At 46.5% G+C, this 111,539-nt stretch overlaps 4 protein-coding genes across 6 annotated transcripts in view; all 4 read left to right on the forward strand.

Moving 5' to 3' along the window:
• LOC129339082 (receptor activity-modifying protein 1-like) overlaps positions 1–4,281 on the forward strand; it is a 5,533-nt gene extending 1,252 nt beyond the window's left edge. Inside the window, exons 2-6 of the mRNA XM_054993687.1 lie at positions 75–121; positions 464–505; positions 2,250–2,276; positions 3,293–3,434; positions 4,044–4,281. Of these exons, the coding sequence (XP_054849662.1) occupies positions 75–121; positions 464–505; positions 2,250–2,276; positions 3,293–3,434; positions 4,044–4,281 (496 nt within the window). The remainder of the gene's footprint in view (positions 1–74; positions 122–463; positions 506–2,249; positions 2,277–3,292; positions 3,435–4,043) is intronic.
• A 6,659-nt stretch (positions 4,282–10,940) lies between these two features.
• RAMP2 (receptor activity modifying protein 2) lies at positions 10,941–18,681 on the forward strand. Of its 2 annotated transcripts, none has more exons than XM_054992770.1 (5): positions 10,941–11,015; positions 11,187–11,335; positions 12,874–13,026; positions 16,188–16,290; positions 17,209–18,681. In XM_054992770.1, the coding sequence occupies exons 2-5, from the start codon at positions 11,287–11,289 to the stop codon at positions 17,462–17,464; spliced, it is 561 nt and encodes a 186-aa protein (XP_054848745.1). In that variant the 5' UTR covers positions 10,941–11,015; positions 11,187–11,286; the 3' UTR covers positions 17,465–18,681. The 2 variants fall into 2 exon arrangements, with proteins under 2 accessions (XP_054848745.1, XP_054848746.1); XM_054992771.1 differs by having other exon boundaries at positions 10,967–11,044.
• A 7,991-nt stretch (positions 18,682–26,672) lies between these two features.
• Positions 26,673–37,746, forward strand: VPS25 (vacuolar protein sorting 25 homolog). The gene is made up of 6 exons (XM_054995663.1): positions 26,673–26,983; positions 30,018–30,163; positions 31,426–31,479; positions 32,284–32,372; positions 33,041–33,116; positions 37,205–37,746. Exons 1-6 carry the CDS (start codon positions 26,934–26,936, stop codon positions 37,315–37,317), a joined length of 528 nt encoding a protein of 175 aa, XP_054851638.1. The 5' UTR covers positions 26,673–26,933; the 3' UTR covers positions 37,318–37,746.
• Positions 37,747–60,935: 23,189 nt separating this feature from the next.
• WNK4 (WNK lysine deficient protein kinase 4) lies at positions 60,936–110,842 on the forward strand. 2 transcript variants are annotated; one of them, XM_054995666.1, is made up of 21 exons: positions 60,936–61,488; positions 77,525–77,697; positions 86,021–86,241; positions 86,804–86,961; positions 87,586–87,674; positions 88,601–88,820; positions 90,574–90,907; positions 91,388–91,497; positions 91,610–91,665; positions 92,834–92,975; positions 93,707–93,823; positions 93,938–94,114; positions 94,610–94,661; positions 97,487–97,612; positions 98,466–98,959; positions 99,821–99,923; positions 100,338–100,653; positions 100,734–100,939; positions 102,967–103,067; positions 106,814–106,885; positions 110,029–110,842. In XM_054995666.1, the coding sequence occupies exons 1-20, from the start codon at positions 60,973–60,975 to the stop codon at positions 106,868–106,870; spliced, it is 3,768 nt and encodes a 1,255-aa protein (XP_054851641.1). In that variant the 5' UTR covers positions 60,936–60,972; the 3' UTR covers positions 106,871–106,885; positions 110,029–110,842. The 2 variants fall into 2 exon arrangements, with proteins under 2 accessions (XP_054851641.1, XP_054851642.1); XM_054995667.1 differs by lacking the exon at positions 106,814–106,885.
• The last annotated feature ends 697 nt before the right edge of the window (positions 110,843–111,539 follow it).

The raw sequence follows: 111,539 nt of genomic DNA on the forward strand, positions 1-111,539 counted from the left end.
CTGCCAGCAGTTACCTCTGATAATGTTAGCCTACAGCAGTAAATTTACTGTAGGTTTCCTCTCCTTGGGTTCAGTTACATCCTTCAAAGAGCACAGCTGACTCCAGGGGCTTGGGTCACAGGTAGGCCAGCCCAAAGAACAAGGAAGCCCCCAGCTGTGACCAGAACTGGTTTCAAAGCAGCCCAAACACAGAGAGGCGCTTGGGTGCCCCCTTCCCTTTCTAACAGCTGTACAAACACACAGAAGGAAGGAGAAACCAAAACAATTCTGCATTCATAGGGGCCAGTTCGGGGGCAGGGAGCCCATGGAAGTTGCTTTTTTCTACTGTTGGTCTCCCCCCTCCCCCATTGTGCTATGAAGGGCAACAGCCTCCAAATGATCTGGGGCAGGGTGGGGGTGAAAGAGAGAGAGAGAGGCCGGAAGACAGCAGTTTGCAGGCCAACCCTTCTCTTATGTTCCACAGGAGGATGTGCAGAGCTGACCTATGGTGACCCTGAAGATGAAAGTAAGAGAGAAACACACACACACCCTGGAAATCGAGAGGCCCATCGTGTGCTGAACTTGCCCCTTGCCCTTCTTTTTCCTCCCTTACCCTCACATTTTGCTACTTTTCTCATGTTAGGACCTTTCAGCACTTGGGATGTCAGCAGGTATAGTTGTTTTGGTGCAGAGATACAGTCATGGAGTTTATTTGCTGAATTTCTGTTTGCCGGAGTCCTGCCTGAAATGCCTCACTTTATTATGGAGGCCAAGAGCCTGTGGCACAGAGTGGTAAGCGGCAGTACTGCAGCCCAAGCTCTGCTCATGACCTGAGTTCGATCCTGGCGGAAGCCGGGTTTAGGTAGCCAGCTGAAGGTTGACTCGGCCTTCCATCCTTCCGAGGTCAGTAAAATGAGTACCCAGTTTCCTGGGGGTAAAGTGTAGATGACTGGGGAAGGCAATGGCAAACCACCCCGTAAAAAGTCTGCCAAGAAAATGTGATGCGACATCTCCCCATGGGTCAGTAATGACTTGGTGCTTGCACAGGGGACTATCTTTACCTTTATTATGGAGGCATCAAATAAGGGTTAGAGGAAATGCTTCTGTGGCACGTGGCTCCCTCATCCCGTGCCAAGTTCAAGAGATCCCAATTCTTTGAGGATTGAGGAAGGGGGTGGGGTTAAGCATTTGATGAGAGAAAAAAAGATGCTTTGGAGAGGACAAAAGGGAGGTTAATAACATTCCACTGAACAATGTGGCAATAAAAAGCAAAAGTTATTTTCTCCTTGGAAAGTGGGATTCGATCAACTGGTATTAGGTTCAGGCTGCATACATGCAACATGTAATGAACTTGTGCAGATTTTTTTAAAAAAAAGATTTGATAGATTCCTAGGAAATGTCAATCAGTGACTGTTGCATCTGGCAATGAGGAATGGAAGATTTGCTTTCAGAAGCAGGGTACCGCTGCTGATTAGACCTGGTATGGGAGAAAAAAACTTTATAGCTCAAGGCAGTCTGGAAGCATTGTCCTGCTATTGGAAACTCCTCTTCCCAATTCCGGACATATGATAGCTGGGTTCTTGGGGTAATTGTTCCCCACCAGGGCTTAAATGTGAGCCAGGGCTGTCATGTCCTCTCTGTGTATCTTGGGGCATCTGGCTGGTCACTGCTGGAGTCTGTGTGCTATCCTAGATGTGCCTTTGGCCAATACACAGTGCCAAGTCATGTGAGCAATTCTTTCACCCTCTTATCTTGTATCAGTCCTGAAACCAAATGCAGAAGGCAAAGCTTATGTGTTTGTATGAGAAAGACAAACAGGACTTTGAGGTAGTTTGCCTAGTCCACCACTTTAAACAGAATAATTAAATTGTGGAATTTACTGCCAGGGGAGGTAGTGATGAGTATGACTACAAGCATAGATGGCTTAAAGAGGGAATTAGATTCATAGAAGCCATTCATCATGGGAGCCAATCATCAATGGTTACTAGCCATGATGAGTAAAGGGAACCTTAACATTCAGAGGCAGTCAACCTCTGAAACCCAGTGCTGTTGGGGAGTGGGGGTGGAATTGGCCTCTGTGTCATGTTTGTTGGTCTTCGAAAGCAACTGGTTAACCATTGTGTGGATGTTGGATTAGATGGAGGATTGATCTGATCCAGCAAAGCTGCTATATTCTTACCTTGTCTCAGGAAACTAAAGTTGAGGAACAGGGATCTTCCAAAACTGTTTCCCCTCTTTCTAGACTAACTCTTAAACACTTTTTTTTTCAGCTTCCTATTTATATCCAGATGAAGAAGGTGAGAAATATTCTTCACCCAATGCATAATTCACTTTATGAAAACATAGAAACAGAGCTGGAAGGAACCACAAGAGTCACCTAGTCCAACCTTCTGTACAGTGCTAGGAATTCACAGCTACCCATTTAATTTCCCCCAGTGACCCCTGCTCAATGGCCTGATGAAGGCAAAAAACCTCCAGAATCCCTGGACAGTCTGGGCTGGAGAAAAATTCCTGATTGCAAAGTGGCAACCGGCATTACCCCAAACACATAAGAAAGGGCCACAAGAGCTGAGCACTGGCTCACCTCTGCCTACCCTCCCTCTCATGATTTGCCTTTGTTCATACCGAGTCATAGAATCAGCATTGCTGACATGGCCATCTAGTCTCTGCTTAAAGACCTCCAAAGGAGAGCCCACCACCTCCCAAGGAAACCTATTCCATTAAAGAATTGCTCCAACTGTCAGGAAGTTCTTCCTAATGTTTATCCAAAAACTCTTTTGGTTTAATTTTAACCCACTGCTTCTTGTCCGAACCTTTGGGGCAACAGAAAACAACATGGCTCCATCCTCCATGTGACAGCCCTTCAAATACTTGAAGATGGCTATCAGATCAGCTCTCAATTGTCTCCTTTCCAGGCTAAACATACCCAGCTCCTTCAACCTTTCCTCATAGGACTTGCTCTCCAGACTTGCGTTGCCCTCTTTTGAACACGTTCCACTGTGGTGCCCAAAAGTGAACACAGTACTCACACTCAAGTGAGATCTAACCAAAACAGAGTATGCAATTCACTACTATAAGCTGTAATCATGGCAAGTGACTTAGCTGGTTTCCAAAAGGGTTTAGACAAAACCATGGAAAAGAGTAAGATTATCCACAGGTCTTTGCCTGGCCTGCTCAGCAGCACCTTTAGGCATATAAGCCACTGAAGGACAGATGTCAAGGGGCATTACAGCACTGAGGTAACTTATTGTTCCACTTACATCCATCTGCCAATAAAATTTTCCCCAAGACTGATTTTCCCTTCTCCCATTAGAGCTTTTTGAAGAGGAGAATCAAGCCAGTGATTGCGGAAATGGCTACTATGACCAGATAGCCTTATTCTGCTGGCCCAAGTTTCATGCTACCATCATGGCTACAGCAGAGGATAGACGGTGCCTCTGGGAAACAATTGGCAGGTACAGACCTCAGATGGGCATGGCTGGTTCCTGATAATCCAGGTAGACCTTAATTTGATTGAGGGCGCATTCCTCCAAATAGAAGATGGGAAATGTTTTGACATACAGAGTACACATATGTTCTAATAATCCATGTATTTAAGGTAGTTGTTTTCCATTTGGCATGCCTCAGGCAGATTAAATAAAATAAAACTGAAGATAAAATTTAACAATAATAAGAAAGGCAGCCAAGAACACAGTGTAAAGTACTGTAAGCGTAAGCAGTGGATTTTAAAAAATGGCATATACTGACAGTGGTATATAATAACTTCTGCCATAAAAGATGTTATTGTGAGTGTTGTTAGGTCTCCAGTCGTTAGGTCTACCAAACAAAAGTCTAGGCAATTAACATATATTCCAGTATCTAATTTGGCCACAGATAGACTGAAGCTTTAGCACTAGACACAGGATGGGCTTTGCAGAGAAAACGAGAAGGAAGTCAGAACAGCAGATGCACCCACAGATAGGAAAGCCAGCACAAGGAGGAGCTGGCTGGCTGGAGGGGTCCTGCCTCCGCTGGACTGCTGCTACTGCTGTCCCTCTCAACGAATCTATCTTCTCCCTTTGCAGCATGTACAGTGAGCTTACCATTTGTGCTGGGTTGCTGGCCAAAAGCATGGGCTGCCCCTTGTCCAGCCCCACCCTGGATGCCTTCTTTGTGAGTATCCACACCGAGTACTTTGCCAGCTGTACCCTGAACGTTGATGCCACCGACCACCAGCTGCCTACAGGAGCAATCATAGTCTTGGCTGCCCTACCTGTCTGCCTGGTACCCCTTTCTGTCGCTCTCACCCTTCACAGGGCATGAACGCTTCATCCTGCCCTACTGGACTGCTGTGAATAACAATTAGCAATGGTTACAGTACTGCTTAGAGAAAGAAGCAGGAACCAGAACTCCTGGGCTTGACTGTTACTTTCTTCTAGCGCAGGCATGGGGACAAACAAGGGAGGGGCTAATCTCCCAAGACTGTAGGATGAGACTGGTGATGGGTTGCTTTATTTGTACATTGTACTAGTGCTATGTGGTCACCGTAAAATCATCACTAATTCTCCCCCCCCTCCATAAATAAAATCACTAAGCATCCAAAACTGTCAAGCAGTCTGTCTCTTTGAAGAGCTCATTTCCATAATGCAGCAGTACCATCACAACGTTGAGTGCATCTATGTATCGTATCTCCCAGTATATGTGCAAAACATCTTGCAGCCTAAATTACTGCCACTTGTAGTCTGAATTATTACTACCACTAAATTACTGCTACCTTTACTCAACAGGCCTCCAAAACATATAAATTCTCCAGTTGTTTTCTGAGTTACATTATCTTACAATAATGTCAAATATTGTATTTATTCATTTATTTGCTGCTGCTATACCCAGCCTTTCTCCCGGGGGACCAAGCATCTTACATCATTCTCCTCCATGTTCTCACAAAAACCCTATGAAGTAGGTCAGAATGAAAGTTTGGGCTGGCCCGCCCAGTGAACTTCTTTGACAAAGTGGGGATTCAAACCTGGGTCTCCTAGATCCTAGTCTGACACTCTAACCACTATACCACACTCACTAATAAACTCCATTATTATCTAGCGAGACAGTCCAGTATGTATAAGTTAAAGTTAGACTTGGGTAGACAATGTATCATGAAAAATCCTGGGCACAGACCTATAAAGATTCTTTAAAGTGAAACCAGAAATGTACATCACATTGAAAGATAGACAGCAGAACACATTTACAAATGGCAAAAGTTGTAAAACATAGAAAATACAAACTTTCTATACTGTCTGACATCCAATTTGAAAGCCAAACAGTACAAAACTTATTCAGGCTATTTCAAAATGAGAGCTATGCATTCCTTCCAAACACAAAGACTTTTCAAGAACCAGAAAGCCAAGATGTGCTTGGCTTAACTTAGCCCTTCAGATTCACTATAGCATGGTCTGCGGAAAAATGGAAACTGGCTTTGAATGACAGGCACAAAGAAAATTTCCCATGCATGCTTCACAATGGGGAGGTTGCGTGCTCTAGACAAAGTGGAATTTGGTCCCATTAGCTTATCCAGTCAGCTGCTCAAATTCATCTGTAGGTTGGATTCTCCATATCTGCTTCAGGAGAACATCTTAAGGAGAAGGAATCCCTAAGAGGCAGTGAAACTCAACTGTGTCAGGCTTTAAGGTGCTAATCAGATGCCTTTTCTGATTCCTTGGTTCCAGGGCTTTTTTTCCGGGAAAAGAGGTGGTGGAACTCAGGACCTCACAATGATGTCACTTTGGGTCAGCTGGAACAAGCGGAGAGTTTTTTAAAGTTTAAATCACCCTTGGCAAAAATGATCACATGGCCGGTGGCCCTGCCCCTGATCTCTAGACAGAGAGGAGTTGAGATTGCCCTCCGGTGCGGAGGCAATCTAAACTCCCCTCTGTCTGGAGATCAGGGGGTGGGGCCACTGGCCATGTGACCATTTTCAAGAGGTGCTGGAACTCCATTCCACTGCGTTCCAGCTGAAAAAAAAGCCCTGCTTGGTTCTATGTAATATGGTGGGTGTGTTTGAAGTTATTAGGAAGAGTGTTGGGGGTGGCTTATGCCATTGTCAGGTGTTAGCCCATGTGAAACGGCCTGGTGGGTCCATGTGGAAGGGTCCATATTGGGAGGAGAACAAATGGCAGAAACTGGAACTACCTGGCCTAGTTTGGAAAATGGCTGCTGGTGAGGGGACCTTGGTCACTGACTGAGGGACTGACACCACAACACCTGTGCAGGTTGTGGCAAAGACCGCTGCAGCAATGTTCCTCATGCCTGTAATCTTGCCAAGTGAACAGGGGACAGGAGGTTCCCACAAGGAAGTCCCCCAGAGATGATATGGAGGCATGTCTTGTCACTTGGGAGAGAGCTGTTGCATGGCCTTGTACTCATTGGCCCCTTCCTTCTTAATCACTGCACAGTCAGTATATCGGGCCATGCACTGGCAGATACCCTCAGTTAAGACAAACTGGAAAAAATTATTTTACAAAAGTGCAGGAAAATGGTGAAATATCCCAACAGAGTTTCCACACCAATATCAGCACCAAAAGCAAGATTCTGCATGAGATAGCAGATGCCCTGGAGGAGCTTGAAAGGAAATGGCTACAGCAGTAGGGAGGGATGACAGCCTGAAGTAGTCATGGACAAGGTGGACTTGGAGAACTGTCTCCAGAATGGGTCTATAGCTCCCCTGCCCTCCCCCCAAAGTTGGAGACAGCTGCCTGCCTTGTGGATGAGTGGATAAGGACTACAACAGACCACTCCCAAAATCACTAAGGGAATGGAGATGTAAAAGGCCCAGATAATAGCCTCCCCCGGACTAGACCCTGAGAAGAGATTGCTGAGGAGAAGAGCAAGATTCAAGCACAGTAGCACCTTAAAAGCCAGTAAGATTTTCAGGGTATAGGCTTTTGAGAGTCAAAGAGTCCTTCATTGGATACTTTGATCCTTTGCAAGAGCTTTGACTCACAAAAGCTTATACGCTGGAAATCTTGTTCGACTTCAAGGTGCCACTGGATTTGAATCTTGCTCTTCTGCATACCAACACAGCTACCCACCTGAAACTAACTCTGAGGAAGAGAGCTCCCTTGAGCCAAGAGGAAACGCAGGGAATGCATGTTTTAATAAACACCTGGACATCCTAGACCTGGACCTGCCTGCATGCCAATGACTCTAGTAATAAAGCCAGTCTCCAAACATCCTGAGCAGCCCTTATGCAAGGGAAGGAAAAGTGAGGTGCAGGATGAAAAACCCATATATGGGAGAGGGAGGGCCCATCTTTACTTGCAGCCGACAAGGACATTTCCAGCATGACTCTCGATTCAGGGAATGAGAGTTTGCCTTTCTTGTTGAAGGCAAAGACTAGAGCTGATGCATAGCTAGACACAGGGAGGGACCTCACAGCTGCACAGGGAGAAATCATCCCCCAGCCAAAGAAAGCACCAAGAGTTACCCCCAAGCAAGGAAAGTACATTCACAACAGCCAGGAGTTTTGGTCCACTGTCCAGCAAACAACAGAGAGGCACATGGAGGACTGTGATTCTCCTAGCCCTGCTTGCTTAAATTTAAACCTGGGCAAGCCACAAGTGCAGAGATGTCATCAATGCCAAGGGGGAAGCCATCTCTAATTGTCCCTGCTGGCTTGTGGGGGAGAAGGGCAGCCACGGAGAGCCAGAGGGTGGGTCGTGGAGACAGCGGGAACATTCAGGAAAACAAAACACCTTCAGCAAGAGAACACTCAGCCAGGGACGGGGTGGTCAAGCAAGGAAGGGGTCCATAGGCATCTCCCCCAATATCATCAGCCCACGAGAATGCCTTTCATAGCCTGGTTATGGACTGGTGGACTTCAGGGTGGGAGACTCGCTCCACAGGCATCCCCTGGCCAATAAAGAGACAAGCCCTGTCTCCTCCTTTCCCTAAAGGGCATTTAGGACTGAGGGCACTACCCAGGCAGAACCTACTGTGAGAAAAGTGAGTAACACAATTATGTGTAAGCAAAATGAAGCCACAGACTTCCCCTTCCATCTAGATAATATATCATTCAACAAGCGGATTTGTGCCCGAAACCTGAAAATTAAGACAACATGATGGGTACAGAAAAAAGTTTCACGGAAAATACCTCTCCCCTCACATACACACACTGTCCCTTCACCCTTCTTCCCTGGTTTCTCACCTTTGTTTCCTCAAAGTTGTGTATTTGTTCACTTGTATGTGTTCCTAAAGACAGATTTTTATTTATGTGATTCAATGAGAAGAATGCCTCTAGGCCTATGCAAAGTGCCTTTCTTCTGTCTCAGGGGAAATAACTCACTACATATACCACAATGGAAAGTATTTGCTAACTCTACAAAGTCTTTTGCTGATGCTCCAAATACATTGGGACACTTTTATTGCATAGCCCTATGTGATAAACCCTCTTGGACCTGTGTGAGTTTCAGCCGTCTTTTATGTTGCTGGTTGTGAGCTAACACAGCCTGCTTTCTTATCTGTAGGTCGTTGACATGTCCCAGGTCTGACAGACATGTTGTCCTGACCCAGATTAGGAAGGGAGGTACTGGGAAGTATGTTTCTGGCTCAAGTTGCCGAATGAACTTCAATCTCATCCACTGCGGAAGCTCTAGAACCTCCATGCTCAGGCCTTCTCTACCTCTCTCCTTCCTTCTCCCAACTGAGGCCTAGAGGGTGGTCTGAGAAAGGGAAGTTTCCATTTCTGCAGGTCCTGTTGTGTCTGCCAGGAACGGCTGGCTGGGATTGACTGGCCCTTGCAGAGTTTAAAGATTTTCTGACTTCAGGGGGGCGTTTCCATGTCAGCCAGTGCGCACAGGCTGCTTCCCCAAGGGCTCAGAGCCAGCCACTGTGACCTCAGCAAGCGGCACTCTAGGTGCTGGCAGGCCTGGACTCCATCCAGGGTGTGATCCATTCCATATGTGGCCAAGCGAGTGGGAGGGAGAGGGTGGCCTACTTCCACAGGCCAGGAAAAAAACACTGAAAGCACAAAGCTTCGGACAGTGAGGGCAGGGAGCCATCTTACTGGGTGGTTTCTGTCCCGTAAATGACACACATATGGGCGGGAAGGTGGGAGGAGGGAAGGAGTTGGCAGGAAGACGCCCGGCTTGGATGGAGCTGCTGTCTGGCCACAAGAGAGGCTTGGGCAGGGTCCGGTTCTGCCTGGCTCTCTCCCTGAGCGCGTCCCAGAACTGCTTGTTGGTGGCTCAGCCACATCCGAAATTGCTTCTAGCTCATAGAGGCCCCAGTTGGGATAGCAGCAGGTCATGGATCAGGGCTGAGTGCCATTGTGGTGCTGTGGATAAAACGGATTGGTGCCTGCATCCTGGGCAATCTTTTTGTTTTATGGCCCTCCAGCCTCAGTTCTTCTGTCTAGTAAATGGGGGTAAGGGAGGACAGATGTAATCATTGCAATCTGAAAAATGGGAAGTACAGCGGACATCTTGTGGGGGTGGAGGAGATGACTTAACAGGGGCTGTGGTCAGAGCACTATCGGGATGCTTAGCCCACCCTCTTCCCAACACCTTAGAGCTGGTAGCAACACTACCAAACATGGAGCTCATATTAAAACAGAATTTTTTAAAAAAAAATTAATAACATTCTCCACTTGTCCTCCAGATAAGATGCCCTTAAGTTGCCCGTGGTTCCGAAGGAAATCAGATCTTTGTCACATAAATGCAGAGCAAGGAGAGCATTGGTAGGTGCTGGGAAGGACCGCTGATGGGGAGGCCTTGGACAACCCCATCCAGGTGGCCCATGGCAAGGGTGGCCAATGATCGGCCTCAGTAGAAAGCCTGTTCACGTGTGGAAATAGCCAGCCAGCAGTCAGTGTGTGTGTGTGGGGGGGGGGGAATCGCCTTTTAAAGAAGCCCCCTTGCCTAGATTACATATGACATCTCTTTTAAGTGGTCTCCTATGGGCCAGTGTGTTCTTGTAGCTAGCCTAGGCAGTAGGGTAGCCAAATCCAGGTTGGGAAATTTCTGGAGATTTGTGGGTTTGAGGAAGGGCAGGGTTTGAGGAAGAGAGGGACCTCAGCGTGGTCTATTGCCAAAGCAGATGTTTTCTCCAGGGGAACCATTCTCTGTGCTCTGGAGATAAATTGTAATTCCGGGAAATCTCCAGGTCCCACCTGGAGGTTGGCCACCTCACAAGGAAGCTGGCCTGCCAGCTAAAGACCTGAGCTTGCTTCCTACCTCTGCCAGGCCTGAAACTGAAACTCATTCTCACAAATGTGCTGTGGCAAAAGATTGAGGGTGGAGTGAGGGAGGCTGAGATCTCATTGGGATTAAAAACTGGCAGGGCAAAAGCACTGTTCAGTGGGACTTGGCACAAGTATCTCAACCTGCTATTGCCAATGCAAAGCAGCTATGCAGTGCTGGTAACTTCTTTGCACAGGTAGCAGCCCAGTATAAATTACACTGTGCATGTACAAAGAGTTTTTGCTTCCCTACTGCCATGATTAAACCAGATCTCAGGCCTCATCTATAATCAGATGACAATAAGCGCCTACCTTGCAGGGTGGTGGTGGGAGCAAATACAACCAAGATTACAATATAAGTTATGTCTAGTGACAGTTTGTTGGCATGGCATAGAGACATGTAAATTATTATCAGTGTTGTGCATGTAAATGAGAAGAACAGACCACTCTGTTAACAACAGGAGGTACCCAGCCACACTTAGTCTTTCGAGCCCCATTGGTCTTTTTGCACTCTGAAGCATTTTATGTAGCTTTTGTTCTGTAGCATCTTTTTCACCCACCAGACGTGGGGAGAAGTGCAGAGGTCAAGAGACTGTGTGCTGTCAGAACTGTGCCTCTCCCAGGACTGATTTTGCCCTGATGGGAGGGAGTGCCTGTTGTCTCCACGGGCCCAACATTCCCCTTCCTTCCCTCTGCTCTGGCTGCCCATTTGAGCTGACTCTTGGATTTCACAACCAAGCAGATAAAACCGACACGGGAATCGTCAAGCAAAGACACACTGGGCCTTGGAAAGTTGACTTGCCCCACACAGTAGCTCTGTTGCTGCCAGGTGGGGAGACCTAAATTGACTTCCCTGGGGTAAGAGGGGTCTCGGAATCTCTGGCTGGGTGTGGAAGCAAGGGAGGGGACGGGGGCCTTGCTGCAGCGGAGCCCCTGGGAGCAAGGCTTGCTCCTGAATCTCATTATTCACATGCTTGATGCTGCACTCTCTCACTACCAGCTCTGTCAGAGGAAAGGAGGCGCTTCCTGTTATTCCGATTCAAATATCAAGCTGGACAGGAGGGATCAGGCAGCTGCACAGGGCAGGAGGGTGCGCAAGGATGAATGGCCAAAGTTTGCTCTTGCAGCTGCTTCTGCTGGTCCTTATTGGTGAGTACTACTTCAGGCTGGTGGGGACTGAGCGGTTTGGGGGGAGCCTTCACTGCTAGCAGCCTGGGTTCTCTGCACTGTGTGAACTGGGACCTTGGGAGTGGTGGAGAAGGGAGATGCTCCTTGCCCTGGACTTCTTGCCTGCAGAGGGCGGACTTTTGGCCCTTCAGGGAGCTCCCTGAAAGCTCAAGATTGAGGACAGGAGGGTGCCCCCCTTCCACTCTCTACTGCCAGGGTGCTCGGGTCTCCCCTCGCCTGTTCCTTGTGATCAATACATAGTGAGGCTCCCACAGGATTGGGGCAGTCCCTAAACGCCCAGTAGGCCTTTTAATTACCACAATCTTTACCATCTGTGCATCAGTGTTCCAGCAGGTCTACTCAAAAGTAATTCTATTTGGAGGATCCCCTTGTTCCCTCCTCCTCTAGATTTGCTAGTGCCCATCTATCCCAACATTTTACAGGGTTACCAAGATTTCTGAAAGGGAACCACGCTCCTGGGGCAGTTGTTTTTGCACCTCTGTGAGAGTCGGCATGGTGGTTTTTCTAGTGGGCATTTCAGCCACCTGCTCCAAGCTAGCTTTGGCATTGGGCGGGCCAGGAAGCCTCGAGCAACGCCTTTGCCAAACAAGATTGTCTACCCTCTTAAAGATCAGTTCATGATGCTGACCATATGTGCCAGGATCACACAGAAGAGCACAGAAGAGGTGTGCAGCAAGCTAGCTAGACAATCTGGTCTCTAGTAAGTGAGCCAAGCTACATCTTGTGGGGAAAGGCAACTAGGAGCCAGGTAAGCAAATGTCTTAGGCATGCTCTGATGTGCCTCTTTCTCACCTATGGCAAAAGGAATCTCATCAAGGTTCTTTCTCTCTCATACAACAGCCTGTCGTTGGCTGCTGAAGTTCGCAAAGTTCCAAAGGAAGTGTGTATGGGAGGAGCATTTCCTGCTCCAGTGAGCCAGGGCAGAGGGGCAAAGCACACATTACCACCCTTCCATGTAACAGTCATTGTTCTTGCATCCTCCTCTCCACCCCAGTGCTGTTCTTTTAAAAGCAAACCAGATTTGTGGGCAAAATTTGGAGCAGAGAAGAAGCAGCTGTAGCTGAGGGTTGGGGGGGGGGGAGGCAGAATGGAGTCTTAATTGTGTTTATCGAGTTTTGTTAGTCTGCCTTTTCTCCAAGAAGCTCAGGGTGGTATCCATTGTTTTCCCCCAGCCCACAATTTTACCCTGACAATAATTTGGGAAGGTAGGTTTAGCCGAGAGAGCAAATGATCCAAGGGTGTCCAGTGTACTGTAGGTCACAGTGGGATTTTGAAGTCCTAGGTTGGTGCTGTAACCACTCTAACATACATCCACTACCCTCCTTCCACTCCGGGTGAAATGTTTACCAAGGCAAACTCTTTTTGTCTTGAACATGAAAAGGATTTTATGCATCTGTAGCAATACCTAGAGGAAGTTTCCAAAACTCTAGAACTTCTGAGAGAACCGTACTTGGAAACTTTCTTGCACCCTTTCTGCTCGCTCTCTCTCTGCCTTCCAGTTGTTCCAGCACTGGATGCTCGTTCAGGGATCACAGCAACCCCACATGGTGCCATCTGCTCTCTGGAAGAAGAGAAGAGTACTGCAGCTCCTGAGCATGAAGTAGAAATCCAGAAAAACACGACACACTTCATGAACTATCGTATGCTTCAAGGTCAGCACATCCAAACTGTTGGAGGGGAGGGGAGACACTGGTGCCTCGGATCCAGAGGAGTTAGCCGTGTTAGTCTGTAGTTGCAAAATATTAAAGAGTCCAGTAGCACCTTTAAGACTAACAAACTTTATTGTAGCATAAGCTTTCAAGAACTACAGCTCTCTTTGTCACATGCATCCCTTGCATCTGATGAAGGGAGCTGTGGTTCTCAAAAGCTTATGCTACAATAAAGTTGGTTAGTCTTAAAGGTGCTACTGGACTCTTTACTATGGTGCCTCAGAGGAAGTGGAAAGTGCATTGCTCTCCGCACCGTGTCATGGCACAGCATACCCATCAAGGCAAGAATGAAGGAATGTATGCTCTTACCACAATTACATTCCACCTTTCTGCCACAGCATTCAAGGTACTTTACAGTTCAAAATAATCCCCAACAATACAAAACAAAAAGAAAACAGATGAGAAGAGAGGAAAAACAAGGAAACTCAGGTTTCAAGACAACTTGAATAGTAATAGGCTCGGCCCTGTGCAGATGATGGAAGCCACTCAGCAGGGCCACCTCTACATATCCCAGTATGCATACTTATAAATTAACCAGACAAGCAACTCCTGGTGGTCCCCGGCCCAAAGGACATCCTCCTGGCCTCCCCGGCCTGGTGGAACACTCTCCCGCTGGAGATCCGGGCCCTGCGGGACCTGTTACAGTTCCGCAGGGCCTGTAAAATGGAGATGTTCCACCGGGCCTTTGATTGAGTGGCAGCGGGTGTCCCCCTTCTTTCACCTAAGACCACCACTTTTTCTGGGACTGCCCCTGGCCATGTGCTATGCCCATATACGGACTCCCAAATGTTTATTTAAATAGCCTGCGCCTGGACTATTTTAATGACTCTTTTAAGATTATTAATGATTTTATGGTTTTGTGATTGATTCGCTGCGTTTTGTGAATGTTAGCCACCCTGAGCCCATTTGTGGGGAAGGCGGGGTGTAAATCAAATCAAATCAATAAATAAATAAACCAAAATAAAAAACTAATAATGGCCTGATGAGGAGTATGCATGTTCCAAAAAGTGTGGAACATCAAGGGCAGCTTGGGGACAATTTAAGGAAGAAAGGGTGGACAGGAATTACCCTGCTAAAGTACCCCCCCCCCAAGAACTTATAGAATCTCAAAAAAGAAGAATTTGGGGGGGAGTAGCAATTTCCACACACACCCTCTGGGATCCTCACAGTCCCTCCCCGTTTGTTCGCCTAGGATCATGGTCAGGGACCACAATCAGTAGGGCAACCAAATAAGGTCACCAATAATTAGCCAGCTGTCCCTTTTCGTGAGCCCTTGACTTGTAGTTGCTGAATGATCTCACAGAATAGTCCCTTCAGACAATTCTGAGCTAAACAAATGGTGGTTGGTCCCAGCCAGGACTTTTTTTCAGTGGGAACGTGGTGGAACGGAGTTCTGGAACCTCTTGAAAATGGTCACATGGCTGGTGGCCGCGCCCCCTGATCTCCGGACAGAGGGGAGTTGAAATCGCACAATCTAAACTCTCCCCTCTGTCTGGAGATCAGGGGGCGGGGCCACCAGCCATGTGACCATTTTCTCTGAGGGCAACCCACTGAGTTCTACCACCTCTTTTCCCAGAAAAAAAGCCCTGGTCCCAGCTGAACTGGTGGCTTATCATAGCCTGATGGACTCCAAGAAAATGTGCCCCATAATGAAGGGAGGTATCCCCAGCCATGCTCGCCACAATGCTGGCAGGCAGGGTCAGAGAAAGTGATACCTTCATTTTTGCAACATGTCTTCTTCCAAGCAGAAAGAATGAGATTCTGTGTCCCCCGCCCCACCCATGCACTTCCAATCACCCCAAAGACTCCTGCTTAACAAATACAAGCTTCCTGACAGGTTGTGCCTAGCACTCTAACAGCCACACAGATGCACCCACTCTCCTCTCCCCATGCAAAATTTGAAGGAAAACTAGCTAACAGATGTTGTTCCTTTAAGACAGTAAGCCTCCCACGGTGAAGGCTGGCCTTCCAACAGTTCACAGGAAACTGAAGCTGACAGCGCTCCCTTAAAATCAATGTCAGTGTGCTGTTTAATATTGATGGGTCTTGAACTTGTATCTTTTAAGGCCATTCTGTTTCATCTTACGTACAGGGAACAATTCATATTCCCAAATATTACAGCAAAAGAAAATTGTCAAACGGTCTAACAAGATGTGGCTGGCTTTTGATCATCCTGTTGTATCACACTGAAGAAAAGCGGTCACCTCCACTCAAAAAGGCACTTGCATTGAGTTTCAATGTATTATTTATTTACTTATCTATTCACTTTATTTATACCTCACCTTTCTCCCCAATGCAGACCCAAGGTGGCTTACGTAATTCTCCTGTCCTCCATTTTATCCTCAAAACAACCCTGAGAGGTAGGTTAGGCTTGCCCAAGTGACTTGCCCAAGGTCACCCAGCAAGCTTCCATGGCAAAGTGGGAATTCAAACTGGGGTCTCCTGGATCCTAATCCAACACTCTAACCACTATACCATGCTAATTTATGACATTTATTTATATTTAACAGAGTAAATGATGACCTTGCCCTGTCTAAACAGACTAGATAAATGCTCCGTATCCCCACGTACCTTTATTGCCTATAGCCAGCACCACTTCTTTTCTTGGGCTTCTACATAGATCAGCACATCTCTAACCTGACATAACTTCTCTGCCATAGTTGGAAATGTCATGCCTCCTTCCTCTCTTTTAGAAACTCTAAAACTTGGCTGTGGTTATAGGCAGATGGTTGCTGTGAGCTGGTTTGGAGAGCCCAGTCAAAAAAAGGAGATATAAACCTAAGGAGAAAGCATACAAAATTATTCGTGCTTCGGTCACTGCTATCCTGCAGAACCACTGAGCTTGAGTCAACAAATAATTAAACGACTATAATGTTGATGAGCTCCCTCTAGCCCTTCCTTCCTGCATCAGGCACAGAATGCTGGTTGTTTTCCACTGACCTTGTTGGCATACCTGCCTCATCTCCCAGTCTACTGCAGGATCTTACATTTCCATCACAGGATTTCAGCATCAGGTGGCCAGCCACCCCCCTCCGCCCTCTGATGCCCTGCCACACATACCAGAGGGCTCTTATAGCTCACTTTTGGCTTCTTTTCCTCTCTAGATGCTTTGTATAGAATCTATGCCGAAGTGTGCTGGGATAGATTTGTTCAGCAAATGGCCAATGTCAGCGCAATGCACTGGTGTGAATGGAGCATCATCAGCAGGTACTGCCAGGTTTGGATAACAACAGGGGAAATTCAGGTGCAGAACCCTGAAGTTTTGTGCAAAGACATGTGGTCACATTAAGAATATTTAAATCTGAAATTCTGATATTCAAATTATGAAATTTACACATTTCAATTTGGATTTTCTTTCAGTAAAACTCAAAATATTGAAACAGACTGATAAAATGTTTAAGGTGACAGTGTATCAATTTCCAGAATCAATACCTCCTTTTTACTTTCACACTTCAAATAACTGCATCCGTATTTCAGAATATTGTTTTATTATAAATTTAAATTCATTTTTTTTGCAATCAAGCAAAATCGATTTAAGAGAATTTGTCCATGTTTGCTGTCTGATTTGTGTATTTCGCCCTGAGTTGATGGAGTTCATTCTGGGGAAGGTCAATCCTGAATTTATGTGGAGTTCCTCCATGAGAAGATTAGAAGTGGCAGAAAATTCTCTCTGAGGGGCAGTCTGCCCACCACAAGTGATCTTCCTTCACAATATATAGAGGAAAGGAAGTTTGGGCTGTGCCTTGGGGTGCACTGTCAATTAATTGGCTTGCGTATGTCTAGTGATGAAGGCACAGTTCACGTGAACTGAGCCAAGCTACAAGTGACGCCTGACACAGGTTGGACCCTTGTCAGCTTCCCTCAAGTTTTGATGGGAAATGTAGGCGTCCTGGTCTTGCAGCTATAATGGAGAGCCAAGCTGTAAAACCAGGACGCCTGGCGTCACTTGTAGCTTAGCTCATGTGAAAAGGTTTCATAGTAGCCAGATAGGTGAAGAAAGTGTTAACAAAGGTTAAAACTTTTTAAAACACTGACCAGAAGTCTGCAGGGCAAAGTTTCCCCTGGGGTGAGGGCTAAGGACCAACTTTTGCCATCTAATTTTCTCTCTTTCACTCGACTTCACAGGCCATACACCGGCCTGAGATATTGCCTGGAAAACAGGGCAGATGAACTGGAGTATGGCTTTCCCAATGCCTTGGCAGAGAATTACACCGTCTGCAGCCACCGTATGTACTTTCTCAACTGCACTCTGGCGCACCCGCTCCTTCTGGACCCCCCTGAAAACGTTCTGCTGACCCTGATCATAACCCCCATCTGCCTTATCCCTTTCTTGGTCACCCTTGTCGTACTGAAGAGCAAAGATGGTGAGATGCAAGCATGAATCTTGCCTTCCTGTAGTGCCTGCTGCATCTCCACCATGGGATTAGCCCCCTCCCAGTTGCAGCACAAAACAAATGCCCCCAGGGACAAGCTGCTGGGATGTCACCTGGTCACTCTCAGTGCTAAAAAATAGTTAGGGCACTTTTACACTTGTGCTAAAAGAGAACAAACCAAGGGTTATGGCAGAATCCTTCCCCTGCCAAGTCTCTCCACACAAAACATAGGGAAGATGCTCATGACATACTTTTGCATCACAGAAGCAACGTGGGCACATCTGCTCAGCAGCTGAAGCTTCCAGAGTTCTGTAGGGAGAACTCATATTAAAGGAATTAATGCTGCTTCCACGAGGAGACGATTCTCTCCGTAGCTCTTATTGCAGCTACAAATGCCTTTGTAGAGGAGCGTTCACAGTCCAGTTCCCCCCATATGTTTCTAACCCCAAATCCCCATGACTGCCATTTTCCACGCATGCACCAGAGGGCTTTTTCAGGCTTTTTTTAAAAAAATGGGAGTTTCTAGATCACGATATTATAACATAATAGTGATGTATTGCCATGATCTACTGCTTCCCAGAATTCATTTTTTTTTTAAATTAATACTCTAGCTCAGTCCTTCCCAACCTTTTTAAGTATGAGGGCCCCTTTTTAACATTACAACATTTCACAGTATAGTAGTTGTATTATGCATATCCATTGATTGAGAAAATACATAATGTCCAAAAAATCAAAATGATATTGCTTGATTCTCATAGGGATTTGCAGGCCCCTTACAATAACTCTGCAGCCCACAGGAGCCCCTGGCTTCCAGGCTGGGAACCACTACTCTAGCCCTTTTCGTTACAGAGTTGTAAGGGGAAACATGCATAACTCCAAAATGATAAGGGCTAGACTTACTTTTTTAAAAACTGAACGCTCATAACTAGTACAGGGTTGCAGTGGTAGTAATCTACAATTCCTGGTTCTTTTCTTAAAGCCTGAAAAAGCCCTTTGGTGTGTGTGGGGAAATGGGGGCCACAAGTGCTGAGGCAAGGAAAATGGCACCCATGTGGGCAGAACCTGTAAAAATGCTCTCTTCTTTTCAACATGGCATCTAAAGGCACGGTGACTGTGACCTTTCCAAAAAGATTGTACCAAACCAGGTTTGGGGAGGATCACTGCAAATTGGGGGAAAATGCAGAAACAGGACAACTAGAGGACAACACAATGTGGATGCTCCCGAAAAGAGAGCTTCTGTGAGGAATCCAAGGCAGCTCAAAACATCTGTTTGGAAACAGCCCTAGATATTTTCAAGCGGTTGTGATAATAAACGTAAAATGTTCACCAAATGGGCAGAGAAATGGTTTCCCTCACTGCTAATTATGACACAAACATTTCTCTGGGGTGCCTCCATGTTCTTGAACTCTTGCAAGGCTTAATGGGGAAAGGAAACACACAACATCTAGCTACCTCTCCTCCCTCTCGTCTCCCTTTTCCCCTGATGGGTGGTTCGTTTATTCCTTCCTGGCTGGAGCCTGAACTGGTATCAGCTCAGATCTTTCAAAACAATACAGTTGCTGAGGGAAACTGTTCTAACAGCTGACCCCACGAAGGAGAAGGGAGGGGAGGGGCCATGCTGCATGCCCAGTCACACTTTTAAAAAATGTTTTTCAGCCTGGGACAGCAAAACCACAAAAGGGCAAGAAGCCTTACAGTGTGTTAGAATGAAAGGAGAAAAATCAAACGTATTATTTAGTCATTTACTTCATTTATACCCGGCCTTTTCCCCCAATGAGGACTCAAAGCAACTTACATCATTTTCCTCTCCTCCATTTTTTCCTCACAACACACCCTGTGAGCTAGGTTAGGATGAGAGTCTGTAACTGGCCCAAGGTCACTCAGTGAGGTTCATGGGAGATTGGGAATTCTAACCTCACTCTCCCACATCCTAGTCCGATACACAAGCCACTGTAAACACTGCTGTGTGGCCCAGCGGGAACTAACTTGTCACAGGAACTAGTCAGTAGGATATCATTATATTGTGCAACCCCATCCTGCATAGCACTTAAGGGGCACATTTGCTACAAGAAAAAATGGAATTTCCCAACAAAATATCACAACCTGAATTCAAGACAAAGGCAACAATTCAGCCCTGGAAGTCCGGTTTTGAGTACCGATGTCCTAACGTGCAAAAAGTGACTGTATTGTTTGTCTCATACCTTTCTTTTCTCTGGCCTCCTTTGAGTAAAATTCTCCAGGGGTATCTACCATGGAAATATATTTTCTAGTCTACATGACTGGCTCTCTTGTCATTGGAGAACGTCTTGGGGAAAAGTGCCAGCCTTTCCCCTGCTTGTTTCCTGCTCCAGAGCAGCAAACAGAGTGCAAGGACATCTGCTACGTAAACATGATCTTAACTTCACAGACAGTTTCATAACAAACTGCCTGGTAGTGTCTCTTCCGTAAGCTTTTGAGTGCACTCTTCCATTCCTGAAAATTAAAAAAAAAACCCTCGTTGGATAATTTTATGAAGGATATCTAATTTCTCTAACATCTTGGGGGAAAGTCGCATATAATTTTTAAAGCTATGCAGGGTTTTGTTGGAGCTGACCAGCTCCAGGAGCTGTTCTGAATGCCTGGGATCAGCTCTGGGACACAGGAAGTGCCAAGAGGAAAAAAGAATGAAGCACTGTCAAATGTCGCCAGGGTTACCTTCGCTCCTGCCAGTGCCCACACCTCCGGGATTAGGAGTAGGCCAGCTTCTCTAGGTCACAGCAGTGTGCTTGTTCTTCATTTTAAAAATGAACAGGGTTGTTGTGAAGATGAAATGGGAGAATCAATCCCTTACCAGGGGCAGGTTGGGCCACAAGGGGGCCCTTGTGCAGAACTGAAGGGGGGGCGACTGTTGAGGAATGGTGGTGGATGGCCCCTGTGGTCCTCTCAGGGTGGCCATTTCCCCCTCACCAAGCAAGTGGTTCAGGAGCAAGAGCATTTGTTGTCTATTTGAATGGTATTTTATTAGGTTAAATCATTTATTTAAATCATACTTGAGTATGTTTGTGAGCCACTTCGGGGTCCTGTCAGGGAGACAAGTGGAATGCTAAATTGCCTAAGTAAATATCAATAAATAAGGGCAGTGGCCATCTCCTCCTCATACCTGGGTCGTCCTCCATGTGAGGAAGAAGTAGTAGTAGTGGTTCAGGCGGCCTTATGTTGCAAATGAGGAGGATCAGTGGGTCCCTTTGGCAGGCCCAGCTTCCTCTTCATGGGAGCCCAGCTGGCCATGGTGTCTGCAGGCAGAAGCTTGGCCACAGCCTCCTCTTACGCCATCACAGCTAGCCCTTGAACACTCCAGTTGCTGCCACCAGTCCTCTGGAGTAGCCTTCTGGGAAATTAAGAGAACTGCCCCTCATGACTTACCTACAGAGGAAGGGCAGGATATTAACATGATCAACAGACTGCAAAGCGATATGTTTCACTAACCATGTACAGAGGCGAGTGCCGCAAAAGTCACTTAGAGCCACTTTGTGCGTGACACTTTTTCTCTCAGAGAGAGATTTTCCATAGGGAAGACAATAGACCTCATTTAATTATTTGTGAGAATTTGCTACAAGTAGAACGATAAGATCAAATAACATGAAGTGGTCCTTAAAAATGATTAGATAAAACATACGTCTATACATGAAGGTCTAGGGCATACCAATACTGGAGAGACTAGCAATGCCTGAGGCTTGCCCAGGAGACATAAAGACAGGTTTAGATTATACTAGGAATGATATACTAAGAATGTATAATCCAGGAAGGAGGTGAATATTAGTGGTGGTGGGTCTTCCATAATAATAATAACATGCAATTTAAATACTGCCATTCATGACAACTTAATGCCCACTCAGAGCAGTTTTCAAAGTATGTTATTGTTATCCCCACTACATTCACCCTGTGAGGTGGGTGGGGCTGAGACAGCTTGGAGAGAGCTGTGACTGACCCACGGTCTCCCAGCTGGCTTCAAGTGGAGAAGTCCGGAATCAAACCCAGTTCTCCAGATTAGAGTCCTGCTGCTCTTAACCCCTACACCAAACTGTTTGATGCTATATGTGTTCTTACGCTTCTGTACAGATGAAACATGACCTTATAACAATACATCAGATTGTGTTCTTACTGCTCAATATTTTGTATAGCATATCACTGTTGTTTCCTATTTGTTCAGTTTTAAAGGAATTAAAACATTAATAGTAAATATAAAAGTTGTCTGTTCCACTTAGGAACTGCCCTGCCTCTCTCTCTCTCTCTCTCCTTGCCAGGGGTCCTTTGCCTTTAATCAATGCCAAAAGAGCAAAATTTGATTGGGGGGAAGTTCTCTGGTGTGGAGGTGCCATGGATGACATTCAGGTGCTCCAGGCCCAGGAAATCACCTTTCTTTCCTGACAAAATTAGCAACCCTGGGGCTGTTGGCACAAGGTGAGGATTCTGCCTTTGGCTGTCATCAGCACCACAAACGCAGAGGCATTTGCACTGGCCATGGCCCATCCACATGGGAGTTTTGTGCCCACGTCCCTTTGTCAGTTGCCGTTTCCCCTACGATACCACCAAAGTGCTTTTTATAAACTTAAAAAAATTGCTATTCTGCGAGAGCAAACTAACATTACAACCATCTGTTCTACCATTTGCTAGTTCCTTTGAATTCTCAGCTTTCATTTTTTTAAAGTTTGCCCCTAGACATTATTTTATTGCACTTATAGCTTGGCAAGAAAAAAGGCTAGAGACTTTTTAAAAATGAAAGCTGGGAATTAAGAACTAGCAGAGTGTGGCAATAGCAATTACCAGTTTTTTTTAAAAAAGACTCTCAAAGGACATGGGTGGAGGATAAATGGCAGCCATGGAAACTAACAGTGCAACCCTGTGAAAAGTTATTTCAGTCAAAGTCCCTTGACTTCAATAGGCTTAGACTGGAGTAACACACCATAGGATTGGACTGTAAGGCAAGGAAAATGGCACCAAAGCGAGTGGGACCTTCTAAAAAAAAAACTCTCCTTCCCATAGAGATGGTTTGCTTCTGTGCCTGGCCTAAATTATTTCTAGAAATATAATACCAAATTAACTCTGAGAAAGAACATAGAGAGGACAGGAAAAGCGTAGGAAGTGGACATTCCGAAACACTCACTCAGCTTCACATGTCCTATAATAGCCAGTACAAAGCTGTATGACTGCCACCTACTGGAGAAAGAGCTAATCACACTTTCAAGAATATTAGGCTGGTGTGAGCAAGTGAGCCAGGGCAACCGCCTCCCCAGCTCCTCCTTACCTATTAGTGCGCCCTCGCCCCTCCCCAAGCCTGCAAGGGAACTCATATGGTAGTTGTCAGTCAAACATTCTGGCTGTGGTTCTCCTCCCACATGCGAGTGGAAGGCATGGCCTGGATTGCGTGAAGTCTCTCCTGTGCACTCTTGCTGCAGCACCACAAGCACCCTCTCCTTGCACCCTAAGTTCCCATGGCAGGGGGCTCTTGGGCAGAGCCTCCAGCCACCTCCCTACTTACTTGGGGCATGAGTGCCCAATACAGAACTTATGTAGGGTGCCCGGAGAGCTGATTGGGCGTGGGGAAGGGGGCTCAGCCGTGGTGGGGGCACAAGTGGATTTGTCCCCGCAGTAGCCAGCATCCTATGCTCTGCTGGGCCACTTGGGCAGGACTGGGAGCAGGGGAGGGGATGATCAACGTTTCCCATACAATGGGTGCCTGTGGGCAATTCCATCGGTTTTTGTGGCATAACGTTCTGCCGCTGCTGGAGGCATTCTCCTATCTGAGATGGCTTAGGGAGCTGACTATGAGCCAAGCTACAAGTGACGAATTACACTTGCCTGGGAAGTGAACAGACTCACGTGTATTCTTTCCTGTTCACTTGCCATTCACTTGCTCTCCACTTGATCAAGTGGAGCGCAAGTGAATGGCAAGTGAACAGGGAGGAATACACGTGAGTCTGTTCACTTCCCAGGCAAGCGTAATTCGTCACTTGTAGCTTGGCTCTAAGTTGTTCCCTGCCCCTCCAGCCTGCCGGCACAGGAACTTATATCCTGGTTGTGGAAATGTAGATACTACTATAGGGCTCCAGTTTTGTTTTGACAAAAACTGGTATGCTTCCTGAGCCAGTAATTATGGCTTGTCCTATAAACATAAGCAACTGTACTGCTGTCTGTCGCATATCAAGCCGAAAACATCACAACACAGGAACTCTTTTGGAAAGAACAGGACAAGAGAGGGGAGAAATTATCCAAATGGAACAATTAGCCAATATCTTTGGCAGGTCTTTGGGAGGGGCTTGCTTTGAAGTCCAGCCACAGGAAAGTTGCATTTACAGCAAGGAGGCAACGGTTCTGACAGTCTCAGGACTAGTAAATGTTTCAGCTTCCCAGGAAGATGAAGTTGGTTCCAGGTTCCTAATTATTTATTCATAAATCCGACCATAATATTGAGCATATTTTAAAATCACTGCACCCCCAAATAAACTCACAGTGATGGTCATTTTAAAAGACATTCTATTTATTTAAGTAACAGACAGACAATTAGCTGTGAACGCTTTGCAAAGTTTGCTGACAAAATAGCACAAATATGCTGTGATCTAGATGCCAGCAGTAATAAAGGCGAGGTGGAAGAATGGCTTAATATACTGTCTGCTCTACTTATGGACCACTTTGACTCAATTACAGTGATGGCTATTGACACGATCCTGGCATCTGTGAAGGCCACTACTTGTGCACTGGATTCTTGCCCATCTTGGAGCCAGTTGGGTGTAGTGGTTAAGAGTGGCAGGACTCTAATCTGGGGAGCCAGGTTTGATTTCCCCACTCCTCCACTTGAAGACAGCTGGGTGACCTTGGGTCAGTCACTGCTTTCTCAGCTCCACCCACCTCACAGGGTGATTGTTATGGGGATAATAACAACATACTTTGTAAACCGCTCTGAGCGTGGCATTAAGTTGGTCTGAAGTGCAGTATATAAATTGAATGTTGTTATTATAAAATCATGTAAAGATCACCTAAATGAGCCCTCTATCATAAATCAGTCACTAATTCAAGGCACCTTACCTTAATCACTCAAAGAGGCAGTCATTCACCCACTACTTTAAGAACTGTGTTGGAGATCAGCTATCTTCAGCGTGGGAATTATTTTGCAGGATTCCACAGGGTGCAATTTTATCCCCCATGTTATTCAATCTCTATGTAATGCTTTTAGGAGAAATTATTGGTAGCTTTGGATTTGGACATCAATATGCAGATGACATCCAGCTCTGTATTTTTCTACCAAAATCCCCTGGTGATGCAGAAGAGGTTTTGAGTCATTGCCTGATAGCTGTGGTCAAATGGTTGAAACGGAACAAATTGAAACTGAACCCAGACAAGATGGAAGTGATGCTGGTTGGGAAGGCAAAGATGCTGAAAGCCATTGTGCTCCCCACTTTTGATGGGTTTCAGTTGACTCTGGCAGACTCAGTTAAGAGCCTAGGAGTTATACTGGATCCAGAGCTACTGCTAAAAAAGAAAGCTAACACAGTTGCTAAATGTGCCTTCTTCCCATTCAGTCTAGCCCAGAAGATGGCTCCCTACCTTGACATGGCCAATCTGGCCACTTGAATCCATGCCATGGTAACATTGAGTACTCTAATGCATTCTACATAGGTCTCCCCTCAAAGTCAACTCAGAGACCCCAGTTGGTTCAAAGAACCACAGCTCAATTGTTATCCGGAGCTAACTGAAGCAAGCGTATTACTCCTATTCTGCATTCGCTGCATTACTTACTAGGCTCAATTCAAGGTTTAGCTATTACATACAAAACCTTTCATGGCCTTGTTCCTCATATCTACAGGACACCCTCTCCCCCACGGTCCCCCATGGCAGCTTCGCTCATCTGAACAGGGTCTCCTGCAGATAACAGCATGCAAATGGGCAAAATCAACAGCTTCTTGCACAGGCACATTCTCTGTGGTGTCCCGTACCTTATGGAATGGCCTGAAAGTGGTCAGGAGAGTGCCCATTATCCATAGACTATGCAAAACTGAATTTTTCAGGATGGCATTTCTACACAGGCTGTGCTGTAAATTGTTAGTTTTGTTTTAGCATTGTTTTAGCTCTGTATCAGATTTCCACTTGTTTTCAAATTTCTGCAATCTGTACCCTGTTGTAATGTTTACTGAATGCCCCAGCTGTTGGTTGTATTGACTTACACTGTGTAATCTGCCTTGAGGAGGACCATAAATAGTGTATACCAACAAAGAACAACTCAGCAGTCAGTGGGAAACGAAAACAAAAGAACTGTGGATGTAGCAGTCAGTGGGAAACGAAAACAAAAGAACTGTGCACCAGTCTGTTAAACCTTTGCTAACATTTTCCTACTGCCAGGCTCCCCTACACCACCCTCCACATTGTAGCAGCCAAAAGCCAAACAGCACACACCTGCCTGGAGATCTGCTTTGGAGGTGTAATTTGAAATGTTGTATTCCGCCCTGAGCCCACCTGGCAGGGAGGCTGGACTAAAATTCTAATATAATACATAATAAATAAATAGCATTACCCAGGGGTTTTTTTTGGCGGGAACACCGTGAAACGGAGTTCTGGCACCTCTTGAAAATGGTCACATGGCTGGTGGCCCCACCCCCTGATCTCCAGACAGAAGGGAGTTTAGATTCCCCTCTACACAGGAACAACATGGAGGACAATCTAAACTCCTCTCTGTCTGGAGATCAGGGGGTGGGGCCACCAGCCATGTGACCATTTTCACCAAAGGCTATTTAAACTTTAAAAAACTCCTCCCTTGTTCCAGCTGACCCAAAGTGACCTCATTGTGCCGTCCTGAGTTCCACCACTGATTTCCACCACCTCTTTTCCCAGAAAAAAAGCCCTGGCATTATCCCCCTCTCAGGTCTCTCTCCTCCTCAAACCTCATTCTCCCCAGGCTTCACCCCTAAATCTCCAGGGATTTCCCAGTCTGGAGTCGGCAAGACTTTTACGGCAGCATCTGTGAACCACCTGTGCACGTCCACTGGTGGCACAACCGGCTAAATTGTTGTTCTAAAAATCACACATCCTAGTCGATCTAGAAAGAACAGAAACTTGGGATGGAAGGGAACAGCTGTATTCCCAGCCATGCTACAGGACTACATTTCCCATGGGTACACAGGAACGGCGAAAGAACTACGAACTGCCGAAGGCGGAAGTGCCGGGCTGACAACGGAACTTCCGGTTCTGATTCGCCAGCCAGGGTAACGAATGCCGAGAAATCTAACTGGTCGCTAAAGTGAGCTGAGAGCAGAGCCGCCGTCCATTTCTGCGTTCCGAGGATGCTGCTGGATGGCGGCGGGCGCATGAGAGGGGCCAGGATGCGTCGAACGTAGGAGCGGCCTCGGAACCTTCCCACGGGGATACCGGGAGTGATGCGGTCGACGTTTACGGGGACCGGAAACGGATAGGCAGGGGCGGAAGTTCCGTCCGGCGGCGGCGGAGGGGATGATGAGCTTCGAGTGGCCTTGGCAGTACAGCTTCCCGCCCTTCTTCACGTGAGTCGCGGTGGGGGCTCTTGAGAAGCCGCCCTCCCCATCCCGAGGCCCGCTGCGCAGGTCCCTTCACTGGCCGGCCGCTTCAGGTGTCCCATTTGCCTGCCCTCTTCTCTTGAGAGGCGCCCGCGGGCCCGCCTGTCTCTGCAGGCCACCCCCAGGCCCGATGTTGCAACAGGGGTGGGGGCTGGCTACTGCCCTGCCACTGATGGTTGGCACAGGGCGTTTTTCTGCGGCCTTTGGCGCGGACGGAAATTCTCGACAGACCTGTTCACACGTTACGGTGAATGCAAGTATGTCCTGCTTGTTCGTATATATCTTTGTAAGAAACAGCCAACGTGCATTTCCTTTGCAATTAAAACCAGGAATTTGTACCTGGGTAAAGGCGAGATTGGTATACGTTCAGCTGTACATGCGTTGAGCGTGACATAAGATTGAATCAGTGCATTTTCTTAAAAAGCCAACTGTAACTTGTGAACAGGACTGAGGTAAGATCTGTTCACGTGGATAATTTGCGTCTGTGTCACTGTTGTTAATACAGTGCCAGAAGCGTGTGGAATTTAGACAGGCCCCCGGCTACCCTGGGAGATTGCAGTCTGACACAGAGGGCGTGGAGGGAAAGGCAAGAATGTGACAATGCAGTTGTGCATAATTCAGAGTTGATTAGGGATGAAGGAGGTGGGTGAGCTGAAAGCTAGCAGAGTTTTGAGTAGGAGCTGGAAGGAAAGGAACAAAGTAACACCACAGATACCGTATAAGAAGATTGTTTCATTCATAGGGGAGAATGATAGAGAGCAAGAGGCCGGGTGGGTGAGTTGGAAAAGCAGAAGGAAGCAATGTGTTTAGCAACTAGAGCTTAAGATGAAGTAAACTGGGTTGTAAAGGCAAATAGTTTGCAGGTTAGGAGAACAATGAAACTGAAATCCAGTGGCGCCTAAAAGACCAACAAGATTTTGGGGGTATTTTTTAGTCATAGGAGAACCAGTGAAGGAATTGGTCATATGGTATGAGCACTAAAAGTGATGAATAATTGGGGCAGGGAAGTTTTCCATGGCACTGAGAGGATGGCATATGTTGGAGAGACAATGACCAGAGGGTGAATCAAGTTTTAGCTGAGGATATGGAATGGAAGAGGATGGCTTATGTGGTGGTCAACACTGAGAAAAGACTGAATACATGCTTGGAACACAGGAGGAAAGAAGCCAGAAGAGAGGGATAGACTGTTGAGGGTGTGAGTGTAAGGTGTGTGCATGGAGGGGTAAGGAGTAGGATCAAGAACATGTGATTGGATGCAGGTAGCAGAGTGGTCATTTTATGAAGATTGGGAAGGGTGGAGGGAAATGAGAGTGGGAGCCAAGGAGGATGGGAGTTTGCAGCAGGTCACTTCACTTATTGAAGAAGGAAATGAGGAGTAAGGTGATAGATGGTCAGGCTTCAGCAGAACATCAGGGTTTGTTAAAATGAACATGGATCAAGGTGGAGTAAAAGTGTCAGTTGGCAGAGCATAAATTTAAAGTTAGCAAAGCCAGCCTACATTTCTTCCGGGTGCCTTCAGAAGATCAAAACACACACAGAGGAAGGAGAGAGTAGATTGGGGTGAGCAGCTTGATATGAGTGGAGCTAAATACTGAACAATGATTAGCAATTGTAGAGTCTCATGAATGGGTAAAAGTTATTGGGAAGGGAGAAGTGGAGGACTGCTTCTGAGAAAACACCTGTGTTAGTCAATTGCAGGTTATAGAGAGGCAGAAAATGTGCTGTGCTCAAAGTGAGACAGTGATGGTTGGGAAGAGGTGTTTGCATGGTTGAGAGGTCCAAACCAGAACAGCCCTTAGGGAACACGGAGTCAAGAGCATGGCAAGGGAGTCATCTGAAAGTCACAAACCAAAGGAGGGAAGAGTGAGGGACATGGAAGCTGCATCAGCAAGGTTACCAGTTCAACTGCTAAAGTCACTAAGGAGCAAAGTAGGAAAGTTGTGGGAGAGAAAGCAGGCAACCCGAGTTTTGCCGTCAGATAGGAAAGTGGAAAGGTGGCCAGTACGGCGCACAAACAAGGAAATGCAAAGGATGGTAGCAAAGACATGTCAGCACTGGAAAAGTAGGGTTGGGGATGGGGCGGGCAGATTTGGCACGACAAAAGCCTCTGTGGATGTCAGTGGAGTTCATGGGAAGAGGAAAGGTTTCAGAGTGAGCATAAGAGAACAATGGGTGGGGCACATGAATGGCACTATGTGGGGAAGTGGTTGCGGATTGTATCTCATTTCGTTTTCAAGCATGAGGGAGCTGGACAGCAAAATGGAGGCAGCTGACCACAGTGGATGTCTTTGCTAGGCTCAGGGAGGGGAACCAAAGGCAGTGCATGACACTGAGGCTTTTGAAATACTCTCCCATTTCATGTTGGGAAGCATATTTACCAGCTGGATTATGTCAGGGGAGAAATTTTCCTGGTTTCTTCATTCCAGAATTTGTGGGCCAAGTTGGGGCAATGACATAACTTCCAGTAGTGGCTTCTGACCCTAAGATGCTTAGCTGGAAAGACTGCTCACCCCTGATGAAGGAGGTGTGGATTTCTGACACAAGGAATGTGAAAACAGCAGCAATTGACTAAACTGCGGAGAGCATTCATATGGGGAACAGTGTTAGAAATTGTACATTTTTAATTGGAAGAGCAGAAGATCTTGTAACACTTTTCAGGTTGCTTCTCCTTAGTATTGTGGAAAACACAAGGAGACCTGTGGACAGAACATTTAGGTAGAATAAGGAAGATTTATTTTTTTTTGCGGGAGAAGGCTGGTGGAGCACTGAAATAGTTTGTTTTGCTAGGAGATTGTGGAAACTTCACTTTTGGAGGTATTTAAAAAGATGTCAGATTAGTTTAGGTGGACTTCATCCATAAGATATCATGAAAGAAACACAACAGTTTTTTGAGGTCCTGTCCTGTCTCACGTTGGCCATCACTGAATGTGAGTTATTGACAGCTCTGACAATGATTGCTCAAGGCAGGGTTGTGTTGATCTGTCCCTGTGATTTTGTTCAGGTTACAGCCCAATGTGGACACAAGGCAGAAGCAGCTGGCTGCTTGGTGCTCTTTGGTGCTGTCCTACTGCCGCCTCAACAAGCTCTACACCATGACTGTCCCAGAGGCCCAGGAGAGCCCCTTGTTCAACAACCGGAAACTGCAGCGTATCCTTTGTTAGTCGGGGTTTGTCTTACCCGGCTGAGCAGATGAGACTTCGGTGATTCCTTCAGGGCACGGCGGAGGAGCGGCTGCTGTTATGGAAGATAATACCATCTGGCAGCAGGACCCAGAGCAGGCATTGCTGGCCGGATGTGTCCCTGTCTTGGTCAAGTACAGCATGGAGAAGAGCTGCCAGGCACAGAACAAAACTGTCTTTTACAACTCCTGCCTTTTCTGGATCACCAGCTCTGCCCTGGTCTTGATCCAGAGCAGTCCAAGCGTTCCGGTCAGGTCTTTGAAGCTTTAACCAGAGGCCCAGTCTTTCCTCCAAAATTGGACAGTGGGGGAAGAGATTTATCACTCTGTCAGTATCACTGCAGAGGACTGCCCAGTGAGACTGGGTGCCCTATTAATTGGGTGGCACCTGCTCTTGGTCAGATGGGGTCAGCAGCACATTGCAGTGCACTGCTGAGTTGCCCTTGAAACATGACTTCTTGAAGCCACTCTCATGGCTTTCCTGCCATGCCAAGTTACTTGGTCTGATTAAAAAGTATAATACAAAAATTTTGAAGTCCACTTGCTAGATACCGCCCCCCCCCTTCTCGCAGTGGTTTTTATCTTTATTCGGCTTTGTTCTGTGTTGGTTGTGGATTTTATTTCATCTTAGACTACTCTGCATTTTGGGAGGACAGAGATTTCTCACTGTAGGTTCAGGGGAGAATCAGGCTGAGTTTCTTTTCCCTGCAAGATGGCCCTGATGATTGCCTGAGTAAGGTACACATATTTGCTGTGCAAAGAAACTTCCCTCAGTTTATGGGATAATCTTTTTCAGGGGACCCTGGTGGCCCCGAGAGAACTGTGCATGGCCATAAGAATGTAAGAACCACCCCACTGGATGAGACCAGTGGGATCCCTCTACTACAGCATCCTGTTTCACACAGTGGCCGACCAGTTGCTCCGGAGGGTCAACAAACATCATGTCGCAGCATTGAGAATGGTCCTGTCTTTCAGGTGGCAGAGTAGCGTAGAGATTCTTTTAGTCCCTTCCAGTCAAATGAAAACATTCCTCTGATAGGAAGATCAGGAATATTAAGTGCCTGTCTTTTTTGGAGGAGGGGGGTGATTCGAATGCTGCAGTAGAGTTTTGAATTCTGAGACCAAAAGCTACGAATGTTGATCCCATTTTGTGTTAATTTCTGCCCTTCTCTGAACCAATTATTATTCATTGCTCTGTGTCCAGCAACTGTTTTCCTTAACTGTGAAACAGGAAAACTACCTTTGGAATCCATCCTTGTTGTGTTAGAGGAGCTCAGAAAAAAAGGTGGGTGCTGGTTTGTGCTGGTTTTGGAATGTCTTGGTAGCCACCATTCAAACCAGCTCTTCCTTTGACATACCTGTCAGTGTCTCTTATACTTGAGAGGAGAGATGAGAAATCAGGTGGAATTTGTGCCTCTGAGGCTTTTTCTGCTTTCTGTTTATCATTAGTGGCAATAAAGAAAACAAGGCTGGCACTGATCATACAAGAAAGGATGGTGTGGCTTTGAAATGGCACTTAGTGGTGTGTGGTCATGTGAATGAGCCTCCTGTCACCCACTTGGAGCCCAAATCACAGTGTGCATGAGGAGGTGGGAGTGCTCCAAAGCAGGGCTCATTCTGCTCCAGCCCTGAGATGTTGAGGTCACCCTTTCCCCAAAATAGTTACGGTGTAGCAGACATTGGTTTCAAGGGCACATTCTAGTTGTTTGTAGATATTCTATTAGCAAGTAGCATTTCTATTAGCAAGGAGCATTCTATGGACTAAATGCAGATTTCTGCAATAAAAGATACTCAACGAGCCGCATTTTCTGGTGGCTTGAAAGATCACCCATACTTGAGGTGATAGACTGCCTAATCCTAAAATGATTTGTTTAGAAACGATCCTCTCATGGATTTTGGTGGGATTTGCTTACAGGTAAGTGTGATAAGAATCACAGCCTCTGTGGGTCTGTGTGCATACATATATTTTCTAAGAAGCAAGCCAAACTGCTGGCATGGAGATTCAGCCCTAACCATGACAAATCATTTGATGTGTGATACGTGTGACTCAACAGTCTTGTTGCCTAATGCAGTTTATGCTTAACTGCAGGGAACCTTGAGTGGCTTGACAAGAATAAATCCAGCTTCTTGGTCTTGTGGAGACGGCTGGAAGAATGGGGAAAGCTCATCTACCAGTGGGTAAGTGCAGAGCTGTGTATACTTAAGGTAGTGGTTAGAGTGTTGGACTAGGATCTGGAAGACCCCGGCTCAAATCCCTGCTCTGCCATGGCAGCTCACTGGGTGACCTTGAGCCCGTCACGCCCTCTCAGCTGAATCTACCTCACAGGATTGTAGTGAGGATAAAATGAAGGAGGAGAGAGTGATGTGAGCCACTGTGGGTCCCCATTGGGGAGAAAGGTAGGGTATAAAGTCAATAAATAAACACTCTCTATGTATTAGCTTGTGATGCACAACTAATTCTGCTTCTGGAAGCTATTGGCCAGCCTCCTTTCCTCAGGCATCGCCCACATACTTTAGTCTGATCTCCACATCATAATGGCTAGGAAGCTGATGTTATTTTTCAGAAGAAACTAAGGTTCTTGGGGGTATTGTTATGAAGTTCTGTGCTTGTGTGATACAGGCATGCAAATCCCCAAGGCCTGAGCATAACAATCAAGCAGGCTGCCCGTGAGGAATCTTGAGGAATGCTTTTGCTGACTTTTTGACTTGTGAGAGAAGTTCCCATCGGAGGGGATAGGTGGGTTGTTACTTAGAAAATGTCCTATGCTATCTTCACTAATTTTTTAAATATCAGCTCCAAGAAGAACCTTGTATTTCTTTTCCCTCCCTCGCTCTCTTGTTCCCAGGTCTCAAAGAATGGGCTGACCAACTCAGTTTTCACATTGTATGAGCTGTCCAATGGCGATGATACAGAGGATGAAGGTAGTGAACGAAGTGCTTTTGTTTGCTGGTTCTGCCTTTTTCCAGTTATATAATTGAAATGGACACATAATGAAGATTGCTATCCCTGGGGTATTTGCCTTATCAAGTATCTTTGTTTTTCAGCACACTTGTTAGCTTGTGATTTCATACAGTTCCTCCCATAACTTTATCTGACACTAGTGCAGTAGCCTAGATAACCTGGGACCAGTCTGAGAAAAGCGACGGTCCTGCCTTTCTTCAGGAAGTTGCTGTGCTCATTTTGACACTCTTAAGCAGCTTCATTATAAACTGCTAAGTCTGCATTGTCCCAATATTTAAGTAAGAACTGAGTAAAGTGACAGCAGCAAAGCGTTTGATTCATCCATTTTTAGGAAGGGTGCCAGTTGATTCTTGTGCCTTTCACATTGGAGCTGATCTTTCATCCTAGAAAGCAACTTCTCAGTCCAGGCTTGTTGGAACTGCTTTCTTCCCTGGTGCCTCCTCTTGGCTGCTTTGCTGGAGAGTCCTTCAGCCTGAGAGGCAGAGCTTAAATGGCAGCCAGAGTCCCTTTCAAAGCCAAAAAAGGACAGTGCAGAGGAATCTGAGAGTGAAGTGGGGCTTGCCCCAGTCTGTGCCTGAATGGGAGATGGTCAGGGATCCTCCTGTAAAGAGCGCAGCAGTAGTCCCTGGCTTTCTCTTCATTGCTAGGCCTCAGTCTTGGTGTGATTAAGAACAAAGGGCTTCTCCCCACTGAACTATTTAAAGTACACTTTTCCTTGCTGGCAAAGGTAACAGCATTGGCTGGGGCTCTAGTTTAAAAATATGACTTCAGTTGGGGGAAAACATGATAGATATTTATGCCACTATTCATGGAGGGGCAGGTGATCAATAGCCATTACCCCTGTTTGCTCAGTGAAACCTCCATGGGTAGAAGTGGATTTTTAGGTCCTAGGGATGAAGAAAAAAGAAAGGAGGGGGAAGAAACTTCACCCCCCCCTAAACTGAGTAACCAAAAAAGTGTGTGTGTGGGGGGGAACCTTATACATAGACGTGGCATAACCAATGCCACCCCTCCCCTCTGCCAAAACAAATAAATACCAAAATCTTTAATAAAATTCTAAAAATTAAACCTGTGTGATTAAACTAATTACTATATATATAGTATAGTATATACTATATAGTATAGTATAGTGTATATATATATATATAGTATATATATAGTATAGTATATAGTATAGTGTGTATATATGTGTGTGTGTATATATATATATTTTTTCTCCCCTGTGTGTGTGTGTGTGTGTATACTACACACATATACATACATACATACATACATACATACCGGGGGGGGGGGAACAAACCACGAGATTCGAGGTTCGTCCAGTTTCATGAACCGTGAACTCTGTGAAACTTGACCCGGTTTGCAGGAGCCCAGAATGCCCCCCCTTCATGCTCAGAGAGCCCAAACCCGCAGGGAGTTTTCAGCAGGCTCTCCTCCAGCCACCCTCCAAGTTTGGTGAAGATTGCAATACAGATCTCTGAGTTATAGAGCCCCAAAGCTGATGCCCCCAAGAAGTCCCATTCAATAGAATTGGAGCCATCAAGTCAAGCAAGACCCCAGTTCAACTCAAAGGCCTAAGACTAGGCTGGGGGGTGGGGGAGAGGAAGAAAGCACCCTTTCCCAAACACCTCTCCAGTAAGAAAAGGCAAGAGAAAAGAGGCTTTTCAGTCCCTTTTCCAGCAAGAAGTGCAAGCCAAAGATCCCAATCTCTTTCAAAAGCCAAGTTCCAGCAAGCCCTGTTCTCCCTCTCCCTCTCAGCTGAAACTGAAACCACAAGGCATAGAGCTTTCCCTTTTTATATAAAATGCCCAAATTGAGCAAAACAGGAGCACTCTGGTTGGCAGAAAGACCTACCGAACAAGGTTTGAGAGGAAGAGATTGGTGTTACCATGGCTACTGAAGGCCCATCTTCTCAGTTGCCTTAGAGATTCTAACCCTCCCTCCTTTTCCTGGCTGGATGGGCCAGAATGGGAGCTCTCTAGTTGGCAGGGACAGCTGCCAATCAAGTGTGGAGGCCTCAGATTGGGAGCAACCAAATGACTGACCACCATTGCCTGGGTAATGTATTGAATGGTGCCAAAGTATCTGGCTTCCTGAACCGGCCACGGAATGGTAGGAAAAAGTTGTTTGTTTTGTAAAAACGCAATCCCACAGAATGCGCGTTTCTTTGCCTACGAACCAGCTGCTCCGTCTGGAATTTTGTTCCGTGGTTCATTTCGTGCCCATCTCTAATATATATACTCATTGGAGTGAGTAGAACAGGACTACCAAAGACACATTAAAGTAGATGCTAATTTTTCTATAGTTCAGATATCTAAGATCTATACAAAAATGTATTAGTTCCAAAAATCCAAAACAAATTTAACAAAAAGAATGTAAAATATTTACCACTATAAGCAAGGTCACGATAAATTATGTCAAGAGTAGTGTGTATAGTCACAAGGAATCCAGAAGCATCTACCAATTCTCACTCTCGCATCATATATAGATATTGTAAAGTGGGAGGGAGGGAGGTGATACAATATGGCCAAAAATGCATTTTGCGTGTATATCAAAGTGCTCGGTGAAAGAGATTCTCCAAGTCCGTTGACTGGAGTCCAGTGGGCATGATGCTGGTGTGTGGTGTAATTAAAGCTCTTTCCCAACCGCCCCCCCCTCACCTGAGAGTTAATTTTAAGCCGATTAAGGAAAAATATAATTATTTTTAAAGGCAAAAGTGATTTTCTAGGCTTACTGTTCCTCAGGCAGTTCTATCTGGCTGGCTGTCCCAGACTGCTTTTGGGTAGCCATCGCAGCTCAAGAGCAAGGATTCTCAACAGCTGCTAATTGCCCAGCTATTTAGGCATGCCCGTCTTTTATCCATCTAAAAGGGGGAGAATTCTTAATGTGAATTAATTCCCCAAGATAAAATAATGATAGACTGGAAACTGGATTCATTTCTTTGAGGGTGGGAATGAGATCTTTCTTAAGAAAGAATCTTGAGAGTGCTTTCCTGAAAGCAAAAAAATACAACAATGTTCTGGAAATGTGTTGGGCTTTTTACTGAGTTGAGACTTCCCAGAATAAATTGTCTTTTTTTTTTTTTTTTGCACTAACTGGAGCGTTACCTCTCCGTCTCTTGCAGTTGAGGTGTAGGTTCTGTGCCTTACCTTGACTTCTTTAAGATTGAAGGGCTGAGCTTGTTAATTCAGTGCAGAACACTTTGCAATAAGCAATGTTGAGTAAACTGAGAGGGGAAAATAGCTTCAGCCTCGCTTGGTCATTTGTTCTTGGACAGCTTAAATAACAGAAGAATGACTTAGGAAACTTCAGCAAAGATAAAAGTGATCAGTATGAAGGGAAAATCAAAAGATCATCTCTTTCTCGCTTCAAGTTGGCAGCTCTGTAGAGCCTGGCATATAACTCAGCAGGGCAAAGAGGAGCCTTAGCAGAAGACATGGATAGTTGCTGAGCCTCTGCGTTACAGAGCACAGTAGTTTTGGGACCATCTTCATTTCAGGTAGTGACCCTGTGATGGGAGAGACCTATAGCTGAGCCTTCTGTGTGTACACACAACCAAAAATCCTGCAGTGGTAGCCTCAAAGTTGTGCTAAGACAAAATCACTTCTGTAATCTTTGCAAGTATGCAATTTGTATTAAATTAAATTTATATATATTTAAAACTTGATCCTTTTGATACCTTGAAATTCTTCTGGGTTCCCTCTTCTCTACCTGGGCATTGCCCACACATTTGCAAAAGCCTGTCTTGACTACCTTAAGGGCCAGGGACTTGCCTTATTTCAAAAATGAAAGCTGAGGTTTTCAGGATGTAGAATTCTACTTCATGCATTGTATTCAGTGTGTACACAAGGTAAGTGCAGAAAACTGCAATATGCTGTCGTGTTTGTCACCTGCAGAATCTGAGTGATAGAATCACCTCCTCCCTGCACAACCGGGCGCCTTGCCTCCCATGTAGTCTGCTGTTTCCGTGCATTTACTGTCCTGGAGAGCTATTTTTCCCTTGGGTGAGGGTGATTTCCCTTGACCATCTGTCTTGTCCTTTCCTCAGAGTTCCACGGGTTAGAAGAATCCCTGCTACTCCGGGCTCTGCAGGCTCTGCAGCAGGAACACAAGGCTGAAATCATCACCCTGGACGATGGGCGGGGAGTCAAGTTCTTTTAACGGCGATCCTGCTCTAGCCTTCGGGTCTGATGGGCACCCTAACTTTCTTGGCAGAAGGGCATCTGTATGCTTCAGTTTCCTTGCATCAAAGGCTGGAATGACACACACGTCGTCCTGTCGGCTCGGCGTTCTCCACCTCTTCAGTGGCTGACTTTCTCTTCGTAGTTTTTCTCTGCTGCTTCTGCCCCTCAAAGGAATTGTTGTGTTCAAGGCACTCTGTATAGATCTCTGAGGACCCCCTGGGCCCAACAGAAAGGAAGCAAATGTAGGCTCTTTGGCTTTGAGCTTCTGTGTGCAGGGCACACCCCAGATCCTGCTGTCTTGGGATCCAAAATACAGTGGGGCAGGAGGCTGTCAAGTGTGCCACCCCCAGCAGGAAGAGGTGGTGGGCACTTAGGGCAGAATTAAACCAAGTGGTTCTTTACAGAATAGTCTTGTGTGCCTGATTCTGTCCTCAGGGGTACTTCAGGTCTTGATGGCTCCTCTTCACCTTCTTACCAAAAAGGTGGCCTTTAGTTTCCTATTTGAGGAGCTTGGCACTTCCCTTCCTTCAGAAAGAAGAAACTGTGCCTAGTCTGCAGGTGGCCATTGCACTGATCCCTAGAAAAGAGCATGCAGTCTGAAGCCAGGCTGACTCCTCAGTAGCAGCTTCCAAAGTTCTGAGGTTTGCCCAAAGAGAAGACTTTCCTCAGACGTTTAATCACTGTTCCTATACAGACATATGAAGCTGCCTCATACTGAGTCTATCAATGATAGTATTGTCTGCTCTGACTGGTAGCAGCTCTCTAGGATCTCAGAGTTATTGACAGAAGAAGACACTCGGGCACCTGGCAGAGCTCTTGCAGTCTTGAGGGCCTCGTCTTTTTTGTTTGTTTGTTTTGGCTTAGTATTTATAGACACACATGCACGTGGTCCATCTCCTGCTGATTGCAGCTAAACAGTAACCTTGAAAACTTGCTGGCAATTCTGCAAAAGGCAGGGCTTTGCTTCACAAGTGTACTAAAGAGGGTTTTTTTTCCTGTTCAAGGGAGGGGAAGTCAAATTAGGGCAAGGTTAGCCCCGTGGCAGAGCAGGAAAGGTAATGTATATCCACCAGAACCCGGCAAAAGTCACAAAACAAAATACCAAGCTGGTGTGAGGGAGGGAGAAATGAAGATCACAGCTAAGATGCTTAGCAAAATAGTTATCTGTAGTCAACACTTGAAATTTCAGAACTGTTTCCAATGGCCCTGCATGGAGGCCATTACAGTAATCTAACCTGGAGGTTCTAGTGGCCTGGATTGTTGTAGATCTGTCAGAAGGTCTGCAGCTGATTAGAAGTGCTACAAACTGCAGGTGTGGTTTAGGTCTTCATCTACTGATACGGGTCTAAAACCACTCCTCAAGTTGCAAGCACACTCCTTCAGGGAGGCCTGCCCCATTCTAAGTAGGCTGAACCCTAACCCTTGGTTTCACATTCCTTCCTGTGAATGCAGCGAGTGAAGGATTCCTCTGCTCCCGTTACCAGGAGTCTATGCCAGAAGGCTGAACCTACCACAAGAAAGCCCAGAACTGAGCTGTTGCCATCCACATGATGCTAAGAGGCAGCTGTCTGAGGATGGGAGCTGGGCATTGGAATGTGGTGCTGTAAATACAATTCCCATTCCCTTGGTGTTCCTGGGGGCAGCCCTGGAGCTTGTGCTGCCACTCAAGTCCAGTGGGGAAGTAAGTCACGAGCAGCAGCAGACAGCCCAGGCTCTGCTGCCAGGGCCCTGCTTGTGACTTAAGGACCTACATTGGGATGGAAAACTCCAGCCAGGAGTAACCCAACTGTGGTCCTGATTGGCCTGTGTTCTGTCATCCAGGGAAGACTCCCAAACCTGAGGCTTGGGCATGGTGCCCTTTCTGTGAGTCCTTGAGGAACCCCATCCTGTCCGCCCTTTCCAAGTGGAGCGGGAGAAGAGACGTGGTTCGTGCTGGTACTTCTTCTCGGCCAAAGGAGCTGAATCTTTCTCTCCTCCTACCACAAGGAAGCTGAGCATTCCTGAGGTGAATTGGATCTGGCTGGATCACAGAAGGACTTAGCACAGCAGGATGGCCATTTGGAATAGACCATTCAGAGGTGAATTGGCACCCTGGAGAGAGCCAGGGGTTGATCTTGGTCTCTGCCTTAACCTCTGTACTACAAGGGTGGTGGCTGAGCTTCATCCGTGTGTGTGTGTCTCCTTTGCATTTTTTCTGGCCACTTTGCCTCACTTTCAGAGCTGGACTCAGGGTTGGTGCTCACTTGCAGCCTTTTTTCTCCTACTCCTAGGAAAGGGGTTGATCCTTCCAATTGACTAACTTTATTCTTCCTTTAGTGATTGAATTATTGGCCAAGTCGTTCTAATCTCCTCTGATCAGCAGCCAAGAGTGAGATAGAATTTCCCAACCATTTTATTTCTTTGCTTTGCTCAGTGGCACGTAAAGATGCTGCTGGGTGTAGCTGCCATGTTAGGAACCAGTTGACTTGCAATAGGGTAGCAAGCACTGCTTTCTACACCCCCTGGGACTGCTTTTGCTTCCCTGAAGGAATTGATCATTTGGGGTTCGGAACCAGTAGAACAATTTCTTGACCTCTCTGCTGAGGATTCTCTGATGCTATCATCTAAGGTTGCCAGTTCTCTCTCCCCCCCCCCCACTCCAACATTGGGCTACTTCTGTGTCACCTGGATGCAAAAATGTAACAGAAGATGCTTTTCCTGGGAAAAACGTTGCCTGCTTAATTTTGAAGTATCATGCTGCTCAAAGACACTGGAGCAGCCCAAGAAACATTTGAGTGGCCTGAAAAGGAAAGGCAAACAGGGAAGCGAAAAAAGCTGGAAATACAAGCGGTATCAGTTGAGTTGCCAACAACCTGGAAAAAATGTCCTGCCCCCTTAATAGAGGTTTAATGGGATGTTCTTTGCTTCTGTACCACGAAAAGGATTCCACACATCAAGCCTCTGTTAAAAGAACAGGACATTTTTCTACAGGTTGCTGGGCAGAAGGAAAATCGTAGAGTCCAGTAGCACCTTTAAGACTAACCAACTTTATTGTAGCGTAAGCTTTTGAGAACCACAGCTCCCTTTGTCAGATGCATCTGATGAAGAGAGCTGTGGTTCTTCAAAAGCTTATGCTACAATAAAGTTGGTTAGTCTTAAAGGTGCTACTGGACTCTACTATTTTGCTATTACGAACGAACACGGCTAACTCCTGGATCTTTGGGCAGGAGGAATGGGTGAAGATCAGCAGGAATGTATCACGTAGCAGCTCCAGTCAGTGTTCTCATTAATGGTACTTCTTCTGCCTGCCCAGCTGTCAGAGCCTCTGGGGCACTAACCACCAATGCTCCGCACCAGGCTTTGTATACATTGGCACGAAGACACAAATGCATAGGGACACCTCTTACTCCATTTTATTGCTATGCACCCCCCCCCACACACACACACTACCATTTGCCTATTACCAAGAACATTGGACAAAGGGAAGCATCTCCAAGGGTTATCTTGCATTTGGGGGAATGAGGGAGAATGTTCAATTCACTTCTGACTTGGGGAGGAATGTAACAGGCCGCTTTACTGTGCCTTTAAATGAACTTTTAATCTTTTTTACACATTCACAGTTCAAAGTAAAACTTGGAAACTAGCTCTCTTAAGCATCTGAACTACAGTTTCTCACAATGTTTAGTTTTTCCATAGGAAAGCTGAAGCCATTAAACTGATTTCAAACTAATTTGAAGTTGTAGGTCAAGGACAGAGTTGATGGCGCTTCCGAGAGTTTGGTGGTTTTGTTAGAATGGCCACGCTGTGACCAGCAAGGGGAGCTAGAGTATGCCTTGTGGTAAGCTGCTTCTGCTGTGCTTCCCTTTGAGGAACCGCGCACGCCATCTCCACCCATATTATGCCAGCCTGGTGAGGCACTGCTTATGGCTCGGCTGCGTCTCCACCCTCCACCTCCTGTCTAGTTTGCTGTGCTGCTACTCTGTGCAGGCCTTATTGTTCACTAGAAACTTGCAGATGAATTGTTTGTGGCGGGTTGGTTGAGATCATGAGGACAGTCTCCGCGCTGTACTTTTTTGGTCACACAGCCTGTCTAAGCTCCTGGCTCAGGCTCCCACTATTTCTGGGACTGCTTTGAAGCTTTCCCCCTGCCCACCTCCACTCCCATTTCATCCTTTGTTTCCTCAACTCTGGCCCTTCTCCTCCCCAGTTCAGTGTTTCCGAGGGTTGCCAACTTTTCTTCTGCCCCCTCTTGCTGTCAGTTTGATCTGCAGCAAATGCCTGGTGATGTTACTGATCTCCGTGCCATGACAAGCTTCAGGTGCCCGTTCCCTCACACTAAGCCTCTCTTACCAGGGCAGGACATTTTTCTTCTGGTTCCTTGGCAATTCAGTACTTTTGCCTTTCCTCCCCTACCTGCATGCAGACATGTGCTCACACAGCCCTGTCTGTCCCTGAGTCTTTGTGTGTGAAAGGATTTTCACCTTTCTGTTGCTGATAACTGTCCACCCCTGAAAAGGGAGAATGTTTGGGAATGCCTCACAATGACAATGCAACAGTTCAGCCACTGGCCAGCCAGGATGCCCAATGGACAGGCAACTTGCAACCTGTTGCATTGGGGTGGGGGGTGGGTGGTTGTTGTAGTTTTCAGTGTCTCAAACTAGGCACTTACTCAGGTTTCACACCACCCCAGGCCTTGCCCACTTCCCTGAGCACAGCTTACCATTTTCTCGTCAGTATCTTCCCTGACACTGAAACACGTTGTGTACATACACTACAAACCCTTTTGTGCTAAAAACGACATTGAATTCCATGTTTCTAGAGGTCATTTGCAGAGGACCCAATTATTGCTCCTGGTATAATTGGAAAAAACTTACTTTATTTGCACAAGATATTTACATGCCTTGTTTCCTGAGCTCAAAAGTTATTTGCATAAGAGTAAATTTTCCATTCAGTAAAGACCAGTGCTCTGGACATGCTCTGAAGCACACCCTTTTCTGTGTAATCTTGCATGTGAGCCCCAGTCCTGAAAGTGTTCTTGTGAGCTCTGCCTTGGTTGCACTCTGCTCTCCCCATAAGTCCCCCAGCCGTGGGCACCTCTGTGGGGTGTGTCGTCTTGGCCTTCTACTCCAGCAGTGGGTCTCCTTCCCCTTCCTGTCCCATTGACCTTGGGCAGTAAATCTTTAACCTGCACTCAAGGTGCCTCTGCGCCTGCCTTTCCATTGCCCTGCCTCTGGGCCTTGCATTCCTGCCAGCATCACCCCCCTCCCTCTGCCCTTGCTCTTAATTAAACAGCCTGTCTTGGGAGGAAATGGCTGATGGGTGATGAGATAAGGAAGGGGCTGTGGGCTAGTGCCAGATCAGCCCTCCCCCTGCTGCTCCTGCAGCTAGGCACCCATCAAAACTGGACCCCCTTCCATCTTCTGTTGGAAGGTGCCTGCTTTGGGACTTTATTTTCATTTCTTGTTTATTAAATCCAATGTGGAAAATACAAAGCATTAATATATAGTCTAAAATGTACTACTACCAAATGTTCCAGCAGCCTCTGCAAGCAAATTTTCATCTTGAATTAAGTCAGACAACTGACGGGATATGTGTGAACATGGAGGGGGTTGACGTTTCACGCCATTTGAATGCCTTGCTTTTAGCATTTGATACGTGGTTAATTTGACTAAGGTTAACATTCCCCCAGGATTTGTAAAACCATCCTTGTTTAGTAGTTTCCAATGTTTTACCAAAAAAAATATATATTGGCTGCTTCTGTTAGGTTTATGGCCAGTTTATACTATTGTTTTTGAATGACATCCTTCTGCTGAATCTTCCATACAGAGCATGGCCAAAGATGTGCTGTCTGTTCAGTTCAACATGAGAGTTAGTCTTCGGACACCCCCTCCCTTCTGCTCTTGCTATACCTTTGACTCCCTTGCCACAGCCTGCAAAGTTCCCTTCTGGTCAGCAGCAGCAGCAAAGCATTTCCTGAAGCACAGATGTTTGTCAGTGTTACAGCACTTGAGGAATGGTGGTGCGATGCATTTATATATGGGAAGGGCAGGTGACCATTATCAATAGTCTATTTAACCTCTTTCTTCCTAAAGTAATAACTGCTCTCGGAGTGGTGAACAAAGTCAGAGTTATTATCCCCACAATACAGCTGGGGAGCTGGGGCTGAGAGGAGTGGCTTACCCAAGGCCACCTGCTGAACTCATGGCATTAATGGGAGTGAAGCCAGCAGAGTGTTGATTTGCAGCCCAGGCACTTTGCTGCTGTGCTACAGCAGCTTTATCCAGGAAGTTAGAATGTTGTAGTGGTTGGAGTGTTGAACGTGAATCTGGTAGAACCAGGTCTGAATCCCGGCTCTGCTATGGAGGCTCACATAGAGCGGAACTACAAGTGACAAAAGGCACAGGTTGGACACTTGTCAGCTTCCCTCAAGTTTTGATGGGAAATGTAGGCATCCTAGTCTTGCAGCTTGGCTCTCTGACTGCTGTCCAATGGACTTTTCAACTGTCACTTGTCCAACATTCCGCCAAGCTGCCTACATTTCCCATCAAAACTTGAGGGAAGCTGACAAGTGTCCAACCTGCGCCTTTTGTCACTTGTAGTTCCGCTCTTGGTGACCTTGGCCAGTCACACACTGTCAGCTAGGGTTGTCAGCTTCAGGTTGGGAAATACCTGGAGATTTTGGGGGTGGAACCTGGAGAGGGTGGAGGGGCTGGAGCTCAGTAGGCTATAATGCCACACAGTTCACCCTCCAAAGCAGCAATTTTCTCCGGGGGAATTGATTTGTGTGGTCTGGAGAGCAGTGGTAATGCCAGGAGACCTCCAAGCTCCACCTGGAGGTTCGCAACCCTGCAGTCTCAGCAGAACCCACCTCACAGGGCTGTTATGAGGATAAAAAGAAGAGGAGGAAAAGGATATTAACTGCATTACACTCCCATTGGGGAGAAAGACATGAACGAAGTAAATAAGTAAATGAATGTGTTTGCGTGCATATTATTCCTGTTTTCATTTTTCAGGTTTACCCTTTTTTAAAAAAACCTTCAAAGGTGTATGTGTATGTGTGTGCTTGCAAAACTGTTGCCAAGGAAGCAGGTGTGGTCCCTGCTGCCTGTTGCATGCCCCCCCCCCAACAGAGCAATGAAAGCCCTTTTGATGGGGGGGGCTGGGTGCTTTGGCAAGGGGCCTGGCAGCCCTCTGGAAAAGACCCTTTTGCCTCTCTCCGTTTTCCTCTGCAGCCCAATAGGGTGCTTGATGTTCCCTGAGGTCAGAGCTGCAGGTGTGGAAGTTGATTACGCTGCAAGGAGGAGGTGGAGAGATAACTGCTGTTATCAGAAAGATGCACACCCTCTTTGGAGGGGGTGTGTGTGCCTGGGCTGTTCTCCATGTGGCTGCAGTTGAGCCCTCAGGCCCAATCCGTTGTGGGTGCAGCTGCGTATTGTGCATTGGACAGGCAGCAGGAACTGGGCGTAGGCCGGGGAGTTCCCAGTGCAGAAGGCTCAATGCTGGTCTGGAACAGACCCAAGCAGCCCCAGAGCTTGGCAGTCATGAGCTGGTTTTCGAGGAGATTGCGCTGCCTCCCAAGCAGCCCCACCTGCGTGTCACTAGCAAAGGGAGATGCCAGGCCCTCCTGCACTTGAAAGATGGCATGTGTGTGTGTGACAAAATTTTTGGACTAATCCATTGCTTATGGAGAAAAGGGCATATCATTTCTCTATAAGGGGCATAGGAAAGTAGGAAGTGAACTAAATTTAAAAGCCAGAATAGAACTTCCATCAAACAAAAAAGTGAATCAGAATTCACTTCTGGAGCCCAAATTGCCATTAGTCCCAAGAGTTTCCCTAATCAAAGTTTCGGGGTGCTTTCTTTAGTCTCGGCTGCCTCTGTTTTTCAGCATACAGTGGGACATCTGAGGCAAAAATAATTTCTTCCTAGAAGTTCCAGTATTCAATTAATTTGCAATGCAGATGTATTAAAAACTTCTTAGAAGTTTTAGAAGGCTTCTTAGAATGCTTTGACTTTCTGGGCGGGAAAGTTCCCTGGACCTTTGTTAGACGCTGTTGCTTTTGCTGTTGTCTTACAAATTGGCTTTCTTTATGTGTCTTTTTAGTAAATTTTAACTTAATCTTCTGCACTGAGCCTTTGAGGGAAGGTGTTCTATCAGGACTGGAGATTTGGCGTGAACCGTGGTCTGACCATTACCTACTCAAAACAAGGGGAAATATTGTCCCAATGCCCCACAAAAAGGCAGGACCATTAAAATGGTCCACACATAGAGGCTCAGGGATCCTTCTGGATTTCAAAATGGTTTGGGAGTTTTTAGAATTCCAAACACATGGTCTGTTGAGGCTGTAGTGGAAGCTTGGAACATGAAGCTCCTTGAAGTCATCGACGAGATTATACTTCCTTGATCTCTCCCATCCTTGCAACAGAAGCCAGCCCCACAGCTTGCTGTGGAGTTGGGTGATCTAAAGAGGGCTGGAAGATGTCTAGAAAGATACTGGCAGAAAAACCACACTGAATCTGATAGAGAGTGCTATGGAGCCCATTGGAAGATGTATGAAACAGCAGTGATAGCAGCAAAGAAATATTACTTCTCTGCAACCGTTGCATCAGCTAGTTCATGACCATCCCAATTGTTTAAAGTATCTTATCTTTTGACTCCTAAATCTGAACCTTTACCGGCTCAAGAACAGACAATTAACTGTGATACTTTTGCAGAATTTTTTGCTGATAAAATAGCACAAATGCACTCTGATCTGGATACCAGCTATAATAGAGGTGAGGTGGTGGAAATGCTTAATATGCCATCTGGTCTGAGTCTGAACCATTTTGATTCAGTCACAGCAATAGATATTGACACGATCCTGGCATCTGTGAAGGCCACTGCTTGTGTCCTGGATTCTTGCACATCTTAGCTGATGAAATCTTGTGAGGACCACATAAAAGAGCTCTTGATGTCTATCATAAATCACTCACTAACCCAAGGCACCTTCCCTCAGCCAAAGAGGTGGGTCATCTGCCCACTACTTAAAAAAATTCCGTAGACAGAAATGATGTGGCCAATTATCACCCAGTCTCTAATCTTCCCTTTCTGGGCAAGTTGATTGAGAAAGCAGTAGTTGCCCAGCTTGAGTTCTTCTTAGATAACTCTTGTGTTCTGGACCCTTTCAGTCTGATTTTAGGCCAGGCTATGGGCCGGACACAGTTCTGATGGTTTTAGTTGATAAAATCCATCTGAATATAGACAAAGGCTGTGCTTCCTTGTTACTCCTCCTCAATCTGTCTGCAGCCTTTGATACAGTAGATCATGCCATCCTGTTGAGGCATTTGTAGGCAGAAGAAGGTGTCAAGGAATGAGTGTTGGACTGGTTTAAATCATTCCTCATGAAATGGACACAAAGGGTTACTGTGAGTAAGCAGCTGTCCTCAATACAGGAATTGTCTTGCGGGGTTCCACAAGGCACAATCTTATCCCCACGTTATTCAACCTCTGTTTAAAGCCTTTAGGAAAGATCATTCTTAGTTATAGAATTAGATGCTGTCAATACACAGCTCTACATTTTGCTATCTAAATCCCCTGGTGATGCAGTAGAGATCCTAAACCACTGCCTGACAGCTGTGGTCAAATGGATAAAAGAAACAAACTCAACCTGAATTCAGACAAGACAGAAGTGATATTGGTTGGGATGGTGGAGATCTTGAAGACATTACATTCCCCACTTTTGATGAGGCTTAGTTGACCCTTGCAGACTCAGTTAAGAGCCTATGAGTTATACTGGATCCAGCACTGCTACTAGAGAAGGAAGTAAATGCAGCTGCAGTTTAACCTGTGGCCCCCTACCTTGACACTACCAATCTGGCTACCTGGATTCATGCCATGGTAACATCAGGACTAGAGTACTGTAATGCATTCAATGTAGGCCTCGTCTCAAATTCAACTCGGAGACTCCAGTTGCTTCAAAATGCTCCAGCTTGTTTATTATCAGGAACTAGTTGAAGCATGTATGTTACTCCTATTCTGCTGTCGCTCCATTGGCTACCCATTAGTTACCAGGCTCAATTCAAGATTTTGGCCATTACATACAAAGCCCTTCATGGTCTTGCCTCCCCCGGCTCCATATTTGCAGGACCCACCTCTTCCCCCTATGCTCTGCATAGGGCCCACCTCTGCATAGGGCCCACCTCTGCATAGGACCCACCTCTTCCCCCTATGCTCTGCCATGGCAGCTTCGCTCATTTTAACAGGGCTGCTGCAGATATAAGCCTGGGCAAAATCAACTGTGGCTCAGACGTGCATTTTCTGTGCTGGCCCCCTCCTTATGGAATAGTCTGCCTGAATAAGTCAGGGGAGATCCCACTCTTTTGGCCTTTCCCAATCTATGTAAAACTGAAATTAGTTAGGAGGGCTTTTACTCAGGCAGTAGGACTGTGCTGTAAAAGGAATTGATTCCAAGAGAAGCTTTGGTAAAGGAATGTGGACTGTAGACTATAATACTGAGTACTGTTTGTTGATGCAGATATGCTCCTACTGGGTAGTTTCTGTGACGTTTAATGTCACATCAAATTACTTATGCTTTGTTTCATCTCTGTATTCCTATATTAGGATTTTTGCTTCTTTTCAGAGTTCTGCAATGCATACCCTATTGGTTGTGTTTATTGGATGTCCCAGCTTTTGACCATATTGACTGATACTGTGTAATCCACCTTGGGTCTCAGTGAGAAAGGCGGACTATTAATAACACACAAATAAATAGCGTGCCTTCCACCTATGAGAAACCCAAAGCAGCTTAAAACGAAAATTTAGAAACAACAGATACAAATGCAACTGTTTAAAAGCCTACAGAAAATCGAGGTTCTGTTCTTTTTCTCTTTTCTAAGGTCAAACAGAAAGCAACAAAGAAAAGCTGACGCATTTGATTGTCAGTCCAGGTGATCTGCCTGCAGGTTTCATGAGAATTCCTAATAGAACTGCTTTTTGTGGAAGAAGTTTGCCAGGTGTGAGAGTACCTTTCAGGTGGATGACGAGGTGGAAATGAATGAAAGATGTCAGTTAAAATTTGCCCTCCCCCATTTGGTGGAGCAGGTCCAGTTGCACATTGTACAATCCTTGGGGAGGGTGTCAGTCAGAGATATGCTTGCTAGTGAGGATTTAACTCTGGGCATGCCGGGCCTAATTTGGACTGGAACCACAGCAAGTGGAGAGGGGATGCTTTATGCCTCCCGTGCCATTTCCCAACATCAAGTGACCAAGGGGGGGGGAGTGCTATTGGCCCCTCTGGGGAAACCTTTGCGTACCGTATCAGTACACATGAAGCCCCCAACAACTCAAGCGGTGGCTTTCTGGGGCGATTACAGGTTGGGGAAATGATGCGAGTGGGAAAGGCTGGAGCTCTGATCTGAACGCAGACCTGTACAGAGGGGAACTAAGTTCCCGGCAAGGAACTTGCAGTTGCACGTGGGCCCTGGGAGGACACAAGGGAAACAGTAATGTAGTGAAGCCCATAGACAACAAGCCAGACCTCCAGGGGTCAGGAGCTGCTTGGTGCCCCTCAGGTTCCACAGGCCCATGTGCTGGCTGAATCCCTTTTTCTGGCCCTTGAGGGCCAAGCTAGACAGGATGGTATCCACATCTTGGACACTGCCACCATTTTAAAAACTGACAAGGTGAATTAAAAATGCCCTGAGGAGCCTGCAGTGTGGCAGGCGGAGGTGCTCTTGTCTCCCCCACCCCTGCCACCTTTTCAAGTGCTGAAACAGCTGCAGGGATGAGGGTGTAGCCATTTCAGCACTTGAAAAGGTGGCGCAACAGCGCCTCAGTTCATTGTGCTGCCACCTCATGGCTTTTTTAAGTTGTCTGGTTTGGTCCTGGATGAAAGTTTCAAGATGGCTTTTCCTTCTTGTGTGCTGGCAAACCTTAAGTAGATCCAGGGCTTTTTTTCAGGGGGAACGGAGTTCCGGAACCTCTTAAAAATGGTCACATGGCTGGTGGCCCCGCCCCCTGCTCTCCAGACAGAGGGGAGTTTAGATTGCCCTCAGGCAATCTCAACTCCCCTCTGTCTGGAGAGCAGGGGGCGGGGCCACCAGCCATGTGACCATTTTCTCTGAGGGCAACCCACTGAGTTCCACCACCTCTTTTCCCAGAAAAAAAGCCCTGAGTAGATCATATATTTTGCTACTACTTTTATAGTCTGCCTTCCTTGCTGGGTGAGATTCAAAGTGGATTACACCGTGTTAAGTTGACGTAATCAATAGGATGAGACATCTCATAAGCAACATGGCCTACCCCGCAACCATAAGACTCACAGGCACTGGAACTCGAGGGCATTCAGTTGAAATCAGTTTCAGAATGTCATCAGGTTCTCTCCCAACACTGATGGCTCTTGAATTTGTTAGTTCTTAAAAACTCATTTGCATGAGTGTGCTTCCTGGTGTGACTGTGGAACAGAGGAAGGCAGGGGGGCGACTCTCTTACAATGCCCTGGATCCTGGTGCAAGAGGAGCACCGTCACAGGAAATTGTGCAGAGCGTCAGGATGTTGGCTCATCGGTGACTCCAGGGGAAGGGGAACCCCACTGTACAAGAGGGGCAGGAGTTAAGGGCGACACGGCATTCCTCACTAGCTCCATTGCTGCCGTGACAAACTGGGCTTCATCAACATCTTCCTAACCTTGCCTGGTGCCTTGGTTCTGGTGTTACCTGGGGTTGGGAAATCCTGCTTCCTTTTGCAAAGATGCAGCCTCTCTCTGTGGATTCAAGCCTGCTATGGCTGCTTTTCAGCACTTGGCCTCTAGCGAAGCAATGATAAAAGAAGAGAGTGACCTTGAGCTTGTGCAGAGTGCTTTTCCCCCTTACTACTGAGTAAACATAAACCAGCTTCTCACTTTGAGTCTTCCCGACCAAAGATAATTTCTTTGTTCAGAAGCTCGGGTCCAGTAATTGCAGGGACTTTTGGTATTCTACACACTGAAACTATCAGAAGTGGTTTTAAAAAAAGAGGCGAGGGCTGCTTTTGAATCCTATGGAGATGAGCTGTGTGGACCTGTCATCCAGCAATAGCACTTTGTATGCTCAGAGGCACTTTCATCGTTACTGTCCCTTCACATTTCCTACTGTTGCAAATGAATCCCAGGACTGAGCTCCAGTGAAGTTCTGGAGGAATCCTATAAGCCCAGAAACCTATAAGCCCAGATTCTTGGTTGTCGCTGTTTGTCCTTCTGGACCCATAGCTCCAGTCCCATCTGAGCAGGCAAAGAGGCTCTCTGCTCTCAGCTGGGCTGGCTGGCTGCCTGCCTGCCTTGGGGCTGTATCCGCACTTCAAAGGGATCAGATTTATGGTTTTATCACTTATAAGAGGAAGATGAATAGAGGGAACCTGTTTTTCTTCTGCCTATGGGGTTCTGGCATCCCCTCCAAAGTCACATGACAGAGACAGGAAAAACTGAGTGGACCTATAAGCAAGCAAAACAGTTCGGCCAGCAGTTTCCAATGTGCTGCCTTTTCCTTGACTTTTTCCCTGCCCAGGGACCTCTGCCTCTCTACCAAAGAATCCATCCAGGGTGCTCACCTGTTGCCCCGCTTGGACTGAGAGAGCATCCTAGTATATACACTCCCCCCCCCACGCTCACATCACAGCAGCAGTGGGCAGGAAGCCTTCCCGAGGAGCTGAGTTGTCCACCACAACCAATTTTCTAATTAAGCAGCCCTTGAAACACTGTCCATGGCTACCCAGAACAGTTTCAAAACAACAGGATCCAGATGGACGGATCTCTACTGGGTTGGCGCTATCAGTGAAAAGTACACAGAATCCCTGGGCAGAGAGAAGAGATGAGCATGACTAGTCAAAGAGGTAAGATGTCGGCTGTTCGAAAGGAAGCCAGGCTTACCTCCCAATTGTTTAGAACTTCAGCAGGGAGTAGTTGCCTGTGGCAATGCTCCAAGACTCCAGGAGATTTCCATGCTAACACTGTGCAGAGTCCGTAGCAACACGTGCTTTCTAGAGGAACTCATGTGCTGTACCCTTGCTTAAGGTGAGAGGACAGAGAAGAAAGAATGATCACGTTGTACAAACTGCAGTGCTTAAATGCAATCAAGTGAGGGGTGGAGGCTCAAGTCTGCCTTGTCAGGGAGCCCTCTTCCTAATCCAAACCATCTAGGGTACGAGGCAGTTCAGCCTTGGGAAACTTAGTATATGCTCAAAAGGCCTCTCTTTTCCCCCTCTCTCGCAGACTGGAAGTAAGCCCTGGAAAAATGTTCAGCCACAAACAGGAAATGGATTTTGCCCAGAAATCATTTCCATGTCAGTTCATCAGAGACTGCTTGGTTTCACCCACATGAGCATTTCCTGCTCTCTTTAGAGATTAGCATGTTCCATAAGAATCTCCTGTTTGCTCTTACTGGCCACCTTTTCCCTAGCAGATCTTCTGTGCTGTGCCTCAAGGAGAAATTCAACAGGGTCATTGGGCCCAGCACTGCTAGTCCTCACCAGGGAGCTCACGCCAGCATCCATATTTCTTCCCTCCTCTGTTTCAGTGTCTCAGCCATCCTGTGAGGTAGGTGAGACTGGGAGAGTGTGAGTGGCCCAAGGTCACCCAGCAAGCTTCCATGGCACAGTGAGGGATTCGAACCCAAGTCAGCTAAACCCTAGTCCAGCACTAAAATTGCTTCACATTGTCTCGATCCTCTAACAGCACTGCCACAACTTCCCCCAGTTCCCTGTCCCACCCCTCCTCCACATGGGGTGGACATTGCACGGGTGGGAAGTGAGCAGCCAGCACTATCAGTCACTACTGCAGCCACGTGAGTCCTGACCAGTGGGACATGTGGTGGGCAGGGGGAAGCCCCAGGGAGTTGCTGTTTGACCTGTTGGGGAAACTTGCATGTACTGTGGGTTACACCTACATTTCCAGCAGTGTGGAGACAGCAGCTCCCTGGGACCGTTTAATGTTGGGGAAATGGTGTGTGTGTGTGTGTGTGTGTGGGAGCTTAAGCCCCCCTGTTCCTTCCTGCCACAGTCTCAATCCAAATCAGACTTCCATGCATCTGAGAATTTTCAGCAAGGCGTTTCCAATGCACATCTAGTCTGACAGGACATGGGGCAGACCGAGAAATCGTTATGTCTAGATAGTCCCTGGCTGCTGCCCAGAGAAGGGGTACCTGCCCTAAGACTAAGTGGCAGGATGGCAAAGAGACCATGGCACAGACTGGAATGGGGCTGGAGTTTGCCTCTCCCCCATCCGAATGCTGATTAGTAACCTGCCTTGTGTTTCCCTCCCTGAGTTTAAACCTGCTACTGAACTCTGGAGACCCGTTTCCACTTTCCCAACCATAATGTTTGGAATGTGGTATGGATACCTGTGCTGCCAAAATGATGTTGAGTTTGTTAGAATGTTGGAATCAAGCTGAAACTGAAGGGCAGCAGGAGAGATACCCGCCATACCCGCATAGGCAGTGTTTCTAGTTGCTTTTGCTCAAAAAAGGGTAAGCAGGTGGTTTATCCTTTGCTTGGGGCTCACCTGTGCCTTAATGTGGCCCTGCTTTTCCCCCACTGCCCAAAACATACTGGTTTTTTTTTTGTCTGCCACATAATTGTTAAATGCACAGAACTTCTTTCTAGACAAAGCAGGGACATCATGAAGAAGTAGGAGTTGCTTCCAGACATTTACAATGCAGCTGTTCCACTCCATGATTACCAAGCTTCTGGCATTCTGACAAGCTGAACAATAGTACCTTTAATGAGACAGCACTAGGGCTCTGGATTTCATCCTCTGAGATACATTTCCAAGTGTTATTTCTTTCAGGAGATTATTTTCCCCAGATGCTCCTAAAATTGCCACGTTTTCTTCTAGCATTGGTCTGTATAACATGCAATCGCCCGTCATGCAAACCCAGGCACATCGTAGCCTGAAAAGAGCTTGAGACTCAGGGACAGCCATGTACTCAGTGAGTCACACTGTGTGACCAGTGTGGCCCAGTTGGTATGTTTGGCTTCAAGTCCCTCCGATGATACAGCCCTCTCACCCAGCATCTCCCAGCTGTGTCTTACTGGCTGCTCTTACAAAGTCCCAGCCTGACTGTGCTAATAGATTTGCTTCTCCAAGTGGCTCCAATCATCAGCTTTGCTGGAAAGTTACAACTGCAGAAAGCTAAAGGTGGAAGCAATTACTGCATTCCTTGAATGCAGGATTCTACCCCCCCCCCCAGCAAGAGCTGACATCTGCTGCTCCTAGTGAAGGGGTGGGTGGGAGGAAGGAAGTATCTGTAGTGTGTGAGAAAGCAGTGCTAACTGCCAGAAGCAACAGCATAGCCCCAGCAAGGAGTTTAGGATATTTTCATAAGAGACATGAAGAATGTCTCTTAATCTGGTAGGGATCATCAATATGGGACAAAATCCAAAAGCAACAGTACTATAATTCCTTTTTTCTTAGTACCAACTTAAATATCACAAAATAGTGAGGACAACCTAGAAAATTAGATTGATTTTTTAAAAAACAACAACAACCACATGTAGCCAGCAGTGATAGTGAAGTTTTCATTCAAATTTCAGGCACAGGCTAAGAAAGCTGATTCTGATTGGACTTCATTTGTGAAAATTAAGCTATCTCTGGCAGAAGTAAACGCGAACAAGAAATTAGAGCCGAAGCTCTGACAGGATAAAAGGTTGTGGAGCTGATCCGAAAATAATCTTGATGTACAATAATCAGGGCTTTTTTTTCTGGGAAAAGAGGTGGTGGAACTCAGTGGGTTGCCCTCAGAGAAAATGGTCACATGGCTGGTGGCCCCGCCCCCTGCAGACAGAGGGGAGTTGAGATTGCCCTCCACACTGCTCAGCGGCACGGAGGGCAATCTAAATAGGGGGCGGGGCCACCAGCCATGTGACCATTTTCAAGAGGTTCCGGAACTCCGTTCCCCTGCGTTCCCCCTGAAAAAAAGCCCTGACAATAATATATAGAGGTGGCCCAATGCTTACATTTTATTTATGCTGGGAGTCACTTCAGGAACTTGAGTGACATGAAGTGCAATCCTAAGCAGAGTTACTTTAGTCTAAATCTATTGAAATCAATGGGCTTAGACTGGAGTAACACTGTTTAGGATTGCCTTGAAAGAAGGATAATAAATCCCCAAATAGAATGAAGTTAAATAAATAGTTCCGCTTTGAAGCCTCAGAAGCTACCATGTGGCATGAGCTCAGCTTCTTGAAATGTTCACATACTTTCCTTCCCTTCTCCTTTTCTGCATGGAGCATGGCTGAAAGCTTCCCAGTTTGAACAACCTACAGATTGCTGTAATGTCTGAACACAACCATGAGGGGAGGGGAAGGGCTGCATGAGCACAGCAAAAAGAAAAAAAGGAAAGCCCACATTTGGGCTCGGGGCAATTTAATTACACCTTATTGTGAAGTCTGAATGCAGCAGTAGTACTGCCTTAAAATTTTGGATCCAGTATGACCCCTCGGCTCTTAAATGAGTCAGCGAAGGTTAGCAGGACCCCATCAAAAGTGGGGAGCACAGAGTCCTTCAAGATGTCCACCTTCCTAACTAGTTCCAGAGGAGGATCATGCATCTGATGAAGAGAACTTGATTCTCGAAAGCTTATGCTACAATAAAATTGGTTAGTCTTAAAGGTGCTGCTGGACTCTTTGATTTTGCTTCCTAACTAGTGTTACTTCTGCCTTTTCAGGGTTTCGTTTCAATTTATCCATTCTTAGCCAATTAACCACAGCAGCTGGGCAGTGATTCAGGACCTCTATCACATTACCAGGAGATTTGGATAAAGATTTATAGAGCTGGGTATCATTGGCATATTGATGACAACCAAAACTATGGATGATTTGTCCTTCAGGCTTTACACAGTGATTGAAAAGCATGGGGGATTCCTAATGTTCTGTGCTGTTCTTGTATGTCTAGCTGAACTGAGTATGTGGTTCGAAGACTACTCCCAAGTATGTGTGCTCTAGTTTGGCCTCTTCCTTCTACTTTTTGCAACTGCTCAAAAGGTGAGCTTTGGGGCAGGATCCAGAATCATGGCCCCAGGTGACACATGCCTTTCCCAAGTGGAGAGCTGTCAGGAATGCCTTTTGCGGAGGAACAGTTATATGGTCTCTTGTAGCTGCCCCAGCGTCTGCATCCCCCTTGCCTAACACTCCACCCCAAGCCCCAAGGCTCTGATCCAGGCTTGAATCTGATACACATGCTCCATTTTCTGCACTCCTATGAAGGATGTGTCCCTTTAACATAATTTCCCTCTGTTGCATGGGCACAGGATACTGACTAGCAGTGTCAGCCAGGACTTAGGAGTGGAGATTTTGAGGTGTGTGTGTGTGAAGACAATTATTAGCAGCCTGTGTGTGTAAGGTGCCATCAAGTCACAGTTGACTTAGTTACAGCAACTCTTCTTGGGGTTTTTACAGCAATAGATGAATGAAGGTAGATTGCCATTGCCTCCCTCTGCATAGCGACTATGGTCTTCCTTGGTGGTCTCCCATTCAAGACCTAATGAGGGCTGACCCTACTTAACTTCTGAGAACTAACAAGAGTGGGCTAGCCTGGGCCATCCAGGTCAAGATTAGCAGCCTATGGCCAATATAAAACAAATACAGAATCAGAATAAAAGAGGAGAAAAATAAGCCAAAGATGAAGCCACGGTAAGAAGAAAAAAAATCAGGAAAAGACCTGGTGAGGTTGGGGGAAGCAATGTCTTTCCCCGGTGATGCAATTGTAAGAGCTGCGTCACCAGACAATGTCTTTGGGGTGGGCAATCCAGAACAGATGCCACACAACTGAAAAGACATTTTGTCTTGCACCAGACAGTCGGATAACACAGAAACAGGCTTCTGGAGATTTTCCCAGGTGGCAGACAGACTAATCTCAGAGCCATTTAAAGTGCCACTGAGGGTTTTAAAGGTAGTCACCAACACTTTAGATTGGGTTTGGAGAGGTACCTTCCCTACAGCTTATGCCAGCCACCAGTCAGTACCAGCTTTGACTTCTAAATCACTTCAAAGGCAGCCCATGTAGAGCACCTGAGAGCACTCTAACCAGAAACTGTGATCAGAGAATTGATAACTGTGGTCCAATCCTGCCTCTTAAGAAAGGACTGCTGCCATTAAGTCAGCTGATGTGATGAGCCACAGAAGAGCTCTGAGCATGTGTAGAGGGTTAGGTCTAATGACTGCCCAAACGGCAAATCTAATGGGAGGGGAACATCATCTTCAAAAAGCTGACATTTCACTCATTGGTTGTTGTGGATTTTCCGGGCTGTATAGCCCTGGTCTTGGCATTGTAGTGCCTGATGTTTCGCCAGCAGCTGTGATTGGCATCTTCAGAGGTGTCGCACCAAAAGACAGAGATCTCTCAGTGACACTGTGACACTGAGAGATCTCTGTCTTTTGGTGCGACACCTCTGAAGATGCCAGCCACAGCTGCTGGCGAAACATCAGGCACTACAATGCCAAGACCAGGGCTATGCAGCCCGGAAAATCCACAACAACCATTGTTCTCTGGCTGTGAAAGCCTTCGACAATATTTCACTCAGTGCTTGGCTGCATGGTTGACCAGGATCAAGCTTCAGTTTATTCCTTTTCCAATACCTTTATTTGGATCACCTAGTGCTTCAAATAAAGGCAGCAAGCATCCCAAGTCACACAAATCTCTTTCTCAAAAGCTTGCGCCAACTGGTTCAATAAAGATACTGTCCTGCTCTCTTTCTGAAACCACTGCAGCTGCCATCTTATTATAGTAAAACCTCGTCTGTCAACATCAAGAGCAAGGGCAGAAATGGCTCCAATGTGTCATCAGACATTTCTTTGCCACCCGTACCCCTTTAAATGGGATTTATTCAGTTTGAGACTGGACTCTGATGCTTCAATACTAGGGCTTAGTCCTCAGACCTGAGACTAAAGATGAGAGCATTTCCTTCAATGGTAAATAATAGAGCTGGCTGTTTTGTTTGAGGCAGGGGTCCTTTCAGGGATTTGGATGGTCAAGAAAGCTCACAGAGGCAAAATATCTTTGCAACATGAATGTGGAATAACAACAACAATAACAACAACAATAATGATGATGCCAGAGTCAAAGAAAAAGAACAAGAAAAATGATTAAATATAGAGATCTGGCAATAGAAACCACTCGACTATGGAAGAAGACTGCAACAGTAGTCCCCATTGTCATCGGGGCACTTGGAACCATCTCGAAAAACTTTGCAATTCGTATGGAAAAACTGCAGCTTTCTGACATAACGTGTACAGAACTGCAAAAGATGGCGCTACTTGGAACAGCGTACATATTACGCCGATATCTGGTTGATACTTAGGTCTCTGGTGGAAACTTGTATCAGCTTAGCAAGGCCAATCAATAATAACATGTGACCTCTGCTTATTGTTTTTTGTGTTTTGGATGATGATGATGATGATGATGATGATGATGATAAACAGTCCCCAATACAAAGACAGTGGTTTCTTATGTCCCACTCAGTTACTGGGTGCTTTTTACAGCGATGGCCATGCCCAAGTCTCGTTCCACTGCACTTCCGTGTCTCCGGTGAATCCTGCTTGCAACCTCTTCCTTTTAGGTGTGGCTTCCCAGGACTAGTAATGCCAGGCAACCTGCTGGGTCATGCTGGCTTTGGGCTTAGGTGCGCATAGAGCTCTTTAATTTGGAAGGCTGAATGACTAGGAGGGGGTAATCCTGTAGCTACTTATAGCTATGGAACCAGTTGCCACTATGCCGGAAACCTGAGTAAGGATCACCTGACCACACCATCCCTAATCCTCCCTGGGGGTGCTTCCACGATGGCAATCCACCAGCCTCCCACACCTTAGGGGATATGGTTTCCCGGTCTGTGGGCTTGACTTACAGGTAGCTTTGAATGCTGGATCTGCCCAATGAAGCTATGCCTTTACATCTGCTACTTCTGCTGTGCATGGACGTGCCCGCCCACAAATATGAAATAAAGGAACTTAGGCGGGCAAATTTGGAGTGAGAACAAAGCAGTGTGTGCACCATGGAGCTGCCTCCCTCGTTCCTCCTGAAAACAGCTTGACCTTAGGGGAAAGGAAATTAATCTCAGACGCAGTGGCTGTGAATGTTGTGTAAACAGTTCCATCAGGCAGTTAAACCAAGAAAGGCTCCCCATGGAGGGCAGAGCCTCACATTGCCTGCCACAGCGCTGAGCAGCCTGCCCTCCCCATTCAGATGCTGTTGTAATTAACTCTAGCCCGACTCGCTTTTGTTTGGGAACCAACCATGACTGAAAGCCACAAGAATGGCAGGCAAAACACCTGCCCTTAGGAGCTGCGCCTTTTGACAGGGAAAGAACAGCACCTGCCATTGCACAGCAATTGGGAGGGCTCCCAAAACTTTGGTTCTGACCCAAACGGCTCTGCAGCGCAGAGCCATTCTATGATTTTACTTGCATTGTTCTTACCTGGTAATTTAAAACAACGCCAGATAACAGAGGCCAGTAGGGCTTTGTTGTTTTCCTTAATAACTGGTAGGTGTTACATCTGAACACTTTAAACACAGTTAAGGATTAACTGCAAACCAGGATGTGAACCCACGATTTGAAATTGGCTTGGTATGTCATTAAGCACCAGATCTACACTGCACAAGCCATAGTTAAGGACACTCCCCGTGTCCTCCAGCCTCTCTGCTTGGAAAGAGGACTAAAGAGGTGGAATGCAGCTTGGCAAAGGCAACAGCGGCTTCACCATATACATTCGAGATCGTAAACCAGCATTAAAGCCATGAGCTGTGTGTACTGTGAACTATGGTTAGGTGTCTGCTCTGGACCTTTGACTAGCTGGGTATTCTCTAATGCTTTGCAAAGAGATCCCTTTAACACCCCCCCACACACCCTCATAGGCGGTTACTCAGCTAGTATCTAATTACCCAGACAAGAAGTACTAAGGGTGACTCCTGTTTGGGAGCTACATTCCTTGGTGCAAATGGCTGTGCTTCCACTATGCTTCTCTGTCATCCCTTCCAGGCCTGAGCCCTGGTACTGAAAATGGGCTCCAGCATTGACCCCAGAGATGAGGATCTTTGCCACAAATAAATGCCCCTATGAGGAAAGGTTGAAGGAGCTTGGAATGTTTAGCCTGGAGAGGAGACGACTGACAGGTGATATGATAACCATCTTCAAATACTTGAAGAGCAGTCATATAGAGGATGGCATGGAGTTGTTTTCTGCTGCCCCAGAAGCTTGGACTAGAACCAACGGCTTGAAATTAAAAGTTTTCGGCTAAACATTAGGAAGAACTTCCAGGCAGTTGGAGCTGTCCCTCAGTGGAACAGGCTTCCTCAGGAGATGGTGGGCTCTCCTTCTTTGGAGGTTTTTAAGCAGGGGCTAGATGGCCATCTGACAGCATTGCTGATTCTGTGAACCTTGGCAGATCAGGAGAGGGAGGGCAGGAAGGGTTACATCAGTGCTTAGTTCTCGTGGCCCTTCTTACATGCCCGGGGTAATGCCGATCGCCACCTTGGGGTCAGGTAGCAATTTCCCACAGGCCAGTTTGGCTAGGGATCTTGGAGGTGTTTTGCCATCTTCTTGGCATGGAGCAAGGGTCACTGGGGCAGTCAGGGGGGGGTAAAGTTGTGAATTTCCTGCATTGTGCAGGGGTTTGGACTAGATGACCCTAGAGGTCCCTTCCAAACCCTATGATTCTATGTAGCAGCAAGCAAACCCTTCCTCTCCACTGAACAGGCAATCCTGGCAGAAGCTGGTCAAGAGAATCCACCATGGATATATGCTGAAGGAAGAAGGGATGGCCAAGGGAAGTCTGTTAGCATAGTTGCATAGTATGCACAGAAGTGTGTGTGTGAACCTGTGTGGCAGAATGTGTGTGGGCATGGACAAAAACATAGAAACTTGGGTAGGCTTTAGAAAGGAAATATGAGTTCATTTATCGTTGGAACTTCATATAAGATAGGAAACGGAAGAGACAGGATTCTTTCTCGCGAGTCAAGATGAAGAAGAGACAATGGGAGCAAGATGTGGTGCAAGGAGGAAGTCCCCAAGAGTACAATCTGCTCATCAAAGGATAGTCAGACACGTGACCTTTCTCTCTCTAACTTTGATTGTCCCCCCCTGAAACCTCAGAAAGGGACAGCATAATAGTCCTCCCGCACTGGAGATACACTGTAGGGAGAAAGGCCAAAGGAAGTCCACTCCAGGCAAATGTGGTAACATCCTCTGGAATAGCAGGACGCCGCCGCCGCCGCCGCCACCCGCGGGACTCTCCGCCTCCAGGATGCGGTTGCGCCGGACAAGCAGGAGAGCTAGAGAGGCTCACGGCACAGCCCCATTCGGCGCCGCCGATGCTGCCAGTAGGTGCGCACGGAGCGGCCGGCTTTTCTTGGACTCTCGCGGTTTGTTTGCCTGAGCCCTCCCGTAAGAGCGCAAAGCAGCCAGCCTGCGGGCGCCGTCCAAGCTGTCCCCGGCACACGATCGGAAAGGCAGGGCGGGCTCAGCTGCCCGGGGCTTCCTCGCGGAGGGGGCGGCGGCAGGCAGCACGTGTCCGGCGGCAGACGGAGGCGTGGGCGTGGGTTGGAGGGGGCGGGCCAGCCCCCGCCTCCTGCTAGGCTCGCCGGAGCGCGCGGAGTGCGGGACTGCACGAACGGCGGGCTCTGCCGGCCTCACTCTGTCTCTGCCCGGCCGCCTGATGCTCATGCTGCAGTCGCCCGAGTCGGGTCCCGGCGCGCTCATGGCCCAGCCCGAAGCGGTAAATCTGGCCGGCTGCCTCCGGGACGAGGAGCCTGGCCAAGCTGCGCGCCCTCGAGGGCGCAGACTCTCCGGCCGCCGCGGGTCTGCCTACAAAATCAGCCGCCGGAGCTCGGCCGAGATGGGGCTGCGGGCTTTCGAGGGCGGCGTCCCGGCCGCAGCCCCGACGGCGACACTGCCCCCTGCGAGCGCCGCGCCGACTACGGGCTCGGCGGGAAGCGAGAGCCCTCCCGAGACTGTCCTCTCGCCCTCGCTGCTGTCTCCCGCCGAAAGTCGCCACAGTCGCGCCCACTGGGCTCAAGAGGAAAACGAGGAGGCCGAGACCCGCGCCGTGGCCACATCCCCCGACGGCCGCTTCCTCAAGTTCGACATAGAGATCGGGCGCGGCTCCTTCAAGACCGTCTACAAGGGGCTGGACACCGAGACCACCGTCGAGGTGGCCTGGTGCGAGCTGCAGGTCGGTAAAGTGCAGATCCGGACCCGGCGTCCCTGCCCAGGAGAACTCTAGGGGGTGGAGAAGTTTGTTAGCTGCCGCCAGGCCCGGCGACAGGTGAAAGAGTAAGGAAACAGAGGGCCTCTGAGCACGTGCAGAGTGCGTGTACCCCAGAGGGATGCAGAAACGCTTCCGAGGTCCCGTGCGGCGGGCGAGCCCGGGCACCTCTCTTTAACAACTGAAGGCGGCCAAAGGGTGTTGGAAAGGCTGGCCCAGAAGGGAGGAAGCAAATGAGAGGTGTCCGGAAGCCCTCGTGGGTGGCCCTGTGGGGAGTTTGGGGGCAGAAGCAAGTGGGGCAAGGATAAGAATGGGGTGGAGACATGGTCGCAGTGACCTCTTGAAGAAAGCAGCAGGTGTGACTTGATCTGGGGGAGGCGCAGAGGAGATGGCAGGCAGGGCCATATCTGTCAAATGGAGGGGGGCAGCTGTTAGATTCTACTGCTGCCTGCAGAGTATTGAGACAATGGGGGCTATGGCTGGGCAGGATGCAGCCCCTTTTGCTGGGTTCTCTTTCAGGCTAGCAGGGAAGTGGTACATTTTGGAGCGCCCCTTCCAGATGTGCTGCACATGTAGAGGAGGAAATCTCGATGGGGTGACGGTGTTAGGGTCAAGCTTTGTTGTCTGTTGGCATCTGAAAAGCAATTCTACCCCACACGTTTGGTCCTCGAAACCAGTTTTTGAGAAGAGATGTTATATAACACCTGCCTGGCAGCCAGTGCCCCCTTCGTGTTTGGAGACCTTCTCAGTCCCCGCTGCACTGGGAGAAGGTCTGTTACTCATTGCTGAATGAAATGCACTCTGCATGCTTGCAGAGGAGTGCATGAATTTACCAGCTCAGAGGGCCTACCTGCATGAGGCTGACTTGTGCGTTGTTCCCAGGTCCTTCGAAGCAGGTATATGCTGGAGGTCGCTGGGTGAAACTTAGTTCTCAGGCATAGAAGGGCTCAATTCAGATCAGGACTATGGCATATGAGGAGAGGGAGGCTTAAGTCCTCCCCCATGCCATTTTCTCAAGCTGAAATGGTCCTGGGGAGCTGTTGTTTGGTGTGCTGTGTGTGCCAATGGGGCAAAGCATCAAACGGCTTAAACGCGGGATCTGAGGTTCTATGCTTGCTTACTCGGCCCAGGGAGGCTGGACTTGCATAAAGGTCTTCCTTGGCATGTCCAGAGTGCAGAGAGGGTGCCCACTGGTGCTTTGGCAAGTGATTATGGCCTTTCCCCTCCTTCTTCCATGGTGTGTGTGTGTGGGGGGGGGGCATTACATTGGCAGCTGCTTTTCTGCTGGCTCTCTTTCCCAGAGGGATTAAATTTAGGAGAGTTCAATGTGACTCTCTTGGCACAGTGAAAGCAGTCATGTGCTGTAAAGGTGTATGGAGTGGACAGATTCTCCTTGTGTCCTGTGGTGCTTAAGGAGATGTGTCTGTGTTAGGGCTTGGAAGAGGTGATGGGAGTGGTGATAGTTTTCATTGCCAAAAATGACCAAAAAAAATCCCCATCCCAACCCACTGTTTTTTGCGAGAATTGTGTAGGAGAACTATCCTCTGAGCGTGTACTGAAAGCCCTTTTAGGAACAGACTTTGAATCAGAGCTGGAGAAATCCTGGCATCCTGCTTCCTCCAGCACTTAACAATCTGTTGCTGTCGCCTGCGAGTTTGTTTGGATGTGTACAGGGCTCTTACTCAAGAGGTTGAATGTTTTTGCGCACCAGGTCAAAACAGCATTCTGCTCAATGGAGCGTTCTCTGATACGTAAAAAAGTTTGCTTCCGTTAGTTGAGTTGAACAGAAGCCAGTGTTTGATCTTCTTGCTGTATCTGAGCGGAACAGCGGAGTCTCCATCCGTTAGGCTGTCAGGATTCGTTCTGAGAACTACACATGATTTAAAATGAAGGGGCTCTTGTCCTACCGTTCCAGTGTACTGAGTACTCTGGTGCAAGCAAAACCTGCAGCCCCAAGATAAGGCTGCTGAGGGAATACGAGTGCCCCCCCCCCCAGCCTTCACGTCCCTGCCTGTCTTTGTCTTGCCTGTCCTTCAGTCCTGAGGAGAGTTTCTCCTGCTCTATCCCCAGTAGCCTCCCTCTTGCAATTCTTTTTCCCCGTGGCTCCTCATGTTCCTCTGTTTTGTAGACTAGGTACCAAGCTACAAGTGACGAATTACACTTGCCTGGCCAGTGAACAAACTCACGTGTATTCCTCCCTGTTCACTTGCCATTCACTTGCCCTCCACTTGATCACGGGAGGAATACACGTGAGTCTGTTCACTGGCCAGGCAAGTGTAATTCGTCACTCGTAGCTTGGCTCTAGAGCTCACTTCTTCGGAAGTTTTGTGGATGTTCACTTTGCTCCCACTTGATGTAGGATGAAAAACAAACTAGAAAGCCAACAAACGGCAGGGTCACATGCAGGAAACCCGGGGTGAAATGCGGCTATGTGCAAGGATTGATTGGCGTCAAAGGGGTTCCTGCCCCAGCCACTGATTTTGGTCATGACTGTTTGAATGACAGGAGAATACCTCTTTGTTCTGAAAGAAGCAAAAACTTCCAGAACACTTGTGTCAATTGAAAAAGTTTCTATTATTTCATTATTATTAATATTATTTATTAGATTTATAGTCTGCCCTCCCTGTGAACGGGCTCAGGGCGGATCACAACATACAGATAAAACAGTATAATGATAAAAACCAGATTTAGGGGCATAAAAACAAACTCTGTACCATGTTCCTAATATCCCAGAGCAGGATTCACTTCACCCTCCCCTGGCAACCATAAGGGGAAGAGAGGGGTGGAGGCGTGAGTTGGTGCGTGATTTGCCACCATTCCTACACGAGGCAGATTACTCATATAGCCCCCCACTAATAGGAGAAAGGCAGAGAGGCCAGTCGGTAGATCTAAATACTGGCCTCAACCAACTGTGGAATTTTAGACCTTTGCCTGACTTTGGTATTTCAGAGGAGAAATAAGAACCAAAAGGGGGGTGGGGGCGGAAGAGTTCATTTCTCTCCTCAATAAAATGGCCTTTCTTCATGTTAGTTGTCTTGGGGCCCAGAGAGAGAGAATGCTTGAAAAGGCAGGGATTCTGGAGTCCTGATGTGGCTCCTGTTCTTTGCCCTTCCTTATATTGCTGCTGCTTCTGGCTAAGGCCAAGAACAAGAGTGAGGCATCTCTCCCCCCACTACTGCATGAACTGTAGCTGGCTTCCCTTCTGCCTTTGCTTTCTGTGTCTTCTCCAATCTACATTTTAAACCAACAGGGTTGCAGGCAGACTATTTAGGGTCAGAGGGCAATGAGCCAGCGTCCCTTTCCTCCGCACCTTGGGGGGTGGTCCAAAGGTCCATTGCTATCCAGAGCGCATCTCAAAACTGCCCCCCCCCATACATAGCCTTGGCAAAGTCCAAGCCCTTATTTGCAGGTGGGGAAGATTCCTCTGGGGTTGACTGGGGGGGGGAATGCATCTCAGTGTCCTGTACTGAGTGAAGGGCAGGACCCAAACACAGGTTCAGTGAAGGGGATTTACCCATTTTCTGGGCTTATTCATGCACTGGGGGCGGAGTGGAACCCCCCCCCTGCACATCCTGTCTCTCCTGCTCTAAGAATCACCGGTCATCTGTAGCAGGAGCTTCCAGGAGTGGGAGGTGGGGAAGGATACCAGAGATAGGGGTAGTGAAGCCCTGGAGCCCTGACCCCATAATTGTGGATAGGCAGTGCTGACTTCTGGCATAAAAGGGAGCTTTTGGAGGCAGCAAAGAGATAGTGGTATTGGTGGGAAGGTTTCAGGTGAAGGGCTTGGGTTTCTAAGAAGGAGGAGGTGGGAGCAGAGCCCAGTGTGCAGGCTGCCCTCTGTGACCTCGAACCCTTTCACTTCCTCTGAGTGCCGAAGTGAGGGGGGCAGAAAACAGCTTACTCAGTGGTCAGGAAAGGGACACTTGGCACATGCTCAAGAATGCAGCGATCTTTACAATTACCATGTGGCCTCTGAGCCCTAGCAAGTCATATTGGGGAGGGGATGGGACAGGAGGCCAGTCTGTAGCCCCAAAGAAGCCTTTTGGCTGGTCATGCGCTCCCCATTCCCTCCCCCCATTCCCTCCTTATCCAGCTTGTGGTACTGCCTTCTGAGTCCGACCCATGGGGGTCATTTGTCCTGGCATTGCCCTCTGTCGTGCTGTTGCTTTCCTAGCCCTCCTCCTGGGGATCCTCTTGACTGGCCTTGCTGGGGATCAAACCTGAGATGTTGTGCATATAAAGCATGTGCAGGCTGCCTTTGAGATATGCAAGGTGGGTGAGGTAGGGATAGAAGCTTGAATCCCAAAAAGTCTGTGCACGTACCTGGGAGTGGCTAATTTTGCCTCCTGGTGGCAGTTTCTTGCTATGGAGGACCCCAGGTCGTTTTCAGTGAGGGGGAGAAGTGTGAGGAAAACTGAAAATATTTTGTGCATCTCCCACATTTGTTCCTTCCAATAAAGGGTACAAGTTCAGTCAGTTGACTACATTAAGGAGTGCCCAGGAGCTGGAAAACTGAAAAGTGTTTAAGCAGAAATGGATGTTGCCGAGTCCTAATGCCCTCCTATTTGCAGATATGCTTTCCAGGAGGCCAGCTAAAAAACAAGGGACATTTATCAAGTTTTCCAAAGTCTGTTTTTTAAAGCAGTTCTTGTCCTGGGACAAGTCTCTTGCACAAGGTTTTCTTTGCTTGTCTTTTCAAAAAATAGCCCTGTCCTATTTTCTCCTGCAGTTGTTCATTATGTTGCCTTTAAAAACATCTGTGGTCAGCAAACCACAGACCTCAGCTCTAGGTACTAGTTCAGTTTTGTGTTCCTTAAACCCATCCTCCCCATCCCAGACCTGAGCAGAGGTCTATTTCTGGATGAGAGTTTCAAGTGAGATTTTTTGGGGGGTGGTAGTGGTGGAACTGTCTTTTAGGAGGAAGTCAGGGGGTGCGGTAGTGAGTGTGGTCTGGAGTTGTCTGATGAGTAAACATTTGTTTATCCAGGATGATTTTCCCTGCAGGTGCTGAAAGACAGAGGAGCCGAGGAGAACTCGGCGTCATACGTTTGGGGTGGGGGTACATCTGGAGGAAGGGGAACAGAATATGGGGGTCAGCATCAACAGAGTTAGATAGATTCAGAAGTAGAAGCCCTAATGATTTAGGAATCACTCTTGTGCTGAAATCAATATCAGCATTCCTGGGTGCCAGGATAAAAAGCTCTAGGCAACCAGTCTTTTTTAGTCCATGGGACCTGGTGCTGTAATCCAGTAGCAAGACCAAGGGCAATTTCTTACCTGGCACCGCAGCTTAATATTACATGATTTGGGGCTGTGCCCTACCGCACCCTTAGACTCAGGACAGATGAAAACATCTTTCTTAGAAATTACAAAGAAATAATCCTATACACTTAAATCATAGTTCCTTGCTATGTAAGCCCAGCCCCCAAATATCTACACCGTTTGGTCTGTTTCTGCATAACGCACAAGCTTAGAGTGAACTGCCAGGATATAAATATGTTAATAAAGCTGCTAGGAAATAGGAACACCTATCAGGAATACCTGTCTTTGATGTTGCAATGGGAACCAGGGAAGAACTCGTTTGGATCGTCTTAGGTAACTTCCACACTGATCATGCTGAATGGTTTTCTCACGGAAGTTGTGGCTGCTGATTCAACAGAGAGGGGAGTGGGGATTCCACGTGACAGGTTACTGTACATTTTCTCTCTTGAGGGGCCATTCCCACCCTGCGGCTCTGGGAGCTTTTTCTTTTTTTAAATCGGCAATTGTTATATCATCATGCCTTAACAATCTATCTTTGAGAGCCTTTGAATTCCCAGCTCTCATTTAAACAAACATGCAAGTCTCTAGGCTACCTTTTTGCAGAGATATAAGGGGAAAGGCATATCTCCACAACAAAAAGGGGTAGATTAACTTTTAGAACAATTTCTAACTTTTACATGTGTCAGTGCTTTCATGCAAGTGGATTCATTCAGTTAACAAAAGGGGCAATGGCCCAGGGCTCACCTCCAGGCTTCCCTAGCAGCAGTGCCACCCCTTCCCATTTCCCTGGTTCACTCCCTCCCCTCCATGGGTGGGAGGTGGGCAGCCAGCACTATCAGTCCCCCCTGCATCCACTTGAACCCTGACCAGTGGAATTTGTTTGTGTGGGTGCCCTCCTAAGGGCCTGTGCCCACCTGTGAAGCACTCCAGCTATGCAGCTGTGTCCTTAGCAATGGTCTGAGAAGCCCAGAGTTCAGGCTGAGGCGTGGGACAACTGGGAGAGCTGAGGCAGTGAGCCCAGCTGATGGGACTGAGAAGACTTGGGGCCAGCTTTGGCAGCTTCACCATCTTCCCTCAGGATCTAAGAACACCATGCAAGGTTTCCAGGTCTGCCCTGGGACATGAAAAACTAGACTTGTGCTTGGAGTTTTGTGTTGATTCTCAGGTTCATGGCAGCCCAGTTGGGTTCAGGATTGTAGCACGTGGAGCAAAAAAACACAAGCCTTCCTCCATTCCATTTTCCCAACCGAAAACCGCCTGGGGCAGCTGCAGTTTGTCCCGTTGGAGAAACTTGCATTACTCATACATTTCTACCAGTGGTGAGACAGTAATTTCTCATGACTATTTCAAGTTGGGAAAATAGACTGTGTGTTTGTAGAGGGCTTAAGTCCCCTGCTCCCACCTGCCAAATCTTGATCCAAATCTGGCCTCCAAGCACCCAAGAATTACATTTCAACATGGCACTACCAATTGACATCTAGTTTGATGGGACACACCCGGAATCATAATGTCTAGATAGGCCTTGGCTGCTATCCAGAGAAGGGGGTACCTGCCCCTCAGATGAAGTGGCAGTTGGTGGAATGGCAAAGAAATCATGGCACAGAGTGAAATGGGAATGGATTTCGCTTCCCCCCCCCCCCACCCCAAATGTTTATCATAAACCTGCCTTAAAGGGAGGTCATGGACCCTCCTGACTCCTGAGCTTAAACTCCTTACTGGGCTCTGGAGAGCCGCCCCCCCTTTGGAAAGGGCAGAGAGGATGGGGCTTCAGAATTACTTCAGGACTAGGTTTGGGCAAGTGTGGGAAACAGTCACTAAACATTTGGCATGAAGAGTCTTAGGAGCTTTTAGCCTCCTTTGGTGCCAAAATCATGTTAAATTTGCCAGAATGTTGAAGTCAATCTAAAACTGAAGGTCAGCAGGGAAGATCCCCCCCCCCCAGCGCAGGCTGTGTTTCTAGTTGCTATGCAGATACGCAGGTGGTTTGTCTTTTCCCCAGGACATGCTCTAGTGGGAAAGGGAAAGACATTCAACACATGTGCAGAGGCACTTTTATACTTATCTTCATGTCATCTCTGGTTCAGCACTGGCCTGCAGGATAATTTGGGGGACTGAACTGGGGCTCAGAATGAATCCACAAGAAAATCCCAGTCCATCCCATTTTATCCCTTTCTGAATCTTTTCAGAAAAGAAGGCCTGTTTGTATAAGCCTTCTAGAGAAAAGAAGGCCTGCGTGTATAGGCCTTCTAGAGCTTGGCTGGAGAGGGGCAGTCCCTCTCTCTCTCTCTCTGTGCGCCTGTGTGTGGATTGGGGAGTGTCCTAGGAGGAGGGAACTACTACTCATGGCCTGGCATTCTTCTTCTCTATGCATGATCTCCCTCCCTCCTCCTTAAAACTTGGTGGATATTAGGTTACTTGGGATTGCTGCAAAAGGCTTTGGGATGGGGCCAGTGAAATGTCAGCTCCCCAAGCAGCTGCTGTTTGCACCCAGTGCCCCAGCAGAACAGGGGCCTGTGGGAACATGCTTCCCTATGGTCCCAGCTATAGGAGGAGTTGGTCTGTGCTCTGGAGGAGGTGGGGCGTTGGCAGGGGAAAGCCTCTGAAGAACCAGGACATGAAGTGGGGCTGGAGAGTCAGCCAGGACTGTATGGGCCCTTGGACAGAGAACTGGGTCTGGTTCAAGACCCACCGTCCATGTCATGAGCTCAGCGGCACATCTCCCAGCCGTTCTGTAAAACAAAAGTCGTGGGGTCTTGGGAGGTAGGGCAGCTGCAAAGGTAAGGCACAGCAAAGATTGGGGCACATTCTGCCACTTAGAAAACGATTCAAAAAATCAGAAGCGCTTAATGGTGCTGGTCCCTTGGGTGGAGAGACGCAACAGGTTTTTAGAAAAGCTGAGTCAGCCGCTGGGATGGAGGAGTTCAGCTTTCCTTGGACTGGTTGTTCCAGTGATTTCATCCCAGGACTGACAGATATTTCTTCTTGGGTGCCCTCTGGCATCAGTAACTCCCAAGAAGCTTGGGAAGGCTGTGGCAGGACACATTCTTGGCATGTAAAAGTTTATTCCAGGTCCAGTCTCTCTCTCACACACACACACACGCGTGCGCACACACACATATACGCACTCACGCGTGTGCACACGCACATACACACACATATTGAGGAATTTCACATAGCAGGGCAGGAGAAGATTTTTTTTCTTCCTGAAACCTGGGGAGATCACTGCCAGTTAGAATAGATAATACTGTCAGGAAGAAGTACCTAGATTTAAGACAGCTTCCTATGTTCCTCTCCTTATTGGGGCTTTGGAGCTGGCATGGGTGAAATTTGGGTCCAAGTGGTATCTTAGTTGGGAGGGGGGAATGCAGTTAGTGGTGGGGTCCGTGGCCTTCTTTGGGGACAAGGAAGTTTGTCTGACAATTTGGCATAAGCTGGAAGGCAGGGGCTGTATGATACCTTAGCAGAGCTGCTGAATGCAACCTCGGCCCCCGTCAAAGAATCATTCTGGGTCATCCTTCACATTCAAAAGGCACAGGGAGCATAGTTTGTATATTTTATTTTATTTGGATTTCTATTCTGCCTTCCCCACAAAGGGCTCAGGGAGGATTACAACATTTTAAAAACACATTAAAATTAACTTATACAATTAAAACCATAAATAGATTTTTTTTAAAACTTCACACGTAAAAATATGAACTCAGATGGTAGCAGTCAACAGCAGCAGATGCAGCTCGACAAGATAAGGTGGTGGACAACCCTAGTACGGAGGGATTCAGATTGTATTCTTCTCCATTTTTTCTGCCGGTGGGGGCCAAGCCTGACCTCAACCGTATGCCTGGCGGAACATCTCCATCTTACAGGCCCGGTGAAACGATAACACATCCTGCCAGGCCCTGGTCTCAGTGGACAGAGAGTTCCACCAGGCTGACCGAGAATGCCCTGGCTCTGGTGGAAGTCAGGCGGGCCTCCTTGGGGCCAGGGACCACCCCTCCCTGCCAGAAAGGACTTCATTCCCATTGCCAGCTCCCCTGAGATGGTGGAATGAGGAGAAGGGCATACTGGCCTCTGCCACCCACGAGACGAATGAGGGCCACAGGAAAGTTGCCTCACCTCTATCCGAGTAAGAAGATCAGTATGTGTGGAGGGGCCATTCTGGTAAGTTCTGATGGCCAAATAGACCTCCGTCCTTCCCCTTGATAATTATTCCAGAGGGGTTGTCATGTCAGTCTGTTGCAGCAAAACTGAGCAGGAGTCTTGCAGTGCCTTAAAGACTAAGCCGTTTTTATTTCAGCACAAGCTTTTGTAGACTAGAGCCTGTTTCTGCGGACACATCTCTTCCCTGGCGTCTCTTTAGCTTGCAAGCCTGTGGGCACAGCTTGTCTCGTCTTCAGTTATCTCCACTTTGGGAGGTAATGGCCCAGTCCAGAGCCAGCCCACTTCCAATCCCTGACTGCAGCAAGGCTGCTGACAGAGTAAGCCCCTCAGCTATTCCCTCGATAAGTCTGCTCGTGCACAGCCCTCTATGGATCCTCTAGGAGCCACTCTTGCCATTTTTTTCTAGCTGAGGGGGTATCCAGAGAGAAAGTGCAGAATGAACCTTTGTAAGCTCCGAAAATTAACAGACCCTGCACCAAAGGATCCATTTGTTAGTCTCAGTGGCTAGCTGGGCCAGACCCTGTCCAAGCAAGGAGCTTTCCCCCCAATGCTTCTAGGAGCATTTTCTCCTAGAAGTCATATGCAATGCAAATAAACCTAAAGTCTTCTTGGACAAAATGCTTTTAAAAGAAAAATTCCTTTACCATAAGTGGAAAAGTTAGAAGTAAGGGGGGGGGAAGTAAAATCTTCGCCATTTGAGGTGGAGGACCTTCTTTGCAGGGATGGACTGACCATTTAATTTACAGGGAAATGTCCTAGTGGGTCACTCGTAGTCAGGAGCAAGTAGAGCCGAGCCCCATCAACTCTGCCAGAGCCTCGGGAGCCACATGGCTGAGTCCTTTCATTAGCAGTGGTAATTAGTTAACCAACTGCCTTCTCCCAGTCTGCTGCCATTTTGGTGGAGGATGCAGTGGGTGAGCTAAAGACCTTGTCTCCGCTGAGCCAAGAAGCCCTGCAATGCTGGCTTGTAGCACTCCGTGGGGCCACTCAACTGGGCTTGATCCAGGCCATGTTCCCTTCCCAGTCTGCTCTTCTTCCTTAGGTCATCTACTGCATGAGCTTTAGAAATTAATTTTTGTTCAGCTGTCAAGGGGAAAGGGCCAAGTGATTTTGTAGCCACTGCCTGTGCCCTTGCACATTTCCTGACCCTAGTCCCCCTTCTCAGCTAGATAGAATGGTTTGTCGCAGCTAGATAGAAGATAGAATGGTCTGTCACAGCCAAGGGAGAGGAAGACTTTTGATGGAGTTCGTCTGACCCTTGCAGGAATTATACTGGATCCAGCAGTACTACTAGAAAAATAAGTTAAGGCAGCGTCAAAAAATGCTTTCTACAACCTCACTCTAGCCTGGAAGATGGCTTCTTATCTCGACACAACTGATCTAGCCACATAGATCCATGCTATGGTAACATCAAGTCTTGACTATTGTAATGCACTATACATAGGTTTCCCACCTAAGTTAACTAGGAGGCTCCAATTAGTCCAAAATGCTGCAGCTCGACTGGTAGCAGGAGCGAGCAGGAGCACGAACATCACTCCCATCCTACAGTCACTCCGTTGGCTACCTGTCAGTTACCGTGCTCAATTCAAGGTATTGGTTATTACATATGATGATCTTCACGGCCTTGGCCCAGTATACCTACGGGACAGCCTCCCTCCCTATGTCCCTCCATGGCAGCTTCGCTCATCTGAACAGGGTCTCCTGCAGGTGCCAGGCTGCACATGGGCGTAATCAACAGCAGCCCGTACACGGACTTTCTCTGTAGTGGCCCCTATCCTGTGGAACGACCTGCCTGAGGAGGTCAGGAGAGTCCCCACTCTCCTGGCTTTCTGCAAATGATGCAAAACTGAATTATTCAAAAAGGCTTTTTATTCTAATGGGAGGGCTGTATTTTAGGGAGGGTGTCTCAGATGTTTCGCCAATAAGATAGGGACCGTAGACTTCACTGCACTTTCTCTATATTGCGTTAGATATTATCTGTTGCTTTAAATATGTACTCGTGTGCATTACCTGTGCTTTATGTTGTCTAATGTTAGTCCTAGAACTGATTATCTTCTGTTTCAGTATTTCTTCTACTCTGTATTGGATTCTTGCTAATGCTATGTCTTTTCAAACTTGTATCTATTTACTCAATGGCATTGTTTATAGAAATGTCCTTGATACTGTATAGAAATGTACTTGATACTGATTGTACTAATCTCATACTGTGTAATCTGTCTTGAGTAAGGGTGTGTGCTTCAGGTTCCTGGTTTGGGAAAAAAACCCGAACCGGTCCCAATTCATAAAGATTTGGTATTTCTGAATCAGGGCCAGTATGATGGCTCTGATTTGGAAATACCGAATCAAAGCTTCCTGAAGCAGTTCGGATTGCTTCGGGAAGCTTCAGGGCCTTTTTAAAGCGTGCCCACCCTCCCACCACCACCCCACTTACCTGGGGAATCCTTCTGGTGGCGCAGGCACCAGTGTTTGCTGCCGCCATGCCGGCTGCTGCAGAGGCCGAAGTGGTGGTGCGGGTGGTGCAGGTACCGGCATTCGCTTCTGCCTTGCCGGCTGCTGCAGAGGCCAAAGCAGTGGCGCGGGCGGCGGCAGCACTGGCTGCAGCCTTCCTAGCCGTCCTGCTGGCCACGGCGGCAGCAGCAGAAGGCCTGCTCCGGCCTTCGGAAGGTAAATGGGGTGGGGGAAGGGGGAAGGGGGGCTCAGGGGGGAGGTGGGAATCTCATTTGATTCCCAAATCATTACGAAGCATACTGAAGTGATTTCCGACAACCTGAACCCGAAGCGGCTTGCTGCTTCAGGTTTTGGGTTATTCCGGATCATTTTCCCGCTTCAGGTAAACCCGCAGCAGGAAAACCGAATATTTCCCTGCTGCACACCCCTAGTCTTGAGTCTCAGTGAGAAAGGTGGACTATAAATGACATAAATAAATAAAAAGATGGTTCTTAGGAATTCAGGCCAAGAGGAGGATTTGGGAAGGGTGGCCAACATGTCTGTTGATTCACAGAACCAAGAAAGTTGTGATCTGATTCGGAACAGCGGCAAGCTAAGAACTTAGTGAAAACGATGTGCCATACCTGCAGGTGGCTTTGTGTGGCTTTTATTACAAATTCAGTGAGCTTGTTGGAAAGACAACTGGAAGGGAGACAGGGAACCCCCAGGGGAAGGCTCAAGCCGGTAGCCCCTACCTCCTGCAGGACAGAAGCCAATTATAGACTTGTAGGTCGAGCTCTTCCTATGGAAGGGGTGAGGGACAGCTCCTCTGTATCTTCCTTCAGGGGGCACTTTCTCTGATAACCACCCACCTAACTTCTTATGTCAGAGGCTCAAAGGCCTTGGATGGAACTGATCAGCGGGTTCAGAGGGGACTGAACAGACCCCAGAGTGCAGCAATCCAAGTTTTCAGAAAACAGCTTTTCCCTTTCAGATTAGATTGGAATCTAATTTAGAAAACTGTGACATGTCTGGCTGCCAGTGAAGTACCAGCTGATATTATTTAAAAAGAAAAGAGTAAGAGTGTATGTGTGAGAGATGTTCTGGAACCTAAATCTTGTAGGAAGCCACCTCTTCTGACCAGGAGTTTTTTTTTTTTATCCCCAACTCCAGATGTGTGTGAAATCTGGGTGAAAAGAGGGCATCCTGCAGAAATGGAGGAGGGGCTCCCTTGGTTCCCTGCAGCCCATGTCTCAGTTTGATTCAACGCGGGAATCTCTCTCAACTTGCCCACCTTCAGTCTATACTTAGGAAAGTGCCTCTGAGCATGGAAAAAATGCCTTTCTTTCCCCACTGAAGAACCACATATCATGCTTCCTGCATAAGTAAATAAATAATTTTATTGGAAACCAGAAAGCCTTCACAATGTCATCCGAAGAACACTCAATAATAACAGATAAACATCAAGAGCAGATAAAAGAACAGGATTTACATGTTCTAATTATCACCCCTGCAGATACAGCATTGCTACCCACAAAATCCTGTCTGAGGTTAGCTGTTAATACAGAAGCGGGGGCCACATTCTGGGTTTCATATTTAGCCTCATAATTTAATAGATTTATGATGCAGCATAATTCATTCAACACGCCAGCCGCCTGCCTGAGAACAGTTCCTCCCTAGAAGCTCTGGAAGAGAACCAGATCCTTAACTAGCTCCTGAGCCACACGGGCAGTGCTCTTGCTTTGTAAGACAGATGACTATCCTGCCCTGGGATTCCATAGCTTGTAGTCAGAGAGAGATAAATGCCCTTTTGGGATGAAAAGACTTCATCCAATAAATAACTAGCTCTATTTGGCAAGAGTTTAACTGTAGAATGGAGAGATTTGGGGATTACGATCTTCTTACAATTCAGTATCAGCCGATCTGGTCTTTATCAGGGATATAGCCCTAAAGTAACCATTCCCTAGCAGAAAACTCATACATCTGGTTAGGGGGAAGATGTTCTAGGTCAGAAGGCATTGCCTCCATGCTGAATTGTGCCCTAGCACCTCCTTTCCTAATGTAAACATTGTTCCCCTTAGTTGGCAAGCGGAGAAGTATTGTTAATCCACATGTTCACACATGTGTGTGTGAACATAGTACCAGACTTTTCCATAGCAAGCAGAGGCTCTTTCCATGAGACATTACACATAGCAGGGACAGCTGGAGCCAACCCAGAAAACCCTTCTTGGAAATGTGAGGCCCCGAGAATTGACGGCAACTGTAAGGCATCATTTCTGTTGTGGGTTTGCTTCCAAGCCTCCTGCAGCATGCAGGCGCCTTCTGCTAGAAGCACACCTTCCTTGCTGGAGCTATTCCTGCCCCGTATTCCTCTCCCCGCCCCCCTTCCTGAGCTGTGCACAATGGGGCTTTCAGAGTGGCTGGCTGCACACAGCTGCATCTGTAGCAAAACTTCATAAACACCCAATGTGTAAAAATATGATCCACCTCCGGCTCCACCACAGAGGCGTGGGCCAATGGGGAAGTGAGGCGGTTCCCACAGGCACATGGAGGCAGTGTGACCTAGCAGGCGGACACTGGGCTACCACAGACATCAAGTCCCTGGCAAAAGTGCCACTTCTTAATATGTTTAGTCTGTTTTTCCTGTTGTTCTTCTTCCAGCTGAGCTCAGAGTGGGATGGCGTAGCTGGGGGGGGGAGTACAAGCTGCTGTAAGTTTATGGGGCTTCATTCTCTCTCACACACAGTGGGAAGTTTCTTTTCACAGACAGCTCTTCCAAGCCAAGTGGCCTCCTCTACCCCAGTGACAACTCAGTGGAGCAGTGAACTTGGCACCAGCAGCAATTTTGTCATCTGCCCAAGTTGGGTCCGATTCTAGCTTGGCAGAAGGGAGAGCTGGATCCTGGCCACCCTGCCTCACTAATAGCAGCAGCGTGCTTGAATGACTGCTCCCCCCACCTCCTTCTCGGCACTCGTTTCAGAAGGAGCCCAGCCGCACCATACGAGGAGGCAGCCGTTAGAGAGAGAGAGGGATGGCGTGAGCAAGGAGCCAGGACGCCCCGGCCCCTCGCTTGAACCAGGCGGCACCATTTGCAGCTCCTCTTCCACAGGGCGCCAAATGGAACTACAAAATGAAGCCCTCTGCCTCCTCCCCCTCTCAGTGGTATCTTCCCTTCCCCAGTCCTCTGCTGTGGCTCAGGACTGAGAGGGCTCAGTGGAGCTTTGGGGGACTCGGTGCTGGGATGCTTCTGTTCATAGAGGCGCAGGGGAGGCTTTTTATGGCTTTGTTTTGCTTGCTGGCTGTGAAAAGCTGCATTTGTTCCTTTCTACTCCTGACATCCATGCGGTTGAATTTTGAGCAAGAAATTGAACCCTGTGGCTCCTCTGCTCTCCCAGCAGGGGAGCCTGGACTAATTGTGGGGGGGCTCAAGCAGCAATAAATGCATCATGCAAGGATGGGATCTGCTGGTAAACCTGGCCTGTCCCTTCCCTTTACAAACAGTCCAGCTTCTCATGTTTGGAACAACCTGTATTTCCTCAGGGACCACAACCTGATCCTTGGAAGAGGGGCTGGTTCAAACTGGGTAGTTCCAGATCTCAGTAGGCCATGCTCTGGCACCGCCCCGTGCAGTTCTGTGTCGTGAAGCCTGGGGCAGGAGCAAGCCACTGTCCAGCTGTGATAGAATGCAATATGGATTGCTCCCAGGTTGGCTTGCCTGACTTCCATGTGCCCCACCTCCTCATGTTTGTGGAATGGAAGTAAAAGACTGGTATGGACCATGTGATGGACAGGATTGTGCCTGGCTTCTCAGGAAAGGTGCACCTGCTGATCCACGCTGACACAAATACAGGGAGAATGTTCAGTAGAGTTCTACTAGCTTGAATTTGCTTGTACCAAAAGGGTTGGAATGCCTTCAAATCATACGTCATAGATACCAGGATTTTTAAAAAACAAAATCTTGAGTGTAAAATTTGGAAGGGTAACATTATTGTCTTTAAAGTGTCGACAGTAAAAATATACCTCAAAATCACATTATGAAATTCAAGTTAAAAACTTCAGATTTCAAAGTTTGATATTCTAAAAATGTAATTGAACTTTAAATGTTAGTGTGGTGCCATCAAAACAGTTTCTTCTTTTTCTCCGCACTGCTCCTCCACAGACACGGAAGCTGTCCAAGGCAGAGCGGCAGCGCTTCAGCGAGGAAGTGGAGATGCTGAAAGGGCTCCAGCATCCAAACATCGTTCGCTTCTATGACTCCTGGAAGTCCTCTGTCAAAGGGCAGGTCTGCATTGTGCTGGTGACGGAGCTCATGACTTCAGGCACTCTAAAAACGTGAGCATGGATTCTGCAGGGTTGGGGATGGGGGAGGCTGATGGGATGGTTGTGTGGGGAACACTGCTGAAGGAAGTGGGTCTGAGAACCGGAGAGTCTCCAGTAATCGAGAGGCAGCTTTTGCTTGGGACAAGGAAAATGGTTTGCAGGTGAAGAAGTGGGTGGCCTGTGTTCCTTCCTGGAAGCTTCACAGGGCTGAACTACACATTACATGCCAATGTGTGTAACAAATTCTCAATAGTTGCTATTTCTAAGGAAACGTTACTCCCCTCCCCTGCTGTCTTGCTGCCTGCTCCAAAGTGCCTTTTCTCAGAGCTGCTTGTAGATGTTGGGCTTTGCCAGACAGTTCTGCGTGTCCTGTGGTGTTAGGACCTCTGTGTTGGGTGGAGCGATGCAGCCATTCCTCATTTCCCTCTCTCTGCCTGACTCCAAGGCCTGCTTTGCTATGCCTGCCCATTGCCAGGTGTTTCTGGGTAGTTTGGCTGGCAGTCTAAACTACCTTGGAGGGGAACAGTGCTGGGAGCGTGAGAAGCAACTCCTGCAGGGTTCCCATTAGGCTGTGAGCTGCCTGTGTGGACAGAGACCTGCATTTGTGCCTTTGGCTGAGGGCAGGATTGCAAAAGTCCCAAGGCTGATCTAGACACCTTATAGGAATTGTTGGGTTATGAGGCTTGTATTATGATAAAGGGTACTGGGATGGACCCTGTGATACATTTTTCACTTGGCTGCAGTTTCAAATGGAAAAGGGACCTCACTTCCTCCTCTCTTGCTGGGGAGAGGGGGACTATCCATCAGCTTCTTCCTGGACCCTGGGGAATGTGAAAGGAAATCATCTATCCACCATCTGAGAAGTGTCTCTGAGAGCTCTGCACGAACCTTCTGCTCTTTGATTTCTGGGGGCTACACGGAAGCATCCTGTCTTCCTGAAAAGAGGAACTCTCTGAATTCTTCCTGCTTCCAGATGAGCTTGAAGGACCTTTTAATAGCCAGCCGTTCCGCCAGAGGCTGCCATAAGTATAGTCACAACAGTTACTGTTAATACTTTCTACCAGGCTGTAACTTGCTTTGAAAGCTTTCTTTGAGAGGGGGATATCTGTGCTGGTCAAACAGTTGTATGCGCAGCTTGTGGTGGCACAGTAGCTAGGCTAGAAGAAGAGAGTTGGCAACCCTCCAGCAGAGCCATGAGATCCACACTAGTCCCTGCGGTTGTTGGTCAGGCCATAGGATCAGCAGGTAGTTGGCACCATACCGGGGACACAGCCCTTCATGGCTCCTGCCCTGTTGGATGGCTGCCTGCAAAGAGTCCTGCATGCACTATAAAGAGCAACTAGACCCCAAAAGTCTGCACGTGGTGCTTTGACAGAATCTGTGGTTCTCTACTGCCACCTTGCAGGGGTCCCCACATGGTGGGCTGCTCCCGTTGGGGGCACACAGTGCAACCGCTGAGCTGATGCTTTCTGGGGAACTGCATTGGAACTGTATCTGCACCTTCTGCTGGGGTCACTCCATGGGGATCTGATCCTGTGAGGCCATGCACGGCACAGCTGTTTGGTCTGCAGTAGCACAAGTCTGAGTGCGGTAGCAGGTAATTGACCCAGACAGTGTCATGCTTCCTCCTGCAGGAGTGGAGCTAATATCTGCATGGTATTGTGCAGTCATCATGGTAAGGGGTGCCTATCTGCCAGCCCCATCCTCCCAGCACTGTACACTCTGCTAGCAGCTGTTGAAGGGATTAGGATGGTTGAAGCAAATACACAGTGTGCAGAGAGGGCAAGGGAGACATTTACAGCATTCCCAGGTGTGGTCTGAGATTCCTACCTGAGTGGGGGGCATTGTCTTTGCAGCAGGAACTCCCCTTTGATGTGTATGTCCTAGGAAGAAGAAGTAGCTGTAAAGATTCTGAGCAGAGCAATGTTAGTCAAAATGCAAGAACAGTGTTTGTTCCCCACCTTGGCTGAGCGCCCCCTCTGTGGTGCTAATGGCCCTTCATGGGCAGTTCCCAACACCAAAGCATTCTGTGCTCTGAGTCTGCGTGATGTGACAGAGATAGCATGTACCTATCAATTCAGCTAACGGAGTCTTGGCTGGGGGGACTGTGATTGCATGCAGACTTGACTGGTATCCCAAGTTGCTTTGGTGCTCTGGAGAAGGTGGGAGGTGTACGAGTGGCACTCTGTCGCTTCCTTTGCATAGGGCCCCTGAATGATGAATGTGAGCTACACTGGGGTTTTAATGACATGACTTTGCACCAGTGTCAAGAGGCTGGAAAGACTTAGAAAGCTGACTAAGGCCCTTTTCAGGCACCCTATTGGCCTCTGCACCAGAGCGGATGTAAATCACTTTCCTTCCATGGTGTCTGAGGGTTTCGCCACATTTCTTGAATCCAAGACGTTTTGTAGTTGCAGTGCCGAATCACTGCTGCCTGTTGCTTGGAAGTTCTGTTGCACTTCTAAAAGCCCCGCTTCTTTTCCCTGCTGTTTTCAGCAGAGGTTTCCCTTCCTGCGTTTTAAAAAAATGCAGGAAGTTTTAAAAGTGCGGTATATCCATGTAGCAAAAAACTTTAAAAACATGCGTGCACGGCACCAAGAAATGCAGTGTGATCTGAAACAGAATCGGTGTTCGATGGCCAGGAACATAATGGCTTAAAAAGCTTCCTAAAAGCGCGTTGCTTCAGAGGAGAAACAAGGCAGCAGTGAAGCAACATTGGAGCAAGATATTAGTAAGATATATAATTAGGATATATTAATAAGACTGGGACTTTAGTCCCACTCTGCCCACAGCAGGCGCCTGATGCAGCTCATAGGAGTTACCTTAGCACAATGCGGGCAGAGTGTCAGCAGGACTCAGTCAGCTTTTTTCTAAATCTGCTGATGTGTTTTTGGGATATGCCAGCATAACTTGGAGATACACCAATGTAATTGTTCTCCTAAACTCTTTCGAGCCAAGACTTAAGATAGGGCTTAAAACCTGTGATTTTTTAAAAATGTTTTAAATGAAAGCTTTAATATTACCCAACCCACTCCTTCCTGCTCTGTTCTTCCATGACTCTTAAGGATGTAAGTATCAGGCCTCATAGGAAACTTTTCCAATGGAAAAAGGCACCTTTTTGTGTGGCTTTTAACGAGAGAGCTTGAGAAATCCATTTCTTTCAGCCCTCATAATGGTAGCTGCTATCATTTGTGGATTAGGGCACGGATTTCTCTTTGTTCTGCAGATATCTTTGAGAAGAATTTGTTTGATAACTAACTGCAATGGAGAAATCTCACAGCTCTAAGGAGTCCAAGGAAAACAGGAGAATTGTCTTGAAGAATGCTTCTTCAAGGCTTCTCCCCTTTGACTTGTCAACTTTTGCTGAATGGCAATATTTACAACTGCAACATCCGTTGGCCCTGCAGCATCGAGTGTTTCAGAGTATCCTCCACTTTTGGAAATTCTCATTGAATCAATGCAGAAAACAAAACCTGCAATATTTATTTATAAACATTTGATGTTGGTTAACACAAATGATATGCTAAGTCTCGGGAATGAATGGCTTAAAGAGCTAGATCACCCAGTTTTGTCAAAGCCCTGGGAAATGGCCTTAAACTTTTTATTGGTTACTTCTGTGGATCTTAAGCTGCAACTTATTCAGCCAAAAAGTTATGTTTATGATATATTGGCCTTTTTAGTGAAGGACTGTGTCCAGTTGCTGGCATTTTAACTTAGAGGATGCAACTCTTAAGCAGACGCCTTGAGTGTATCCAGTTATTTGGCCTTTTTTGGGAGGAAGTTCTTTCTCATATTTGCATTAGAATCCTCATTGATTTTTGAGGATGTTTATGTACTCCTGTCTCCTGGAGGCTGACCAGTGATCAGCGAAAATGGCCCCTCCATGCTTTTACTGTAGCTAAAAGATTTATATTACAGCACTGGACAGGCCAATGCACACCTCCTCTAATTCAGTGGATTGGAGACCTTACAACTTCATCACTGTTTGAACATATGATGTATAGACGACAACTGTGTATGGACCTATTTTTAGATATTCAGAAACCTTTTATAGATGCTAATGTGTAGGCCTGCCACTGTTGTCATATTTTTATCTCTATTTTGTATGAGGGTTGTTTTAATACAAAAGAAAGGCTTCCTTTGCTGCTTGTTCAGTGCCTTGTAACAGTGCTCCAGTTTGTTTTCGCACCTTCTTTGAGCTCGCTTCCATCGATTACTGTATTTTTGACAGGATGTAAGGTTCTGGAAGAAGAGTTCCTTGTTATGTGTTGGCAGCTGTCAGCAGGGAAACCTTTGTAGTTTGCCAGTTGTTTAAATGGAAAGCCCTGTCTGTAGTTAGTGTCAATCTTCTGCAGGGCCTTGGCTGCTGCTTTGAATGGTTGGTTTCTTGATAATGTATCCATAGTAATACCTTGGAAAACTGGGATTTTGGATACACTGGAATGGTAGCAAAATCAAAAAGAGTCCAGTAGCACCTTTAAGACTAACCAATTTTATTGTAGCATAAGCTTTCGAGAATCAAGTTCTCTTCGTCAGATTTTGGTTAGTCTTAAAGGTGCTACTGGACTCTTTTTGATTTTGCTACCACAGACTAACACGGCTAACTCCTCTGCATCTATGACTGGAATGGTAGTGAACACATCAACACCACAGTTCCTCATCTCATACATACAATCTCATAAACTGTGAAAAAAAATTGTTTTAGCTATGAAAGTACTTGGTACATATTTAACATTTGTGCAAAATGCCCAATTTTGCACCTTTTGTTAAACAATACCACCCAGCTTGAGAGTCCGACAAGTTTGCTAATTATATTGTAACTTTTTGGTCACTAAAAAGGGATTATCCTGTCAATGTCTCTTCCCCCCTCCCCCTTAATTCTGATGGACCAACATGGTTGCAAAGATTAGTCCAATTAAATTAAAGCTTTATTTGCTTGGCCTTTTTATTGTAAAATCATGAACTAGTCATTTTTTCTTGCAGATTCACAATCAACAGACAAGGTGTCTAGGTGGCTTAACTATTCTTGATCCACCTGCAGTTTTTGATGAGTGCTAGTATGACCTCTTTTTGTGCGAGTCTGGTTCTGTGGAGCTAATTTAGGAACCAAACTGGCAACAAACATGTCGGAACAATACTACCATTTTTTAAAAAACAAACTCAAGAACAGAAACTTGCTGCCAAGTGCAATCAAGTAACTGGTTGTCTTTGAAACAAATTAGGGTAAGCAAGGTCCAACTTTTTGGATCCCACCAAGTGCCAGAGTCCTTTGCTACAGTCCTCTTGATTATGAAGCAACTGGAACCCAGGCTTCGGTTTTCAGCTTGGGATTTAAAGCCCTGCAATAATAATATGATTCCAGTAATAATACCAAACTCAATATAACACACATACACCACTTTTAGTCATTATTGTTCACATACAACGTGTTTCTGATTACCTTATTCAAGGTGATAAGAGCACATAAAATGTTATCAAGCTTCCCAGCAACCGGCCTCTTCCTCAGCTGCCTGGCTCCTGATCCTGACTTGGCTCTACTGGGCTAAATCAATTAGCTCGTGGGGGTTACACTAGGCGGTAGAAACATCTTTCAGGTTTTTCCACAGTCACTGGCAGCTTGCAAAGAACCTGTAAGGCTGTGGACATTACGTTTCCACAGACTCAATCTCTGTATTGAAATTATTTGCATCTTGCTTTGTTCATCTGCTTCCCTAGTTACTGCATTCTTGCCTGACTTCAGAAAGGTTTTGTCAGATTTGAAAAATCGGCGCATAGATTGGTTTCCTTTAACTTTTTTTTGTTTCTTTTATTGCCTTACATTTCTGGCTGTCTGATTTGTAATTATAGCCACCACCAGACATGGCAGCAGGGAGTATATCTGTAATTGCATGTGAATTAGATACTTGCATATATTTTGGGCCTGCAAATCCTACCAAAAGAAGCAGCAGCACTTGCTCCCACTGTTTTGTGGTGCTTTGCTTTGCCTTTTCCTCCTTCATGCCTATGCAAAAGGAATTCTGGGGCAGATAGTTCTTGATATGATAGACCCAGGAGGCCTAGCAGTTCGGCATGTTGCTTGAGATGGCTCCTCTAACACTGCTTCTGACTGGCTCCAGTCAATCTAACAAGATCTGAACAATACATAGGTATAATAAGTTTCTATAAATGTTTTCAGGAATGAGCCACAGCTCATCCTCAGGTTTTTTCCCCTTATGGTAATGTGGATTACAGCCTGGGCTTGGCCTAGGTTCCCAGGTGCCTGCCAGCAACAGACAAACTCCTGGCAGTTTGCCCCAGTGCCCGCCAATTGCTGATGATTGGTGGGAAGTTTTAAGTTGCCTGCAATTGCCCACCACTAGCAGGCAACCCAAGCAAGCAAAAGGTGGGCGAGCTCCTGGTGGGGTGCAAGATGTCACTTCCTGTAGTGACATTATTGCCCTGGCTGTGGGAGTGCTCCTGCTCTTCATGGGGGGCTGATTTTGGCCAGTAGGAGTGACGTTGTTATACCAAGGCTGAGACCAGACCGTTCCTCAGTTAAGTGCTGTCCCTCACCCGCCGGGAGCCTATGGAAACTTGGCAGTCCTAGCTGGGCCCCTCTGGGCCTCTAGACCCCAGTAAAGTGTACCACTCCCCCCCATATGGGGACCCTGGGTGTCTCTGTGTTGGGTTCCCTCTTCTGTACTTCCCTCAGGCTGCTTTTCATGTCCTTGAGGGGGAAGCCTTTAAGGTTTTGATGGCTGTCTGGAGGGGTTCTATTTTTGCCTAGTTTGTTTTACCCACTTTTGCTATTTTTTGTTAACCTGTGGCTGTGTTTTAATCAGGTTATTTTGGTTGGGCTGAGGAATGTGTCTTTCATGTATCTGTCTACATGATGTGATGTCTTCAGGAAGTTTTAACTTAGACATAGAAAATGCATTTGTTTTATGTGCCATTTATTTCATGGCTACTTTGAAGTATTCATTCTTATTTTGCTGGCGAGGGTTATGACTAATGTGTCTGCTGCTTCATTCTGTGTCCATTCCTGGCTTTTTCTAGGTATGTTTGGTACACAATTAAGAAGAAAAAATTCTGGCTGGAATGATGTTTCTATAAGTTTCTTGTAATTGTGACAACTGTTGTTCTTCTGAAAAAATACGTCTTTAGCATTTCCAGTACATGGTAAAAATCAGCTTTTCATTCACAGAAGAACCATCTCATTCCTCTGTTTTTGTGTGTGTGCAGTTTTTAGATTTAATTTTCCCTTTTTATTATAGTTTGTTATATTCTACCTCTCCGGGTGTATACCCGAGGCAGTTGATTGCATAATAAAATACACATGTAAAAACCGTATTTAAAAACCAATTTCAATCAAAAACAAAACAAAAAACCATCAGCAGCAAAAGTTTAAAAAAAAACAAGAAATCATAACTTCCATAAAACACTGGCACTGTGGATTTCTGCTAAATAAAAGCATGCCGAGACAAAGAGAACAAACTCAATGGACAACTCAGCCACTACCTGAAGGAAGTTTAAGGCAAGAGTAAGAAGGGGTTTTCTTGTAAGTTGCCTTGGGAGGCTATAGGTCCTAAAAGTGGGCTGTAAATGACTTAAGAAATAAATTCAAGTTACTGTTATCATCATAGGCCAGTGATCCCCAACGTGGTGCCCCTGGGCACCATAGCATCCATCAGTGGGTTTCCTGGTGCTCATTTGCTTGTTCCCCAAAGCAAAGAACCAATCCTGGCTCTCCTTCACCTCATTGGAGCAGGAGAACCTAGTGGCTCCAGGTCTTCGTAACAGCCATTTTGTGTTTGTGCCCATTCCCTATTCTCAACTTTCTAAAAGTGCCTATATGCACAATGAGAATTGGGGCCTGTCCCATGGTTCACTAGGTACGTGATGCAGTGTGTTTGTAGCTGTCATCATGCCTTGGGACGGGATGGAGGCAGAGCTGAGACCGACTGGTAAACAACTAGACAGTCAACCTGGTTAATCAACTGCTCAGATCATAAAGCATACACAGAACAAATCCTATGAGAAAGCAGGCTTCATTCCAGACAATATGATTATATAGTCAAGGAATTAATGATTTTATGTTGAATAGACTTTGGTGCTTTATAATGGCAGGACATTAAAAAAACACATCTGAACTATAGAGGTGTCCTTGTGGCTTCATAAATGATCAGAAGAATAGCAGGCTAAGAACAGCTCAAGAAAGTGAAGAGGGTATGATCAGAAGCATGTCATGGGGCCTAAAGTATACCTTTGTACCACTCTGAAAGGCTGGGTCTCAAGCTTGGGGGTGGACTGATGGAGGGGCGTTGACTCTAAGATTGATGGCTCCCTCTTTCTGCAGGTACCTGAAGCGCTTCAAGGAGATGAAGTTGAAGGTTCTTCAGCGCTGGAGCAGGCAGATTGTGCGGGGACTGCATTTCCTGCATACACGCTCCCCTCCAATCATCCACCGTGACCTAAAATGCGACAACGTCTTCATCACAGGGCCTACTGGCTCTGTGAAAATTGGGGACCTTGGCCTGGCCACACTCAAGCGTGCATCATTTGCCAAGAGTGTTATAGGTATTTGATGGGTAGAGGGTGGGCCATAAAGGGTGAATCCTGTAGCCATGAAGGGTGAACAGGAAGTAATCAATTAATCATAGAGCAGGACAAGTGGACGCCCTCACAGCTACTTTGTACAGCAAAAGAGGGAAGAGGGAAATGACATTTGTTGGGACAGTTGCAGGGTGGACTTCTGTTTTGCAGGATTTTCATCCAAGTAAACATGTAGTAGGATCTTGCCCAGGAGAATAGCCATTGTGGGATTTGTAAGGGCAATACAGCACTAGCTCAAATGAGGTGTGAAACTTTTTTCAGTTCCACTTGTAGCTGATTGCTGTAAATGAATCCTTTAGTGGTGCTAAAAGATCATACTGGAAGCAACCTTAGAGTATTATTGTCCTCAGACACGTGTTCTGGTACTGTGTGAAATGTAATGGGATGTTTTCTGTTGCCCAGTGTGTTTTTGGAGACATCTTGGTAGACTCGTGAAGAGGGCCGAGTGGGTTTGGTAGCTGAAGATTTGGGGGGTTCTGCTTAAGCTTCCGAGTCTCAGCTGAACCCCATCCTTCTCCCTGCCCAGGGACCCCAGAATTTATGGCACCAGAGATGTACGAGGAGAAGTATGATGAAGCAGTGGATGTTTACGCTTTCGGCATGTGCATGTTGGAGATGGCAACATCCGAATATCCTTACTCAGAATGCCAGAATGCAGCTCAGATCTATCGCAAGGTCACCTCGGTGAGAGCACAGCCTCTGATACGTTTAAGATATTTTTATCCTGCTTTCCAGCCAGAATTGGGTCCCAGAGCCATTCACAGGAAACAAAACCGAATGCAAATGACAAAGTTCAGTGCGAAATGTTCCTTGGGAAGGGGATTCTCTGCGAGGCTAGATCCAAGCATGGTTGAGGGACACCTGGCTGGTCCCTGTTCTGCTTCTGAAGTCTTTATTAATGGCAAGCAGTAATTTGTAAAAAGTGAAATGTCTGGCTGTGTCCGTGGCATGTTTCTGTGGTGTGTACGTATCTGTGGAGCATATTCTCCTATTTAGAAGCCATGTGGCTAGAATGTGATGAGTAAATTGTCTCTGAATTCTGAGATGTGAAGGGAGAAGAGCTCCATACGTGTCTGGGGGCACTTTAATGGTATCTCAAGTGCTCTTGGTTTTCAAAAGGTCTCTACTCTGACCCCCTAGCTGCATTGGAGCCATGCTGGTAGGTGGCAGAGAAGTCTGCCAAGGCCCCCGCCAATGAACAGCTATCAGTGGACAAGAGATTTCTGAGAGGCCTTATGCAGCCCCATCAGCCCATCTTTCACTCCCTAGCTCTCTCTGAGTGAGTCCCTCTGCCCCTTCTCCCCGCAGGGCATGAAGCCTAACAGTTTCTACAAGGTGAAGGTGCCTGAGCTGAAGGAGATCATTGAGGGCTGCATCCGGATGAACAAGAAAGAGAGGTAGGCATGTCTTGAAGTCTGCTTCTGTTCTGCACTTGGATAAAATTAGGCAAGCAATTAGCGTATATTGTTTTAGGTACTCACTAGAAACATATTGATTTTCTTCCTGTCCCTCTTCCAAAGAGCTAACGGTGGTGCACATAGGTTCTGCTCCCTATTTTATTTTATCCTTCTGAGGGAGGTTAGGTTGAGAGAGAGCTATTGGTTCAGCGTCTCCAATGTGCTTCATGGAAGAGTGGGCCTTTGAACGTGGCTTTCTCCAATCCTAATCCAAGACTTTTACAATTTTTTACATAAGTCATGTTTTTAAAAAAGAAAACAGACTGAGATTCTTAGGAGAAAGTAAAGGAGTACATCAATCAACATAATAACAAGTGTGCTTATATACCGCCCTTCTGGATAGATTAGCGCCACACTCAGAGCTATGAACAAGATCAGTGTTATTATTATCCTCACAATACAGTTGGGGAGCTGGGGCTGAGAGGAGTTGGCTTACCCAAGACCACCAACTCGGCCCATGGCAATAGTGGGATTTGAACCAGCAGAGTGCTGATTCGCAGCTTAACCAATTAACCACGATGCTACAGCAAGGAAGAATAGGCAAAATCCACAATGTTGCTGATGTATTATTTTAAAAAATTACAATCGCTCAGAAATCCCATGTATCAAATGTTCAGGAAAATGAGAATATTCTGCTAATCTCTAAAGAGGAATTTTGGAAGACAAATATTCATGATCAGATGTTCAGAATGGGAATGCCTCTGTGTGTGTGTGTGTGTGTGTGTGTGTGTTCTGCACACTCCTAGCCCATATCCTGCCTTGGTCATGCGTGCGGGTAGCCCCCTTCCCTGCAGATCCAGGATCCTGCTCTGCCAGCCCCCTCTGCAGCCTGTGTTCCTTTCAGCCTGACCCTCCCTTCTTTCCAGATATACCATCCAGGACCTTCTGGATCACTCCTTCTTCCAGGAGGACACAGGTGTCCATGTGGAACTGGCTGAAGAGGACGATGGGGTGAAGTCCAACCTGAAGCTTTGGCTGCGGATGGATGACTCCAAAAATCTACATGGGAAGTATAAGGACAACAATGCCCTGGAATTCCATTTCGAGCTTTACAAGGATGTGGCTGAGGAAGTTGCCCAGGAAATGGTACATTTGGCTGCGTCTCTGCGGGGGGCGGGGGGGGGAGCGGTCCAGAGTACTGGGAGTCAAGGATGAGCTCAGGAGCAGGGAATGGGAGGAGAGCAGTGAGTGGAAAATGCGAAGTCCAAGGCCAGGAGTGAATGAAAGCTTTCCTTTCTCATCCCAAATACGTATTGGTTTGTTGAGATTAATTCCACTTTAAAGAAGAAGGACTTTGAATTTTGGCTTTTATCTTCATTCATCCTTCAGATCTTTCTGTGTTCAGATCTAGTCCTGAAAAACAGGTTTCAGAAGCTGACTCAACTAAAGAGTGGGGTCAGTTCCCCATCATGACCTTTCTGCACTTCTGAAGGATTCTTTTTTTTTTTTTGCATTCAACGGCAAGGATTCCATACTGCATTTATTATAGTGCTGTCATACTTTAAAATATGGCAGTGCCTGTCTCCAAGGGCAAGATCTTACTGTTATGGAAGTAAGCCCTGTTCAACAGTAATTTTGTTCCTCCCTACTATTATTCCTCCAAACATATTTCCCAGTCAGTTCTTAAGCTCTGTGCTTAATTAATTTCTTCCTCTTTGTTCCTAGTGTATGCACACTGACATTCGTACATAGATTCTTAATCAGGCCCATTTTCCTTGGCTGGAGGGAGGATTTAATTGTTCTTTTTTCCTTTTCAGCAAATGTGGTAACAAAACTACAACATGACTATTAAAAAGAAAATTGATGAACATGCTTTGCAGCTAAGAGAAATGCAATAATTGCCCCCCCCCGCCCCAAAAGAACAGGGCTATGCCATATGCATGTGTGCTGGAGCACCAGAAACACACAGGAAGCAATTAATTTATTAAGCACCACAGAGAAATGGAAGTGGCTTTAAAACAGAGACAAGGAGGAATTAAAAGGATAAAGGGAAATGCTTGAGTTTCTGCAGTTCTCCTTGGTAGTACAGTATCCTTGTTAATGTAAATTATTCTTCATTATTGTAGTTTTGCAATTGGGTGACTATAATATAAAATAGTAACTGAGTGCCTGCATGGTATAGAGGTTAAAGTTGGACTAGGATCTGAGAGACCCAGGTTTGAATCCACACTCTTATGTGGAAGCTTGCTGGGTGACCTTGGGCCAGTCTCACACTGTCAGCCAGATCTACCTCACAGGGTTGTAGTGAGGATAAAAGTAAGGGGAGGAGAACAATGTCTTTTCCCCCAGATTTTTCTTGTGATGTTTTTGATTCTGAACGGAGGTGCAGTGCCATCTTGTCTGGTGTGCAGCTGGGCCTTGAAAGGAGGAGTGGTTGGATGGCTGGCCTGAGTGATCCTGCCCTTCTGTGATTGCACCGTCATGTTAAAATAACCCATGGTGTGATTCTTTCCCTGTTGTTTTTAAGCAGCTGTGATTGCAAAGAGGAAATAAGACTCAGAAATAATTAATGGGTCAATTACACTAATAATGTTGGGGGAGAAAGGGCGGGCCCTGGATTCTGCTGGCACCTTGGGGTTCCATGATTAGGCAGTGGTGACACAGGGCCTCCTTCTGGTTCCAGAGCCAGCCCTTCACTGCTGAAGTCAGCTGAGAGAGAATAACAGCAGCCTCGCTCTGTGTGTGTGTGTGTGTGTGTGTGTGTTCCTGCAGCTGCACAACCCCCAACAGAGACATCCTAAGGGGCATTACACACTTCTGAGCCCATTGATGGCGGTGAACTGAAACGGAGGTAACTCTGCTTAGGACTGTCTTTCTGCTCCGTCTGTGCCCCCAACAGGTGATGCTGGGCTTTGTGTGCGAGGCAGACTACAAACTCGTGGCCAGAGCAGTGCGTGAGAGGGTACTTGCCATCAAGCGCCAACGTGAGAAGGCCAAGCGGGCTCAGGAGGAGCAGAAGAGGCAGGAGAAGGGGTCCACACCCCCTCCAGATATCCTGCAACTGCTGGAGCTGGGCTCTCCCCCACCTCTCATCCCAGCCCAGGCCTCCAAACCTGCCATGCCTGGATCCCGAGACTCAGCGCTTGGCCCAACTTTCCCCCTGGAGCCAGAAGAACCTGAGGTTGACCAGCACCAGCCCTTCTTGTACCAGCATGGTTATTCCTCTGCCACGTGTATGTTCAACTCTCCTTTCCCCTAAGATCCTCATATCCTCTCCTCTTCAGTAGCAGCGGCTAGACACCGTTTGCTGTGCTGTATTCCCTACATCCACAGTCACACGGCAAATTCATGAGATTTGTATAGGCTGTGAAATGTGAACACCTTGAAGATTTCACATGCATTTTAAAATTTAAATTAGCCATTCTTACTGCTATGAACATGAAATTGGGTCAGATGTAGTCCACACTGCTTATAACTTGGGGACACTTGAAAGTGACTTCCAGAGGCTGATCAACTCTTTGCTGTCCCTCATTGCTAATGGGAGCAGAACAAATAAGCCCCACAATGTCCACCCAGACCCTACTCTTTTGCCCTTTAAAAACACGATCCCTACAGGAAACTTGCTGTCATGGTGGGACTCAGTTCTAAGGAGCTATGCAGTTTCCGTAGTCTCCCATTTCACATGCACACCCTCTTCTCTGCTTCTGCTTCAGCTGACTGTGAGACCGATGGCTACCTGAGTTCCTCCGGATTTGTGGACATGGCTGAAGCACCCCAGAGTCTCCCCAGCCCAGCAGCTGCCCCTGAGTGCTCCTTCTCTTCGGTGAGTCAAAGAGGAGTTCCTAGAACAGGCTGCCTTATTGGAATGTACACTTGGAGCTGAGGAGTAGTGGAACTGACTCTTCAGTCCTTCTGTTTTTTTTTAATCTTCACAGAGCATTGCTGTGAGCCCGCACCCTGTCTCCACCAGCGACTTCTCACCCATGGACAGGTAACAAGGGAAGTCTGGAGAGCTGCAATGGGCTTGTTGGAATAAGGTTTACAAGGATGCTTGAAGCAGGGAGGAGATTGTGAGGTTTCCCTCAAAGACCATCTGAGTTACTGAAGACAGTGTGATGTTTCCAGGCCCTTGTTCTGTCAGCCCGTTCTCCACTGTGAGCTCTTTTTCCTCTCATGGACGGTTGGGCGCGGCAAGGCCTTATGAGGATATCCTAACTTCTCTTTGCAGTGTGCATATGCAGTTGGGAGGGGCTGGAACGGACCAGAGGAATCCGACCTCTGCTCCTGCTGTCCTTTGCCCTCCTCTCGAACACAGGAGAATGAAGGGAATGGGATGGCAGGATGTTGAGGTGTAAGAAATTGGCTGAGACTGAAAAGGAAAGAAAGCTGGGATTGTAGTGGAAAGCAACATGAAATGTTGGCTCTGTGAGCAGCGCCAGTGAGCGGCACCAGTGAAAAAGGCAAACTCTTTGCTGGGAAAACAGCCAATAATGTGCGGCCTCATTTGAAATACTGTGTACAGTTCCAGTCACCATATCACAAAAAAGATATTGCAGAGCTGGAAAAATACAAAGGAGAGCAACCAAGATGATTAGAGGGCTGAAGTTCCTTTCCTCTGAGGAGAGTCTAGACTTTTCAGTCCAGAAAAATGCAGGTATGGGGACACATAATAGAGGTTTATAGAATTATGTGTCGGGTGGAGAGTGTGGATAGAAGGAACTTTGTGCCTCTCTGTTGTAATACTAGAATGGGGAGGGGGGCACCCAATGAAGCTGAAGAGCAAGAGATTCAGGATAAACAAAAAGACAGAAATGCTTCTTTACTCACCAAGTAATGAAGTCATGGGATTCACTGTCAAGTGAATGGCCATGAGCATAGATGGCCTTAAAAGGTTAGACAGACTCATGGAGGATAATGTCCATCAATGGCTGCTAGCCTTGGAGACTAAAGAGAACTTCCATGTTCAGAGGCAGTAAACTTCTGAAATGTGGCATTAGGAGGCAACATTGGGGTAGGCTTCAGCCTCTGTGCCCTGTTTGTTGGCCCTCCAGTGTTAACTGATTGGTTACTGTGTTAGACGGGATGCTGGACTAGATGGACCACGGGTCTGATCCAGTGCGCTCTTTTTATACTTGTATGTTCTGATGGCTTTTAAACAGTTACACATCAGATGTGGCATCTGGCTTGAGTGATGGCTATGAGGGCCTGTCTGCTGGAGAGTGCAGAGTGAAGCCCTTGGTCAAGCGAGGGTCTGGAAGGTTACTGAGACGGCGTGCCCGATCTCGCTTGCGAATCACAAACGTGAGTGTCCTCTGTGTTTCAACAGCCTCGTGGTCTGCATGTGTATGCGTGAGCATGTACATGCATTTGCATGAGCCCTATTTAATGGGAATTGACTTAGCAGGGAAATGTTTGCTTTTCATGATACTTGAGGATATAGTAGATTCCCCACTGGAGCATCTCCCCCTCCCCCAAAAACCCCCTCTAAAGTGAAACAAGTTCAAGACTCATCAGTACTGTGGAAAATCCTTTTTTCAGACTATAAATGTAGACTTTAAACAAGTTCTGTCACTTCTGTAATTCTTGCTTTTAAAGGAGAGTCATAATATTTTTAGCCTTCAAGACAAATCATTGGCAAACTATGGAGATCCAGCGTGTTGTAGAGGTTAGAATGTTGGACTAGAATCTGGGAGATCCAGGTTTGAATATCTCCTCTACCATGGAAGCTTGCTGGGTGACCTTGGCCAGTCATTCTTTCAGTGTAACCTACTTTACAGAGTTGTTGGAGAATAGAATGGAGGAGAAGAAAACATTAAAAGCTGCTTTAGATCTCTATTGGGGGGAAAAGTGGGGTATAAATGATGTGAATAAATAATGTTCTGTGGCATCTTTGTGCTTGTGTCATTCCATGCCCTTCAGGAGTCCTAAATCCTGAAGTCTTAGCTTGTTTTTGGTCACTGCATAATCCAGGATGAGTGGGAGAAGTGCCCCCCCCAACTTGCATCCCTAATGCTAGTCCCTCATGTGTGTAGATCTCAGACCAGAATGATCGGGTGGTAGAGTGCCAACTGCAAACTTACAATAACAAGATGGTCACCTTTAAGTTTGACCTGGATGGGGACAGCGCAGAGGAGATTGCAGCTGTCATGGTAAGGCTGTGTGGATTGTAGTAGAGGTGTGGGGCTGTGGCAGAAATGGACCTCCTAAGTCCTCTTTTGACCCACCCCCCCAATGTATGTACGCTTTATTTCTGTCCTCTATAGGTAGCCAAGGAGTTCATCCTAAAATCTGAACAAGGTGGATTCATCCAGCGAATCCATGATATTGTCCAGCGTGTGGAAACTCTCCTGCGCAAAGATGGGAGGAACAAAGACCAAGAGGTTGTGGGCAGCCCTGAGGTGCAGGGCCTGTCCTCTCCCTTAGCTGCTGATGGATTCTCAGTAAGTGACAGGCATGCGAATGCAGCTCTCTGGAAGATTTGCACTTCTGTAGTTGCAAGGTACCCCTGCTGGGATCCCTTTGGGGCACTCCCCAGAAGTGCAGGGATTTTTTTAATGGGCCTTACACGCCCCCCTCATTATCCCCTCCAATTGAAGATTGTATTGGAACAGCCCTTCAAGAAGAACCTGGCTCCCCCAGAGCCTTCTCCTTTCTTCACTGCTCGCCTCCTGTCCTGTCCTGGAGTTTTTTGTTTGTTTTTTTACAAAGAGAAGGTCTGGAAGCCACATGTCCGGAGTGGAGGAACCAGATGCATTGGAATGGTTGTGCTTTGCCTCTGGAAAGGAAAAGGCACTTTGCATGTGTCTAGAGAGTGGAATGAGCATTATTTTTGGCATTTCAGGCTCACACCATGGGGGGGAGTGGTTGGAGGAGGCAGTAGTGACTTCTCCTTTCTCTGCTCACCAACAAAAACAATCCTCCCTGTCTTCTTTCAGGGTCAGCTGCAAAGCCTTTCACGATCCATCTCCTCATCCTCATCTCTGAGTGGTATGTAGCCCCATGCTTGACCCTACCCCAGATTAGCATTCATACATTCTTCATCAGGACTGTACACAAGTGCTCATTCTCATCAGGGTCAAGAATTCAAAGTAAAATAGAGGAATCTTTTAGCACCTTAAAGACTAACAAATTTGTTACGGCAAATGGACCAGAACCCACTTTGTCAGGTGCATGAAGCCAATCTTCAGTTCGCAGATATAGATACATGGGCATAGAGGGGAAAATTGCAAACAATGGGGCCAAAAGGTGGTGAAATATTTATACTTTGTGCTTTCCATGACCTTTTGACCCTGCATTTTTTCCTCTGTGTCCCCATGTATCTTCATCCTCCGACTAAAGATGCACTTCATGCATCTGATGAAGTGGGAAAATCTATCCATCTTCAAAGTGCTACAAAATTATTTTCTGTTTTGTTATAACACAGCTATTCCTCTGGAATTTAAAATAAACATAGCTGCCAAAGTTTAGAATAGTAAAGGGAGAAAGACTAGAAATAACATTTGCCAAAGGACATGTTGAACCCTAAAAACGTTATTAAATATCTTACCTAGTAATGTCATAAAAATACACAGCGAACTATTTAAATATATGGTGACAGCGGCAAGAATAGTATATGCAGCAAAATGGAAGCAGAATTCTGCCCAGATTTAACAGAATGGACAAATAAGCTATATGAATATGCGTCAATGCCAAAATTAACATCTTACATATATAATGGGCCAATCCTAAAATTTCAGGAAAAATGGAAAGCTTTTTTTGATTATGTATCTGAAAATTAAGAACAACTAAGAACAATTATCAGTCACTAGAAAAGTTATTAAATCTGTAATTCAAAATGTTGAATATAAAATGCTGAATATAAATGTATTTTAATATAAGTAAGTATTACCATATTTCGCAGAAAGTGTTTTTTAAAAGAAGAATTTGATGAAGGGGATGGTGAGGAGAAATACTTTGTGGTTTATATATTCTGTTATATATAACGATCTCTGATTTATTCAACTATGTTATATAATCCCCTTTTCCTTTCTGTATCCCTTGTATTATTATTTTGTTTTTCAAAAAAAAAAACATTTGCCAAAGAAAACAGTCAGGATGAAAAGGTCTTCCCAGCCATGAAGGGAAATGAAAAAATACGTATTTCTTCCTTTCTATTTTATCACTGTTGGCCTGTTTGTTGTACCTCATAATACTCCAAAGGGGTGTTGTCCAAATGGGATAACTGTGTTGGGGGTGCAAATGAACCTGAACTGAGGGTATTCTTATGAGGTGTCTTGTGGTGCTGGTTTGTACAAGATCAATGATCAATAGTTTGTACAAGATCAAAATGAAACTAGCTCAGTATGCTCCCATATCAGTCTTTGGATAGAAGAGACTTACAGGGAAAGGACATATGAGCAGAAATAGATACCCCTGTCATGGGTTCAAGTGTGGGATCAGTACCCTAATAAAACCTTTTTCATTCATTTCTCCGCTCAGCTCAAGTTTTAGAAATTCTTGGTTCTATTCAAGAGGTAGTCTGGGGGGGTGGGGCGGAGTTTGCTTGGGAAAATGATAAAACACCCAATTTAAGGACATGATGGTCAGTGGCAATTTCATCACCTGTAAAGATATTTTTCTGCAAGGCCACAAGGCTAACGATCACGACTACAAGTATTTCCAAATTAGACAGTGTTATCAGAATTGGGACTACAGTTAGATTTGCAGAAATTTGTCTACTTGAGAGATATTGTTTTAAAGAATGTAGGAAAGAGGGGTGCTTTTTTGTTTAAATACATTGGGCCATGTCCGACACCCCTCTTCTGCTTATGGAAGAATCAGCAGAATGGGGCCATTGATTCCAGCCCAATGCATTCAGTTCAGCTGAATTGTGATACTAGTGAGTACAGTGTTAAAGTACTGTGGGACTGCCATCTCTGAAGTTCTTATATTAAGATATTATGTTATAATATGTATAACTAGAGATGGTTCCTTTAGCTATTCTGTGATAGAAGCTTAGTAAAGATTGTTTGTTGCTGGTACTTAACAGTTGCAAAGATGCATTAGGATGTTCCATAGGAATACAGTGTTGGGGGTGTTTTGTCCCCTGGGCAAATTTGGCATTCAGCAGTGATGGTCTGCTTTTCTTAGCACTCCCGTTGGGTCAGATTCAAGATTTATTTGACTGAGCCATGGTCGGTAAATGAAGATGATCAAACCTAGATCACGGCTGATAAACCTTTTAGATGCTGCTAACATTGCTTGGGCCAGATACTGGGAAAAGATTATTATGAATCCTTCAGCTACATAGTGGTTGCTTAAAGGTTTGGCTCTTGTAAAAGTGGATAAACTTTTGGATGTTTGTTGCAGATACGGCTTTTGTGCTACAGTATAATCTGAACAGAAACAAACTTCAGTTGATGATGCTTGGTGATGGTCTTTAGGACTGAAACAAATATCTTCTTGTTGTAACATGTTGCTTTTGCGTGTTTCCTGTAGTTTTAGCTTTACTGTAATTTTTAAAAAACGTTGTGTCCTTAGTTGGAATATGATGGAAGGGTGCATTTTCCCCACTGTTTCAATGTCTGCTTATGGATGAAATGAGGATTCTGTTCCCCATCACAGCTGATTTACACATTCCAAGAACTGCAGTTCCTTTATAAATGAATTTAGAAGGCAGGTGTGTAGATGGGGGCTACATGCTGTTATCCAAAGAGAAGTTTAATCTAGAAGCAGGGTGGAACCAACCAATACGGTCATACAAAAAGGGATGCCTGACCTGCGGGGAGGAATTGTGAGGTTACGTCCCAAGATTTGATGCTTCCTTATTTCAGATCTGGGCTGCTCCAGCCCTGGCCAGTCCATTTCGTCCCCACTTGGGAATGAGCTCTTCAGTCCCACGGACCCACCAGCAGGCGCCCAGGCCTTTGGGATTCCTCTGCCGTCAACGCCACTCAAAGGTGAGAACTGAGCAGTTCCCAGCTCTTCCCATTTATAGGAAAGGGTCCAGCTGGACAGGAATCAGGGAATCGAATCGCTTTGAGTTCTCCTGCTAGTCTGTGGGACTTTTATTCAGTGCTTTGCAAATGCTGAATCCTGGCTGGTTCTCCAGGAGGCAATACAGCTGATGGCACATGGCTGATGGTTTAGGGAGGGATGTGTTTGGCACATCCACAGATTCGGACATCCTAAAATGTTCACTTTTTAAAAAAATTAGTCCACCTGGTTTGGAGGAACTTTCTGAAAATATGTAGGTAGAACCTGATGAAAGTGTAATCCTGTGCAAAATTACTCCAGCCTAAGAAATGAATAGATAGGAGGAGTAACTTTGCGTAGAATTGCATGCTAATGTCAGAAACCAGATGAGGTTGGATGGTGTTTAGAGCGGCTTAAACTGCACCGGGGAAGGACTTCAGCAGATCTCCGGTCCCTCAGATCCCCACTGTGCTCCGTTCTTCTGTGCTGCTGTTTATTTACCAAATGGTCTATATTCTTTGAAAATACTGCAAGCAGAATAAATTGTTTTAAATAATACTTATACAGTCCCCACCCCCCGCAGATTATTTGGTCACACGGTTTTTATTCTGCCATAGTGTGAAATATGTAGCTGAAGGGGAGAGCAGACTTTGCACAAAATTAATTGAGGGCCCAAGGGGATGGAAGTCATGAGGGTAGAGGATAGGCAGAGAGCGTCAGGCTCCAGGGCAGTGCTAGCAGGGGTGTATTTTGCTACAGAGCCAGAGGGATTCAGCCTGTCTCCCCTGCCTGCCTTCCAGCCTGTGTTCATCTAGGACTTTGCGTTTCTCATTGCAGGTGTCCCCAGTCTGGCTGCACAGACCTGCTCCTCTTATCCCAGGGTGCCAGTGACTCCTCCCTACGTGCTTCCAGTGCCCCAACCAATCCCCCCGCCGAGTCCTCTCCTTCCTCCCTTGACCCTCGCTCCCCCCACTGTTCCATCCGTTGACACTACTGGGCATGTGCCCCCCCTGCCCCTCTGGACCTCCTCCCCTTCCCCTCTATTCTCTCTGGCCAACGTCTTCTCCCTGGCCATGATGAGCATGGCCCAGACGCTTCTGCCAGCTGTCTCCGGAGTCCCTACTCAGACGGGCCCTCTCTACACCTCCCCTGTGCCACAGTCCCCGGGGATCTGCCCACCTAGCTCAACTGCTGCCCAATTTATCTACCCAGAGATGGTGCCTCCTGCTAAACCTGCCCAGCTGGTCAACGGGCTGTTTGGGTCATGGGCATCTCCAGGCTGTCCACTGCCCTCAAACGGCTCTGCCCCGGGGAGTCCTGGCAACAGCCTGGTAAGCTTGGCTGGAATGGAAGCCTTTTTGTCTGTGGGTTGTGGATGGGGCAGACAGAGAAGGTAGAGCTTTGCAACCTCAGTGCTGTACTGCCTGGAAAGAGCAGTTGGAAGTTGCAGGGGAGGGGAGGGATCGGTGCTCTGCCTTTTCAGCCAGTGCACTTACTGGCCCTTGGGACAAAGTGGCTGAGCTTAGACAGGATTTCAGTTTCTCCTCAGTCAGCAGCTGTTTGGCTTTGGAAAAACTTCATTGCCCCCATTCCTGCATCTCTACAACAGAGGTGTTAAGGGTGAAGGCTTCTGAATTTGAGGGGAATCCTAAAAAAAACAAAACACACCCTGGATATTAGGACTTGATGTCTGTAAAGTTGATGCTGTTGGCTTTCCAGATTTTAGACACCTTGCTTCTCCACTGCCATTGATAGTTTTTCATTTTGTAAGTTGCTCATGAGCACACAGGAGGTTATGACTGCACAGCATGCTTTTAATTGATAAGAACGCCACGGAAATAAAATGTGCACACAGCCCAGGAGAGAACACTGAAAATCTCTGTCCACTATCAAACTGGCCTGCTTTTGTGGGGAGGGGTTTGTCTTATATCTTTGGGGGCATCCTGATTCTCAGGATACAACTGGCAACCTGGCAAGGACGGACTGGGAGTGCCTGGCCCTCACAGTTTTTGTGAATTTGTTGCTGGATCAGGCATCTGCCCAAGGCCCATACTGATTCTGCCGCCTGGGGAATCATGAGATTATCTGCCTTCCTGGGAAATAGGTGCCTCAGAGGGAAGGAGATGGGAGCTGAGCAGTGGAGTGAGTGCATAAGAGGGATGTGTGTGCCCTGACTCATCCCCCTCTCTCAGCAGGCACCTTCTTCCACCGGTTCCCGTCCTGGGTCACACGTGGTTGCATCAGATTCTCCTGACCCTGCCTGTCATGCTGCCCGGCTCTCCCCCATCAATGAAGGTGAGGAGTGGTCTAGAGAAACAGGTGGGTGTGAGGCTTGGAAGTGGGAGGGTGGCTGTGTTGGGGGCCTGATGCTGGAAACTTTTTCTATTACCTGGAAATGCCAAATAATAATCGACCTCTCTGTATGGCCAGCCTTCCCACATGTGGGGAAAAGAGGGCATGGTCTGCCTGGTGTCTGGCGGGGCCTCACTTTAAAAAATCCACATAGACAACATAACCCTTTATGCTCCTGATACATGTAGCAGGAGAAGTGTTGAAGATTTATTTTTAAATTATTGTATACCTAAGGAAGACAATTAAGTATTTGTTGCCCCTCCCCCACTCCCTGCTGCCAGTGCTCGAGTTCCTGCGGGAGAACTTGGCCCCCACATCCCCACAATGAACCTGTCCATCTGCTTCCTCAACCACCAGAGCCCAAGCCACAGATCCTGGGCCGCTTCCAAGTGACGCCAACGCGAGATGTGCCCCCGGAGAGCCCCCCCAAGGTCAATGGGCCCAACTCATCTGGTGCCTCAGAGTCGGATAGCGAGTCTCCAGGAGGAACACCGGTCCAGGAAGCAGAGGAGGGCACCACACCGGTGGCAGAAGGAGAAGGGGAAGTGGAGGTTCATTCCGGTCCCCATCTCTGGGTGAACTACTTGCACAGCATCTCCTATCCAAGCAGCGACGACACGGACAGCGCAGAGGATGACGACGTCTGGGAGGAGTTGCAGCTCTTGCGCCAGAAGTGAGTGGAGGGTGAAGGCCCCCTTTCCCCCTGTTTTGTGACTGCCCCTTGACTGATACCTCCTCTTTCTTTACTTTCAGGCACCTCTCTGAAGTACAAATGCTCCAGGCCCGGCAGAAGCAAGAGATTGAAGAACTCTACGCCCGCCAGGGCAAGGTGCCGCCTGCTGGCATCGTGTCCCCTGCTGCCATACTCTCCAACCGCCAGCGCCGTCTCTCCAAGGGCAGCTTCAGCTCCTTCCCACGGCGCAACAGTCTGCAGCGCCTGGATGTGGGGCAGCCCCAAGGTCAGCTGCCTCCATACCCTGGAGCCCAATGAGAAATAGATCCAGTAAACTGGAGGCTGCTGTTGCCGTATAATGCAAGGTGTACCACTCTGAAAGTTAGACGATTTTTGCTGAAGTTCTAATCGTGATTGTTAGGAAAACTGGGAAAGCTATTGGCCTGACATGGCTTCAGGAAACAAGTTTTCTGAGACAAAGAAAATCCCTCCCCCTTTCCGGTGTATTCTAGCTCCATCAGTGCTTGGTGAAAAGGTATTTGGAATCTCTGAGTTGTGCAGGTTAACCAACCTGCTGTCTTGTCTGCGTTTTTCATAGCAATTTGTGAGGTAACATGCAAGCCTGGGAGAGTTGGAACGTGACCCGAGACACATTTGATACAGATAAAGGGAACTGTCTGTCCTCTGTGTACATCATGAGTAGCTGCTTTCAAAACTTTGTGTGTTGTATATTGTGCTTGTTTCAGATTTCTGTAATCCGGATTCCAGGACATTGTTTATTAGCTGTCTCATCCTATTGATCACGTTGATTTAACACCGTAATCCAACTTGAGTCTCAGTGAGAAAGGTGGACTATAACTGTAGAAAGGAAGTGTCACTGTTTTTCAGTGCCTTGCCCCTCTGTACACATTTTGAAGAGAAATACAAGACGGATTTTTTTTAGCAGGCTGAACTCCTTTGGGTTCTCATCTCATCAGCAGCAACCAGCTTTTCCTTCTTTACCCAGTCAAGTCAGAATGAGAAGATACGGCAGTATGGAAAATTTACTCCGTTTATGCAGCTAGCATAGAGACCTTGTGCGGGGCAGCTCCTTCTTGTCTTTTTTCCTAGAGGAACCTGTGTGTGTGTGTGTCACAGTCATTACCATTTTACCCACAGGGAGTTGAAATTTAAGTTAGACAATCTCTAACATTAGATAAGGATAATCCCCATATATACAGTACTTTCAAGAATATATTTATTGTGTAAATAAATTTTTGTTTTGGCCACAGTTAATGTACCATAACATGTAGGCTGATCGCTATTAAATACTTCACTGTTTTCAGTGTTAAAGATTAACTTAGTATGCAAATCTGCTGCTAACCCTATTGTGACCATATGGTAGTGTTCCTGTTCAAATTATACTCCTTTCATTGTTTGCTACAAAATTTGTCTTTTCTAATGTTTTTTCCTGGCCTCTCAGATGGCAAAAATTAAGATGCCTGTGCTAAGGTAGCAGAAGTTGCAGCAATTTATAGTTCTCTCAAGTGAAGAGTATGCAGTTTTGCTTGTAGGAAATGAAGACATTTATACTTTACTTTTCATAAGTATGTTGAACAGTAACATTTTATATGCTAATGATGTATGTAAGTTATACATGATATATTTTATATTGCTAAATCAGTAAAATAAGTTTAGTGTTAATAAGAAATTAAGTGTTGCAAATATTTCAGCTGTTTCCCTAAATTCCCATCCCTCCCCCTGAAAACTTGGAAAAAATTGTTCTTTTCTGTGGCTTCAGAAGGCTAGCAATGTTTGTTTCAATATGAGCTTTTTGAGTCACAGCCCACTTTCTTTGTATATGTGAAGGGAAAATCATACTGGGAATTCTTCTTATGTGAAAGATTATGGGTTGGGGAGGATCCAAAGCAGAGAAGCTTGATCCACCATGAAGGGAAAAGGAAAGAATTGAAGTAGAAAGTTCAGGTGTGACTCCCACAATAAATCAACAGAAGTAGCAGTTATACCCTCCTCTCCCCTAATCTTCCCCTTAATTTTCCCTTCACATATCTAAATAAATATACTTTGACTCATGAAATCTCCTAAAGAATTGAACATTTTTAATCTTCTTGGTGCCACTGGACTTTTTTTTAAATTTGTTACGACAGAGTAAACATGGCTATCCCTTTGCATCCCAAATTTCTGGAGATGTGACATCTAAAAGCACCATGTTGGTTAATAGCAGAGGTCCTGCAGGGTTCTTTAGTTGCCTTGTTATATTTTTACTTGTGAGATGTTCCTCTTTGTAACACCTCTGCTTTGACTCTCCTGCAGGGATCATGAGGAGGAATTCTGTCAATGGAGGGAGCAGCAGTCTGTCCCCGGAGCAGAGACAAAGCAAAGGGGTGACCTTTGCTAGCGACGTGGGGCGCATGGTGAGACATGTCTTGCGGGGTCAATAGAGGGGGCGTGGGAGCAAGCCTAAGCATGTCTACTCAGATGTAAGCCTTCTTTTATTCAGCACGGCTTACTCCCAAGAAAGTGTTCTTAGGCTTGTAGCACCTGAGCCTTTGCCCAGAGGCTGACTCCGCATGTATCAGGCTATGGATGACAGGATATGGTAACCAGGTCTCTGTACCATTGCAACAAGAAGTCCAAGCTCTTCGTTAAATGGTTTTTATTCAGAAATCCAATCTTTCCATATATATGTCCATAGAATTACTCAGAGGCAAGAAAGCATGCAAGCAGTACACTCTTCCTTGACAGGAATAGAAACTTGAGAAAAGCACAGCTCTAAATACTCATTATTTCCCCCCCTCCCAAAACCACAAGTTTGCGCGGGAAGGAGTCTGGGAACTTCTGCTGGAGTTTATACATTAGCTAGACAGGACAAAGAGGCATAAAAGAAAATGCAACATTTCAGACAGTGCAAGGTCACTTCAGTGAGCTTCAAAGAAAGAGATAACACAGCTGTGTTCTCAGGCTGAGAGAGAGAGAAATGAAAGTGATGATTATAGCATTTACAAACTGAAATCCAGGCATAGTATTAGCACTAGTTCAACACCTAGAACAATGACATGGATGTAGGGATACAGACATGACAGCATGTGTTGGGCAAGCTAGACAGGGAACCTCTTCTGACCTGCCCTGATCTGGGTGAAAAGGTGGTATCATTGGCTCTAGGTGTGGGGTGGGGGTGGGATAGTGATTGGTATTCTGTTTCAAAATCAAACAATCTTTGGGCAAAGAAATGAGTTATGGTGCTTACAAATCCAATCTATCCTTTGCGCCAGGAAAATATTGCCATTGCATGTTAATATGCCCTCTTTGACTTTGGCACCATGTAAGCAGCACAAGGAGGGTGGTTGCCACTCCTGCCTCGTCTAACAGCCATGCTTCTGGTGGCAGATGAGGCAGACTCATGCTTCGCCCAGGCAGGAGGGATTAACTGGAACGACACCGACATGACTCGTCAATATCTGATGGTCTTTCAGTAGAGAAAGGAAAGGCCAGAATGATCCAGCCGCAGGAGCTCAGAGCACAGCTTGCTGCTACATCCCTTCCCGTTAAAAATGGGGGCTATGAAACCTCCTGACTTGGGAGAAATCCAGTGTAGGTTTTCTTTAAGAGCACAAAAGGGAGAACCCTGCAATATCTGTGAATTTTTGACAAATCTGATCAGTTGAAGGGAGAACCTGAAGGTCTGTTTTGAGTGGCCACAAAATGGTCAGAAATAGGAGACCCTCACTATTATCAGTCCAAATGTTTAAAATTGCCCCTTAAAGGACACTGCACACCAAGGAATGGTGGGCGAACATGTGTTCCCCAAGCATCACACTCTGTCCCCAACTGTGGAGAAAGGAGCCCAGCCACTGCAAAGCTGTCCCACAAATCCTCACAGTGGTGACGTTATGGGTCAAAAGATCATGATCAACTGCTGCTGTAAGATCTAAGAGTACCAACAGCGCTGACCCGCCCCGATCCAGGTGTCGCTGCAGATCGTCCATGAGGGCAACCAGAGCTGTCTCCGTACCATGGCCAGGCCGAAAACTGGATTGGAATGGGTCCAGGATGGAGGAATCATCCAGGAATACCTGTAGCTGTTCCACTACTGCCCTCTCAATTACCTTGCCCAGGTAATTGACTGGGTGGTAATTGGCTGCATCAGCAGGATCCAGTGATGGTTTCTTTAGTAAGGGCTGCACCATTGCCTCCTTCAGTGAGTCCAGGAAAATCCCAGAACTCAAAGACAGACTGATGATATCAGCTAAAGGAGCCCAGAATCCAACATCACCAGTTTTCACCAGCCATGACAGACACGGGTCCAGTGGGCATGTGGTAGGTTTCACAGCACACAGGATCCTGTCCACCTCTTCCTGGGAGAGTGGCTCAGAGTGATCAAAGATCAACTCGGAAGATGGCCAAGAGGCCTCCAATTCATATACTGTATCGACTGTTGCTGGCAAGTCCCGGCAGAGCGACAAGATCTTATCTGCGTAATAGCTCCCAAATGCCTCACAGCCTATTGCCAAATTCACATTTTTCTTCATCCCCTGAGAAAGGGATGTTAAAGACCCAGTCACTGTAGATAATTGTGCTGGGCAAGAGCTAGCGGATGCAATGGAAGCCGCATAGTAATCCCCCTTATGGCTGTGGCTTTCCCAAACTTACTCAGTTCTCATGAGGATGATGTGTACTAGACATTTTCCTGCAGTCAGGAGGCTTACTGGTAGCTTATGCACATTCCTTATAGGTCAGTTGAGAAAATTTAACCAGTGTTTGCAAGTGACGCTTGGACCGGGCACACATCCGTCCCAGGGAAAGTGCTGTTCAGCTGGTGGGCCCATTTGCTGAGCCCTGCAAGAGGTTTGAGGCTGACTTTCCCCACTTGGGATGTATCAGCACTCCTACAGGCTTCCTTCTAGTGGCCCCTCATGAGTGTTTTGTGTCACACACTGAATAGCACCTATAGTGACCACATTGGCACAAAGGAAAGATGCACCAATGGAAAGTCGTTTAGATAAAAATATTTTGTAAAAAAATAATGAATATAGAAAAGGGTTCTTCCAGTCCTCCTGTAAGGATGTCTGATCCCATAAGCAATCTATTAAGCCAACTTCCAGTTAAACTGGAGGACATGATTTTAGGAATGATATCTGTTATGTTATCAGTTTCTGCAAGTTGCATGCCTTCGCTGTGCCATTTCTTAATCACAGGTAGCCAAAGTCTTCCAGTGTTGGTCCTAAACTATCCTGGCACCCATTAACAGCCTTGACACAAACAAGCATCATACCTGGCTAGAAATCAGTGTACATGTGATTCAGTAAAATAACAACAGATCAGATTTTACATGAATATCAGCCATCTGAGAAATACCAGACAGAACCGTGCATCAATAGTGCTGAAGACAGACAGGCACCTCCTCACCAAAGATGGGAAAAAGCAGCCAGGTATTTTCAGCCATTGAATCTGTTGGCTGAAATAGTCCTAGCTAGAATTAAGTAGCAGTATCATCTTGCACTTCTCTATAAATTTATTTTTTCAAAATCAAAACATTAATCTCCTCAGGAATTATAAAATCTTACAGTGCAATCCTATGCATGTTTATTCTAAATTGTGTCTCATTTTATTCAGTCCCAGAGAAGTATGCTGCTTAAATCCCCCCCCCATAATAATCTAAAAATGTTGTTCAAAATTCATTAATATTTGCAGTGATGATGATTGAGTACCTCTTTCTTGAATTATTCAGTGCCAAAGATTTCCAAAATGAGAATTTCTTCAGGATAAACTGAAGCAATTCCATTGGTACCATAACAGAACCCAACTTTATGATCTTAAAGCAATGTCTTCACAAATAATAAAAATGACATTTACCACTACATCCATAAACTTAACCAGCAATCCCTGATATACATAAGGGAGGGGTGGGGGCAAACCAAAATGGCAGGAAACTGGTGCTACAAAATTAAGAGAACATAATTTACTAAAGGGGATTTTACCTTCCCTCCAAGGCCTGGAAGGAGTGGTTTTGCTTTCATTCAATCCCCAAGCGCTAGAATTGAATTTGGAAACAGTCTGTCAAGTGTATCCAGGCATCTGATTGCTCTGGTTTGTGCAGAGATCCCTGTTCTGGGTGCACTTAATGCATCTCTGCTGCTTTCCCCACTGAATTACCTTTTAGATCATTGGCTGCCCAGATGTGGTAGGACCCCTGCTTTGGATTCAGATGTTTGCCTAGAACCTGTTCAGATAGGTAGCTATTACCAGCTCTGCATTACTGTCTTGCTCTACCTCTTTGGTCTCCTGTCTTCCCCTTCTTGAGTGATAAGCTTGCACAGAGTGTATGTTTGTGTGAACGTTTGGAATATTTGCATCTTAATGTGGTCACTCTAGTATTCAGGATTGTTATTTTATGCCTGATACTGTTCTCTCCATTTTAGTGCACTAATAATTTTGCTTGATAATGCTTTCTTTGAGTTCACCATTAAGTACTCAGAAGTCTAGAAGGTTTGTCACTTTGTCAAATTACCCTTTGGTTGCTACTTGCACTGGCCATTGCCAAGATTGGGAGCATTTCTTTGGGTGTAGGACCCAAGATGACAGTGAGAGGCGGCAGCTATAAGGTTTTCTCCCACAGGCTTAATCTGCTTCCATTCACACAAGTGTCCAAGGTAATAGGTAAGAATAGACATTAGTAACAGAATGATTTTCCATCTGAGTTTAATCACTACATTTAATCCATGAGCCATTATAAGTTCCCATCTATATTTTGTACATCTGGATTTCACAAGTAGTCCCCAAATCTTATACACATATAAAAACCAAAGTACTTTCTGAAGAAGGTAATGTGCCCCTTGATAAAAAGATATAGTCCATTGTTATCAAACAGTTCTCTAAAAGAGAGAAGTATTCCATTAGAAATAATAGATTAGAACCAGCCAGCTTTTTCACTTAATCCTGCCCAATTCCCTTCCTTATCATAGCCCCCTATCCTCACATGGCTGTCATCCATGCAAGCCCCATGATTCCCAGTGTAGCATCTTTTGGTGGTTAGAGGGGACCCCTCATTCCTCTGTCAGCAGCAAAGCTGGCTCGATCCAACTAATTTGTTGGATCCAGCAGCCCAAGGAGTGTAAGGTCTAGGAAACTAAAACATTTATAACATTCTCTATTAAGTAGGCAGAACCCTGATTAAAGGGATTTTAAATATCCCTTTGTTTGCCCTTTTAGCCATAATGCCACCTTTTCCATTTAATAGAACAATTAAATCCATTTGTATTCCAAGAAGAATTCTGATTCCTTCTGTTTCCAACTCCATTTTGTTTGCCTCTCCCTCTCCAGAGGTCACATGTAGTCATTTCCTCATTTAGTCTGATCGGTATTATCCTGAGGCATTGGAGGAAGGGACAGTGTAAGAAACTCATCCATTTGGTAGACTTCTTTTTAAAAAAAAAAAAATATATATATATATATGTATATATATATATATAGGTTTTATTGAAATTTGAATACAGAAAATAAAGTTTACAATGTGGCAAATACAAAAAAATTCTGAGATAAAATACAGTACAATAAATTGCAATACCTTATACCAATTTCTTAGTAAATATCTTAAAGAGAGTGAGCTATGTGTTACGCAACATAAGAAACCACAGAAGAAGAGCGTGAAGAAGACTTACACATATTCATACATATAAAACTGTTTTAAGCCTGGATGGGATCTGTTCATTTCAAGGTAGTCCAGGAATGGGAGCCATAAGCTTTCGAGAATCACAGTTCTCTTCGTCAGATGCATGGTATTGTCACTCTTGGGAAGTGCTCAGTTTGAAAGACTTTATTGTATAATTTCTCTGAGATGAAATGATCCCAAATTTTTACAAACCAATTGTCTATTGAAGGGCTGGACTTCCAAAGAGCGGCAATCGTGCTCTTTGCAGCCAATAGTAGAGTAGCAATAAGGTCTTTCTTTATTGCGGGTATGCAAACTTGACAATTGTCCCATTGGTCTAAAAAAATGAGTTCTGGCCATAGTGGAACATTATAGTTTGTGATTTGGCGTATTTCTTTAAGAACCTCTTTCCAAAACTTTTCTGTGTGTTTGCATCTCCACCAACAGTGATCAAAACTTCTTCTGATGAATTTCCTGTAAACAAGATCAGTAATTTGAAAGGAATGAGTCCATTTACAGGGGATGTTACCCATTATGGTTGTGAGACCCTCTGTGAGACAAGTTCACTGTGTCTTGCCAAAATATTGGGATGTAATCTCAAGGGCACCTTGGTTTTCCAAATTTAACTTTTCAGCTGTTCAACACTGATGTGATATCAATTACTCAGTACAAAGAAAGAATAGCCTGATTTCATTCTGTATATATTCTCCATGTCTGCTGCACATATATCATCTAAGTGTAAATATTTTACAAAGTGACTTTTTCAAAAATGCAACCAGAATGCTTTTGCCTGTGCCTCTGGAATAATTTAATTTCTTCACATTTTAATTTTGCCTTGCTGATTACTACTTCTAATGCTGTAATCTACTCACATCATTTTGTTGCTGACTGGATGGATGTAACTCAGTTATGCCCTTGAAGATCTTTTATGTGCCCTGTAATAACTTCAAATGTACTTTCAAAGTTGTTAATCTCTTTAGCAGTTTAATTCCTTTTTTCCGCATTTATTTCAAAGGTTTGTCTCTTACTCACTACTCAGTCCAAAGGCTGTTGCATGGTTCACATTAACTCAAACGTAGAAATACATCAGAGTGTCATAAAAATCCACCCCCGCAAAGCACAGAACGACTGCAATATTTAAAAGAAACACATTAAAAGGGCCAGAATTAAAACAGATACATTTAAATCAGCAGAACATTAAAATCAGAGCTGCATTCAGCCTGGAAATCCTATGGGCACGTAGAATCCATTCAGCCCCCTGTAGTGTCAGATTATGAGAATGTCTATCTTGGGAGTAGCTCACTGTTCTAGGTCCCTCCCAGTCCTGCTTCCCAAGATCCTTTAACTTGATTTTCCAGAGAGTAACTGAGTCATAGCCTGCTTATCAGCTAAAGTATTCTCAACATGGTTTGTATAAAACAGGAAAAAGCATTGAAACATTGCCAACTGTAAAGACACTCCGTGAATGGAGGGGTGGCTGATTGTTGCCTCTTCTTCCTCCTTGTGAGGAGGGGCTTCTTGGTGTGAATTAGCTCCAGGATTCGACCTGGGCGCTTCTGCATGCAAAGTGTTTGCTCTAACCCTGAGCTCTGGCAGTAGAGGAGCCTAGTTTGTGTGTAAAAGAGCCCGATTCGGGTCCAGTAGCACCTTAGAAACCAACTAGATTTCTAGGGTGTAAGCTTTCAAGCATGTGTTCCTCCCTCACACATCTCCCCTTCTTTCTGCAGTAGCCGTCCTGTCTGAAGACTCTTCTGTAGACTACCTCAGCCTGCTGCCCACTGCCCAATGATAGGAGCAGGTAGCCAAGGACTCTGCTACTGAGCAAAGCCCTCCGCAGTGGAAGATTGACGCAGCAGCTGCCTTTTGCCGATCACCAACACCACCCTGCCAGAGCAGTGGAAGGAAAAGAGCCTGGAAGTGGCAGAACAGCCTGGGGGAAATCTGCCTACCTGGAGCGAGCAGTGAAGGAGCAGCTTCCCACTTTGGGCTACGCAAAGAGACAGTCCTTTTGTTTGGGGACTCCTTGCGTGCAGAAAGCCAGGGGGGTGTGCGGGGGTGTGTGTGCGCACACGTGCCTTCAGTGCCTACTGTCACTGAAAGAGGATGCCCTGCTCCTGAGATCAGAGGTCTTTGTGCTGTGGAGCGCCTCCTCCTGTTCCCAGCCAGATTAAAGCCATTTGTCTCAGGTCCCTGCAAAGAAGTTGGTGGGGTGGGGAGCTGTGCAGGTATTTTGCTTGGCTTAGTTCCCAAAGCTCTCCAAAATCTTTCAGTGGCTGCCTTTAGGGGGAATCCTTCAGAATGTTAAAGGGATAGAGGCCCCTTCTAGCATCCCTTAGTCCCCATGTTGCCTTAGCTACCAAGTTGCCACTCCTGACAGCACTGGCACCTCCTTTTTTTGCACTCTTTCACCCTCCTGGGGTGGTGATGGGAGCTGCCCTCATAGGTGTGGGGAGGGCTCTACTTTTACCCAGATGGGAATCTGCACTTTGGAAACAAGCCCCGCTGCTTTCACCCGTGTATGTTTTTAAAATAAATAGAGGATGGGGGGAAAGTTGCTGCACTTCTTTTGTGTTTGATGGAAAATTCCCACCAAGCAACTCCAGAACATAAGGACCTTTAGCAAGGGTTATATCTCATATTCTTGGTTCCGGATACAGTTTATAGCGTTCAGGTATTCTGTGTTACATAGTTCCCTCCAAGGTTTTAAAGGATGTAGAAGTTGAGTTAAACCAAATGAAAATTACTGTTGCATGCTCGCTCTTGAGGGGAAACCGCCCTTGGTCACGTGCTGCTGAAGCCTGGAGTGTGGACGGTACCAGCCAATACAACCAAAATGGAAAATTCCCTTCTCTTTTTAAGGCTCTTAAGGACGTGTGCATTTGACAGACAGGTGCCACATTTGGTTCATGGCCAAATGCTGCTTTAATAATTTACTCAACATGGAGCATTTAGTGGAGAAAGAGAACTGTGTCAATAACACAGCTGTAAATGGGCAGGAAGAGCCAGAAGATAATGATCTGGATGAGGCCAAAGTTTGCTACCGTTTTCCTTTTTTGAGTTGGTTTGTATGGTGGAGAGAAGTGGCAGGATTTCTTCTGGAGAAGTGCAAAGATCCTCGTTGCATGTTTCCAAAGTTGGGCTGGCAAGTCAAGATGACCGTAAGAGATGGTACCAGGCCAAACTCACCAATGTCACTGAGTCCTGTCCTGACTAAATTTGAAGGGCTATTCAGGCCTGT

The sequence above is a fragment of the Eublepharis macularius genome, chromosome 12 (genome assembly GCF_028583425.1).
Source record: "Eublepharis macularius isolate TG4126 chromosome 12, MPM_Emac_v1.0, whole genome shotgun sequence".
NCBI classification, from domain to species: domain Eukaryota; kingdom Metazoa; phylum Chordata; class Lepidosauria; order Squamata; family Eublepharidae; genus Eublepharis; species Eublepharis macularius.

Excerpts from the sequence above, each read along its gene's own strand:
- RAMP2 (XM_054992770.1), top strand. The coding sequence starts at position 11,287 with ATGAATGGCCAAAGTTTGCTCTTGCAGCTGCTTCTGCTGGTCCTTATT. Across the intron at positions 11,336-12,873 it reads GCTTCTGCTGGTCCTTATTG|TTGTTCCAGCACTGGATGCT; the intron begins GTGAGTACTACT and ends TCTGCCTTCCAG. Across the intron at positions 13,027-16,187 it reads GAACTATCGTATGCTTCAAG|ATGCTTTGTATAGAATCTAT; the intron begins GTCAGCACATCC and ends TTTCCTCTCTAG.
- VPS25 (XM_054995663.1), top strand. The coding sequence starts at position 26,934 with ATGATGAGCTTCGAGTGGCCTTGGCAGTACAGCTTCCCGCCCTTCTTC. Across the intron at positions 31,480-32,283 it reads AGAGGAGCTCAGAAAAAAAG|GGAACCTTGAGTGGCTTGAC; the intron begins GTGGGTGCTGGT and ends GCTTAACTGCAG. Across the intron at positions 32,373-33,040 it reads GAAAGCTCATCTACCAGTGG|GTCTCAAAGAATGGGCTGAC; the intron begins GTAAGTGCAGAG and ends TCTTGTTCCCAG.
- WNK4 (XM_054995666.1), top strand. The coding sequence starts at position 60,973 with ATGCTCATGCTGCAGTCGCCCGAGTCGGGTCCCGGCGCGCTCATGGCC. Across the intron at positions 86,962-87,585 it reads TCTATCGCAAGGTCACCTCG|GGCATGAAGCCTAACAGTTT; the intron begins GTGAGAGCACAG and ends TTCTCCCCGCAG. Across the intron at positions 100,940-102,966 it reads GGATGTGGGGCAGCCCCAAG|GGATCATGAGGAGGAATTCT; the intron begins GTCAGCTGCCTC and ends ACTCTCCTGCAG.